Source organism: Ixodes scapularis, unplaced genomic scaffold (genome assembly GCF_016920785.2).
Source record: "Ixodes scapularis isolate PalLabHiFi unplaced genomic scaffold, ASM1692078v2 PGA_scaffold13__105_contigs__length_92229423, whole genome shotgun sequence".
NCBI lineage: Eukaryota > Metazoa > Arthropoda > Arachnida > Ixodida > Ixodidae > Ixodes > Ixodes scapularis.
In genome coordinates this window covers 89,527,277-89,660,980 of record NW_024609839.1, presented here as the reverse complement: position 1 = coordinate 89,660,980, position 133,704 = coordinate 89,527,277, and the positions used below count along the sequence as shown (strand labels likewise).

General features: G+C 46.4%; 2 protein-coding genes across 2 annotated transcripts; both read left to right on the top strand.

Moving 5' to 3' along the window:
- The first annotated feature begins 22,386 nt into the window (after nucleotides 1-22,386).
- On the top strand, nucleotides 22,387-47,552 carry LOC115311868 (beta-alanine-activating enzyme-like). The gene is made up of 7 exons (XM_029970732.4): nucleotides 22,387-22,481; nucleotides 25,230-25,419; nucleotides 29,311-29,540; nucleotides 34,333-34,430; nucleotides 36,132-36,509; nucleotides 38,276-38,367; nucleotides 46,339-47,552. The coding sequence occupies exons 1-7, from the start codon at nucleotides 22,387-22,389 to the stop codon at nucleotides 46,567-46,569; spliced, it is 1,314 nt and encodes a 437-aa protein (XP_029826592.4). The 3' UTR covers nucleotides 46,570-47,552.
- A 13,337-nt stretch (nucleotides 47,553-60,889) lies between these two features.
- LOC120841883 (beta-alanine-activating enzyme-like) lies at nucleotides 60,890-120,637 on the top strand. Its single transcript, XM_042289709.1, has 8 exons — nucleotides 60,890-61,105; nucleotides 96,707-96,927; nucleotides 99,743-99,932; nucleotides 103,626-103,855; nucleotides 106,945-107,042; nucleotides 108,755-109,132; nucleotides 111,190-111,281; nucleotides 120,407-120,637. Exons 1-8 carry the CDS (start codon nucleotides 60,890-60,892, stop codon nucleotides 120,635-120,637), a joined length of 1,656 nt encoding a protein of 551 aa, XP_042145643.1.
- Nucleotides 120,638-133,704: the final 13,067 nt, after the last annotated feature.

Below are 133,704 nucleotides of genomic sequence, written 5' to 3'. Positions count from 1 at the left end.
ATATTCCCGCACAATCACGCCAGTCTAATTTGCAACGTAAACGGTAGGTGCGAGAATTCTGCCCATTTTTTTCAAAAGTATTTGAAAAAATTTTACATTCAAAACTTTCGAACTTTATCGATAAATGTAACTTGTTAACCCCATACCAATTTGGCTTCCGTAAAAACAAATCTACTGAAATAGCATTACTTGAACAAAAAGAATACATACTTACACAGTTTGAAAGCAAAGCTATTGTTGTTGGTATATTTGTGGATTATTCGAAAGCTTTCGATTTGGTAAATCATAATACATTGTTAAAAAAGCTTGCATGCTACGGTATTCGTGGACAGGTGTTGTTGCTCTTGAAGTCATACTTATCTCATCGAAAGCAGGTCGTTCAAATAAATAATATGTGCTCCAAAGTTCAACCCGTCCTTTGTGGCGTGCCTCAGGGTAGTATACTGGGGCCGCTACTTTTTAACATTTATCTTAATGACATTGTGAACATCAACCCTACTGCCAAATTCATAATATACGCGGATGACACAAGTATTTTCTTTTCTGGTAATGACATCCACAACCTTGTAGACAAATGTAATTTTACAATGAAAGCAATAGAAAAGTGGTCAGTTTCTAATTCCATGCAGATAAATGAAGTAAAAACTAAAGCAGTCATATTCAGACAAAAAAACAAGACAATTCCAGTACATAAAGATATCATCCTAAATTCACGTTCTATAGAAATTGTTGAACATTTTAAGTGCCTTGGGGTCGTATTTTCTTCCACTATGTCGTGGGATAGCCACATACGCCATATAGTAACTAAGATAGCTCAGATCACAGGCATTATAGGTCGTATTAAATACCTTCTTTCCACAAAAAGTAAGTTACTCCTTTATAATTCGCTCTTCTACTCTCATTTAAACTACTGTCAATTGGTATGGGGAACAACAACAATTTCAAACCTTCAACGTGTTCATATATTACAAAAAAAATGTCTTCGTCATATTTACAATGAGCCTTATGGAGCGCCAAGTACTAACTTGTTCCACCGCTCCCATGTCATTAGTGCATTTAACTTGTATAGATATCGATTAAGTACCAGGTATAAATTAGAAACACGAAACAATATTACTAACTTACGTGATCTGGCTCATCTTCAAATAAAGAACATAATTAGTTACTCAACAAGACATAGAGAAAATTGGGTAGTGCATACACCTCGTTCGAACTATGGAAAAGATTGCCTAAGTTTCATACTGCCGTCTTTATTAAATGAATATCATCTTGTGCATTTTGATTTATTTACCTGTAAGTACAGTGAACTCCGTAGAATGTATGAAACTGACAGAGTATGATTTTTTACGGTTTGTTTTTTGTTTAATTGTGTGCGCCCTAAACATTTATGATCACAATGTTTTTTTTGTTTTGTTCTTTGGTGAGTGTGTTGTTGCAATGTATTGTTAAGATTACTTTCCTTCCCGCCTTTTTCTTTTGTTTTTCTCTTTTTTTTCTCTCTTTTGTAAGTACTTAACAGGATGCTGCTTAGCTGCCAAAACTAAGGGTCTGTGGACTCGTCAAGCTGCAATGCTGCAGCTTTTTTTCCACAGCTCCTTCATCTTTGTACAAGGTGAAAATAAAATGATTTGATTTGATTTGATTTGAAATATAACTTGCTTCATTTACGCACAAAAACGCGTATGAGTTCAAACTATTCATGCTGTATTGCTTCACTGAGAAAGAATGAAATTTCAACCCGAAAGCTCAGAAACAATTAGTTCCTAACGTTTCGGGGTCGACTTGACGCCTTCAGGGGGTGAGACTAAATGGAATGGGACAGCGAGAGCTTCGACCTCTTCTACCGAGTTGATGTTTTGTTAGCGTGACGCAGGCCCTGGACGTAAATAGAGGCTAAGGCACCGATGGACCTGTTAATGTTCCCCGGTGTGTTCTGAATATGCCACGACTCCAAGAACAGACGTTTTCGGATATGTGGCTCCGTGTCTATCACGTGCGCGTTCGCGAATTCCATCCGATGGTCGAGCACGTCACAATGTTCGGCGACGGCTCTACGCTCGCGATCGAAATTGCGCACATCGTTCTGGTGCTGGCGCATGCGTTCGGGAAAAGATTTAGTTTCACCGAGGTAGGCTGCGGGGCACTCTGCGCACGGTAGCTTGTACACCACGCCTTGCACTTGCTCTTTTGGGAGGCCATCTTTCGGCCTTGGCATGAGCCGTCCTAATGTTGACACTGGCTTGTGCGCCACTTAAATTCCTTCTTTTCGGAGAACGCGCGCCAGTGCCTCGCTGGTCCCTTTTCCATGGGGATGCTCATGCGCGCGATGGGGCGGGGCTGTGCGTTACCCGACGATCCATGGTTAAGGCGCGTAAAACACTGTCGGCGGACGACGCGCTGAACAAAACTCCTTGTGTAGCCGTTTCTTTGGAGGTCAGCAAGGATGGTCTTTTTCTCCTTTCTTCTATCCTTTTCCGACGAGCAGATGGTCATTGCTCTAGACAAGAGAGTGGAGACCACTTACGCCTTGAGAGTTAGTGGGTGGTTCGAGTCAAAATCAAGGTAACGTCCGGTGTCTGTTGGTTTCTTGTAGACCGAGAATCTCAGCTTGTCGCCTTGCCTTCTCACCAGAGCATCGAGGAACGGCAAAACTTCATCTCTCTCGTATTCTACGGTGAACTGGAAGACCGGTTCTATGGAGTTTAGGTGGGCCAAAAAATAGTTCACCTCTGATTCCTTCACGATGCAAAAACCATCATTTACATAGCTCATAAACTCATCTTGCCTTGGCGAAAGTGCTTAGTGCCCTTTGACCACTTCCATTGCGAGGTTTGCCGTCGTGACAGAAATAGAAGCGCCCATTGCCGACCCGCCTACTTGTTTGAAGAGCTCCCACTTGAAAGTGAAGTACGTACTGCCGAGGCAGAACTCGAGAAGGCGGCAATGGACGATTATATTTCTGTCACGACGGCAAACCTCAAAATCGACCGCGATCACAGGTAAAGCTTCAGATAACCTGCAACAGTGACATGAGCAACAAGATAGCTCAAGCGTCGTTAGTCCGGGGTGTGCTTGAAGAATTCTACCGTACAAGTCGGTTACAAGTCAAGAAGGTAGGGTCAAACGCCCCTCAAAGGGAATCCTGTATTCCTCCGCCACCAATCGCGTCCCATCGTTTCCGTGATGTCAAGACCTGCGCGAACCAATCTCGTACTTGCAAAAACATATTTCCAACATGGCTGCCGCGCAGATTTTCTACGACTCCAGCATCTTGCAGCAATTATTCTGCTCTTTAACGTGGCTATTGACTTACCCGGGCGTACGTCGCTAAGTCGTAACCGCGTCCACTTTTATTCGCAATAGGTTCTGCGCGACAGCGTGAGAATCCAGCGATAGCATTGTCTTCGAAAAGTTCACGGTGAGCGTTATGCTTACCAGCGTAGGTCGGACACCGTCTGTTTCTTCGTCTGCCTCGGGTTGCGTCTCAACATCGTGACGGCATCAGCTTTTGTTCGCTGTGGTTTCCGTGGAGCGACGTTAAAATTCAGCGGTCACCAAACTCTTGTTTAAAAGTGTAGTGGGCTGTGTGGAATGGGCACGAGTAAAACGCGAACACAGTGAGTGTCTTCACCCGATTTCGACCGTATCTTTGCTGGCGTTAATGAATAGTCTGTCTATTGAAAGGACGCCTTCGAAGCAGTATGTATTCATCTGTGAAACGTGTCGTTCTTCTGCTTGCTGTCAGAGGTGCTGTCAGTCGTATGTTTATGCTTCGAAACCCGGGCACGTGACGAGTGTACCCCCGCCTCGCGTCTCGGCCTAAAGCATTACCGGCAAACACGCACCAACGTTTCCAAATTAATTTAGAAGGTAACTTTTGTCCACACTATTCCATTGCAACATTGCTTTCATACTTTGTAACAGCTGAAAAGTATGTCAATAAAAATTGAATGCTAGGGCAGCTTCACTTCAATTAATAAATTGTGACTTTCTTATATGCGAAATATTAATTTAAATAAAATATCTAAAAACATACCAAATACCCTGATGTCCTGATGATATTGGTTTGAAATGAATGCAAGCGGCATGATGGTTTGTCTTTATAGCAATAAAATCGACAATATTTGAATCAAGCAACGGCTCGAGCCGCCTAATTACAATTCTGACGTATGTTTATCTCTGCATCATACCAGGCCATAGCCGCAAATTACTTCTTGAGACTCCGCCATCGTCTTTTGGAGCTATCTTGGCAAAGTCAGACTCTTGTAGAAAACATGTCGAGCTTCTTCTTGGAGGCAACCTCGCAGTCCTCATTGTCAGAGCTTTCATAAAACCATCGAAAAAAGGGTCCCTGTCGTTTCATCGACACTTGTTTCATCGACACATGTTTCACTGACACATGTGTCATCAACTTTTTATCGACAATCGTTTCATCGACACTACCACACCGCGCTGTGAAGATTCATCGACAGGCAAATTTCACGCTGTAGGAACATTTCGTCGTGCGTTTATCACTGGGCACGTGTCAAACTATCCGACCCACCCAGTTCCCGACACATCGCGGTGACAATCGCCGGCAGTTCATTACAAAAATGCGAACCCACCCGACCGACCCGTACATGCAGCTTCGCAGTAGCGTGTACGGGTAGTCCAGCACCCGTATTCTCGTACACCAACAGACCTGCGCACCCCTAACAAAAAAAAATGTCGTCGACGAAACATAGCAAGATATGACGATGAAACGATCTGTTGATAAAACGTGGCAGTGTCGATGAAACAAACTTTCGGGGAAATGTCGTTTAACGAAACGAGTACCACCGCACAAAAAGCCTGTTTCCCAACCGCGTCACTTCAACACCATCGCAACAGGCATCATTTTTGGATATTCATTGCCAGACAAAATGCACTCTAAACAAAAAAACAAAAAACAAAAAAAAACTAGTGAATTTCCCGTCCCTCTGATGTTAAAGTTCACGACCTGCAGTTGGATGAGGAGCAGCAGGTTCGTCTCCATCAGGCAAATTGAAAAGGTTCTGGACTGGTCAAAACTGACTCGTTATCAGCGTTTATTAGTGCAAAATTATGACGAGTGCAGCGGGCTCCAGCTTTAGAGTTAAGGTTTAACGTGGGGCTCCCTAGGCCGTGGGGTATGGCGAGTGCACACCGACAGTGGGAAGCGACCACCTACCCATTCGATCTCGTTGCAAGCCTTACGACCTCAGTCTTCAAAGGGCTCTGCATCATTCCTCATGTAGGATAACTTCTCAGCAGCCCATTAAACGGATCCTAAAATTCCGCTCCAACAGTACATCCCCTGGCCTTGAAGACGCAACCTACTTAATCCGGGTGCGAGAAGGAAGCCCAAATTGTGACCTGCACCTATTTAACCTCTGGGCCAGCTGACGGTGGCACCACAGCAGCACCAACGAAAAAGAGGATTACGTCTGTTACAGACCACAGCATCACGGAACCGAAAAACACCACCATTAATTCTAAACCAGTTTTAGAAGCCACCCAAGCACTCAAAAACGGCCTTTTATTGCATCGCAACACTCTCCTCGGCAACAAGTCTGGCTTCAATCTGTGCACTGTGGTTCTTATCGGCTCCAAATAGGTTCGATTTAATCCTCTACATGGCACTAGTCCGGGGGGAGAGGGGGGGGGGGGGGAGAGGGCTCAAAACTGAGGTTTTCTATGAAGGCCGCTTCACTTCATCACAGCGTTCCTGCAAGACTGACGATATCAAGCTTGAGCCGGACTGAACAAGACCCAGTTACCGGCATTCACATTCCCCAGATCTCAGTCCTTTCCACCACCCTTCATCATTGCTGTTGCAGACTTTCCCTCACGTCAAGCAATCGGTGCTCTTTTACGATATATTTTAAGCGAGCACAATGGCATTTCTGAGATTCAGGAGATTTATGCCACACACCTTCAGATCGCACCTCGACGCACAGGGCAGCCTCCTCCTCATCCACCATGAGGTGTTAGCCAACTCGCCGAAGTGCAAACCAAGAGTCATATTGGCCGTCAACTTCAAGGGAGCTTTCGACGTCCCTATTATGCTTCGAAACAGACCACTAGCACTGGAATTTCTCTCTCCAGTGTGCTAACACAAGTTATTGTTATTCCCAGGGTGGCCTCAGTCGTGGGAATGGCCACAGGCGTCCTGTTCATGCTACGAAATGGAGCATTGGCACTGGTACTTTGCTCTCTACTGTGCTAACGCACGTTATTGTTATTCCTAAAGTGGCCTGTCGTGTGGGTGGCCACAGGCGTCCTGTTTATTATTCGAAACAGATAACTGGAACTGAGATTTTGCTGTCCTCTGTGCTTCCGCACGTTACTGCTATTCTCAGAGTTGCCTGACCCGCGTGAATGGCTACAGAGGTCCTGTTTATGCTTCGAAACTGATCACTGGCAGTGATAGCTCGCTGCCCGCAATGCTGACACACGTTATTGTTATCGTGAGGGTGGCCTCAGTCCTGTGAATGGCCACAGGCGTCCCCTTTAAACTTTGAAACAGAGCACTGGAATTAGGATTTTACTCTCCGATGTGCTAACACATGGTATTGTTATTCCCAGAGATGCCTCAGTCCTGTGAATGGCCACAGGCGTCCCCTTTAAACTTTGAAACAGAGCACTGGAACTAGGATTTTACTCTCCGATGTGCTAACACATGGTATTGTTATTCCCAGAGATGCCTCAGTCCTGTGAATGGCCACAGGCGTCCCCTTTAAACTTTGAAACAGAGCACTGGAACTAGGATTTTACTCTCCGATGTGCTAACACATGGTATTGTTATTCCCAGAAATGCCTCAGCTGTGTAAATGGCCTCAGACATCCTTTTTATGTTTTAAAGCGGAGCATTGGGTGTGATCAGTTGTGTTGTTTTTTTTAGAAACAAAATAGCTTATTTGCAATCAAAATCCGATTTGTTACGTAGCGAAGATATTTCGGCAGCGGAAAGCCAATACGGCATCTGATGTCTCTGCCGTAGATGGGCTGCAACTTTTTTGTTTTTGCGAAGTTGAACTTCATACTGGGTGATTCATGGCGCAGTGCAATGTGTAGACCAGCTTAGACATTATCGCAACCAAAAGAAAAGTTTGTCCGGGGGCTGCCATATCAAAAAGCCGCGAACAATGCTATACGACAACGAAGCAGAGAAGCATGACAACTTGAGACACGGAAGGTCAGTCGTGGAGAAGAACGACAATCCGATTTTACAGCATATGAGTGGTCCTTAAAAGGACCGTTTTGTGTTCCGAGATCTGGCACGCTTTCTTGTTAATGTTGGCGTTAAGCTTCTTAAAGGGGCTCGACACCAGATAGGTCACTCTCAGATGTGGTGTCCACTCCATCCAGCTGGATGACAATGGGCTGGATGGGGGCACCTGTGGCACCGCCTCGTCTGAACGTTCTTCAATGTTAATCACATGCCTCCCAGTATTAATCCAGTTGTACCTTGCCAACTTCTTCGTTGAGGAGTGTCCCCACGTCGAAGACCTTGAACGTCGTGTTTCGGGCAGCATATCCGTTCTTGATCTGGGCCCATATTAGTTCAGTGGGATCGAACTCGCAGTGATACGGTGGGAGCCTGACCACAGCGCAGCCAGCCGTCTCGGCAGCAGTGTCCATACGATACTTTAGGTGCTGTGGCATCACCAAGTCCATAATGTCAAGGAGCTGCTTGTTCAGCATCTTGGGGTCCCATGAAATTATTTTAGACGTCAGCCACTGTCGGATGTCGTTTTTGCGGAAACTCGTCGTCGGCACTGCTTCCAACCGCCGTGAAATGTAAGAAGCGTTGCCCATGACGATAACGTTTCCTGTAAGCAGTTTGTCGAAAACACCCTCGAAACACTACTTGAAGCAAGCGCTATCCATATCCTCGTGGTAATCGGCGGTCTTTTGGCCACGGAACACGCTCAGGCAGCCGCCGACGAAGCCTTCATCGCTGCCGATGTGGGTTACAATAAGACACTGGCCCTCCCCCGATGGCCGTGGGGAGACCAGGCATGAAGGCGTCGTAAGCCACGGTCGTGTCTACCCACACCCTTGAGACAGTGTGCCCTACCGTCACCCACGTCTCGTCCAGATAGAAGATCTTCCGACCATCTTGTCGTTCACGTGCGATCTCATGTAGGCACCTCTGCTGCCAGGCGACGATGTCCTCTCGTTCAATCAGCCGCGAGCTTCGTGCCTTCTTGTCATGCTCGAATCCGATGTCGGGGAGAAGGCGACGAACAGTCCAAGCCTTCAACGAGGGGCGTTCAGTGCTCGTGGAGAATTCGGCCGTTATCTTCTTGACCATGGGGACCTCGTTCTGTGAAAAGAAACGGTGGACGCACGATCTCAGCGCGCACAACGTGAAGTCACCGTACCTGACTTTGCGCCGCTTCTTCCCTTCACTTGCTGGGCCCTTCCGAGAGGGTGTCACAACTCGTCCTTCGGTTGCTTTCGCCTGCTTCTTGGTCTCGAGGATGGTCCGTGCACCAACGCGAAGCAGTTTGCTGACTTCAATGCAGGACTGCTCCACAGTGAGGCCGGGCTGGCGGGGCTTGGCGGGCGGTGCGTGTCGCACCAGAACGTACGCGTTCATTATCAGCTGCCGTGCAACTCGGTTGAGGACATTGCCGCTCTTATGCTTCCTGTAGCGGAGCCTTGGCGTTGATGGCGAGGCTGCACCAGACTCTCTTGACGAAGAAGAATCGGAGGAATCGCATTCCACTGTCTCCACGTTGGGATTCATTACGGAAATCAAGGAAACCTTCGGATTTGTCAAAACCTGAATCGCAGGGGTTTTTGAAACATGAAATGCACAGGTTTTTAAAACCCGAAACGCAGGGGTTTTTGGTTTTCTCCGCTTTACATGCTTAACAGACGCAGCGAATGCACGGAATGTAGCTAGTTTGTGTAGGAAGGTTACCAAGCTAAAGCCAACAACCATATATACATTACTTACAAAAACTACAATTTCCTTTTATTTTCAAAGCAAAGGACGCTTTCTTTTCGCCTCTTATTTCATATAATTGAGCTACTGTTCCAACTCAGGTCTATAATAGACACCGAATTTTTTAGGGGCGAAGCCCCTTAAGGGGTATTCACACGAGGGAGAAATTCCGGAGATTTCTCCGCGGCACGCGCATCCTGTGACGAAAACGTCAGGCTTTGCGATGAGCAAAAGCCTCGCGTTTTGTCTCTTGATGCGCGCGTGCCGGGGAGAAATCCATTTCTCCCTCGTGTGAATATGGGCTAGCCATGTCCGTATGTCTCTCCGCCGTCGGGTCACGAGCACGTGAGCACGTGCTCTCGTGCTCGCGTAGGGCAAAAAAAAAAATTACACCATCTTCCCGAGGGGAACCATGGGGTGATGCGGAGCATCGTTCCATCGCACTTCATCGGAAGAACGGAGTGAAGTGGGGTCAACAGCGGTGAACTGAACGCGCGCACAAATTGGTTTGCTCTGTATGTTTATACAGCCTTGATGGAGATGCGCCTCAACGGGTAATCGGTCTCTTAAGCTGTAGATGAGAAATTTAGCCAGTGCAGTACAACCGCTAACCTGGGATTTTTAACGTGCATCACGCACTAGTGATCACACGAACGCGTGCCGGTACGAAACTCATCCAGATCGAAACGGGCGGGGGTGGCGGGGACTCGAACCCAGGAGGTTCCCTGCGCAAGCTTTCGCTCCACGCTCCGAGCTGAGACGCGTTAGCCCACTCGGCCACTTCCTCCCCTTGAACTCGCGCAGCGCGGCTACCGCTGCTTATATTCAAACTTGAAGGAGAAGAAACTAGAAGAGGAGAGTTGCGCCTGCGCGTGCGGTGTGAGTAGGAGCGAACGCACGCGAAGTGCACGCAGCTGGTAGCTGCGTGCACTTCGCGCAGCTGTTGGAGAGAGAGAGAACGCACGCGCAGCGATGAGAGTTGCCCATGCGTAGTGCGAGTGCGGACTACGACGCCGCGGGACATAGCCCGAGCAAGAGATGCTCCGCATCTAAAACAACAACCGCATCTCCAAGGGGTGAATGATGTTGATTTGGGCGAAGCTCTGGTGGTGCTTGTCTGCGTAGACGGTGAGCCGCAGCATGCCGAGCCTTTCGTTCGTTTTCATCCATGTCAGAAAGAGAATGTGTGGTATGGAACGTGGTTATATACGCATCTGAGCACTTGACCGCAGCGAAACATGGATGAAAACAAACGAAAGGCTCGGCATGCTGAGGCTCAGCGTCTACGCAGACAAGCACCACCAGAGCTTCGCCCCAATCAACATCATTCACCACGTGGAGATGCGGTTTTTTTTTTATATATAAACATTTGCTTACTGGAGACATAAGTGCCAGGCCCTTCAAATAAATCTGACATTTATCTTCCGTAAAACTGGCCAAATAAAATCAAAGGGCGGAGGAGGAGAAATACCTCGGAAGGTTTGACTAAATTCTAGCGCTAGGCACCACTTCACAGACCTGTGTGAACAAATATTTATTTGTTTGAACAGATTCACTTTGTAAATTTCGGTGTCGCTAGCCACCAAAAGTAAACCTTTTTTTTTTTTGTATTTCTTTAGTAATGAACAATTTTCGTTGCCACCAAAGCATGTTTTATTTACTGCAACCTTCCGGAGAGAGTAATGTAGAAGCCTAAAATAGATAATTCACCCCGGCTGGGTCGCCCAAGCTGCCGCCCGCTACAAGGTCTGTCTGTAGCCAATATCTATCTACTGAAGCAGAAGGGGCGTTTCCAGCAAACTATTTTCTCGACTGTGGAGGCGTTTGAAGCGGGCGCATCTCGTTTCTGGGGAGGAGCTTCTACTACCTTCTTGACTTAAAAGCGGCTGTAGATAGGAGTATTGTCACGTCGAGCGTCCAGCCGGTCCATCTCAGCCGTGGTGTCAGTTATCTTGCACGCTTTCTTAGACCGCGTTCATCGTGGAAGAATCACGTTGGAGTCGGTGTCCCCCTCTGTAACACCGTCCGTTGGCTCAAACCAGGCAGCACCAGCTCTCGCGGTCAGTCTCGTCTTTTTTGGTCATTTTTAGGAGTTTTCATTCTTTTTTCGTTCGAGGTTTTTTTAAGGATTTTTGTATTAGGGGAATGGGATCTCCAGGCCTGACCTGGCCGCAGCGGTTTCTTGCTCTGAGATGGGCAGGTCGACACCGTCCCGGAAAGCGAGATACGACGTCAACTTTTTTTTCTTTCTACTGGATCAAAATGCTCCTCCTCACACTTCTCCTCTCAGCCTTTCCCACTTTAAAATGTTTTTTGTCCCAGTTTATTTAGGAGAAATAAGCCTAGCTGGGACGCGTCAAGGCTCCTGGCAGGTGCCTTGTTTAAGTTGGTTCTGGGTGCGGCATCTTGTGAACCCCCTTTCATCGGGCGATCACAGGGAAACAACAAGAAGCGAACAGCTCCATCGAGAGCATTCCAGAGCATAACCTCATTCCAATGTCATAATGACTTTTTTTTTTTTTGTTAGGTATTAAGTTTTTTGGTTGCTCCGACCTTTCTGAACAACCGCGCCAGTCTGATTTGCAACGTGAACGGTAGGAGCGAGAAATATAATTTGCTTCATTTACGCCCAAAAACGTGAAAGTTCAAACTATTCATGCTGTATGGCCTCATTTTGTTTACGGTCAATGTTTTCTCATAACTTTTTTTTTTTCTAGGCATTGGTTTAACTTTTGTCGCGGACACCCAGCAAGTGTGGCTGTTAAAATTGATGATCTCGTGTGAGCGAAAAGAGAACGCACGGCTGCGTGAGTGCGCACAGTTGTTGAGGATGCATGTAATATTTGAGGATCGTTGTTGTTTGTGATGAGTGCCAGATTGGTTCATTGACATCGAGCATGTCGGAGCCGCTATGATGCTTACCTTGCTGCGGCCCGCGCGTCACATTAACTTTTTAGCCTTCTTTCGCTTGTGCTTGAAGGAGCATCTCGTCACTTTGCAGCCATCAGCCAGACGCTTCGACGTACCGTAACCCCCGGTGTTAGTCTACCGACACTCTTTGGTGGCTCTGAGGGTTGAAAGAGGGAAGTGGCATTGCAAAGGAATTGTAATGCCTGTCACAAGCTACTTTCGGGAGGGCTTAAAAGACTCTTTTCTTCCGTAAATGCTAGTGCACAAGTGTCTTTTTCTGCACTGAAGCAACTTGTGAGATAGAGCATAGACACGGTTCAGGGCATGCTTCAACGGGGCAACGCGAGCTCCTCATCCCGACTGGAGAGACGAACCGCTCCTGCTCTCGGCAGCCCATTTCTCCCTACCAGTGAGAAGTATAAAGGCAAGGAAAATACGTGGAAGATTTGACTGCACTGCAAAATTGCATCCACATATTTCACAGACGCCAACAAATGATGCAAGAGGAACTAAACTGCATGCGATTTCAAAAGGCGCCATCTGCTCGTCACTGGTCGAAGAAGAAAGACTCCGAGCATTGGCATCCGAAAGAAGCGTTCGCCCTTTTCGCACTGTCGTCATTGAATCTCTGATCAAAAATGGCGTAAGGGCGGGTACGCGATTGGTCAGCACGGAGGCAGACGCCTAGCCAGAAGGGAAATGAATATGCCGTGCAATCAGCCTACCTTCAGTGTGTATCTGTAAATTCATTCATCGAAGCAAACGGGTCCGCAAACAGCAAATTTGGAGTCAGCCTCTCGATTCATAAAGAAAATGCCAAAAAAATTACGATTGTTTCACAATTCTGAATCATAACCACACTATGAACAATTGGAAAACAAGCGCGCGTAGTGCAGGAATCAAATACGCCAGCGTCGGCAGTCATTTACGAAGGATTGGTCAACGCAAACATTTCCACTCGCTATCCATGAATTGCCACAGTTCGTCAGAATCTCCATGACTTGACTGCATAGTGAAGACGGCAAAAAAAAATATAAAACGTTGTCGGTCAGTAAACGGGACTTCCATGGCGGGGCTCGGCAGCGTGAACAGCAAAGCGCCGATGCCGGACAAGGACTGGAACCTACATGGCAAGGCTGACCAGCAAAGACAGCAAAATACCGGCGCTGGCCATTTACTGGAACCTCCATGGAAAGAGTGGCCAGCAAAGACAGCAAAAACCCGATGCCGGTCAGTCTCTGTAGCTTTTACGGGTGAACTGGTCAATGAGCAAGACTAAACCCCGACGCCGGCCGGGGCCGGTAGCCCACCGGCGCCAATGGCCGGGCGCCGCCATCCTGTTACCAGGACCGGCCGACGCGCTGTGCTACATGGGTATTTCCGTACCACAAATATAAGGCCAAGGCGGACGACAAGAGATCGAAGTCTGGTTCCGAAGTCGTCACTTTCGAATGGAGCTAGAGAAACTTACACCGCACTGTTGTTGGGAATATGCCCTTTTCAAAATGCCGCCAAGCAACCTCGGCGGTCGCCATTTCTTGGGCAGAAAGCACGTGACTCCAACCGACTCCTCGCCTAACGCTGAAGCATCACTCCTTGATACCAGCTGACGTTGACGCAGCCCTCTTGTTTAATGCCTGCTTCAAGTGCGTCCCCAAACAATGGCCGACAGGGATGGCTGGCGAAGCAGCTGCTGGATGGCTCGCACTATTGAAGAGTGTCTATTGAGATCCTCGAAAGTTATTAGGCAGCGATGCCGGTGCTGTTGTAGGCGTACTTTGGATCATAACTGCTTCTTGAAACACTTTATAGCCTTAAAGGGGCCTTGCAACGACTTTTTGACTGGTTTTTAATTTGCACAGCACCTGAGCGCACTGAACGTAGTGTCTTATGGTGAATTCCGCTCGCAGATATCGAGCGCTCCAAAGGCGCTCCATGTGGAGCGCTTATATTCCGCTCGCAGATCTGGCTCGAGCAATCCCGCAGATCTTGGCGGAAGTTGACAAAAGCGCGTACGTAATTTCCTTCAGCTGGGCAGTGCGCATGCGTGGCGAGGTTGACGAGGTCGCCGGACCGGTCGGGCCGTCGAGTTGGATCTGTTCGGATGAGTCGGTTGTTTACGCGGGATTGGACGGCTCGAACGCTTCTACCTCGCGTAGATCAGGAATGCAAAGCCGGGATTGGAGCGTGGCAAATTGTAAGCGCTGACATCTGTGATCGTGAGAGGAAGAACGAGAAAAAGAACGATAGAACATCCGGAGGCAGACACACGGTTAGGCCTCTTCATTCTGTTCCCAATGACTGTTTACCTTTTTGCGCTGCATGTCGCCGGCGTTTTCTCGTGCAATAAAGCAAGAAGAGAGTAGGCAACGACCGTCCAAGGGATGGCTTGTTACCTCTTCATTAAAGCCGTGCCAGCAATGTGAACTCCACCAAAGGCGATCGCTGTGCGTGCCCCGCCGCTTTGTAGCGGCCGAAAGGCAGGTGGCGAACGCCTTCCTCGTTATTAGGGACACGGGCTGCACGGTACGGACATTTTCGCCCGGCCTGTGTCGCGTGTTATTTCTGCAGCTAAAGAGGGACAGCCGTGACTGGTCGTCGGAAAGCTCAGTCGGCTCAGGCGTCGGTCGGCTTGTCAACGTCCGAGCAGCGGCCATTTTGAATGGCCGACCATCTCGGGTGAATCGGTGGGTCGCTCCAAAAATGCGAGTCATTGTCGCCTAAAGGAGCGCAAAGATACAAGAACGAGGAAGTAGACAGACATGAGCCCTCTTGTCTGTCTACTTCGTCGTCCTTGTCTTTGCGCTTCTTTAGGTGATCATGAACCAACTGGCCCAAATCGCTACCTTAATCCATTTCCCACTCGTCGACTCGGAGCGGGACCTACGGAGCGGATTTTTGCCTCCCTCACGGATTTCGTAAAGAGCTCCGGATCTACCAGCTGAATTCACCGTTAGTGAATTTTTTATTTTCTCGAAATTCGCTTTATTCTTAAAAAAGTACGGGCAAATTTAAATTAAAAAAGCAAGCAAGAACTCACCTCCTTCATGACGTCCCTGGTCCTGGCCTGGGTGGCCAATGGTAAAAGTAAAGCGAGTGGCCCATCGGCTGTGGCTTACGTTGGTCGTCGCTTCCCCTGCAACCGCACGCCCGTCAACGGCTCGCTGCTTGCTTCAGCCCTCCATCACGCTCGCAAGCACGAATGGGTCTGTCGGAGTTGGAGCTCCGAAACCTCGATAGAAGTGCGGAGCTGGGACTAGTACCGTACGGGGACACACTTCGTAAGCGTCCGGATTGAGCTGGAGAAGCCTCTCGGTTCCAACTCGTCGACGCCAAAGTTCCGGCATAGTTCCGGGCGGCTCTCCTGACACAAATTCGTACTTTCGATTCTTGCAAAATGTACCGCCTGCGTCGTGCGTCGTCTCCCAGGTCCCGGGGTGGGGGCTTTTGTCCAGCACGCGCTACTGCAAGTAGCGCGTGCTGAACAAAAGCCGGACGAAATGTTTTGCCGGCCATGGTCTGATCGAAAGTTATGAACCAGTCTGAACCGGTTCGCGCTTGTTGGAACCGGTAACCGAACCGGAACAAAATACAAAGTGGTTAAACCCAAACACGAATCGAATCGGGTTAATGAAACAATTCGCATCCTGGAATATTCATTACTCCGAGAATCATCCCCGAGCTCCTTAATAACTCAAGCGCGCATGCGCAGTTGTTATTGCATCGTCCGCATGAAATCGCCTTTCTAAGAACTTCTCGTAGTTGTAAACAACTCTTTTCTCACGCACATGCGCCGCAAAGTCCGGGACAGAGGACAAACAGTTCCCGTCGAAAAAACTCAATAGAATTCCTTATACAGTTACTTGTATATACTGTACTATATATAATACCCACCACCGCACCTGCCATCCATGACGCATATGGAAGCTGTCCTGCACTTGCGGTGAAAAATTCTGACTATTCCCTCTACGTTCCACGAAGTCCGCACTTGCAATTTTTTTTATAACTTCATCCTGGCAAAGTTATAATGGGATGCCAACTGGAAATGTATTTGCAACGATATGCGAACACAAAAAAGTTAAAACTGTATTTCCCGGATGCGTTTGACCGTGACTGCTATTTACTTATCTATTCATTTGTTTTTTTTTTTTTTTTTTTTTTTTGCTGGCATGAAAAACTTGCTTGTTGCTTGTCTATTTTTCCTCTGGCCCGAGTACTTTGCAGCAGCGCAAATACAAAGCCGTGTTTTGTAAATTGCACCAGAGATTGTTTTGTACGCTTACGTGTTCTAGTCACAAGCCCAGGAGAGTTCCAGGAGCGGGAAATGAGTAAAGCAGCTCATCGCCGATTGGATACCTGCTTCGAGGAAGCAGCTCGGAAGCATTCCAACAGAACGGCCGTCTTTTACGACGATGGCGACGGATCGCCGAGTCTTACTTACCTCCAAGTGTCTCAGCTGGCCTCGGAAGTTGCCGCAGAGATTCTTCGCAACGGAGCGCCTCCGGAAACCGTGCCCTGCCTCTGCCGCAAATCCCTCTACACCGTTCCGGCAATACTGGGGTAGGTCAAAATCTCTGCCTGGTAGGATGAAATGAAACGCACTTTCCGTTACGTTCCAGGACGCGTATTTAGAAAGGCATGTGAAGTAAAGGGCTGTGTAAAGAAGACGTGTTTCCTTACCTGTTCCTACCGCTTGAGCCCTCGGACAGAGGATTAGAATGTGCTCATCACGTGGTTCCGGATAGACACCTGCACGCTCTGCTGGCTGTCGTCAAGGCCTATGCTGGCTGTCGTCAAGGCCTATGCTATGCGGAGGGCAAGTTCGTCTGCTTCTTGCGCAGGGGTTGCGATGACATCAGAACGCCGAGCTCTGATTGGCTACGATTGGGAGGATAGGGGGTCGCCGCGATCCACTATCTGAGCGTTGTCCCTTACTTCCGCCGGAAGTAAGGGACAAAAAGCACGTGAGCTGTTGGAAGCCTTCTTTATAAAAAAAAGAAAGGCGACCTATGTGTGAGCGATACCTCGATAAGTTTGTATAATGCCGAGAAACGCTTCCTCGATAAGTTTGTGTAACAAGCGTGTGATAGTGACACGACGCATGCGGGGACGCATTGAAGTTGACGATATATCTCTATGTTTTCTAAAGGCTTTCTCAATACAGTTGTAAGTTGCGCTCGTGTTTGTTTCTCTCTCTTGTGTCCGTCTTTTTTGCGCAAAACCATGTATCCAATCTTTCTATTCTGTCCCTTGATTCTGTCCCTGCTTACCTTCTCCCTCTCTCAACACTCCACTCTTCTCTCTACCCACCTACCTCCCCTTGTTTCCTTTCTCCCTCCTCTCCTCCCTCGTCCTCCTCATCCTTTTCTCCTCCCACCCATCTTCCTTCCCTCTATCCTCACCTGCCACGCCTTCCCTCCGTGTGTTCCCTCGTCCATCCGCAGCCTCCCAACACCTCCTAGAGGCCGTAGCGCTCTTCTCCTGACGTCGGAAAGAAAGGCCATCAGAGGCGAGCGTCGAATCGCAGGCAACGAGCGAGGATCGACCGTCGTAATAACCCGCTTTTAGTCACATATGCGTGTCTTATCAGCTAAAATGAAGGCTGCGCAAAGAAACGGGGCTAGAATATATTGCTTTACACGGGCGAAATATTACACCGGTATGAAATGGCACGAGAGGTGTGTATAAGACGTGTACAGAAAAATCTGATTGTTTTAAGTCGAAAACATTGAGCCACGCAGTCATCGCTGTAGAAATGCATAATTTACACATAATTGCTTCTACAAAATTGCGAGACAGACACTGATCGGACAATGCAAATTGGATCCCATTAAATATCAGTCAGACGTAGCCAAGCTGGACAACGCTGGACATGTGTCACAATTATGTAAGCGATGTTAACGCTTGCAGTCAATGAATTCTTGCATTATATCCCGGCCACATGGCAAAATTAATGTCATTTAGATCGAATGACACGATGGGGCCGGCAAATCAGTTCGCGACCCCCGTATTATAGTCACTCAGCGTTTCGAACTGATTCGATCCCATAATATCACTTTGTGCAAATATATTAACTTTTTCGTGTGGCAAGGGCACTAAACGTACTATTTACAGTGAACTAACCGACTTCTCTTCATGGGCTCGAGCTGCCATAGAACAAAATATAATTTAATTTTTATTCAATAATACTATTACCCTAATACAGCTAGGACGGTAGTATAAACGCAGTAGAGGCAATACAATAGCATTAGTATAAATAAAACACACAAGCGCAAACAACGCACTTTTATGGATCGCACATTGCACAGGAATAACCAATAAAAACAAGATTCCATTCTATCACATGATTAAAGCAACCGATTGCGGTACTCTACTCGCGCCCTACATGACCAAGAAAGCCCGTTAATAAGTTATTCCTCACCTGCCGAAGACGTTACTAAAACAGTCAGTTGAGAAACTGCCATAGAGACTAATCTGAAAAAGTGGCCCCGATCTGTCCTCCTGAACCGAGCTAATGACGAACACAACGCCGCCATTTCTCCCGCAGCGGCCACTCGAGGAACTGCACGTTACTTCTACTTTGGCTTTAATCGGCCATTTTGGAGCCGACACAGGTACAGCGGAAGAGGTTACAAGGGTGCCACCCCCGCCTCCCCAGCGGACGCGCCGCGACTTACTACCCAATTTAAAATGCACCTAGGTCGTCCCGACCTAGGTGCAACCTGAAAGCACCGGTGAGGCATGGTTGTATAAAAACAATATTAATTGAGCCGCAAAACCCTGCAACCTAAAGATTTTAAAATCATCACGCGCCCATCATTTTGTACTAAACTCCAATAAAAGTTACTACAAAAAGAGTTCATAATGGAACAGCGCGAATTTTTGCAAGGACAGAAGAAGGTCCTTGCAAAAATTCGCGCTGTTCCATTATGAATCCATACCAACTCGCCCAGTTATCCTGTTTACAAAAAGAGTCTTTCCCGTTTGTTTTTACGCAAAAACATGCTTTCTAAAAGCTCAGAGAGAGAGAAGTGTTGAAAAGAAAGGAAGCCTGGAACTTATTAACCACACCGTCGATTGGGGGCAAGCCAGTTCCAGGTTGGGGATGGGGAAAGAGGGGATCAAAAGAAAAGATTAGAAAGGTGAAGAGGAAGAGGAAAGCTCAAGGTGACCACAGTACAGACAAATGATAAAGAGTGGCGCTGTTGTCGTATTTAGCTCGGTCTCGGTGGACGCCAGCGGCCCAGGTCTTGACGGCGAGTTTCCCAACTGAGTGTTCTAGTAACGTTGCCTGCCGATCATATTCCTACGTCCCGCAATATCCCTCAGAAACAAATCTGAACCGGAACTCCATGAACACTCGCTCCCTGTCGAAAGAGAGAGGTCTATCGATAATCCACCAGTGTGATATTTGACTAGTGGCCACACATGTTTCTCACACCGTAGCAGGACCGCGAATCTACGTAAATGCCGCAGTATCAAAAGGACACAAAAGAACCACTCACGAGAGCAGCGGCAGAAGTGTGGGATGAAAGTACCGAAAGGCGAACGAAAATCGAAAACACACCTCTCGCTCGTGTGCGTCCCCTGCGGCGGTGAGAGTACTTTTTTCGGTTCTCTTTTCTTCTTAAATGTGTAGCAGCACGCTACAGCGAGTAAAGAAGACGAAGAACACCAGCTCGAGAAAAACACCATCACTTGCACGCGGGGGCTCGAGATGAGAAGGCGAAGGGCTACGCAGTCCACGTTCCACGATCTTTAGATTTTGGCTCTTTTGTAAATAATGTAAATATACAATTTGTTAGCAACTGAGAATATCTTTCTTGCTACAAATGTATCGCCGTTCCTTTTCAGACACTCCGCAGCTCAGACACAACGTAAATTTACCAGAATCGGGGCACGCATGAAGGAAGAAATTATCGTCGCCGGAGCCAGTTCATTGGAAATGTGTGGGGAGCTGCGAGACCGAACTGTGGTACCAGTTATGGGATAATCATGTATTTCGATCTGGTACTTTCAACCTTGGTAACGCATTGTGTATTACGTTTATATTATATATAGAATAAATTGTGCAAGACTGCGCTTTAAAAACGCTAACTGCCCAAGAACGAACCGCCTGACATTAGTGGGCAGACGACGCGGAAAAAGAGAAACAGAGTGGGCGCCTCTTCTCGACGTGGCCTCCCACCTCCCGTCTCTGTGACGTCACGACTCGGAGCGCTACGGCCTTCATTTAGATGCTGACCCACCGCCCTTTCCCTCCATCCCCTGCTTCCCTCTCACAACGACTCTCTTCTCTCTCTCCCTCTCCCTAACCCGCTTCCCACGGTCCCTGCCTTAATCTTTCCATCCCTTTCCTTTCTCCCCACCTCCCTCTCCTCGCCTCTCTTCTTCCCTCCTCCTTCGGCGCCCTCTTACGGTGCGAGCACCAAGAGCAAGCGCCATCCGATAAGCCCCATCAAGTGCAATTGCACCTTCATTGCACCTCGAAGGCACACTGGCCTTTTGCTTAGCTCTACGAACAGAAACCTATAGGAAGTATTCATCGGCGGCCATAGTTGTGTGCGCGACTGCTGAGCGCGTGCTCGAGCTTCCACGGTTCTTTTGCAACGTGCATTCCACACCATCAGAATTGCCGGTCTTAGCGGCCTATTAATGTGGGCTCGTTCTGAGCGTGCGCTCTAGACAGCACCCGCAAATATGGCACCCAGTGAATACTCCTTATATGTTGTTGTTTTAATGCGGTAACATTTGAACGCTCGTTTTTACGAATACCCGGCGGTGTCTTTCGTTTGTCAGCGCCGGGGAAAGAAGGAAAAGGAGGGGGAGAGTGTGACGCGTGCGACGCTCCCATTGGTCCGATGCGCTGAAGTCAGCACGCGTCAACCTCTCCCTCTCTCCCCGGCGCGACAAACTGACAGACACCGCCTGGTTTTTCTCAAAACGAGCCCCGTCGCTTTCGGCAAAGTCTCACGCACAGCTGGAGCGGAACTAGACAGGAAGATGAGCCGCGCAATATTTCTCATATAACAAAGCCGCAGCGCTGAATGAGATAGTGAAATCAGAGGACCCTTAGGAGCATTACATGCACGTCATGTCTCCTAATACTCTAACCACGTTTCTCGTTTCTGGTTCTCTTCGATTAGGATTTTAAAGGCATCCTGTTCCTTTGCCTCCCTTGATGTGGAGAACTCCGTAGAGAGCCTCGAAAAACTCCAGGAGTCCATACCGGTGTCACTTCTGCTCGCCGAGGAAGTCCTCTTCAGCCAGGTATGCGGACTTCTTGCCCAAAGCTTGCACCTAGTTGAGGTTATAGGCGGGTAAAGGCTGGCCCCACACACGCGACAGCGTACGCCCGAGTGCCTTACAACATCTTGAGATACCTTACCAAAAGAGAACACACTAGCGCCATCTCTTGGGTGGCCGCGGAACGCTTCTAATGTTTGGTAAATTTCTTATTTCTTCAGATACTATTCTTTTTTTATTTGCTTGAAACACTTTTCGCAAGGTTATATCGAACTATTTCCCATAGACAATTCGAACGCTTGATCTCGCAAACATTTTGTTCCCTCGCCGTAAGAGATTCCGAAACGTTGGTGTTAAGCAAATGCCAGTGCGCAAACCAGGCTTAAGAATGGAGGACAAGCTCCTCTTACAAAGCCCTTCGCTCTTTCCGCATTAGCGGAGCGAACGCTAAAGAGGAGGCGTGTCCATCTTTTCCTCCTCTCCAACGTTCCCTCTACTAAAGTGGAAAGAGTGGAGGGCTTTGTGGGGAGGACCTTGTCCTAGCTGCACTCGTAACTTGTCAAAGACCAAAGAGATACAGCACTGTCTGGTTAATATGGACTGCTCAGTTCTCTCAGAATGTGTCCATAACACGAGGTGCACGTAATAGCAAAACAAAAAACATGTAAGTATTCGCTCACTTCGTCCCCGAAAATAAAGACTTTTAGAAACGGGGACCCCGGCGCTATGGATGCCCCGAGCAACCTGGGGAGTTGCACTGGGCATGCGCAATACGACGCCCCTAACGGTATGAGGCGCCCAAGGGTTAGGGCCCCCAAATTGAAAACTCCCTAATGTGGTCTATATAGCGAGGTCTCCATATGAATTGGGTCCGTATTAATGATGCATGATTGTAATTGAATTAGCTAACATTTTATACGACTTATTTGATTGATATATTTTTGTTTCTAAAAGTAATTTTCTTTATTTCAATGCCGGGCAACATCGTTTAACAAGTCGAACATCGACTTTTGACCAATGTTCGAAAGATAGCCGAATCAGTCGAACCTTGAGGTATATCGTCGAACCTCGGGTTAGAACCTCGGGTTTAACCAAAATTCGCAGCATCCCTAGTTGAGAGATAATAACTCACAGTTTCCAACTTTCAGAGCCCCTTGTCAAAGAGCGGCTCATGGAAAGTCCTAGGAAAGGTGCTGAACCAGACCCATGTTCTCGCAAAGTGTCTCGGCACCGTGACTGACACTAAGGCTTCAGAAAGGTCGGCGGATCCGGAGATGGCTTACACAATGTGGACTTCGGGATCAACTGGAGAACCAAAGACGGTGCAGGTGCCCCACTGTTGCATCGTACCTAACGTGCTTCACTTTAGGTAATAGTACTCTCCCATCTCAATACTTTTTATAGAGTGTCGAAATACTCAGGCTTTGATCTTCCCGACATGCTGTGCATTATCTCTAAATTCAAAGTACCTAAAGAGAAAAAAGGCAAATGAAGGTTATGAAAAAACTAAGATTGAAATCTTCCCAGGCTCTCTATCGGAGCCACGCCACGCAATGCATAACTTGCAAATCCAGCAGGCTGCCTAACAAAAGCAGTATTTGGTGCGTTTTGTTCATTCATTCATACATTCATTCATTCATTCGTTCTTTATTTCTTCCTGCGGATTTGGTCCGCAGACCGGGGGGGGGGGGGGGGGGGGGGGCTTAAGGCAAAAATAGTGAATCTGACAAGGTCTTAGCTCCCTCTTGGCCTACAACACGTGACATAAGAACAAAGTGCTCACAAGACAAACACTTTCAATATGAGTTATAAAAGTCTATACAGAAAGCACAAATAAGCACAAAAAAAAATGTCATACCAGTGTACGAGTCATACCAGCGTACAATAGCTTTTTCCACAATATTGTTCTGGAATAAAATAAAAATTAAAGTGCAAAAAATATACGTAAATGTTCAACAGAATATCGAATTGAAATTAGAAAACAGAGAAATACCGAAGAAAATAACATCTACACAATCAAGAAAAATATCTCTACGCATAAGTGAGAAGAACACATAAAAATATGGGCAAGTTTACGATATAATCTGAGAGGCACAACAAAAACTCAGAAACTTTTAGCTGTTTATAAATTCACATGGTATACGGCACTCGATGCAATAATCATTTCCAGTAGAGTAAAACCCCAAAACAACATTCACAGGAAACAAAATCACTGGTAGCAAGATACTCTATAATATTTCGTTTAAACTGCGGTATAGACACTCAATAACTAATTTCAAACTCCTCGCGACTTCGGAAGGTTGCAATTTGAAAAGTGAAACTTTGTCACCCATAGTTTCTTCTTATACAAGGTAATTTGCGTTTCGGACACTGTTATACACTGCTGATTGTTGATCATAGGGTGTCAGGTAGGATTGATTCATATGGATTATTTGCAGCAGTTGGAAATAATATATCTGATTGACCTTCAGAATATTATGTTTAAGAAAAAGTGGATCAATGCGCAAGTTTCTATATTCTCAGATGTAGTTTCTGTTCATTCTTAAAACTTTTTGTACAGTTAATAATTTCATATAATCTAAAGTGGTTGTCGTACCCAATATTAAAACTGCTTAACTTAATTTGGAGTAAAATAAAGTAAAATATATATTCGTGTGTAGCCAGAGCGGAACAGTTATTTTTTGTATTTTAACAGAATGCCAATAGTTTTACAGAAATCGGCATTTAGCTCGGCAGTATGGCTATTTCAGGAATGATCTTCCGTAAATCAAACACCAGGAAATTTTCGCTCACTCAGTTGTTCCAATATCGAGTTTAAATTTTAAGTTTTTGGATTAAGTCTTGTTTAAACATTATGTATTTAGTTATGTTTGTGTCCAATTGAAGTTCAATTATTTGTAGCCATATTGTAAGAGCTTTAATAGATAAAAGTTTGTTGTGCTTTCAACTTTTTGTTTAGTTAAGCCACTAAAATATATGCTTGACTCATTAGCTTACATGATTACTTCCTGCGGACCGGGTATCATTGTTAAATCATTCATGTATATCAGAAATAATAAGGGGCGTAGGGTGGATTCATGGGGAACACCGTGCTGTATTTTCTCTCTTGGAGGAGGGTCTTTTATTGACGGTGACAAATTGATAACGATCAGGCAAATAACTCTTTATTAGTGTTAGCGCTGCACCACAAATGTCATATTTCTCAAGCTTCCGCAATAATATTTCGTGCTGCACTGTATAAAAAGCCTTCCTTAGGTCAAGAAAGATTCCCACAGTGTAAAATTTATTTTTCTTAAAATAATTTTTTTTATTTTAGATGCCAAGAGCTTGCTCTGTAGACCGATGTCTTTGAAATTCATCGTCGCCTAAGATTATGATATTGTTCTTAATAAAAAAAGCCTTCAAGCCTATTATTTATGATGGTTCCAAATATGTTTTGAAAATATACACAAACGGAAATATGGCTTTTGATTTCTCGTTAAAGCAAGTAAAAAAAAAAGAGAAAAATATCGCTTCGTTCGTAAATTCTAGCTAATCACAAAACGCCTGAATTTGTGTGTAACCTCCCTTTTAATAATTTATATCCAGTCGGTGCTAATACGTTTGAACAAGCTCGATTGAAGGTGACTTATTCTAAAAGTGAGATCGATAAGACATCTTGCATTCAGACCGCTGTCTGTTTATAACGGAAAATGCGTTTCCCACCAAACTTGTTTCGAAATTATGCTAATGAAAACTCCCTTGTATGCGGTAAATAAAACCTTCGAGATTACGTTTATGCATTTCTTAACTCGACCATGACGTCAATTGGTATCCGGTTTTAAGGGGTGGAAAAAAATATTAAGCCAAACTTGGTGGCTCGAATTCTCACCGTTCTGAAGACGTCTACTCAGCTCTGTTAAAACACAGTAACATAGCTAACACATCATAAAAAACGCAGTGTTCGCTAAAAAACACGATTTTAGAATTAGTATCTGCGCACAGGACTCGGGCATGTTTAAAACATGTGCGCTCCAAACATGTCTAAAGAACATGTTGTTATGACCGACGGTTTTACGCACTTTTTCATCACGGTCTTTCATGTTTCCACTTTAAAAACAAAATATTGTTTCTGCAGGGAGATTTTCAACATCACGCCGGAGGACGTCATTTGTGGGCCGTGTCCTCTGACCTTCGATCCCATTGTGATACAAATGTTCTTGGCGTTGACATCGGGAGCGACCCTACTCCTCCCGTCCGATGTTATCGGGGAGAGACCTTCAGAGATTGTTAAGCTTGTGACGGCCCACAAAGTTAGCTTCCTGCAGGTAAATATGCCTTTTCTGATGATTGCTGCTTAGATGTTCGCAGCAGTAATCTGCTACTCATCTGTACGTATTCAATCCATAGTCTCCGCAAAAACAAAGGACAGGCACAACGAAACACGAGACAAGCGTTCTTAACTTGTACTAGCTGAGAAGAAAAATGTCGCAAAAACGATACTCGTATTGCACATTGATCAAAATGGTTAGTCTTAATATATCCGTGTTCATCGTCATTTACTTTTTTAGCGACAGCTTGAAAATTTAAAAGAAAGATTTACTAACAAGAAAATGCGTTACGTTAACTGGGTCGCCAACAAGCAAAATATAGTTCTTATTTAGACTGGCATGTACGTTAAGCATTATATTGTCACATTATGTTTTGGTGCTGCAAAATTTAACAAAAGTGTCCTGCAATTAACACCGGTAGATGTTCGTTCCTGAAAGATGTGCTTTAGAAGGTTTGCTCCTTGAAGAGAGGTTTGGTGCTCTGTCCTTTTGCGAGGCGACGTGCAGGATGCGGAGATTTTTAGAACTACACACATCTTGGCCGGGGAACTCTTGGACCAGAACGGGGACTGCATTAGTTTGCGCTGGTATCAGAAACAAGGACCGGCCGCACACGTCGCACGAAGGGAGTTGTCCACGAATGTCCTCTGAAATATCGCCGCTGCGATGTGAACGAAAATAGAAGTGACGTTATCTGGAAAGTCATTAATATTATTTTAGAGCAAAACGGTCAAGAAAACTTTATCAAAGAACTTGTAATTGAAGGAAATACGTTGACGGGGTAAATTTAGGAAATACATTCCGTGACTATTTTACGGATCTATTTTCTCCCGTTCAATTAGCAAGTGGTGGCTTGTGTTTAACTCAAAGCATCGCAGAAAATTAGTTGTTATTTTATACCGATAAGAATGAAGTACTTTGGGCGTATTTAAACCTTAAGAAAAGTAAATGTATCAATTTGTGGAATACAGGTGCAGCTGGTAAAAAACGTGATTGACATTATTACGCCCTGTCTCACGCATATTTTTAATTTGTCGCTCTGGACTGGTGTTTTTCTTAGGGGTATGAAGATTGCGAAGGTATCTGTTTTATATAAGTCCGGAAATAGAAATATTATGTGCATTTACAAAACAATTTTCAATCTTGCCCGTTTTTTTTTTTTGAAGGCTTCGAGAAGACTCTACATGGAAGACTTAACATTTATTGTGAAAAAATGCGATACTTGCTGATTTTCAATATGGCTTTCGAAAAGGTCGCTCCACAGAACTGGCTTCTCTACAGCAAAAATAAATACTCCAAAGCAATATTGCAAATAAAAGTGTAATGTTGCGGAATTGTATTGATTTCTCGACAGCCTTTGGCCGGCTGAATTATAAAATTTAACAATAAAAACTTACTTTTTATGGAATTCGAGGGCATTCTTTTGCAATATTTCAATACTGTATAAGCAGCAAACAGTTGAAATAAATGGGTTTTCTTTCATTACTGAAACTAGTGCGAAAGGGGTACCTTAAGGTGCTGTTTTCGGACGACAGCTTTTTAATTTGTTTCTAAAAGATATAGTCGCCATTGCAAGTAATACCCGATTTGTCATTTATGCCGACGATACTAGTATATCTGTTTCTAGGGAACAATATTGATAGGTTGGTTTCCGATGCAAAAATCAGCTTAGAGAAGCTTAGTTTGTGAAAAGTTTCCAATTTATAAAAAAAAATTAAAGTAAAACAAAAGCCGTTATCTCTAAATCAAAAGGTGCAGTGTACAATGCTACTGCAACGTTAATATTGAATTCCTTGTAGTTGTTGAAAAAATTTCGGATCACGAAAACGGGATCACGAAAACGGGATTGGTTCGCAAAATCATGACGTCACGGACACGCTTAGACGCGATTGACATTGCTTTCCTCGCGGAAGATTGGCATTTCCATTAAGGAGCATTTTTCACTCCGTTATTGAGTTGTTACCTACTCTACGCGGCGATGCTTGTATCCACCACTGATGGCGTTTAGAAGGGAAGTCCCAGCCTTGTCTTCTGGCTAGTGTTGGATGACCACACCAGTGTGGGATGCCTTCGAGGCACCATAGATGTAATGCTTGAATCCAGCATAAAGCAGCAAGGCAGCGTTCGGTTATGCGCAAGTCCCGGTCAGTTTGCCAGCATCAGCGTGGTATAGAGCGCCTAAAAGAAGCAAAAATCTGAAAATTATAAAACATGCAGCTTTTTTCTTTTAGTCTTATTTAAGCAATAAGAATGTTTTTCTTCTAGCTTTCTTTCTCGTTGACATATTTCTGTCCACCAATATGATCAATAAAATCCTGCCGGTTTAGCGTACGCGAGCAACGTGGCAAAGCGTAACTACGCGCAGCCGAAACGCGACCAAACTCACTTTTCTATTTTGCTCACCAGAGGTACTCCCCAAACTTGAAAGCAGAACAGTATCGCGATTCAAATGTATCGCAATAGCATCTCGCAGATATTTTTGAGTATCTGCATCTCTGCATCGAGAAACATTTGAGAAATGTATTTGTATCTCAACGGTGAAGTACTTTTACGAGGCATGCATTTTCTCGCGATACTTAGTCACGCTTAATTATTTCGATGCATTCTTGTCAAACATTTACTGGTGCAAAGGGTTCTAAAATTTCAAAATTTTTCATTTGAAACCGCCATATAACATCATTTAAACGTGTGTCTTTGTGTCGGGGAAGGGGGGGAAAGATTGCCTTGCACAATGCACAAAGGAATCAACAAACTTGAAATAAAAGTCGTTCGAAGAAAGATCAGTTGGCTCAGTCGTTTCTCCCAGGTCTCTCGTTTCCTGTAGATTCCGTGGGCCCGCTTTCTTGTTCAATATCTTTTTCTCGCCCTCACCCCTCCCCTTTTCCAGGGTTACTCGGAAAAACTTTAAACCAAAGTTTACGACGCACCCTAGCATTTCAAAGTTACCGGTTAATGACCGACGACCAGTTCGCGCTTTCCACTTTTCGCCCGCTTCCTCCTCTCCCTCCTACCCTTTCCACCCACGCCCGCCCCTCTTGGTCCCTTCTTTCCATCCTTCGCTTCCCTCGCCCGAAGGCGTGGAGAGGAGGGTCTTCTGCCTTGCAGAATCTCGAGTCTGGTCGTCGGCCTTTAAGTTATGTTCCAAATAAGAAAGGAGGCAAAGCAGGGCTCATTTCGGGCAGACCACGTCTACGTCTTCTACGACTCCGGAGAAACTGATTCTTTGTCTTTTCAGGAAAATCAGAACACAAAAATGTGAGGGCGGAAGTTTTTCGCTTCGTTGTCGAACACCACAAATGGTGCCTCAATGCTCCAGAATTTCCCTTCCATCAAGGTGGTATTTATACATTTCGGCACCGGTAGAGAGGCTTTTTTTTTTTCTTCTCGCTAGTCTGGTATTGCGACGAAATCGTCGGTGCCGTGGTGATAGGCCCTTTGAATTATGCTACTGATGCTGAAGTGTAAGCAGTTCACTTTCAAAGTTAGCAAATTCGTTTTCTGATCAAACAAACATTTGTATCGCTTGACGATTCGAATGCTCCAATTTCGCTAATATTTCATACTTGCTATACAAATGAGGTTGTTTGAAATGCACTTCGTCATTATATTCATACGCGCAGCATGGCGTAATTAAGGGGAAAAAATATTCAGTATGTATCTGTATCTGTATTCCGGGATACTTTTTGCACACTTTTTTAAAAAAACATCTCATGCATATCTTGTTGCGTAAAAAAATCTACCTCAGTATTTTTATATTGGGCCTTAAAATACACGTATTTCAGTATTTTCTGTTCCGGCATACATTTTTGGAGCACTTTTGCCAGGCCCTGCTTAAGAGCTTCCGGTTTATACATCTAAAGCTTTATTAAACTGGTCATTTCCGCGTAGGCAACTCCTAGCTTCTTCTTCACCATCGGAGCCGACATCGTGAAGAAATCCCTGCTGTCCCAGGACACGAGCCTTCGAATCCTTGTTCTGATAGGCGAAGAGTGTCCTCCAGTTAGCGTGCTCAAGCGCTGGAAGAGCAATGGAAATGCGACGGAGTTCTTCAACGTGTACGGCATCACCGAGGTGTCGTGTTTTGCCACCTGCCAAAAAATTGATTTCGGAACAGATGGGTATGTAAGCACTTTTTTCCTGATCAATTCCTCAGCAGCGCTTCAGCAGGTTTATATAGGGCGGTCTCGTACGTGACGTACAATTCGGGATGCAAAATTTCCGAACATTTTGAAAGTCGAAAAAATTAACGAAGAAGTGAGGGTTTATTTCTCTTAGATATTAGAAACAGTAAAAATTTGTTTCACCAGGAGTAATCCAGGAAACTTTTGAAGGATACCGACATAGATCACCAACGGCAATAATATTGTGAAGTGTTAGGCGGTAGCACTATTACATTATATTATTTTTTGAAAGTTGACGAGAGCTTTGTCAATTTAGCAGATTTTGCACTACGCATCTGGCAATAGAAATAAACTCTTCATCATATTAAATGCCGCATTGGGTTTACTGCAATGCTTAACTAGTAGCCACCATTCGTCCATTTTAATGTTATGTTACGCAAAAGTGTGTACATGTGGTGGTGCAGAAGCAGAGGCACGGTTGCATGTTAAGGCCAAGTCACACAGTTGCGTTTAACTCCGACCGCCTAACCGCTCATTCACACTGCAAGCAGATCCGCGTTCGCGAAGCGGTTGCGAAAGCGGTTGTATAAAGATCCAGCACAATGTTTCGCGCACTCGATTACATCAAGTGCGCGTGCAATTGTACTGTATCTTTATACAACCGCGTCCGCAACCGCTTTGCGAACGCGGATCCGCTTCCAGTGGGAATGAGCGGTTAAACAAAGCCGGTATTTAAAGTCTTGTGGCGGCCTTGCACCGGCTGCGCTGCTTCGGAGCCGGTGGTAAACCGTGAGGAACGGCTTAAAAACCACTTTTTAGCCTGTACAGTTGTACAGGCTAAAAGTTGTACACTTCGAAACTGGGGGCCTCCATCAGTCACCACTTCTTCGGGTAGTCCAAACTGTGCGAAGACAGCCATAAGTTTCTCGACTGTCGGGGGTGCGGTTGTCCTCTACGACCCTAGTCTACACTGCACAATTGATCTTTGCTTCTGTCTACAGCCTGTCGGCATTCTTCCGACCAATGCTACTTCTTTTCTTTCTTTAAGAATTCATACAAAGGTCCCAGTTTGGCAGCTAAGTCTGGGAGGAAACGAGCATAAAAAGCTAGCTGCCCCACAAATGCCTTAACCTCCGTCACGTTACTCGGTGCGGGTGCCTTTTTGATAGCCTCTACCTTCTCAGGGCATGGCTTCAAACCCTGGTCACTCAACAAGTATCCCCAGTAACGCACTTCGCGTACAGAAAATTGACACTTGTCCTGATTCACACAAAGTCCATGTTCCTGAAAACGTTTCAACACTTCCAAGACTCTCTGGTTGCAGTCATTTTGGTCTACGCCACCCACAAGTACATCATCAAGATAGCATGCTACCTTGGTTAGGCCTAACAAAATCTTATCCATTACACTCTGGAAAATTGCAGGTGCAATCGAGACTCCGTGAGGCATACGTAAGAACTCAAACAATCCTAGGTGAGTGGTCACTGTGAGCAGTTTCCGCGACGCTTCGTCAAGGGCTAACTGCAAGTATGCAGTCTTTAGGTCCAAAATAGCAAAGATGCCACACCCCCGAAAGTTGTTAAACACCTCATCTACCCTCGGTAATGGGTAGTGATCCACCGTCGCCTATGGGTTTACGGACACACTTTAGTCACCACAGATGCGAACTTTACCCCTTGGCTTGGGAACCACGACAAGGGGTGTTGCCCATTCACTACTTTCTACAGGCCTCAGAATGCCCAGCGCCACCATTTTCTCAAGCTCACTCTCTACTTGCTCTCTGAATGCGTATGGCGCCACTCTGTGTTTACAAAACACAGGTTGAGAGTTTTCTTTCAGTACAATCCTTGCCTGAAAACCCTTTATTGGCCCCACTGGACCTTCAAAGACGCTAGGAAACGACCTTTTCAGTGAGTCTGTCATCGTCTCGTTCTCGATACGACCCACGCCCGACCAGTTAATTTCTAACTGCTCGATCCAGTCTCTGCCTAGAAGAGCTGGCAGCTGGGCATTCGCGGATTTTACCACAATCAAAGGTAACTTTTCGCTTGGTAGCTCCCCGTTTTTTTTACATTAACGCTAGCTACACCCTTAATTGGCACTAGAGCCCCGGTGTACGTCCGGAGACGGATGTCACTCGCCTCAAGGGGCACGTGAGAAAACAAATTCACATACATTCTTTCTGGCATCAAAGTAACTGCTGAACCAGTGTCGATTTCTATCGTCACCGGTTTTCCTTCCATTTCCAATACCTTCTGGAATGCCGCAGACGCGTCATTGTTCCGCATACAGGTTACGCTCCAAGGTCCGCGCTTAGTGTTCGAAGTAGGCTTAGGCTTGGCCCTACACACCGCATTAGTGTGCCCCTGCTTCCCGCATTTTAAACACTTTACTTTCAAAAACGGACACTTCTCGGAAGCATGCACGGTACTAGCGCATCTAAAACAAGGGCCTACCGTACGCTGATACTGGACCTGTGGCGATGCAGTGGCGGAAGGTGGACACCGGGAGTGTCCTTCACCATCACCTTGAACGCGGTGCACGTCCATCGAGTCCGGAACGCCGGGCTGTCGTATCTCGTCCGTTTTGCGCAGAGAAAGTTCTGTGGCCAGGCCCACCTTCAGAACTTCGTCGAAGTAATCGTCGTCGAGCTGGATGAGTGTCCGCTGTACCTCAGGGTCGTGACACCCCGCAACGAGCCGGTCCCGAAGAGCCTGGTCGAGGTAGTCCTTGAACGCGCATGTCTGGGCGAGCTTCTTGATAGCCAAGGAGAAGTCCGCTAGGCTCTCGCCGACCTCTTGATTTCTCCAATGGAACTTCGTGCGCTCTGCAATCACTAAGCACTCGGGCGCGTAGTGGCGTTTCAGCACCTCGGAAAGTACATCGTACGATTTCGATACCGGCGATTCTGGGACGAGCAAGGTTTTCAGAACCTGGTACGACGCTTTCCCGATGTAGTTCAGCAGCGTCACGGCCTTGTCTTCCGTCTTGACAGCGTTCACTCGAAGGAAAATCTCGAAGCGTTCGAGATACTCGTCGACGTCGTCCTCCTCCGGCTTGAACTCCGTGAACTTCGGCATTGTGCTGTTTGCCACGTTGTTACTCGGTTCGTTCGATCTTCCATCCCATCCTCGTCGCCATTGTTGTGACGCGCCGAAGCGCCAAGGAACAGAAGCTCCCATTCAGAGGAACAGCACACAAAGAACAAATTTAATATGGCGAAGACACATTTTACCGGGCAAAGGCCAGCGCACCCTGGTGGTGAGAATGGGAACCTGTTACATGGCTTTATGCATACACAACACAAGCCTGTCGCCAACATTCCAGGTCAAAATTTCGAGATGCCGAGTGCACTGGATAAGGAGTGGTCAGCTCGACTCCTCGAAAGGCTTTAGGTCTCCCCGCTAATTGTTCGAATCAGAGTTGGACGTTCCGGCGTCCTTGCGCGCGCCCCAATTCTCCTCTTCCTCAGCTTCTCGACAACTTGTAGCTCTCACGCTTTCAGCAGCGCCCCTTGCGAGCAAAATTGAATATTTTTAGGTCGCTTCGTATAAGATTTGTGCGTGCGCAGCAAAGACAAGGACGAAGTGAGGACAAGACGCAACCGAGGAGCAGATTGCGCGTTCATACGCTCCCTCGCGTTGCGGAAAGGCGCCATTAAAGAAAAGCATGAACATGGCAGATAAAAGGAATACATGCTTAGCGTTTAAAAGTAAACATTTCGACTGAACTCCGCCTGGCTAGGTAAGTAATAAGACAGGGTACTTTGTAGACTCTAACCAATATTTTTAATGTACACGACGTTTCGAAGCCGGCTCGGTTCCTTGATCACGGGTGGCTGTGTGTCGGCCCAAAGGTAGCAATCTGTCGTTGTTGTTTTCTTCTTCTCTCTCTTAGCATTGTTTTCTTCTTCTGTTTCTGTCAGTAGCGCATTTTAGCCCCTAGATATAGCTGCTTGGCAGCGTTCCGTTGGATCGGTTCGGATTGTGGTTAGTACATTGTATGTGTCAAGATTCTAACAAGAGACGCTTTCTCCAGTTTCCTTCTCTATCGAGGATGGAACTGCTGTCAAAGCCGATGACGTAGCCGGTCTTCTGAGCATGTTCCGCCAGCGCGTTGCCTTGGATGTCTTTCTTCTTTACGTCATACTTATGTCTGCGCAGACGTTCGGGAAAGTTCTTTGGAAAAGCTCAGAAAACCGGCCATGTCATCGGGTTTGACAGCAGTTCCATCCTCGATAGAGAAAGAAACTGGAGAAAGCGTCTCTTATTAGATACTTGGCACATACAAATGTACTAACCACAATCTGAACCAATCCACCGGAACACTGCAAAGCAGCTATATCCACGGGCTAAGATGTACCACACACAAAAACAGAAGAAGAAAACAATGCTACGAGAGAGAGAAGAAGAAAACAACGACAGATTGCTACCTTTGTGCCGACACACAGTCACCCGTGATCAAGGAGCCGAGCCGGCTCCGAAACGTCGGGCACATTGAAGATATTGGTTAGAGTCTACAAAGTGCCCTGCTCAGCGTTTCGATAGAACATTAGGCCGCATTTTGTTTATTTTATTTTCATTTCTTTTTACGCTCATAAACAAGCGCTGACAGACTCTTGTATCCGAACATGGCTCGTGCATAATCGGACGCTACAGCGCCACCATAATATATGCGCCTTGCAGACGTCGAAGCCAAGATTACATGGTCACGTCTTTTAGATGCGCTCGCGCCCACTGTCCGAGTGCAAGAGGCCTACTGATTGAGAGGGTGTTCGCTCTATTCACAGCGCTGTCCCCCTCGGCGATCCGTTAGATGGAACCTTACTCGAAGTGCGGAACGATTCAGGGGAAGTCATTGAAGAAGGGGAAGGCACGCTTTTCATCGGTAAGTGTTGTACCATCGTACAAGTTAAAATATGGTTCCCAGACGCTCGGAACCGCTTTCCTTTTTTTAAGAGTAAGTACAGTCAACATCCATAACTATGTTCGGGGGCAACTTATCTTGGCAGTGCAGTCAAAGCTAGGAGCACGCGTGCCCTCTTCCCTTTTGAGCGCTGATTGAAGCTGTGAGCGCCAGTCCTCACCTTGGGAACGTCAAGAAACGTTGTCTCCGAGTATAGGCTCATTTTTCAGTGAAAGGACGTGGCGTCTTTGAGCTTATTCTTCTGCTATATTACGATCTATATATATGCCGCAATTTGTTTTACAATACTTGCATCGTCATGCCGTTCGCTGCCATTAAGAATGTAGGGACTTGTTAAAGTTCAAAGAGCAAAAAAGCACGAAAGAACAAAAACAATGGGTTCAATGAACTATTTTTTAACTTTGCCAGGTGAAGAACTCAGCTTGAATTCTTTACATTCAGAAAAAAAACTCGAAGCTAGTGCAGGTTTCCCATCAAATATCGTTCATAGTATGAGTCATTCATCATAAGGAGAAATAAAAATAATATTTTCCCAGCTCGTCCACGAAATCATTGTAGTAACGGAGTACGATATTTACGTGGTCCATATTAAAGTGGCATGACTGTATTACGTTTGGTTTACAACGTCTTGTTTTTCAAACAATGAAGTTGAGCATTGATATAACTTTAGGCCCATTTACTGTTAACTGCGTTCGGCAATAAATTCCTCCGAAAATTATTCCAGCGATTGTACGTTCGCTTACTTATAGATATTATTTATCGTATTCAACTTGATCCCCTCACTGGAGATAGTTCAAACAAAGCACAAAAGGCGGTCCAAGTTTGTACTACGACGATTAAAGGAACCTCTTGGATAATACTGCCGACAGATGTTTCTCTGAGATACTCGGCTCCTAAATGTTCTTAGCAAAACATCGGTTCCAGTCTTCCCGCAGGTTACTCTAAGCTTCGCACGAGGTAGGTCAATGAGCCTTTCCCAGGGTTATCTATGACCATGCGTACTGTTCTTTTCTTCTTTTTCTTTTTTTGCGGGCGTTTATGCGCGTGCGTGGTAGTGTAAAACGCGTTGTCCGCCATTGTGAATGGCGGTTATGGGACGGTATCAGCAGTCAATAACAGCATGGAGCCGAGGGCACCCAAGTGTTTCAACTGCAACACGCCGCAAATATGTTCCGTCTTCTTTTGAAACAGTGGTACAGACGTAATAGCTATTACGGGCTGCAACAGCATAAAAATACCAGACAACAGAGCTGCTGTCTATTGCTGTCGATAATATTTCAGCAACTTTCCCAAGTCTTCATTTAAACAAACGTCTCGTTATAGGTTTTTAGAAGGCCACCAATCACGCTTTCTAATTTGCCGGTAGACGGCGCTGACCATTCGTGAGGAGCCTGACTACCTCAGGAAACTAAAAAACCGTGAATCAAAACGTTTTCAATAAGTAAAGCAGTTTACCTAATAAATTGAGAGGAATGGTGACTGAAATTAAGGGGCGGATAACGGTTAAAAATGATTAAACTCACTTAGACATCATTTAATCTGGAGCTAGAAAATACTATTTGGCTTGGTGGCGCAAGTCACCGCCCGATTCAAGGGGTGCATTCATCCAGTCATCTATCTAAAAGATCAGTTCGTTCAGTTATTGTGGACTCGATATTTCAGGTGGAACCAACCGCCGGTGTCTCGTGGGCAACGAGACGTGGCGAGACGTCGACCCGGTACTCTTTCGAGACTCTGGCGATCGAGTGAAAAAATGCGGGAACGTCTTGACGTTCCTAAATAGGAACGACTCGAGCTTCCAGTACAATGGCCGGAAGGTGCGCGGTGGTCCCGCGACAGCCATCCTGCTCCGCTCGCCTTCCGTCGAAAGCTGTCGGACCCACTTCTCGAAGGAAGAAAAGATGCTGTACATCTTCGTCAAGCTGTCGCCCGGCTGCCTTGCCGAAGACGCCCTGCCCTCCCTGACCAAAAGCATCGAGACGGAGTGCCTCTGCCCGTTCGAAATCCTCCCGTTGAACTCGTCGCCGATGAACACACACGGTGAGCTTTTTGGGATGTCCGCAGTACCGCAAAAAGGAGCCCTCCGTCCGTGGCCCATGGAAAGTTTCTACTTTGTTTCTTCGAACTTTCTAGCGGCTTTTGGCACTGCCACTACACCATACAAAAGACAGTCTGCAGATACTGTGAGCGGCCTTCGTCGCATGAAGGTTCCGTCAAGATGGGGTGTAAAAAAATCTTTCTTGTTGGAAGCATAATGTATGAAGCAAACAAGTTCCGATCAATTCAGTCATCAGCGAAAACCGTGTTTTTTACACAGTTTGGACGGATGTCTTGTCTACGGTACCTGGAACGCGCCTTGGACCGATGTGTTTAGCGTCTTATACCTCCCGCCCATCGGTTTGAAAGTGGTCCCTCAGACGCAACAAATGACGTCACGGAAGCCGGCCTGTCGTGCTGTCAGATGTCGCGATCCTGGCGGTTGGTTTTAAAAATGCTAGCGAAAAAAAGGAGCGAACGCGAGCTTCACTGTCGTCGCGGCGACTTGACTTCTGTCTGACGAAGCTTCCGTGGTCTGTGAGGCTGGAGGGCGACTTGCAGCGAAGCAGGCGTCTCTCGCATCCACCAACGCTGTTCGGACGCCGCCAGGATCGCGGCCCTCGACAACATGCACTTCCATGACGTCATAAAGCGGAAATCGAGGGACCACCTTTTTTGGACGCGGTAAACACATCAGAAGACGCGCGTCAACAACTCAAGGAGACTACTATTCTGTGTACTGGACTAAGCAAACATATTCAAACAGAAGACGTAGTAGTACAAAGGTGAAATCAGAATCTCAACAATAACAAAACAAAAAAAAACACGAGTTTAAGCAAAGATGGTTTTGGGTAAAATAGGAATGGTAAAAGCTACAAGTACAAAGAATAAATTCCGGTTCTTCTTGTATAGCAACGACCACTGCGTCCTCTGGTATTTCGAATCTCATTTGAATGCCCTATCTTGTTCTTGTGTTATGCGTTGACAGCATTCAGATACACTTGCTTGAATACGTAGACACTCTAATATTCATATTATTCGTGAATTGAAATACAAAATTATCACACAAATATATGAGAAGTTTAGAACTCTTAAAATATGAAATAGTTTGCATGTCTGCAGTAATTCCAACCCACATGCCTGAAACTTTATCACTGTAATTTTCTGTAATTTGCACTAAACCAATACTTTCTTTTTTTAAGTAAAAGTCGCGCTTGGCACTACGTGCTGCCTCTCAACGTCAGGCCTTGAGTAACGTTATGTGTATCCGGCGCCTGGTCGAATTCGGCCATTTTTTTTAAGAACAAACAAATTCGACGTTGGCCTCAGACACTGTAAGGCCGGTCTACCTTTGAGGTATGGCGACACTGGTTTACGCTGTTGATAGGAAATATAGCCACGGCAGTACGACTGCTCGTCTTTAACGTGTATCATGCAGTAGTGATGCAAATCTAGATCATAATATTTTGTCAAGCCCATGTATTACGCTTATCGCGCTTACTATAGGTTTGCTGATAAGGTCTGTTTGACAGGGTTAAACGAAACGATGGCTGTTGCCATACCCTTCTTATAGGGCGGTAGCTCGCGCCACCTAGCCTGAGAGCATTCGTACCCCTTCCAATGGGTGTTTGGTGTTTACCTTCCTGGTGCGAGCAGTGTCTTAACTATAGTCCTGGTCGCTTTATAAAGCCGAGATATGAACTCGGGCGACATTTTTAAGGGATAACGTGTTGTGGCATTGAAACCGCTTCTTGTTCGTTTGTCCACAGGGAAACTCGACCTTAAAGCGCTGCTTAAAACAACTTCAAAGAAGATGAATCATGCTGCTGCATACAATCGGCTTCTGTCCACCTTGTGGAAGGTAAGAAATACGTCCATATAAATAAATAAATAAATAAATAGATATTTGTTTAAAAAACCGTGACACCTAGACTACTGATGTTTCTGCAGTACAGTTATGCGGCCAGTGGCACATAGAATAGGGGAATAACTGTCATGATAAGTCGGCAAATTAACTTCGTTTATTAATGTTTTATTCAGAGAAAATAAAAAAAAATATTCTGCCAGGTATATTGTCACGGGTGGTGACCAAAAGAACAATAAACACACAGAAAGAAATAAACGTTTAATATGGCGAACTTGTGCCAAAAATAAACGGGTACAAAAGATAATAACAGAGCGTCGCGGGCGTCGAAGTCGGCGTGGCAGCAGAGTCGAACGCTGGTGCGAAAACCGACTCCGCTCGCCTTGCGGAATCCCTTATGTACCCTCGTGGGTTTCTGGATCGTTCGGCGTAGAAGGTTCCGCGCGTAGAACATTCTAACCTCGAATCGCAAGACGGTTCTCGAATTCACCAGAACATCACATTACAGTGTCAACAAAAATGCGTAGCCGCGGCCAGGAATCAAACCCTGGCCTTCTGCGCGTAAGGCAAGCGCGATTACCGTTAGGCCACGCGCGCGCTGCCTACATGGCCAGCTGCGCGCGCGGCAATATGTTCTTGCTCTAACATCATAAAAACCGCTGAATCGTAAATGATCGTGAGTCTGTGGGAGGCGCGGTAGTGCGTTAAAGATAGCACTCGTGCAGCAGGCACAGAAAAGCCGCACAGGTACGTTCTCGCACCAGCAATCAGGCAGCCAGATTTGTTGAGTACGCGAGTGAACTCAGGAGAAGCGTCGGCTCCAGGACAGCAACCTCTGTTGATGATCAACCTCGAAGAGTGAGTTCCCCTGGTCAGAGGCAAGGAGGAGCGCCTGTACCTTCAAACTGTAAAGAAAGCATGAAGGTCCAGAGGGTAACACAGGTAACACAAGAGACTATCCATGAAGTCACTTACCCTTTACCTCGCACCTTTTCCTAATGAGCTCAAACCATTATTGGCGCATTGAGGTCAAGATCACAGGATCAGAATCTATCAGTTTAAAAATAATTGGCCCCAGCAGACGCGAAAGTTGCGTTTGAGGATTCTGAGGATGGAACAATGCGCGCATTCGGAAGAAGGAAGAAGAAGCCAACTGGGCGTAAGACGTGTCTTTTCGATCGTCCGAAAGCCAGCCGGACCAGTGGCACAGACCATGTCTTCGATCGACATGGTGCTCAGGCTGCTCAGTTACAAGCTGGACCGCAGGCTGAAAGGCTCCAAGGCCCGCTTTCGTAAAGACCGGCGCTCGGCCAACACCGGCGCCAACCCCTGGAGCCCGCCCGCGGGGGTGATGGATTCCCTGCGTCGCCCGTAATTCGGCCGGCTACTATGCAAGTCGGACACGCGAGGAGCCCACTCCAGGTGTTTGAGACCGGCCTGCTAGAAGTAAGGAGCCAATGACAGCACCGCGAAGACCACAACCGCGAAGAATGCAATTAGGCCTAACGCACATATCCTAATCATAAGCACTCTCATCTTGTATATTACATCATCACATAATCCTCTTCACTAGACGCGGCACCACGGGCCTCCTTGGTACGGGCTGTTGCCTTTCTGCGGTGCCGCGGCTCTCCTGAGCAAATAAAGATTATTATTATTATTATTATTATTATTATTATTATTATTATTATAAAAGAAAAGCAAGTTGGTTCATGACCTAAGAAATTAGGAACAGCGCGCAAAAGGACAAAGACAACGAGAGTAGAACACGGGAGGAGCGCTCGTCCTGTGCTCTACTTTCGTTTTCCTCGTCCTCTTGCGCGCTGTTCCTAATTTTTTAAGTTTTGAACGAGCTCTGGAGCAAACGTTAAGCCACAGTAGGCAGAAAAGTGACTTTAGTAAAGCCCAACGTAGGTCAATGCTTCTCAATAAAACCAGCAGTATCTAGCTTCTTTGGCCAAGGGAGTGTCTGCGCTTGCTTGAAAACTTGCTGATACATTTGCATGTCAAAACCTCCTGAATTGGCGATTACGGAAGATGTTCCATTAGAACGTTCCGAGCGTTGGCGTCACAATCCTTTACTCAAGAAACAACTCTATCTTCAGACAAAGGTGGGGTCAGTCTGTAAAATTCGGAGGACGTCACCAGAACTTTGCAAGCTCTAAGCGTTATATGCCATTCAGGAACACGAAAGAGAAAAAAAAAAAAAAAAACGGACAATAAGGCGCATAGAGGCGGCCATACTTGGGGCTGTCCATTTGGACTTTTGTTTGCATTTGGAGGTTGCGTTTTGCTCGTGCTTTATCTCCAGTTATTTTATTCGGTATCTTGGCTCCAAGTATGCAATCGGTTCAGGTTTTTCCTCGAGATTAACGATCTCTAGTTCCGTATATTGTTCCGGACATATTTTTTTCCAAGGGTTGAAAAATGTGTTTGAGATGCTGAGTACAAGATAGTGAGAAATGCACTTAGATAGAGTAAAAAATACCTTAGAGGAAATGTATTTGAAAGACGCCAAAATACTACCAAAAGTTCTTCGAATACAGAATCTTGACTATAGTATTTCAAACAGGCACAAGTCTGCCACAATGTCTTGTTTTGACAAAATTAAGCTTAGGTAGACATTGGTACTAAAAAACCGTTTCTTTTTTTTTATATTGCCGCGTGCATGATCGAGGAGATACGCGTCTTCGTTCATCTAGAAGATTCGCGTACACTCTTACGCCGTGCGTAAGGAGGCCAGAATGACCTGGTCAGTCAGCCTCGCCCTAGCTCTTTCTCGAAGATTATATTCGAGATGACGAGCATAGGAGATAAGCAGCCGATCGCTGCATTGCCGATTCATATCCAGCGATAGCCAGCTTTTACACCGACGTACCGTCGCTTGCTCCTTCCTTCGTCCACGCTAGCTGCTGGTCTCTCGACGTGTGTCCTGCTCTCTTCCGTTTCTGGCATAAGTTCGTCTCCATTAAATATTTAGTTCAATTTGTTTTCTTCCGACTCATTCTCTCTTTCGTGACATTTCTGGTGGAGGTGCGGGGTACCGCGGCCTACAAAGCGTAATCCTCCAAGGCCTCGCACCGCAAGCCCAGCCCCCGGCTCAAGAAGACCGTCCGTTGAGACAAGCGAGAGCAGAAAAGCCGCCACCCCAAAAAATCTACCGGACCTTAAGTGGAAGATCAAAGCAAATATGAGCTCCCGGGACCGGCAAACTGAGACTCCTACCCGCTTACTCCCCCGTCGTTTACTTCCCTGTCACCCCTGCACACCGACGCCTTTCGAAGGCGAAATCCACGAGGACGTCGAGGACTGGATCTAACACCACGAGCGCGTTGCACGCCACAATGGATGGACTGCCTAGGAGTACATGCAGAACCTCTACTTTTCGCTGGAAGCTACTACGAGGAACTGGTTCAAGAACCACGAGGCTTCGCTCACGTCGTGGGATATCTGCGTGGCCGAGTTAAAAGTGGACCTTTACAACCCAACACCCGATGACAGCGGGCGGAGGATCTGCTTCAAACGCGGATTCAGGCACCCAACGAAAGCGCAACCAACTTCGCGTATGATGTATGCCTAAGTGCACGTGCCGACCCGCATGCCACCGACGAGAAAACGTGGAGCTTTCTCACGGAGATTCGTGAAGAGCGACATCTTCGGCAACCTCGTCCGCAACCCTCCAAAGATAGTTGACGGGTTTGTTGCCGAAGCAACAAACATCGCCACTAGCATCGGCTCAACGACGTCTCAACTTTGGCATCGGTCCGCTCCGAGATCAGACAGCGCCGACGAGCTTCGCGAGATCATCCGCGACGTTGTTCGCGAAGAACTAAAAAATCTGGTGCCTTCTGCCGAGGATCGCTGTCCATCGACAAAGTCGTGCGAGAAGAGTTTCAGAGAGCCGTCGAACCACCGGCTCCTGTCAACCCTGCGCCGCTCCAGCAACCGACCCTGAGCTACGCCACCATAGCCCGACGATCGCCGACAGCAACCCGCCAGTACCAACACCCGGTGCCCCCTCGGCGGAAAGCCCCTACGCCGCATTACGCTCGGTGCACTGGGGAACAAGCTCCGTACGTCCGAGCCGAACCTCCGGCACCAAGGAAGTCGGACGTGTGGCGCACGGCTGATTGATGCCCGCTGTGCAAGCACTGCGGCGAAGTCGACCTCGTGTACCGGCGATACCCCTACCGGCAGCTTGAGGTTCGTGGGTTCGCAATGAACGCCCCCCCCCCCCCCCCCCCACACACACACACACACATACACACACACGTACACCAACCGAGGAGCGGGGAATGAGCGCGGGACATCAAGGAGTACCTGCATCGCCCGCCGCCACCAGCACCCGCTTCCTCCGGAGATCCCTTTCGCCGACAGCATGACGTCCCTTTCGCCATTTCGTACTTCCCACCGAGACAGCTCTTCTGCCCTACCTCGTTGGAAAACCAAGTTCGGCAACCCCTGGAGGTGGATTTTCCAAAGACAACCGTCAGAAACATCCTCCAAGAATGTCGGATTGCCCCCACTCTAGCGACAACAAGCGTCGTCGCGGGATTTTCAGAGCCGACAGACAAGAAAGTCGTGCGAACATACCTTCAATTTTGCGCCTACTATCGAGCTTGGTTCGGGATTTTGCAAGGATTTCCGAACTGCTCAGAAACCTCACGAATGACGCCGAGAAGTTCGGATGGGCCGAGGAGCAGCAGCAGGCATTCGACGATCTGAAGCGAAGACTCCAGACTCCTCCTGTTCCTCGACACTTTGATAAGGATGCGGAAACCGAGATTCACACGGACGCTAGTAATGCAGGACTTGGAGCGGTACTGGTTCAAGTGCGAAAAAGCACCGAGCGAGTCATCGCCTACGCAATTCGGACACTGTCCACGTCGGTCAGAAATTACTCTACGTTTGAAAAATAATGTTTTGCAGTCGTCTGGGCAATCACGAAGTTCCGGCCGTACTTGTACGGAGCCCGTTCCGCGTAGTCACAGACCATCACTCGCTCTGCTGGCTTGCGAACCTCAAAGACCCTTTAGGGCGCCTCGCTCCATGGAGTCTCCGACTACAAGACTTCACCCTGACCGTAGTCTACAAGTCAGGCCGCAAGCACAGCGACGCCGACTGCCTGTCCAGGGCCCCTGTTGAAAGACCTTCCGGCAGCAGCGATGACGATGACGAGTGATTCGTAGGAGCAGTGAACACCGATGACATGGAACAACGTCAACGAGACGATCCGGAGCTGCGCGCATGAATCGAGCACCTGAAAGGGCGTGGGAGTACTGTACCGCATATTTTCTTACGAGCCCTGCCGACCTTTGCCATTCGACAAGGTGTACTCTACAAAAAGCAATTCGGGGACAACAACTCCCATGGCTGCTGGTAATTCCGACCAACATTAGAGAGGAGATCTTTCAAGCATGTCACGACGACCTCACGTCTGGATGCCTTGGTTACAGCCGGACACTGGCCCGTATTAGTGGAACTTTTTACTGGATCAAGCTCCCCAAAACCGTCCATCTCTACACCCGATCATGCCACCAGTGTGAGCAACGCAAAAAACCGCCAACGAAGCCGGCAGCTCTCCTGCAGTCAATTCCTCCGCCAACTGCACCGTTCAAGCAGATCGGAATGGATCAACTTGGTCCTTTTCCACTGTCGACCCTGGGAAACCGTTGGATAATCGTTGCCACAAATTATCTCAAGCGGTACGCAGAAATGAAAGTCTTTCCTTCAGAGAGTGCTGTTGAAGTCGCCAAGTTTTTCATCGAGTCCATCGTCCTACCGCATGGCGCTCCCGAGGTTCTGATTACAGAACGCGCATCATCGTTCATGGCACAGCAGACCCAAGATATATTTCGGCTCAGTCACATCAGCCAACGTCGGACCACTGTGTATCATCCGCAGACCAACGGGCTGATGGCTCTATGAACGTCGACGTAAAGCACAAGACGTGGGACGAGGTGTTACCCTACGTCAAGTTCGCCTTCAACACGGCGGTTCTAGAGACCACTGTATTTACACCTTTCGAGCTGGTACATGGTCGGAAGGTAACGACCACTCCCGACGCTATGCTGCCCCATGAGCCAAATGACAATGAGAGTGACGACGTCCAGGTGGTTGCTCAACGGGCCGAAGAAGTCAGCCAGCTCGCCCGACACCTGATTCAAAACCAGCAATGCGTCGACGCGGGCGGCTACAACATTCGTCGCAGGAACGTCCACTTCCAGCCCGGAGGAAGGGTGTGAGTGTGGACACCCATCCGTCGACGCGGCCTCAGAGAAAATACTGAAACGGTACTTTGGACCCCACAAGGTACTTGGTCGCCTCGGGGAGCTGAACAGCGAGGTGATGCCCGACAGAACAAGAAAATCATCAAGCCGCCCACCACGACCTGAAGTCGCTCACGTCGTGCGCCTCAAGACGTACTACGCACAATAAGGCTGTGAACTATGATCCTGTGCAACGTTGCAACGTTTGATAAAACTGTGTATTGCCAGCCTCCGCATTTTCCTATTATTTTGTTTGCCATGCTCTGATTTTTTTCTTTCTTTCACGTGGCATTGACACGATACTCTCTTTAAACGGGGAGTAGTGCCACGCTCCTCGGCGAGCGAGCACATGGGTGGACGAGTGGTTACCGCGCTTGACATTCGCGCGGGGGCCCAGGGTTCAATTCCTGGGAGCTCTTCCCGGAACATTCGAGGTCGACTATTCGAGATGACAGACAAGCATAGTAGGTAAGGAGCCGATCGCTGTATTGCCGATTCATTCACAGGTTATCTCTAGCGATATCCAGCTGTTACGCCGACGTACCGACGCTTGCTGCTTCCGTCGTCCAGGCTCGCTGCTGCTCTCTCGACGTGTGTACTTCTCTTTTTCGTTTCTGCCACAAGTTCGCCCCATTAAATCTTTAGTTCATTCCATTTTCTTCTGCCTCATCGTCTGTCATTTGTGATAATATTTGATCCAGGTAACGTCATGTTCTCAAACTCTGACGTTCTGTCTCAACGCTAGCGTCTTATTTCGATAAAGGTTCAGCTTTCTGCAATGAGGAGTTTTTGTATGCGGAGCAAAAACTTGGGTTCCGTGTTCGCAATCGAAGCCGGTACATTCAGGTACTTTATAAATTATAACTAGAGTTTCTTGATTTCGGAACTTATTTATTGTGAAATTCGAGAGATGCTTTTCGGAGTTTCTTTTTCGTCCTATATGCAAAGTTTTTCGGAATTTATTAAATATAATGTCCCGTCATGAAGGCGAATTTATTTTAATGAAACTATCGAGTGATATATGAATTAGGCGTTGGCGCCCTCGCCGTTGATATCCCTAATTATAAAACTTCCAGAAAAGTGCTCCTTAACTAGACGTCCATACCTTAAAATCAGAAACCTCTTGGCCCTAGAAGCTGGGAAACTCGTTTCCTTTCCATCCCATTCACCTATTCTGCCTGCTGCATCGGGTAAAATGCTTTAGTGATTCAAACTCACCAACTGCCCTCCCACCATCTCCAATAGAATATAGGAGCTCATACTTCCAGACCCTGTACCGAAACAATTTGTAGACTCAAGAACCAAAGATTTGGACAATCATTGGCCAATCACTGGCAATGGTTCTTTGGCCAGCGGCCAGACAGTGGCCAGCCATTGGCCGATGACTGGCCTCTCCCTGGCCATTGGCCACTGGTCACTGGCCATCACCCATCGGCCAAGCATTGGCTGATGCATGGGCACTCTATGGGCATTGGCCAAAAGACCATCGCAAGACATTGGCCAATGCTTGGCCTAAATCCGTGCTGCTACGTTTCTTACTTTTTTTTTTTTCTTTTTGACATCATGATCTCTAAACTCGGTGTTTATCCGATAAATCGGGATTAACGAAAATTTGACCGGTGGGTGTTTTTCGGAGTGTTTCGGATTTATACGAAAACATAAAATCCTATTTTGTAACCCTCGCAATATTACTGTGCAGAAATTCACCACCAGGACAACGGACATCATTGATCCACAGGAAAACTTTCTTCAGAACGGAGGAAGTACCCTGAGGGCTTCCACCATCTGTCAAGAGATGGAGTTCGCTACAAAGCGCCCCCTGCCACTTTTGGCCGGCAAGCTTTTGCATGAAACGTTCGGGGAAGTCAACGCTTACCTGAACGAAATCATCGAAGGAACCATTCCACGAGATTTCGGTTTGAAAGGTTAAGTTGCTTAATTAAAGCGACACTAAAGTAAACTTTGAGATCTTGTTTTTATGGCAATAATTCAATCGACGCGCGCCCTGCGTCTCTGAAATTATAATTGTGATCACGCATCACATTTTATGCAATTAGAAATACGACCAGAAATTCATGACACACCCTTTTTTCTAGATATCTCAGAAAAAGGGGCGCGTCGCAATGCTTCATCGCATTTGATTAGGCTAAAGTATAGCGCACGATTGTAATGTTGGATTTTCTAGGGTGCTTAGGGTGACTTGATTGGGGTTGCGCTATAAATAGACGATCTCAAAAACACTTTAGTGCTCCTTTAATTTGAGTGACTAGAGCCGTTTATGTTGCTTAGGTTGCATAATGTGGTTAGGACGCATAAGAAGCTTGGGTAGCATAGGCTGTTTACGTTACTTAAAGGGGAAGCTCTGGTCGGAATCAAAAAACAAAATAAATTACTCGTATCTGTTTATTTGCACGAAATATGATCACAGCCGAAATATTACGTAAAAGTGAAGCCGCGTATTCCCCTAAAATCACTTTTAGAGATGCACCGAGCTGCTCTTTAGTGAATGGCAGGCGGGTTAGCTTTTCGTCAAGGAACACTGGGTGGCGCATCCAGGTGACGTCACGTCGCTGTGAAGCTGCGGTTGATTCCGCACGTTGTACAGCGTACCACAGCACCGCGGTGACGTCACGAAGCGGCCGTACGGCTGATGATCAGGGTTGCCATCTCTCTAGCAGATGTATAGTTTCGGTTTTGCCGTAGACGTCCGAAACAAAACTTCGAGCCGCGATATTTAGGAAACTAAACAAAATACCGAGAAAAAAATATACTTTCTTAATCAGGGAGACTGCAGGGGCTGAAAACAGTCGTAATACCCAATTCGACAATTTGGGCAGGAGTTGCCCTTTAAGCTGCTTAGCTTCCAAAGAATGCTGAAGTTTCTTAAGCTTCTTAAGTAGATTATACTGCAAAAATTGCTTAAAATGCTATGGTGTCCTGTAAGTCTCGTGCAGACGCAATGATAAAATGCAATTCATAGGCAAAGAATTTCGAAATCGGCGGTCTCTCGAATTTTCTCCAGAAGGGCGTCTAACAGCTGTTATTTCAACTGTCGGTACGTTTGAACCATGATTTCCTTCTATGTGTTTCGGAAAAGAAAAGGCTGTCCCAAAAGCGTGTAATGCGAAAATATAAAGCGCTATATTTAGTGAACCTACGAAATTTGATTGGTGTATAATTTTACACCAATTCAGTATTCCTGCTAGTGCTATACACTTAGCGGGGAAACGCTTCCCGTCAAATTTAGCTTCACTTTCGACGTTAAGGAGCTCTTAAATAAACGCTCAGTTCCGCTCCAGCCAAGCTGCACAATCTGTCTCCCAACTTTATTCGTAGGAAATAGAGACATTCTTTTCTTTTTTCTTTTAATACATGCTGGATTGTTACTGTTTTCAGATATTTTAATTTTGTAATCTCCGTCTCAGGGGTTTTGTGCCAGGTTCAAAAAGTCCCGGGCTCGAGGTCGTGTCTCAAGAATGGGCTTTCTGAGAGCTTGGGTAACAGATACAATTTGTTGAGCTACCCGCTAGTGTCTGTGCGCTTCACAGATTTGATAATTGTTGTAATTGCTCTACTTGATACGTTGCATCTGCTTTCAATAAACGGAGCAGGAATGGTGGTTTAGGGATCGCGAATTGCCAGAGTAACTAAATGAGCTTCTGACTTGATGCATACACATGCTTATTGCCTAGTTTACTTGCAGTGCATTGTTATAATTTCTAAGAAAAGCTTCAAGCGCTATAACTGAAGAAGCCATCTGTATTTTTATCAATAAAACTTTTATTAACACTTCTACAATTTGAGTTTTTATTATTTATTTCGGTATATAAATACGTTTCACTTTGAATTTTGCATCCTGGGCATTTCTATTCTAGTTCATTTTAGGAACTGGTTGATAAAAAACGCATGTCGTAGACTCTCATTTAACTTTCAAACGTTCTCAAATTATTACAATGTAGTATGTCCCAAACTTGCAGCGCTACGCAAATTGACGATCTGTCGGACGCACGACGTTCCTTTGCCGGAGGTCGCCAAAGCTGCTGCTGTTGTATAGTGAGATGACACTGACCTCACGAGCTTCCATTATGACCGAATTAGAGCCATGAATCAGCAAAAACGACCAAGTGTCTTGAAGCATGAGAGGAAAGCAGTTGCTGTAGAAAGAAAACATTTTTGTCAGAGTCTGTGACCCTTGTCGACGCACAGTGTAGTTCAGTGAAAAGCTTTGACAAGTTCAAATGATCTACACGAAAAATTATTATATGCCTATATCCTCTCACCGACCTTAAGTGGACCCTAAACTAAAAATAATAATTATATTTGAAACCCGAGAGTGTGTCGAGGGATACTTTGAAATACAAAATGCACAGGAAAAGAATTCCTGGGTTTTAAACATCATGATTTACTATCACCAGCTGACCTACACCCTCTGTCTTTTTTTAGTATATCATATTATAAAATACATTACTGTTTAGCTTTTCTCCCAAATTTTCTGTTCTTTAGTGTGTTGACGTTAGTGTGAGCGCATTTACTCACTTACGTTTCACGTATGCCAATAGAAAGCATTTGTTAGGTCCCACCACACTAAATATTTAAGAAGTAAGGAAGTGGAAGCTGAGTTCCTATTTTTATTATTGAATTGCTGACTATGTTGTGGAAACACCACAGAGACACCAATTTTTATTAAATTAACAGAACAATTTTATTTAAGATTAGTCAAACGATTACCGAATTGCACCTGGTGGATGTTCTCAAAGCTTCCTGGAATAACGTCACGTCAATTGTAGGGATCAATGGCGCTGAACCTTTTTAATCGGACGACGGCTTGCGCCATCTAGCCAAATCTTTTAATTTAAAGAACTAATCGGGAAATAAAAAATCAACATTTTAGATATTATTCTGAACTCGAAAATAATAAAGCACGGTCGAGAATTCTTTCCACTGCAAGCATTCATTCAACTATTGCAACATTATCCACAATCGAAAGTTACAATGCGTACAACGTTCGTGCCTCTTCGCAACATGGTGGGCGCACTTTCCGCCTTACAGGTTGATAAGAATGGAGAAAAAATTATAGTTTGCTTGACTTCTGTCACCAGTTCAATAATAGTCCGATAACGAGCGCAGAACCTCGAATCATTTTTTGCCGAGTTTTTCTTTCCTCGTGGAGCATCTGTGCTCTGTTGTTCTCCGTAGTTTTATTTATTTACTTTTATATTTTCTAAATCACGTCTTGGTTGTTTGTTTGTCTGTATCTGTTCTCTCATTTTTTGTAATATGTGCGCACTAATAAGGCCTCGAGCTGTTTGTGGGCACATGAAGCAGAATAAATAAATAAATAAATAAATTTTTTCTGGGCTTCATTTCCTGCCCGCCCGTGTCCCAAGAGCATCGGCTACTCGACGCAGCCCTGGAGTCCCCCACAGCTGAACCCCATGCGAGCATCCTTTTTTTTTTTCGGCAATTTTAACACCTCCATCGACTGGTGTTCCTACGGCGACCTTGCCCCCCGTGACCATTCCGATAACATCCTTCTTGAGACTGGGACCCCTGCTGGTCTGCTCCAAGCATGCCAACAGCCAGTATACATGGCCAGTGACGAGGCACCGAGCTTTCTTCACTTCGTATTCGCTTCGACACACCTTGAAACTGTTGAGGTATCTGAAGGCCTCCACGACGGTAACCATCCTGCTATGGAGCTTCGATTACTACGCAATCCCTTTGCCGCGCAAAGGATATTTCGTGCGTAGGCTATGGAGTTTCTGGCATATTGACTTTGGTCACATGACTCAGCTGACTTCCCTGGCGCCATTGGGTATTTATTTATTTATTTATTACTTTTGCGGTGCCCGTCAACAGCCCAAGAGCCTACAAGAGGGTGCAACGAAGTGCGTACATGCAAGAACACAAAACATAAAAATACAAAATACAAGAACATGCCTAGAAAAAAAAAGTTTACATGTTTGATAACAGCGCAGATGCAAAAACATGCCTAGTTAAAGTTTAAATGTGTAATAACAAAAGAAATGTGATCTCCAACATTGCAAAAACTGATGTGTAGAAGTTTGTCTTCCTAGCTATACTGTTTCAAAAGTACCAACAAAGGAAACTTCCATCAAAAAAGCCTGGTCAGTGCTCGCATGCTAAAATTTTTACGCTCAAAAATATCTGCCTTCGGCGTGTTTACTGCACTCCACATGTTAAAAGCGTACTGAATACGTTCCAGGGGCCGCATGCTCTTTGGCTCAGAGCAGCCGATTACACGATGAGAGCGAAGTGTCCTGCTTGGCAGGGCAATAAACACTGAAGAGGTTAGTTCCGGACAATCAATAAAACCGTGAAGACATTTGTGTAGAAACACAAAATCCCGTATCTGCCTCCTTGTGGACAAGTAATGGAGATGTAAAATATCTATTAAGTGCTCATGGCTGAAGCGAATCCGCCTGTTAAAATAACGATCATAGAGAACTCGAACAAACTTTTTCTGTACATTTTCCAGTTCCGTTGCGTTTTTGTCGTTTAAACAATTCCATATAATGCTAGCGAAGTCTAACTTAGACAATATGAGCGACTGATAAAGGTATAAAAAACAAGAATAAGTCTTAAAGTTGCGAGTCATTCTCGTGATTGCTCCCAAGGTGCGGTAACATGCATTGGTTAAAAATGCCACATGTTCAGAGAACATCAGTTCACTATCTAAGAATACGCCCAAATCTCGCACCACTAAAACGAGCTCAACCAAGCATTTTTCCAAGGTATAATCAAAAACGATACGGGAATGCTTTCTTGAAAAAGATATCAGTTTTGTTTTAATCGGGTTGAGTATCAAACTGTTTTTGTTTGCACCAGCCTGCCAATGCCGCAATATCTCCTTCCAGGTTGTCACAATCAGAAACATCGGTAATAGCTCGGAAAAGCTTAACATCGTCGGCGAATTGTAAAATGTCTGAATGACTAATGCACGCGCTGATGTCATTCACGAAAATGTTGAAAAGCAAAGGTGATAATTTTGAACCCTGCGGGACGCCCGTTGTTGAACAGTACGCCGTTGACTTTACACCACCGTAAGTAACCAAGTTCCATCGATCAGATAGATAACTTTTAAACCAGTCGCAAAGTGGAATAAAGAGACCATAGATTGCAAGTTTCTCAACCAGCGAGGAATGGTTTACCAGGTCAAACGCTTTTTTAAAATCAAAGTAGATAGCATCAACTTGTTGTTTCGACCCTAGCTTGGAGCCCACAAAATCGATGAATGCGGCCAAATTCGTTTCTACAGAGCGATTGGGCATAACGCCATGCTGCTGTATGCTTATGCGCCGAGAAAAAAGCTGCATAAGACGACAGTCCGTGGCTTTTTCGAATAGCTTAGCAAAAGAACATAGCAAAGAAATCGGACGATAGTTACTGACAGACATAGCTGACCCACTTTTCAAAATTGGCACAACGAGTGAAAGCTTCCAAGAGGTTGGAAATACCCCGCCTTTCAGAGACCGATTAAAAATCAAGGTTAAAACCGGAGCCCAAATGCCGCCGCACCCTATCAGTATAAAAAAAGGAATTCCGTCGGCTCCAGCCGATTTTTTTGGCGATAACGCCCGAACCGCTGCCAAAACGTCGTGATTGCTAAGCGAGGAAATTGATAAGCACTCGTTTTCATGATCACGCGTTGTGCTTGTCTGAGACGTCCTTGCTGCGGAATTAAAAATGGAGAATAAATCTGCAAAAACTTCACAGATATCGCTCGGATTGTTGACATGTTGCGACCCACAAGAAAGTGGTATAGCTTGTGTCGTTTTATTTTTGTTCGAGAAATTTCTTGTGTATTTCCAGAAGCTTTGTGGGTTTCGGTGTTTGTGGAGAATAACATAGAGGACGAAAACAGGACGACACGTTTCTCCAACTGGCAGCATACATTTATTTTGACGCCCGTCACCGAACGCGACAGTCACCGCGCAGAGTTGGAAGGGTTGAGGAGGACAGAGAAGGAAGGGAGGGTGGGGGTGGAGAGAGGATGGAGATGGAGGGAAAGAGAAACATGTTTTGGCCGGCAGCGCACGCCGAAGTCAAAAAAAAGGGGGGGGGGGGGTAATAAGGGAAGTGACCTTGAGGAGGGAAGGGGGTTTCTTTAGGCCTGATTCAACGTTTTGAGCGTGGTTTTCGTGGTCGCGACGATATAGGCGTTTCGTCACCCTGCGCTCCAATTTAAACTTCTCGTACCACAACGGATTATTTGTATTTTTGTATCGCCTATAATAGCGTAGTTTTTTCCTCATGGCGCGTTTCAGTTCGTGTGAAAACCAGTGCGGATAGTGATTAGTGACGCGATATTTGAAAACCGGAATAAACATTTTCATTGCTGTTGTTACTATGTCTGTAAGTAATAATACCTGCGAGTCGACATCTTTACATGCCGCTATAACTGACCAGTCTACATTTGCAAGATGTTCGTAAAATCCGAGGTAATTTCCCTTTGAGTAGCAAAAAGATGACGGTCGCGGACACGCTGGACCACGGTTGTAAGACATCGTCCAAGTTACTTTAAAAGGAACATGCCAGGTGTCTATCGGAACCAGCGGAACGCTAGCTTCCTCGAGTCTGCACTCATTGTCATTTGTAATAAACAGGTCTAACAAATTGCCTTTGCAGTTCACCTAACTATTTTTCTTGAAAAGTTCGAAATAGTTTACTAGTTGGTACAGATCGTTTGCTTTCCGGCGCACCTCCGAGTTACTTGAGTTTACGATACCTGTGTTCGAGTCCATATCAAACAGGTTAAAACCGCCAGTAATGAAAACACGGTACTTTGTGAAGTCTATCATGTTTAAAGTATGGTTGATACTTGAACTAAAAGTGGTACAGGGTTGGGCAGTATCGCGAGACAAATGTATCGCGATAGTATTTCAGAAATAAATTTCGTATCTTTATTTCTGTATCGCGATACATTTTTTTCACCGGTATCTGTATCCTGTATCGGAATACATTTGGAATGTTTATTTGTATCGCGATACAATCGGGATGAAATGTATTTCGTTACATTTCTTGAGAAATATTCCCCCCCCCCCCCCCCCTCCGAGGAAAAAAAAAGAAACAAGTGCGAACGCTTTTTTTTTTTTTTACTTCTGAGGGCACATGAGTCAAGGAGGCGCTGGGGAATTGTTACCATACTGACCAAGGTTCCTTTTGATTCTGCAAACTATTTTTCTATGCGTCCTCTTCTCTCTTCTAAGAAGTGTCGCGTAATCTCGGGGACTCGAACCAGGTGGCGTGCCAGGAGTGGAGTCAGAGCATCTTCTGCCGCAGGTCTTTAGGTAGGGATTTCTTGAGTCATTGTTTGCTGGCATCCACTGCCCGCTGCTAACCGTCTCTCTCGCCTTAGCGTACAGAGTACACCCAGCCGTCAAAGCTGAGTCACATTCCGTTGCAGCACGAGCCTGGCGGTGGTTGACTTAAAATAGTACGAAGACTCACGCTGTGAAGTTCAACACATATTCGAATGCGGCTGCACCCATAACATTGCACGGCTCGAGGGTACGTCATCAGCCGACGTGAACGTGACCCGCTGCTCTAATGATCCGAAACCCAGAAGGAGGCGGCCTCGCTGTGCCATCCCAGACTACGTACTCCCGCGACTCGTTTCGAGACCGCTCTTTCTCGGAGAGCTCGCACCTGTGCCGGCAATATCAGCTCGCAATCCACGAGGTCTCTGTTTGGATGATGCTAGGCAAAACTTGAGGACTGCAATCCGTGCGTCGGTGGCGGAGGGTCCTGCAGAAAGGACCTTCACAACAGGGATGCTACCGTATCGTTTTTTTCAACCATAACAGAAGATAAGACATGTATTCCAAGATGCTTCAGGTCGTCCACTATTCTCAAATATTCCAAATGACACTGCATGCACGATATTCAACTAGGTAACCTAAAACGAAAGTACGTATTGTCTTTTCATACAGCAGCGTGGTAAAGTTTTATGTTCAAGGCCGCACCTACAGATAAAAAATACTAGTTCATTCCTCCGTGACATCATGGGATCAATGTTGACAGGATTCCCTCGTCAGACAGACAGGATGCCATGGAAGGGACCGCGGTCAGCCCTTGATGGAACGTTTTTTTGGGCCCATTGAAGACGCCTTGTCGTCCGAAACCACTCCTTTAAGGCAGAGTACCAAGCCCACAGGAAAGTAATTTCGGGATCGAAAACATCCACTTCAAACTTCAAGCTTCATCTCAGTTGGTGTCTCAAAAAATTATTGCACTATCAGTATTTCTGCATTTGTATTTCTGCCCTCCCTAAAATCTATTCCTGTATTTGTATTTCCAAATACTTTTTGCCTCTTTTTAAAATGTATTTCCGATACGTATCGCGATACATTTTTACAGATGTATCTTAGTATCAGTATTTTAGCTACTATTTTAATGTATCCCAGTATTTGTATTTCCAAATACATTTTTGAGTATTTCTGCCCAACCCTGAAGTGGTATAGTCGCATTGCGGAGGAAAATAATAATTTCCCAAGAGAATATTGGGGTGTCCGTTAATATTAATTTCGATCCACACGGACTCTTGGTAATTTTCTAAATCTGGTCTGCGAAAGATTTTAAATCGCTTTTGACCGCTATCAGCTCGCCTCCCCCGAGAATTTGTTGCAACTTTTGGAATCTCTGTCTCCACGGTAAACTACGTACTGGGATGGAAAATACTGGGCACTGGAAATATCCTCCCGCAGCCACGTCTCGGTAATACAGTATACGTCATACTCTGAAGCAAGGCAATTCTCCATAAATATCGCAGCCTTTCCACGTATGCTACGGACATTTTGGTAGTACAGTGATAAGTTGCGTGCACTATTCATCGCCATTGTCGGGCTGATTATTCGTTTGACCAAAACGCATACTGTCCCTTAGTGGACCGTAGAAAGATCGAAAAAGAAAGCCCTCGGGCCACAACTCTGGGCCGCTGACGACGTCCAGCTTATCATCGTCTACCGCAGTGTGGAAAGATGTATACGTGTCGAACTTACTTCGGCGCTTGGTGCACTCAAAAGAGGTTGCCTTCATAACTGAAACCAGAGGGGCTATGTTCGACAAATGTTTCGTTTCTCCTAAAAAAAACGGAAGTGACGAAAGTGACCATATTGCGTCTGACTGGTTAGAGGCTCAAACGACGAAAGTTCCCTCTGTCGTCATTTGAGCCTCTAGCCAATCAGACGCGATGTCGCCATTTCCGTCACTTCCGTTTCTTTTTAGGAGAAACGAAACATTTGTCGAACATAGCCATCGAACATCGGAAAGTGTTCACAAACACTTTCCGATGTTGTGTCCGGGTGAAGGCGAGTCACGAACAAAGACTTTCGGGGGCGAAGAGCGCTCGTAATGACCGAAGACTCGCATTTGCCAGCTCTCATTGAACTTTTCTTCCGCGAAACGACTGTGAAACCGTCGTCGGGTTCATCTGTCGTCGCTTGGTTGACATCGCTCCGCTGATTTTCCTTGACGTGGGGCGTCGCAGCTTTGAGGTTCACAGCTGTCCTCGACCGTTTCGTGACGATTCAATCTGTTGGACGGCGCTGGTTGTCCTATCCACTCTTGAAGGTTCCAGCACAACGCTGGCGAAAGTAGACGGCTGTGTTCCTTGAGGCACGTGGGAGGTTTTTTCCATCACAGCCCTCAGTTGGTTTACGGCGTCTAGCGCTTTGCCCGCGTCGGCTCCAAGTTCTTCGTTTTGTTCACGTAGCGCAGCGATCACTTGCCCCTGAGATGACACCGCCGCTGCTAGGGTGTCCACTTTTGCGAGTAGCAGTTCCATAATGCTGATAAGTTTGTTTTCCTTCTCAGCGTCGAAAACCCTCGATGTTTCATTGGCTCCGTCGGCTTCTTCCGAAGAGGGGGCCGTTTCGGTTATCGAATTTCGCCGTCGGGTGCAAGACTTGCATTTGTATTTACTTCGGCCGCTAGCCATGAGTAAGTCGTATTCGTCTGCGGTTACATTTATACATTTGCAATGAAACCGCTGGCCACAATCACCACAAAATTCAAGGAAATGCTGCCTACCGGAACGTTTCTTGGAGCAATCGGCACACACGTCCTTGTCCAGCGCCATCTTGGAATAGATGACCACCACAGGTTCCGACTGGTCATCTAACTACGATTTCGGGTGTGACTTTTTATTCGTCATATAAAAAGCGTGTGTTCCTTGCTCCCTCGGATCATTGAGACGGAAGCACTCGCCATCGATCACGGCTGGCATCGTAAAAGCGGCGCGGATTAAGCGATCACTCTTTCATCGGGCACGCCGATAGCAATGCCTTGCCATTTTACTACTTGCAAAGAAACATCAGCGGTCACTGAAGGCTGCTATAAATGGAGAGGCTTAGTAGATCGTTCCTATGACTCCGATAAACAACCCCATATTCCGCCGCCGCCTTTCCGCACATATCTTGTCGCTGTCGGGTATAGTTATTGGGAGTATCGGAGGTATTGGAATCATCTACTAAAACCATCTTATATCTCTCATAAACAATACTTGCGTGGTATTGCCAAACGGGATAAGACCGAACAAAACGTCTTGTGTAACTACATCCGCTTCCTACGGTCGTCATCCCTACGATCCTGTTTTACCGTACACGGCCATGTCTCCGACTCTCCGCAAAAGATCTGTAGTTTTTTGCCGTCATCGAACAAGTGTCATCGAACATGTTGACATGATCCCAAACTACACCCATCCCTACTCTTTACCCTTCCCCTCTCTTATCATACCCAGCATCATTATATTGTCACGAATGACAATTGATGAGGCGATGATAGCCGAAGAAACTAAACGTTTAATGAAGCAAACTTGAGCCCCCCCACCCCCCCCCCCAAAAAAAAAAAAAGGAACAGAGGAAAAAGCAGAGCGCCGCGGTCGTCGATGTCGGCGAAAGCGCAGGATCCAGCGCTGGGGCGAGACTGACTTCGGCTTGCCACGCGGAGCGCCTTTTGTAGCCGCGTGGGTTTCCGGAACATTCGGCCTGGAACGTTCGGCGCGTAGAACATTCGGGCCGCGAAGTAGCCAAGAGGATTCTCAAATTTACCAGAAAACTAAATTCCTACAATATTTAAATAAAAGGCGCGTCGCTCCCAGGAATCGAACCCTGACTTTTCGCGTGGGAGGCAGGCAGAATACCCGTTAGGCCACGCGCGCGCTTCCTACTTGGCCAGCTGCGCGCGCGGCAATATCAGTTTTGTTCTAGGGTGGGTTTCTTCGGACTTGCAGCACACACGGCATCAGGCTAACAGGCGCTCTGGCATGAGGGGTCTTACCTATCTGCTTTGCCTGGCACGCTGCCGTGTGCGCACTTGTGATGAGCCAATAAATTACTTAATCACGTAACCAGTGCCTGATTTTTCCGCTTGGGCGACGCCGTTTGAAATAAAGCAATAAGTGCTCATCCCTCTCCTTTTCCTCCCTACATGCTGTACTACATTTGCCCTGATATTTCGCTCTGTAACGTTCAGCTTGCAACACATCGTCCTCGCCTCAAACAACGAGCTTCTCATAAAATTGCCATATATACCTGATCTAGCAATACTTACCTTACATCTTTTATAAGTCTAGAGATCCGTTTAAGTCGGCATCACCACCTCTCATATTTCCCTCTCTTCTGCTCTAACGCTCTTCTTAAATGAACGGTGGAAGAAAAAATATGATTTATAAAAGCATGAATATGAAACACGAATTTTTTTTAATATCTTTTTTTATACGAACAAAATTTTTTTCACGCAGTATTTACACCGTTAGGCGCAATTTCGGTGCTCGAGGAGGATGTCACAGACCGCTAAGCCCCGTACCGTGCTTACAAGGTACTTACATCTCTCATCGGCTGAGGAGACACAGGCTGTAAATAGGCATCTCTGTGCCGTAATAGTATTTTAATCGCAATCTTTCATGTTTAATAAGCAAAAAATGAAGATAAAGTCACAATTTCTTTCCAAATATATTCTGAGATTGCTTCTCCCGCTTTGGTGTGAAACATTACTTAACATCACTAGTAGAATCAACGTTGCGTTACGGTATCACTGTATATGGTCATTGTTCTCGTTCTAAAATGACTGCGATAGATCGGGTATTAAAACAGATTGTGAACCATATCACCTATGGAACTGGGTACGAAACATTAGAAATGGAGGAAAAGGTGGCAAAGCTGGGTATTTTATTTTTTGAAAAATTTCATATCTTTGCTACAATCACGCAAAACTTTTTTAATAAGACTTTTAAGAATAAAGTGGCCAAAACCAGAGTCTTAAGACATACAGAAAGATATGTTGTCCCGAAAGTATACACCCACTACGGAAAAAGAACAAGAAATCATTATATTCCAACAATATTTAATAGACTTCCTCAATTTTTAATAGCTATGACATCCTTAAAAAAAATAAAATTCAAACTTAAAACCTGGTGTCATTCTTTAATGAATTAATTGTAATATGTCTAACTGCATAACTTCTAAGTGCCTTTTTTCTGTTGTGCAATTTGATTCCGATTTCCTCATGTCGATGCGTTCCGTCGTTTGCCTGGCCCCACACACAAGCACACCCCTGCTTTTGTGGGCCAGATCACTGTTTTTGTATATATTTCCTGTGAATAAATATTACTATTACTATTACTATTAACAAACACGGCTCCCGGCGTCTGCAGAGTGATAAATGAGCGTGGCTCGTTGACTTCGTCAATTTCTATAAGTGCGGGCGGTTTTGAGTTCACAAAGGGCGCTTAGAGGAGAATTTTCTCAACCGAAGTAGTTTGCAAAAAACAACTGCCCCAAGTACGCGCTTTCGGGACTGGCCTGCGCCTAGCGTCCCAGATCAGTTTTTCAGACCGTTCTGGCTTGATATCTTTCTTTGCGCGTGTTGATGCTGAATGAAGATGTTGGTTCCCGCAAAAGCGGCCCCGCTGCTCTTTGAATTGTGCAACCGTCGGTATGTCGACCATGGTTTCAATATTAAGAAGGCTCCTACATAGGTAAGAATTTGCGAGCCATTCGGTTGGAGTCAATCGGGCGTTCGGCTCGCATCACTTATGTCTGTTTATGTTCCTGTCATTACGCCTCGACGACAAGCTTTAAAGTTCTCCAGTGCACCTGGGCCACAAAAGTAAACATTTTTACGTCGGGATTGAACTGCGCGTCATTACGCTCAGCCACGTTGGTCGCGGATGCCACGTGAAAAAAGAGTAACAAGAACAGTAAAGCTGCAAGGACATGTTTATTTTATTGAGTTATTTAGTCCTCACGGCCGCTTATTGTCGCACATCGATAGACGCTGACAGACGCGTGTGTTGGACCGTGGTTCGTGCACGAAGGAAAGCTAGAACGCCGCTCCCATGGTCGTCTCTTCTGAGCGTCGCAGAAGGTTTTAGACGGCGGATGAATAGCAGGCGGACAAGGCGAAAATGGACACCGACGTGCAGCTTACGTGTCTGCGTCTCACGGCATTGCAGACGACGATAGACGGTGGTGAAATAGCAGGCGATGCCGCTGGCTGCTGCTCGTCTGCTCCCACGACTAGCAGGCAGTGGTAGACCTCCAGACTAGACGCACCTGATGACGCGAAAGGGAGACACTACGCTTCTTAACCTGCTCGGTCGAGCAGCCAAGCCAGTCCCATACTAATGGGCTTGTTCGCCGTTGTACTTTGTATCAACGCCCTTCATGTACAAATAGCTAGAAAGAATTCATGCCCGTCGTTCAATGTTTATTTTTTTTAGTCTCTCCAAATTATTTCTTACCACTAGCTACCCTGCCCTTAAACGACAAAAATCCCATATCACCTTGTATCCCGACATTTGATGTTCTACTATGCGCTACCAACATCAGCCTGCCCATAATGCGTTGCTTTAGTTCTAATATTGCTTGGATATCAAATCTCAAACACACGACCGCATTTTTGTAAGCCAAACCGGCACCATACCTCCCTTCCAAACTTCCTTCACCACTTCATACTAGTTATAATTTTACGGAGCTCTATTGTTATAATACATTTCGTGTCCGGCATGGCGGCACCAATAACTGCAGCTCGGTTAGTCCGTATGCGCTAAGAACTAAAAAAAAGTGCGCTCCGCAGTCTCTTGCGCGCACGTCTCGTCGTGACCACCAATCCATAAGCATGATCTAATATACGTAGTTGTCTCATGGAAACCTGCCTCGTTCATCACCAACGCCAGTACTCAACAACTGGCGACGAAGATTGGACCAAGAAGCCATCCTGCGTCGGCCATGACGGCAAGTGTTTCCCAAATTCAGCCTCTGTTCAAGCTGTCGAACAGTGCTGACGCTGCAGTGACCTCTGTCATGCCAGGAGACGAGACAGCGGTGACGTATTTCGCCAGGCGAAGGGGCCAGCTGGAACCGTTCGACGTGTCCGCTAGCGACTCTGCTTCGTATGAAAAGAGGTTAACTTTGTTCTTGATCGTGATCGTCAACCGAGTTCAGGTGAGCGACAAGGTTCATGCTTTCCTCAATATAATCGGGCCGAAGACTTGCGGGCTACTGAAGTCTTTAACGGCCCCAGAGCTGCCTTCGACTAAGAGCTTCGAGATCCTAACAAATATCTTGAACGACCAATTGTGTCCGAAGCCGTTCATCATCGGTGAGCGAGCGAAGTTCCATCGACGTGCAGAGCGTGAGTGCGAGTGAAGATCCGACTACGTCGTTGAGCTTCGGAACCTGTCGAAGACGTGCGATTTTTGAACCGCATTGAACGAGTCACTTCGGGATAGCTTCGTGTGAAGAATGTTGAAAGAGGACATTCAGCGCGGGTTGTCTACAGCAGATATCTTCGCAGGGTCAGGCCGTGCACCTTCACTACTAACGACATGGCCTAGAAACTTCAGTTGAGCAAAGGCGAACCGGCACTTTGTCGGTTTGAGTGTCAGGCCGGCGTTCTTGGCTTGAAGCACGGCCCGAAGTCGCCTCAAGTGTTCGTCAAAGTCGCTTTGCAATACCACGACGTAGTCGAGGTAGACGAGACAGCTTTGCTATTCAAGGCCTGCCAGCACGGTATTTATAACGCACTGAAGTGTTGCCGCTGCTGCGAATAGTCCGAAGAGCATTATTACAAATTCGTACAGTCCGTCCGACGTTACGACGGCTGTCTTCTCGCGATCTCGTTCGTCGACTTCCATCTGCCGGTCTCTCTTCAAGTTCATTGACGAAAAATGTCGGGCGTGGCGCGGCAGATCTAGGGCGACGTCGATTCGGGGAAGCGGGTAGACATCTTTATTCGTCACAGCATTTAGTCGACGGTAGTCCACGCAGAACCGCATTGTTCCGTCTCTCTTCTTTAGAAGGACAACTGGGGACGCCCATGAACTACTTAAAGGTTGGATAATGTCGTCGCCGAGCATCTCGTGGTCCTGTTCTTGTATCACCTCCCTTTCTTTTAAAGAGACCCGGTACGGCGACTGGTGATTATGCAGTGCGTCATTGTTAGTAACGACGCCATGCTTTGCTACCGTCATTTGTCGCACCCTTGATGACGTCGCGAAGCACTCGGTGAACTCGCTGAGAAGTTCAACTGCCCGTCGCCGTTCTGAATCGGGCAGCTCGAGGTCGACGTCGAGCTGCGAAGGCGCGGGCTGTTGGACTGTGACGGCGAAGGTTCCTCGGAGATTGCGGTAATGGCGGTTGACGCTTTAAGTTGCTCGACGTAACCCACGGCGGTACCCTTCGTTAGGTGCTGCGGCTCCTGTCGAACTTTCGTCATAAGAACAGTTGCACGTCCTTCTTAAAAACCCGCAATGCCTCGTTCAACGCCAAGTCGACTTCTTTAGGAGGAGTTGAACGCTGCCCTCCAGAAGAACTTCTCCGCAGGTGGCTGGATCGGTCACGACGGGCACAAGAACACTCGACCACGGCGGCAGGTTCGCGTGATCATCAATGACTTGGACGGCAGCTGGCGTCATTTTGGATCCCTCCGGAGGTAGGACGGGCTTTCGCAGCGTCAGGATGTTTGCTCCAGGGTCGATCACGGCACCATATTCACACAGGAAGTCCATGCCAAGGATGCCGTCTCTCGTACAGTCCTGAAAGACGACGAACTTGACTGGACAGGTCTCCCCGTGAATTTCGACGCGAGCAGTGCACCTTTCAACAGGCGTGATGAGGTGTCCTCTGGAGGTTCCTACCTGAGGTCCGTCACATGGCGTCGTCACTTTCCGTAGTCGTTGAGAGAATGTCCCACTTAATACGGAGTAATCCGCACCGGTGTCCACGAGTGCCGATGCGTCGAGGCTCGCCGTACCTTGGGCTTGGGTCGGTCGGCTGAAAACATCGGAGCCCAAACTGGCAATAGTAGCAACGGCGATAGACATGGCCAGCCTCACCACAGTGGAAGCACATTGGGGCGCAGGTCTGCAGCACTCCACACATCGATCTTTTGAAGCCCTCGTTGCTCCTCGTGAGGAGTGTACTGTGGCGAAGTGGCCTCTTGTCGGGGTGCCCCGGAGTGCTACCTAGAAGACGAGTGACGAGGTACGGCTGCACAGCCTAGGGCCGGTGGTTCTGGAGCCACGTTGACCTGAACCTCCGGCGGGAGCGCTTTGTAAACCTCTTCCCTGAGAATTTCGGCGATTGAGGGCGAAGCTGGGATCGCGGCAGCAGGTAGGAGTTTCTTTAGCTTTTCCCGGACGACGTCCCGGATGATCTCGCGGATGTCCGGGGTCTGGCAGCTGGAGGGCGAGAGGGCAGCGACGGCGGGAAGTCGCTGGTTGTGGGAGGCGCGCGCTTGTAGGGCACGCTTGATGTTCGTTGCCTCAGTGACGAAGGCTTCGACGGTTCTTGCCGGGTTACGCACGAGGCCCCCAAAAATATCATTCTTCACCCCGTGCATAAGAATTCGTAGCTTCTTTTCGTCCATTGCGTGTGGGTCGGTACGGATGCTCAGGAGTAACACATCTTCAACGTAGCTCGTGACGATTTAACACGGGCCTCTCCCTCCTTAGCGAAAAAGAGCGTAATAAAAGTATACTTGACATATTTCTAGTATACTATAAGGCAGGGAGTGTAATAGAATAATACAAACAGTAGAGTATATAGCTTGCGGGAGTCTTTCCATGATCCAAGTATAAATGCCAAGTATGTATAGATCGTAATTAATAGGAAACTATTATTTCCCTCCACTTTTTGATGACGTTGCGTTTATTGACCATTTTGAGACCCTCTGTAATACTGTTGACTTTTCTAAATACAAAGTACAAATATATGGAGATTTTAACCTTCCTGGTCTTGATTGGTCGACTGGAGCGGTATCGCATATAAATAGTGTTACTTCTAGAAAAGAGGAATGGTTACTTTCTTTTTCAAATTTCTGTGGGTTTACGCAGTTTAACTTTTGCAAAAATACTGCTGATAACGTGCTTGATTTATGCTTATCAAATGCACCCATAGAGTATCTTGTTTCGGCTGTTATACCTTTGGTGCCTGTCGATGCATATCATCCTCCTTTTGTAGTTCAGTTTTGTTTGTCATGTAGGCCCCGTGCAAATCATCAGTTGTTGTCGTTTTGTTACCGAAATGGAGACTATGGCGGTTTCTACGATAGTCTTGTTCAGCATAATTGGTCTGATGTTTTATCGGATCAAAATGCTGAATCAGCCACTACAAAATTGACAACGGTAGTGTCTACTGCGATGAGCGTTTTTATTCCGAAACAGCAAGCACATAAACCTAAGTATCCCAGCTGGTTCTCTAGAGAGCTAAAACGCCTCTTTCGTAACAAGTCTCACTGTAATCGAATGTATAAGAAAACAGGGCTAACCGTCTGGTACGATAAATTCAGTGTTTACCGTGCTTTGGTGAAAAAAAGTCTACAAAAAGGATAAGCTACTGCACTCGTCGAATGTTGAAAAGAGCTTAACCAGAGAAAACCTCGGACATTCTGGCGCTATGCTAAAAACCACCCTGCGCGACAATGCACAAAACTTATGCTTACGTGAATCAACTGGCTATTTTTCCTCGCCAATTGACATAGCTAATCGTTTTTCTGATTACTTTAGTCGCTGCTATTCTAGTTTTAGAACTGCCGGTGGCATCAGACAATATTAACAACACAGACTTTTTATCTGCTTTTACTGTCGATGTCTCAGAAGTTCTTGAGGCGATAAAAAAATTAAAACCTAAGTTCTCAACGGGAATTGACGGTATACCCAATTTTATTATTAAGGCTTGTTCCGATATATTTGCTCTCATTTTGGAACATATATTTAACCTATCTCTCATGAAGGGAGGGTACTTTCCCTAGTTTGTGGAAGTCTTTTATAGTTGTGCCCATATTCAAAGCTGGTGATCCGTCATTAGTTAGTAACTATCGTCCCGTTTCGTTATTGTGCGGTTTTGCGAAGGTTTTCGAAATGGTTATGCATAACCGGATCTCAAATTACCTCAGTCAAAAAATTAGTCCTTTTCAGCATGTTTTTTTTTAAAGGGAAAGTCCGTTGAAACAAATTTGTGCTCTTTTCTAGATTTCTCTGTGCCGATAGTCACAAACCGAGGCCAAATTGATGCCGTGTATTTTGACACGTCGAAGGCTTTCGACCGTGTAGATCATACTTTACTCCTCTGCAAACTTTCTTTTTATGGCATGTGCCCAAAGCTTTGTGAATGGTTCAGGAGCTACCTGAATTTACGCAGTAATACTGTTCGTGTTGGCAACTCTGTTTCGAAGTGTTTTACATCAACTTCTGGTGTACCCCAAGGTTCGAACTTGGAACCACTGTTGTTTATTTTGTTTGTAAACGATATAGTATCATGCGTCAATCATTCAAACGTCCTTCTTTTTGCTGACGACATAAAACTCTTTTTAAATATTAAAGACCATACTGATTGTACTCTATTGCAAACTGATATTGGTGCAATTTCAAAGTGGTGTGAAAAAAATGCTATGTCGCTAAATCCTGAAAAAACTAAAGTGATTTCTTTATCGAGAAAGCGGGACGTTTTCTTTTACCCTTATGTGCTCGAGGGGAATGTGATTGATCGTGTATCTCTGGTAAGAGACCTTGGCGTGTATATTGATAGTACTCTATCATTCACTGCGCACGTTTCTAAGATCGTTGGATCAGCGATAAGAAAGTTGGGAATGATCACACGTTTATCGAGTTCTTTTACTTCACCATTATCTGTAGTGCGTTTATTTTGTAGCCTTGTACGCTCAGGACTTGAATTTGGTTCGATTAGTTGGAATTCAGTATCTTTACCACAAGTTGCAATCATTAAGCGTGTGCAGAAGAGGTTTATGCGAATTATTGATGACCGATACATTGGTCGGAAACGGTTTTTTAGTTACGATTTGTTGCTGTCTTTATTTAGCCTCGAAAGGCTATCAACGAGGTAGTGCATGGTACTGTTAATACTGAAAATTTACTCATGAATTTAGACTTTCATGTGCCATTCAGAGCTAGTCGCCATTTTTTAACATTTTATCCTACTAGAATTTGTGAATCGTCGCCATTGTGTCGTATGCAGTCTGCCTATAATGTTTTATGCGATTGTGATGTTGATATTTTTCTTGATTTTGTTAGTCTTAAGTCGGCCTTAAAAAAGTATATTTTATCCAACCAAAAATTAATGTAAGCTTGTATTGGCTCTGTAAACTTGTATTTGTGTCCTTACAAATGTCTGTGTAATTTTGTGCATGTTTGTATGTTTAATAGTGTTGGTGTAAACACGAAATGACAGTGCACCACACAAAAGGCGTTACAGCTGTTTATGGGCACTAAAGAAAAATAAAACATTATTATTATAATAAAACATTATTCTATAACTACTAGCCTACTCCAAGTACGCTCTAAGCAACCGCTGACACTTCAAGTATAATTTAGGCGCGTCATTAGTATTGTTTAGGATTATAGAAGTACCGCACTCCCGGTAAACAAGTTAAGTTCCGCACAAGGCTGGCGTTCGACTAATTTTGACTAAGTCCTGGCAAATTTTTAGCGTATCAAACGGGTTTAAGTGGAACGCTTTTTTTTTATCTATAATTGATTTTTTTTGTTAGATGAAACACGTGCATTTAAGGCAGGCTGATCACCTGTTCCGCCTAAATTGGTTCCAGTTACTAAAAACTTCTTCCACTTAAACTATTCGCAATATCTTTCAAAATTAATTTGCGACTTTGTTTTACTTATGTGGTGAGTTGTGGAGAAACACACCAGAAAAGAGGGAAGTGTTCGTCTGCTGCGGCCAACCGCACAAAATACAGCACTTTTTTTTTTTTTTTTTTTTACGTTTTTCCGCGGCGTGCGTTGCCGGCCGTCTGGGCCGATCCAACTCTGTGAACAGCGTTTTCCTTTTCTTTTTTTTTTTTACTTGGGCATTTTTACCCGTGATCTGACACGTGACGCGACCGGGGTGTGGAAACCGAAAACAACTCTGTAACTGATTTCGGCAACCAGTCTTGAAGAAGGCCTGTCTCAGGCCGAAACGAAGACCAACTTTACCAATAATATGCTTTAAAAACTCCAACAACCATCTCAGGTGCGTTTTCTTCCATACATATATATATATTGTTACATAGATGAAGAAAAAGAGCGCGCCAGAGAAATGGCTAGGGCGCGCGACAGCTCGAGCTGCGCCCGGCAGTTCCAAATAAAAGCCGACCGCCCAACGAGGTAGAGGGGCTTAGAGTGATAAACCGGAAGTTCGGAAGTGGCACCCCCCCCGGTTGCCGCCATACTTTACACAAATGTGACCACTCGTCACGTGACCTCCCAAGAGCCGTGACGTCACAGGTAAGATGGCAGCGCCAAGAGCTGGCGGATGCGAGTTTGTTCGGTGCGCGGTAGCCGTGATGTGCAGCTGCTTTCCGACGACTTCGGGCTTCTTCGTGCTCGCTGACGCAGGTATAATGTGAAAATATGAAGGAATGAGACTTTATACCGTTTTTTGCGCAAGATCGCTCTGGATCATCTGGATATTAACGCCTGTGAGACAGCATCAGCTCTGTATCGCCGTACCGGTGCTCGGATTCCGGGATGTGTCCGAGGACCGATAGAACTTTGAGTGCTTTTAACATGAAATTTTCGCATTCTCTTAGCTTTGTTTGAACGTTGAAATATCTGAGAATCTACGCGAAATGTATACGTCGCGTTAGGGCCTAAGGGAAGTTGTTTCAGCCCTCCGTCACCGAACAACCATAGCAACTTTTAGCGAGGAAGCTCCTGCGATTCTTTTGTGCTAATCCACGATTCTACATTCGATCGCTTTTCTTCCTTTTATTTTTTTTTTGTGTGTGTGAGTGCGAAGTGCACCCTTATTTTCAGCTACGAGGATGGCGTTTTATTGAGTACGGGGAAGAATAAATCGTTGGAGGCACCTGCTTCAAAGCTATTCGGCTTGCTATAAGAACAAGTGTTTTGGTGCATGCATAGATTAACTGCGCATTTTTTCTGTTTTGTAGGATTTATTGCAGCTATACTCTTTTCCATCAAGAGTGCATTGTATTAGTCGGTCAATTATTTAATTGTTCTAATTACCTGCATAAGATGATTCACATTTGTGTTCATCCCTTGCCTGGCGAGCAGTCTTGTTGAAAAATGTTGACTACCATTCCTTTCGGTCTCTTCAATAGACTCTTTTTAAAAGTGTGGGCTGTCTATACTTCGCATCACCGTAACTTAGAAAAGGCCAACCGCCACAGCCTCCTCGAGCCAATCAGAGAGACGGAGCGAAGGTGTGTGACAAATCTGTGCAGACGAGCACTCTGGTGATATGTTGTCATGTGCCTCTCTCCAATGTGTGTATTGACTCACCGAGACCTTTGCCGTCTGCCAAATTCTGATGAAACAAATTACAGTAGCTACTACTGTAATTACCCCAGGCTTTCAGACTTTGGGCATTTGTTCGACAAGAATGTTATCATGTCGTATTACACCTGAGACTGCGGTGGAGGAAATTTTGAGACGTTCTCTGTGTCTGTTCCTTCTACTGAAAGTTCTTCCGATTCTTCCACCGCAGTCTCGGGTGTAATACGACATGATTAGCTACCACCAGCTCGCCTGCACTCTCACAGTCTTTTCACTAAAAATGTTATGTCTGCCATCCCTGTGAATTCGGCTCAGCACCTATTGGACTCGAATGCTGCATTAGCGTTCGACGTGAACTGGGGCCCATTGGTGTGCTTTACGCCGAAAAAAATTGTGACAGTTGTGTTGCTTGATAAGGTTCTGCAAAGGGTCTATTGTGTCATACATATAGGAAGTGTCATGCTATATAACAATGCATCAACACATACTATTAAACTATATGCTCAGAGGTGTGTTTGTTTTTCCAATTAACAAGTTACAGCAGTGTGCTTTAATGCTATTATCATGTGTGTATTTTAAGTATCCTCTCTGCAATGTCTACGAAGGCCCCTGGAAGGAATAAATTAATAAATAACATTTTCACATCACTGGAGTTGGTTTTCGGATGCACCAGATGTTCAGGAAAGGTTGAACTAGTGCAGCCCCTTGCAAGAAGTCTGCCAGTTTGGTATGACCCCTTAATTAATATTGAAGGGTCAGAGATGAGAGTGTCCTCGCAAGGTCCAGAGCGTGCAGTGGACACAATTCTCGGTGTGTAGACTCTCAAGGCATGAAGGCAAGCGGAAATATGTTTATCTGGTTAGTGCATCAAATATGTTTATTTCCACTTGATTACATAATTATTGATTCTTAGGAAATGGTTCCATAATGAGTTCTCTCTGCGACAGTCTCGTGTCAGCCGTTTAGTCGTAGTACCTGTGGACCTTGTTGTCGGATGACGCTCCTGGTACGTCGGTGTTCACTTTGGTCGAGTGGCAACTTTGACCGACTGATGCTGTCTTGTAATCAGACGTCATGTGCGGCCACTGACGTCTGATGCACTGAAGCTACAGGGCTGGCTTCTAATCCGAAAATTTTCCTGGTAGTTTTCGGCATGAATGCAGCAAGCTCGGGCATGTATTGCTTACGTGGCTGCGCCTTTTGCTGTACCGTTGACTTGATAGCTGGCAACAATTTTTGTTTGCTATCCAAGTCTGGTGATGCTTGCAGTTCACTTTTGAGAGCAACCAACCATTCTATTCCTTCAAGTCACTCAGAGGCATTCTCCCTCAAAGTTGGAAATTGTGTGCTTCGTGGAGTGGACACAGAAAATTGGTGTCAGCAAATTTTTAGGTATTGTCCTTGGACGACAACCGACACCAAATCCACTGTCACTGCATCGCCGCTCACCTGCTTTGTCGTGCTTACCTCTTGTTGAGGTGATGGACATGAGGAGCTTCGGGGTAATCAGGGATTCAGAATCTTCGATTCAGCACCTTCGGCATCAGGGACAAAGGTCGCCGAAGGTAATCCTTAATCTCCCGTGGTCGCTCCTCGAGACGTGATCGAGGGTCATTTGGCACGAACCCTCGCAGACCAATTCATTAATACGGGCTGCATTGGTAGACATGGTCGGCTTCATGCAGTGGTAGCAAAGTGGTTTTCGGTCGCACATTCGCATCACCTAAGTTTTCCTCGGTGTACATTGTTGAGCACAGACCTACACACGATGTCGGGAATGCTTCGGCATTAGAGTGTCTCACTGAATTGGCATTGAATACTAAGGGGCAGCCGGTGGCGGTCGTCGTGCCATTGTGGCGTAAGTTGCCCTTGGTTTGTCAGATGCCGCTTCGCTCGCAGAAGTCTCGGTTGAAATACCTGTCAAACTTGTTCCGAAACACTCTCAGCAATCAAAATAAAAGCCGGGCGACTGATGGCAGGAAGTAGCTTCCTGATCTCCTCCCAGACAACGTCGTGGATGATGTCGTGGATGCCTGGGAGGCTGGCGTCGAAGTAGTAGCTGGACAACTCGAGTGTCGAGACGCCGGGAAGTTATTCATAGTGGCAGGCTCGGGCATGCAGTGCACATTCCATGTTGGAAGCCTTGGTGATATGAACACTTCGACTGTTGTTGGGGGTTGCGGACAAGGCTGCCGAAGGTGTTGTCCCTCACGTGAGGGGCATGGAATCTTAGGTTCTTGTCTTCTGAAGCATCAACGTCGGCGTGGGCGTGGGCGCTCGATCAAGCGCAAAACATCCTCCACGAGTGCGGTGGCGCTCTCGTTGGGGCCGTGTCCTGGACAGAATCAAGAATGCGGCTCTCTCTCGTTGATGTTGGCTGACGAATGTGCGCTTCAGCTCGATCTTGCAAACTTCCCATGACGTTAAGGAGGATCCATGGTTCTCAGACCAGCGCCGGCAGTTTCCTCCACGAGAAGTATAGGTTCTGCAGGAGCTGGTTGTCTGTCCACCCAATGTGGCGGGCGACACTGTCATATTGTTCAATCCAGTCCTTGACGTCTTCATACAGCTTGCGTGAAAAAGCGTCGGAGTGTGATTAGCGACGGGCATGCAAACAATGGTGGGAGGGGACACGGTTTGCTGCTACAGGTTTGTCATTGTTGGCTTAGTCAGCTTCGGATTTTCTGACAGGAGACCGAGTTCCGGTGGTTTTTCCTGGTAGCAGCAACTGGCTCGGATTTCAGGTGCTTCGTGGTGTATTTCCGAAATTACTCATTGTGGTATTCGGTCGTCTTGCGGTTGTTCTGCCAGGCTCGGGTCAGGACTTTGCCTACGGCTCGACAGGGGTATAAGACGCAGAATAGTCCGCCAGCCGTGTCCCATTATCGGGTAACTCGGCTGAAGAGCCGCCGGGTTCACACAGAGTGAAGGGCTACGGGTAAAGTGCCCAGCACCTCCACCTGAACACACGATTACAGCTGAGCATGACCTGCAGTGTCCCAGAATAGTGAATATTGATAGAAGATAGGACTGGAACAAGGATCCGTGACAGTATAACAAAACTAGCAGAAGAGAATCTATCCTGACCACTGAAGAAGCTGCATTGCTTTAGTGGCATTCTGTCCGAATAAATCCTCTCCTTCGGGGTTTGGCGACTGCCGTGGACGAACTCAACTGAAATGGATGTGGGACCTTTCTGGTAATGAGCCACTGCAGACTGTTGCCACAAAGCGGCGTGAGCTGGGTACGTAACACGCTCGATGAAATGTCCGGGCAGCTTGCAATTCGCGTAACGAGTGTGGATGAAACGTTTGTGTTGACGAAACGTGCGACAGACCGGCGGGATCAATGCCAACTGCAACACCTGTGCTCCGTGAAAGTGCACGTCTACGCCGGAGCAATTTCGGAAGCAGCACAGCATCACCTAAAGCATGGCACAGGAACTACCAGCTTGAAGGCAGCTCTTCGGTGCGCCGCACACCTGTGCTCCGTGAAAGTGCACTTCTACGCCGGAACAATTTGTAAGCAGCACAGCATCATTCAGCACGGCACGGGAACTACCAGCTTCAAGGCAGCCTTCCGGTGCGCCGCACAACCGAAGTGAGCCCTCGGTCATTTGATCGAAGCTGCACCACGATTGCACACCGCCAAGCACGACTCACGCACGTTCCGTCGCTAAACTGTGTATCCAAATATATTGCACACGCTTCACTGCAAACCTCGAAGATTCCGATGGTCAACGAGAGCACAGAAACGTCGCCTTAAATTTTATCCTAGCGGTATCCGAATCAATCCGAGGTCCGAGCAACGTAGGTCAGATTGTCTCTTCCGTGGCAATATCCCGGTCGGTCACCAGCGAAATGCACACCGTTTCTCCGTATTTTCACGTTATACCTACGTCAAACACCACGCTGAACTCTGAACTCGCTTTCGACCGGCCTCATATGACGGCTTCCGCGTCTCAAATCAACTCGCCGAGACGAACGACAACCAACAAAGCATCCGACAAGCTCCGGCCCAGCTGCGGCCAGCCGCTGCATGGGCGCTGCCATCTTTCCTGTGACGTCATGTATTTGGTTTGGTCATGTGACGTGTGGTCAAATTTGCGTACAATGGCAGCCTCCTTATGGGGGTCACTTTCCAGTCCAGACCGGAACCCCGGTTTATCGCTCTAAGCCCCTCTACCTCGTTGCGACCGCCAGAGACTGACAACTCCTTCAAAGCGCTCGTCCTGTTCGCCTTCCTTTTTTGTCATCGTCTTTGTTAGCGCTTTTAAATTTTATATCATGAACCAACTCGCCCGCTTCGCCACTTTAGTACTGAAAACTCCTTCAACGACAACACCGCAACAATATATATATATATATATATATATATATATATATATATATATATATATATATATATAAAAATATATATATATATATATATATATATATATATATATATATATATATATATATATATATTGTGACCCATCCATCGTCCCGTGCAGCCATCACCCTCATTATCGTCATCATCAACGTTTGAGCGCATGATAGATAACGTCCTCCGCGGTCTTAAATGGCACATATGCCTTTGCTACCTTGATGATATTATTATATTTTCTCGTACATTTGACGACCATCTCTGTCGACTCTCCGATGTGCTCGGCTGTCTCAAGAAAGCTAACCTTGTACTCAACACAAAAAAGTGCCGCTTCGCCTCTCGACAATTTAAGATCCTTGGCCACCTCGTAAATAAAGATGTCATCCGACCCGACCCAGACAAGATTAAGGCAGTACGCGAGTTTCCTGTTCCCCTTAACATAAAACAACTTCGCAGTTTTCTAGGACTTTCTTCTTATTTTCGTCGTTTTGTTCCACAGTTCGCACAGTTCGCTGCTCCACTCACTCCTTGTTACGAGCCAATACAGCATTTACCTGGTCCCCTGAATGTCGTGACTCATTTCATGCTCTTAAAACCACTCTCCAGTCCGATCCCATCCTGGGACACTTTAATGACTTTGCGCATACGGAGTTGCATACCGATGCCAGTGGTTATGACCTTGGTGTCGTCCTATTGCGGCGTGACCACAACACAACAAAAGAATACGTCATAGCTTATGCAAGTTCAATGCTCTCTACCGCTGAAAAAAATTAGACCATAACAGAAGAAGAATGTCTGGCTGTCGTTTGGGCCGTCAACAAATTCCGGCCATACCTTTATGGTAGGCATTTCACTATCGTTACCGACCACCACGCCTTATGTTGGCTCTCTTCCCTAAAAGACCTCACTGGAAGACTTGGCCAATAGACTCTTGCACTTCAGGAGTACAATTATACAGTAGTATACAAATCTGGTCGCAAACATACAGACGCTGACGGCCTATCTCGATGCCCCGTAATCGAACCTGAAGAACGTCTCGAAAACATGGACGATGTATTTGATGTTTGCGCTGTCAGCCTCGAACCTATTACTTTAGAGCAATCCAAGGATCCATGGATCAAAGAAATAATCGAGCATCTCAATAAACCGACTCACTTCCTTAATAAAAAGTTGCGCAAACAGTTATAGCACTTTTCCCTTCAAAATGGTGTACTCTACAGGCATAACTTTACCCCTGAAGGCAACAGATGGCTAGTTGTCGTTCCTCGGCAAATGCGCAAGGATATTCTTCAATCGTTTCATGATGATCCCACCTCAGGACACATGGGATTCCAAAAAAACATATGCTCGAATTAGGCGAGGCGACTCCTGGCCCCACCTTTAGACGTCCGTCTTTAAATATGTTCAGTCCTCCTTGAACTGCCAGCGTAGAAAACGTCCAACCACAGCACCAGCTGGACTACTCCAACCTTTAGTTTGCCCCAGTACGCCCTTCGAAAGAGTGGGGATCGATTTGTTTGGCCCATTCTCAGTTTCCTCGCACGGTCATCGTTGGATTGTCACAGCCGTTGACCACTTGACTAGATACGCTGAGACCGCCGCGCTGACCTCTACAACATCTGAAGAAGTAGCTCAATTCTTTGTACATAACATACTCCTACGTCACGGCGCGCCACCGTGGACGACCGTGGACGGCAGTATCTTTCAAGCAAACTTGTAGCCATTTTGAAAGCCTGTCGGGCAGTTCACAAGACAACATCATCATATGATCCCCAGACAAACGGGCTCACCGAACGTTTCCATAAGACTCTCGCTGACATGATATATATGTATATCTCCAGTGATCATTCAAACTGGGACACAGTACTCCCCTTTGTAACTTTCGCCTACAACACTGCCCTCCAGGCAGTGTTGTAAGCGAAACCTGCCTACAAAAAAAAAATGGTAACCTGTCTACTACAGGTTACCATTTAGTGTACGGTCGCGAAGCTTCATGCACTATGGACACCATCTTTCCTGTTGCTCCGTCAACCGACCAAAATGACCTCCTCACCAAATTCATCTCCCGTGCCGAAGAGTGCCGCCAGCCGGCACAGCTACGCACATCGCGACAACAACATATAGCCAAGGATCGCTACGACAAGCATCATACACATACATCCTACGCTCCCGGTGCCCTTGTGTGGGTTTGGACCCCCGCCCGACAACCCGCCCGAATTGACAAGTTTCTTCACAAGTGCATCGGCCCCTACCGAGTCATCGCGCAAACATCCCCCGTGTCGTACCTCGCCGAACCCGTGTCCTCCTCCTGCGATGGCCGCCGTCGTACTTCAGAGGTTCTACATGTGAACCGCTTGAAACCCTACCACCTACCGCTACCCATCGCTTCCCTTTACCACTAACCAATAGAAACAGAAATAAACCGGTTTTTAGGAACGTGTAACCGGTAACCGAAACCGTAAAAATTAAAACCGTAAAAAACCGAAACGAAACCGTTATCAACCAGAAGCGGTAACCGTAACCGTAACCAAAACGTTATATTTTTCGGTTTGAGACCCTGATTTAATCTATGTGTGATATGTGTGAGCAAAAGGTTTTCCTGTATCTTTTGTATTGTGGAGTCAATATGGCGGTTAGTCTACTTGATGCTATGGCATATTCTTTCGCATGTGGAGGCCAATACGTATTGGGTGTAGCCAGCATCCTGAAGTCTGGAAACTTGTGTCTCGAAGCTTCGTGTGATTTGATGTTCATATGGCTTTTTTAGGCTGGATTTTAGAACTTTGGTGGCTACTCCATCGTTTACGATGTTGGAATGCTCAGAGTTGAAGGGGAGAAACCCTTTAACTGGTCGGGCTTGATACCTCCAGTATACACGCGTATAATTGAATTCTAATGCCAAATCAAGATACTTGGTGGTTTTCCTAATGGGAATCTCATATGTGAAGGTGAGCCCGATGCAACATTGTTGGAAACTCCTCAGTATGGTATTGAGGCACCCGCCATTTTGTTTCTCAGCTTCCGTAGTACACAAAATTAGAGAATCGTCCACATACCGGAATATTGCCGCAATTCTCGAATCTTCGGTGTTTTCTTGAATGGCAAGTCCCTACGCACCGAGAAACAGTCCACTGAGATAAGGAACCACTTGAGAACAGAAGAGCGGAGTTTGCATGCGTTCCCAGGTGGCTCCTTATCGCAGCAAAGTGTCTCTCCATGCTGTCTCCCTTCATTAAGTCATCAAAAAAAGATAGGCGAACTCCAGATTGCCGTAGCACGGGCGCCGGCCATGCCAGTAAATATCGCTGACAGAGGCTGAGCAAACATAAGCCTGTTTCACATGCAGCGATTTGTGTCCGAAATCGGTGCGGTGCCTGTCAATTTGCTATTAAAATCAAAGTTGCACAGTCGCAGCAGCTCTGCGACTGGGTGCTATTAAAATTCCTTGATAGTTATTTTACAGGTAACGAGAACCAATAAAAATGACAAAGCACATTTCGCTGGAAACAAATGGCGGCATTCAGTTGAAACCTTTGCTGTACGCCACCATTCACTTCACAAAACCCTCACCGTCACGCAGTCGGCGCTCCAGATAATGTCGCTACATGTAGGAACCTCTTATTTAGGGACTTTAGGTTCCGTCAGGTTCGAATGCATTCGCAGCGTTGGTGCGATCGCTTGAAATGTCACGGGCTTCGTTCAACAAGATTACAAAGCGTCCGCTGTTGTCGGATGTTTTTCTTACCGATGATCTCCAAACCACAAACAAATCGCTGTGTCGGCTACCGCAGACTTTTTTTCGCACAGTCACTGTATGTGAAACAGCCTTCATTCCGAAACTCACTCAAAGTTCCAATATAACCAAGCAAAGGCAACGAGAAAAAATGGCCATCCAAAAATTTTATAAAACATTGAAGGAACACTTGGCGGCTCGATCGCTGACGAGAACAAAAAGAAAGAATGAAGAAAACAAGAAAAAGTTGCAGACGATAAAAATAACCTACAAAAACACTCCCTCGGCAACAACAATCGTTGCCGCGAAACAATATAAAAAGAACAAGATGAAAAGGTGGCAATAAGTTATTTTCGCTTTCGCAGGTCACCACTGAGAAGGTGGTGGTGGTGGTGGGGGGGGGGGGGGGGGGGGGGTGAAAGGGGATAGATGAGAGTATTGTCGCGTCGCGCGTCCAGCCGGTCCACCCCAGCCGAGTGGTCCGTTATCTTGCACGCTCTCTCCCACCACGTTCATCGTGGAAGAATCACGTGGGAGTCGGTGTCACCCGCTGTAAGACCGCCCGTTGGCTGAAACCAGGCAGCACCAGCTCTCGTGGTTAGAGATGTTTCACTTTAACCAGCTCGTTTGCCTTATTGCGTTATCTTCTCGTGGTCAGTTTCCTCGTTCTTTGTTCATCTATAGGGGTTTTTGTCCTTTTTTGTTTGGGGTTTTATGAGGTTTTTTGTGGAAGGAATGTGGGGTTTCCATCTTTGGACCGGGCCGCAGCGGTTTCCTGCACTAAGATGGGTTAGGTCGACGCCGTCGCGGAAAGCGAGGTACGACGTCCACCTTATTTTTCCTGCGGGATAAAAATGCTCCTCCTCACAATTTTCTTTTCACCCTTTACCGCTTTGGAGGGGGGGGGGGGGGACATTTTTTTGTCGGCGCAAGTGCCACTAAATAAGCTGCGCTCCAAAGTAAACATACTTGGCCACATTGTGGCTTAAAAGCATGGTTGCCAGTTATCTGAAGCTTTAGCTGAAATCACAGGAAACGCTTTTTCGCCCTCCTCAAATGTTTAAGCAGTGCACAACAGTCCAAAAGCAGTATTACATGAGCTTCCTAACACCGAATCTAATGCTGAGGAGGTCGGACTTTTGAATCATGACGATCAGCAGTTGCGTCTGCTCTGCATACGAACCAAAATGGCGGCGCCCACAACATTGTCGAGGAACGGAGTGTCGATACTCTAAGCGCAGCTCATTTAGTGGCTCTAGTCGGCGCTTATCGCGGAGATAATCCTAGCTGAACGCGTCATGGCTCCTGGCAGGTGCGGCATCTTGTGAGCCTCCTTCCATCGGGCGATCACAATTAAACAATCAGGATCGAACAGCTCCTTCGAGAGCATTCCAGAGCATAGCCTGTCAATATCGTCTCCTGTCCTTTTTATTTTTGTGGTTTTGTGTCAACTTTTTTGGCTGCTCCGAGCATTCGAAATTAGAAATGTAATATTCCCGCACAATCACGCCAGTCTAATTTGCAACGTAAACGGTAGGTGCGAGAAATATAACTTGCTTCATTTACGCACAAAAACGCGTATGAGTTCAAACTATTCATGCTGTATTGCTTCACTGAGAAAGAAGGAAATTTCAACCCGAAAGCTCAGAAACAATTAGTTCCTAACGTTTCGGGGTCGACTTGACGCCTTCAGGGGGTGACTAAATGGAATGGGACAGCGAGAGCTTCGACCTCTTCCACCGAGTTGATATTTTGTTAGCGTGACGCAGGCCCTGGACGTAAATAGAGGCTAAGGCACCGATGGACCTGTTAATGTTCCCCGGTGTGTTCTGAATATGCCACGACTCCAAGAACAGACGTTTTCGGATATGTGGCTCCGTGTCTATCACGTGCGCGTTCGCGAATTCCATCCGATGGTCGAGCACGTCACAATGTTCGGCGACGGCTCTACGCTCGCGATCGAAATTGCGCACATCGTTCTGGTGCTGGCGCATGCGTTCGGGAAAAGATTTAGTTTCACCGAGGTAGGCTGCGGGGCACTCTGCGCACGGTAGCTTGTACACCACGCCTTGCACTTGCTCTTTTGGGAGGCCATCTTTCGGCCTTGGCATGAGCCGTCCTAATGTTGACACTGGCTTGTGCGCCACTTGAATTCCTTCTTTTCGGAGAACGCGCGCCAGTGCCTCGCTGGTCCCTTTTCCATGGGGGATGCTCATGCGCGCGATGGGGCGGGGCTGTGTGTCACCCGGCGATCCATGGTTATGGCGCGTAAAACACTGTCGGCGGACGACGCGCTGAACAAAACTGCTTGTTTAGCCGTTTCTTTGGAGGTCAGCAAGGATGGTCTTTTTCTCCTTTCTTCTATCCTTTTCCGACGAGCAGATGGTCATTGCTCTAGACAAGAGAGTAGAGACCACTTACGCCTTGAGATTTAGTGGGTGGTTCGAGCCAAAATCAAGGTAACGTCCGGTGTCTGTTGGTTTCTTGTAGACCGAGAATCTCAGCTTGTCGCCTTTTCACCAGAGCATCGAGGAACGGCAAAACTTTATCTCTCTCGAATTCTACTGAGAACTGGATGGCCGGTTCTATGGAGTTCAGGTGGGCCGAAAAACAGTTCACCTCTGATTCTTTCACGATGCAAAAACCATAATTTACATAGCTCATAAACTCATCTTGCCTTGGCGAAAGTGCTTAGTGCCCTTTGTTTGACCACTCCCATTGCGAGGTTTGCCGTCGTGACAGAAATAGAAGCGCCCATTGCCGACCCGCCTACTCGTTTGAAGAACTCCCACTTGAAAGTGAAGTACGTACTGCCGAGGCAGAACTCGAGAAGGCGGCAATGGACGATTATATTTCTGTCACGACGGCAAACCTCAAAACCGACCGCGATCACAGGTAAAGCTTCAGATAACCTGCAACAGTGACATGAGCAACAAGATAGCTCGAGCGTCGTTAGTCCGGGGCGTGCTTGAAGAATTCTACCGTATAAGTCGGTTACAAGTCAAGAAGGTAGGGTCAAACGCCCCTCAAAGGGAATCCTGTATTCCTCCGCCACCAATCGCGTCCCATCGTTTCCGTGACGTCAAGACCTGCACGAACCAATCTTGTTCTTGCAAAAACATATTTCCAACATGGCTGCCGCGCATATTTTCTACGACTCCAGCATCTTGGACCGATTATTCTGCTCTTTAACGTGGTTATTGACTTACCCGGGCGTACGTCGCTAAGTCGTAACCGCGTCCACTTTTATTCGCAATAGGTACTGCGCGACAGCGTGCGAATCCGGCGATAGCATTGTCATCGAAAAGTTCGCATTGGGCGTTATGCTCACCAGCGTTGGTCGGACACCGTCTGTTCCTTCGTCTGCCTCGGGTTGCGTCTCAACATCGTGACGGCATCGGCTTTTCTTCGCTGTGGTTTCCGTGGAGCGACGTTAAAATTCAGCGGTCACCAAACTCTTGTTTATAAGTGTAGTGGGCTGTGCGGGATGGGCACGAGTGAAACGCGAACACAGTGAGTGTCTTCTCCCGATTTCGACCGTATCTTTACTGGCGTTAATAAATAGTCTGTCTATTGAAAGGACGCCATCGAAGCAGTATGTGTTCATCTGTGAAACGTGGCGTTCTTCTGCTTGCTATCAGAGGCCCTGTCAGTCGCATGTCTAGGCTTCGAAACCCGGGTACATGACGAGTGTACCCCCGCCTCGCGTCTCGGCCTAAGGGCTCATTCACACTGGAAGCGGATCCGCGTTCGCAAAGCGTTTGCGAACGCGGTTGTATAAGGATTCAGTACAATTGCACGCGCACACGATGACATCAAGCGCGCGTGCAATTGCACTGGATCTTTATACAACCGCTTTCGCAACCGCTTCGCGAACGCGGATCCGCTTCCAGTGTGAATGGGGGGTAAAGCAGTACCGGCAAACACGCACCAACTTTTCCAATTTAATTTAGGAGGAAACTTTTGTCCACAGTATTCCATTGCAACATTGGTTTCATAATTTGTAACAGCTGAAAAGTATGTTAATAAAAATTGATTTCAAGGGCAGCTTGACTTCAATTCATAAATTGTGACTTTCTTATATGCGAAATATTAATTTAAATAAAATGTTTAAAAACATACAAAATACCCTGATGTCCTGATGATATTGGTCTTAAATGAATGCAAGCGGCATAATGGTTTGTCTTTTTAACAATAAAATCGACAATGTTTGAATCAAGCAACGGCTCGAGCCGCCTAATTACAATTCTGACGTATGTTTATCGCTGCATTATACCAGGCCATAGCCGCGAATTACCTCTTGAGAGTCCGCCATCGTCTTTCGGAGCTACCCTGGCAAGGTCAGACTCTTGTAGAAAACATGTCGAGCTTCTTCTTGGAGGCAACTTCGCAGTCCTCATTGTCAGAGCTTCCATAAAACCATCGAAAAAAGGGTCCCTGTCGTTTCATCGACACCTGTTTCATCGACACATGTTTCACTGACACATGTTTCATCAACTTTTTATCGACAATCGTTTCATCGACACTACCACACCGCGCTGTGAAGTTTCATTGACAGGCAAATTTCACGCTGTAGGAACATTTCGTCGTGCGTTTATCACTGGGCACGTGTTAAACTATCCGACCCACACAGTTCACGACACATCGCGATGACAATCTCCGGCAGTTCATTACAAAAATGCGAACCCACCCGACCGACCCGTACATGCCGCTTTGCAGCAGCGGGTACGGGTGGTCCTGCACCCCTACCCTCGTACACCAACAGACCAGCGCACCCCTAACAAAAAAAAAAAAATGTCGTCGACGAAACATAGCAAGATATGACGATGAAACGATCTGTTGATAAAACGTGGCAGTGTCGATGAAACAAACTTTCGGGGAAATGCCGTTTGACGAAAGGAGTACCACCGCGCAAAAAGCCTGTTTCCCAACCGCGTTACTTCAACACCATCGCAACTGGCATCATTTTTGGATATTCATTGCCAGACAAAATGCACTCTAAACAAAAAAACAAAAAACAAAAAAAAAAAACTAGTGAATTTTTCGTCCTTCTGATGTTAAAGTTCACGACCTGCAATTGGATGAGGAGCAGCAGGTTCGTCTCCATCAGGCAAATTGAAAAGGTTCTGGACTGGTCAAAACTGACTCGTTATCGGCATTTATTAGTGCAAAATTATGACGAGTGCAGAGGGCTCCAACTTTAGAGCTAAGGTTTAACGTGGGGCTCCCTAAGCCGTGGGGTATGGCGAGTGCACACCGACGGTGGAAAGCGACGACCTACCCATTCGATCTCGTTGCAAGCCTTACGACCTCAGTCTTCAAAGGGCTCTGCATCATTCCTCATGTGGGATAACTTCTCAGCAGCCCATTAAACGGATCCTACAATTCCGCTCCAACAGTACACCCCCTGGCCTTGAAGACGCAACCTACTTAATCCGGGTGCGAGAAGGAAGCCCAAATTGTGACCTGCACCTATTTAACCTCTGGGCCAGCTGACGAAGCACCACAGCAGCACCAACGAAAAAGAGGATTACGTCTGTTACAGACCACAGCATCACGAAACCGAAAAACACCACCATTCATTCTAAACCAGTTTCAGAAGCCACCCAAGCACTCAAAAACGGCCTTTTATTGCATCGCAACACTCTCCTCGGCAACAAGTCTGGCTTCAATCTGTGCACCGTGGTTCTTATCGGCTCCAAATAGGTTCGATTTAATCCTCTACATGGCACTAGTCCGGGGGGAGAGGGGGGGGGGGGGAGAGGGCTCAAAGCTGAGGTTTTCTATGAAGACCGCTTCACTACATCACAGCGTTCCTGCAAGACTGACGATATCAAGCTTGAGCCGGACTGAACAAGACCCAGTTAGCGGCATTCACATTCCCCAGATCTCAGTCCTTTCACCCACCCTTCATCATTGCTGTTGCAGACTTTCCCTCACGTCAAGCAATCGGTGCTCTTTTACGATATATTTTAAGCGAGCACAATGGCATTTCTGAGATTCAGGAGATTTATGCCACACCCCTTCAGATCGCACGTCGACGCAACGGGCAGCCTCCTCCTCATCCACCATGAGGTGTTAGCCAACTCGCCGAAGCGCAACCCAAGAGTCATATTGGCCGTCAACTTCAAGGGAGCTTTCGACGTCCCTATTATGCTTCGAAACAGACCACTAGCACTGGAATTTCTCTCTCCAGTGTGCTAACACAAGTTATTGTTATTCCCAGGGTGGCCTCAGTCGTGAAAATGGCCACAGGCGGCGTCCCATTAATGCTTCAAAACCGATCACTGGCAGAGAGTTTGCTGCCCAAAGTGCTGGCACACATTATTGTGATTCTCAGAGTGGCCTCGGTCGTGTGAATGGCGACAGGTGTCCTGTTCATGCTACGAAATGGAGCATTGGCACTGGTACTTTGCTCTCTACTGTGCTAACGCACGTCATTGTTATTCCTAGAGTGGCCTGTTGTGTGGGTGGCCACAGGCGTCCTGTTTATTATTCGAAACAGATCACTGGAACTGAGATTTTGCTGTCCTCTGTGCTTCCACACGTTACTGCTATTCTCAGAGTTGCCTGAACCGCGTGAATGGCTACAGGGGTCCTGTTTATGCTTCGAAACTGATCACTGGCAGTGATAGCTCGCTGCCCGCAGTGCTGACACACGTTATTGTTATCGTGAGAGTGGCCTCAGTCATGTGAATGGCCACAGGCGTCCCCTTTAAACTTTGAAACAGAGCACCGGAATTAGGATTTTACTCTCCGATGTGCTAACACATGGTATTGTTATTCCCAGAGATGCCTCAGTCCTGTGAATGGCCACAGGCGTCCCCTTTAAACTTTGAAACAGACAACTGGAACTAAGATTTTACTCTCCGATGTGCTAACACATGGTATTGTTATTCCCAGAGATGCCTCAGTCCTGTGAATGGCCACAGGCGTCCCCTTTAAACTTTGAAACAGAGCACTGGAACTAGGATTTTACTCTCCGATGTGCTAACACATGGTATTGTTATTCCCAGAAATGCCTCAGTTGTGTAAATGGCCTCAGACATCCTTTTTATGTTTTAAAGCGGAGCATTGGGTGTGATCAGTTGTGTTGTTTTTCTTAGAAACAAAATAGCTTATTTGCAATCAAAATCCGATTTGTTACGTAGCGAAGATATTTAGGCAACAGAAAGCCAATATGGCATCTGATGTCTCTGCCGTAGATGGGCTGCAACTTTTTTTGGTTTTGGGAAGTTGAACTTCATACTGGGTGATTCATGGCGCAGTGCAATGTGTAGACCAGCTTAGACATTATCGCAACCAAAAGAAAAGATTGTCTGGGGGCTGCCATGTCAAAAAGCCGCGAACGATGCTATACGACAACAAAGCAGAGAAGCATGACAACTTGAGACACGGAAGGTCAGTCGTGGAGAAGAACGACAATCCGATTTTACAGCATATGAGTGGTCCTTAAAAGGACCGTTTTGTGTTCCGAGATCTGGCACGCTTTCTTGTTAATGTTGGCGTTAAGCTTCTTAAAGGGGCTCGACACCAGATAGGTCACTCTCAGATGTGGTGTCCACTCCATACAGCTGGATGACGATGGGCTGGATGGGGGCACCTGTGGCACCGCCTCGTCTGAACGTTCTTCAATGTTAATCACATGCCTCCCAGTACTAATCCAGTTGTACCTTGCCAACTTCTTCGTTGAGGAGTGTCCCCACGTCGAAGACCTTGAACGTCGTGTTTCGGGCAGCATATCCGTTCTTGATCTGGGCCCATATTAGTTCAGTGGGATCGAACTCGCAGTGATACGGTGGGAGCCTGACCACAGCGCAGCCAGCCGTCTCGGCAGCAGTGTCCATACGATACTTTAGGTGCTGTGGCATCACCAAGTCCATAATGTCAAGGAGCTGCTTGTTCAGCATCTTGGGGTCCCATGAAATTATTTTAGACGTCGGCCACTGTCGGATGTCGTCCTTGCGGAAACTCGTCGTCGGCACTGCTTCCAACCGCCGTGATTTGTAAGAAGCGTTGCCCATGACGATAACGCTTCCTGTCGGCAGTTTGCCACAAAAACCGTCGAACCACTACTCGAAGCAAGCGCCATCCATTTCCTCGTGGTAATCGGCAGTCTTTTGGCCACGGAACACGCTCAGGCAGCTGCCGACGAAGCCTTCATCGCTGCCGATGTGGGTTACAATAAGACACTGGCCCTCCCCCGATGGCCGTCGAGAGACCAGGCATGAAGGCGTCGTAAGCCACGGGCGTGTCTACCCACACCCTTGAGACAGTGTGCCCTACCGTCACCCACGTCTCGTCCAGATAGAAGATCTTCCGACCATCTTGTCGTTCACGTGCGATCTCATGTAGGCACCTCTGCTGCCAGGCGACGATGTCCTCTCGTTCAATCAGCCGCGAGCTTCGTGCCTTCTTGTCATGCTCGAATCCGATGTCCGGGAGAAGGCGACGGTCACTCCAAGCCTTCAACGAGGGGCGTTCAGTGCTCGTGGAGAATCCGGCCGTTATCTTCTTGACCAAGGGGACCTCGTTCCGTCAAAAGAAACGGTGGACGCACGATCTCAGCGCGCACAACGTGAAGTCACCGTACCTGACTTTGCGCCGCTTCTTCCCTTCACTTGCTGGGCCCTTCTGAGAGGGTGTCACAACTCGTCCTTCGGTTGCTTTCGCCTGCTTCTTGATCTCGAGGATGGTTCGTACACCAACGCGAAGCAGTTTGCTGACTTCAATGCAGGACTCCTCCACAGTGAGGCCGGGCTGGCGGGGCTTGGCGGGCGGTCCGTGTCGCACCTGAGCGTACGCGTTCATTATCAGCTGCCGTGCAACTCGGTTGAGGACATTGCCGCTCTTATGCTTCCTGTGGCGGAGCCTTGGCGTTGAAGGCGGGGCTGCACCAGACTCCCTTGACGAAGAAGAATCGGAGGAATCGCATTCCACTGTCTCCCCGTTGGGATTCATTACGGAAAACAAGGAAACCTTCGGATTTGTCAAAACCTGAATCGCTGGGGTTTTTGAAACATGAAATGCACAGGTTTTTAAAACCCGAAACGCAGGAGTTTTTGGTTTTCTGCGATTTACATGCTTAACAGACGCAGCGAATGCACGGAATGTATCTGGTTCGTGTAGGAAGGTTACCAAGCTAAAGCCAACAACCATATATACATTACTTACAAAAACTACAATTTCTTTTTATTTTCAAAGCAAAGGACGCTTTCTTTTCGCCTCTTATTTCATATAATTGAGCTACTGTCCCAACTCAGGTCTGTAATAGACACCGATTTTTTAGGGGCGAAGCTCCTTAAGGGGTATTCACACGAGGGAGAAATTCCGGAGATTTCTCCGCGGCACGCGCATCCTGTGACGAAAACGTCAGGCTTTGCGATGAGCAAAAGCCTCGCGTTTTGTCTCTTGATGCGCGCGTGCCGGGGAGAAATCCCCGGGATTTCTCCCTCGTGTGACTATGGGCTAGCCATGCCCGTATGTCTCTCCGCCGTCGGGTCACAAGCACGTGAGCACGTGCTCTCGTGCTCGCGTAGGGCAAAAAAGAAAATTACACCATCTTCCCTAGGGGAACCATGGGGTGATGCGGAGCATCGTTCCATCCCACTTCATCGGAAGAACGGAGTGAAGTGGAGTCAACAGCGGTGAACTGAACGCGCGCACAAATTGGTTTGCTTTGTATGTTTATACAGCCTTGATGGAGATGCGCCTCAACGGGTAATCGGTCTCTTAGCTGTAGATGAGAAATTTAGCCAGTGCAGTACAACCGCTAACCGGGGATTTTTAACGTGCATCACGCACTAGTGATCACACGAACGCGTGCCGGTACGAAACTCATCCAGATCGAAACGGGCGGGGGTGGCGGCGACTCGAACCCAGGAGGTTCCCAGCGCAAGCTTTCGCTCCACGCTCCGAGTTGAGACGCCTTAGCCCACTCGGCCACTTCCTCCCCTTGAACTCGCGCAGCGCGGCTACCGCTGCTTATATTCAAACTTAAAGGAGAAGACACTAGAAGAGGAGAGTTGCGCCTGCGCGCGCGGTGTGAGTAGGAGCGAACGCACACGAAGTGCACGCAGCTGGTAGCTGCGTGCACTTCGCGCAGCTGTTGAAGAGAGAGAGAACGCACGGGCAGCTGTTGGAGAGAGGGACGCAGCTGGTAGCTGCGTGCACTTCGCGCAGCTGTTGGAGAGAGAGAGAACGCACGCGCAGCGAGGAGAGTTGCGCATGCGTAGTGTGAGTGCGGACTACGACGCCGCGGGACATAGCCCGAGCAAGAGATGCTCCGCATCTAAAACAACAACCGCATCTCCACGGGGTGAATGATGTTGATTTGGGCGAAGCTCTGGTGGTGCTTGTCTGCGTAGACGGTGAGCCGCAGCATGCCGAGCCTTTCGTTCGTTTTCATCCATCTCAGAAAGAGAATGTGTGGTATGGAACGTGGTTATATACGCATCTGAGCATTTGACCGCAGCGTGACATGTATGAAAACAAACGAAAGGCTCGGCATGCTGCGGCTCGGCGTCTACGCAGACAAGCACCGCCAGAGCTTCGCCCCAATCAACATCATTCACCACGTGGAGATGCGGTTTTTTTTTTTTATATATATAAACATTTGCTTACTGGAGACATAAGTGCCAGGCCCATCACATAAATCTGACATTTATCTTCCGTAAAACTGGCCAAATAAAATCGAAGGGCGGAGGAGGAGAAATACCTCGGAAGGTTTGACTAAATTCTAGCGCTAGGCACCACTTTACAGACCTGTGTGAACAAATATTTATTTGTTTGAACAGATTCACTTTGTAAATTTCGGTGTCGCTAGCCACCAAAGTAAACCTCTTTTTTTTTTTGTATTTCTTTAGTAATGAACAATTTTCGTTGCCACCAAAGCATGTTTTATATACTGCAGCCTTCCGGAGCGAGTAATGTAGGAGCCTAAAATAGATAATTCACCCCGGCTGGGTCGCCCAAGCTGCCGCCCGCTACAAGGTCTGTCTGTAGCCAATATCTATCTATTGAAGCAGAAGGGGCGTTTCCAGCAAACTATTTTCTCGACTGTGGAGGCGTTTGAAGCGGGCGCATCTCGTTTCTGGGGAGGAGCTTCTACTACCTTCTTGACTTAAAAGCGGCTGTAGATAGGAGTATTGTCACGTCGAGCGTCCAGCCGGTCCATCTCAGCCGTGTGGTCAGTTATCTTGCACGCTTTCTTAGACCGCGTTCATCGTGGAAGAATCACGTTGGAGTCGGTGTCCCCCTCTGTAACACCGTCCGTTGGCTCAAACCAGGCAGCACCAGCTCTCGTGGTCAGTCTTGTCTTTTTTGGTCATTTTTAGGGGTTTTCATTCTTTTTTCGTTCGAGGTTTTTTTAAGGATTTTCGTGTGAGGGGAATGGGATCTCCAGGCCTGACCTGGCCGCAGCGGTTTCTTGCTTTGAGATGGGCAGGTCGACACCGTCCCGGAAAGCGAGATACGACGTCAACTTTTTTTTCTTTCTACTGGATCAAAATGCTCCTCCTCACACTTTTCCTCTCAGCATTTCCCACTTTAAAATGTTTTTTGTCACAGTTTATTTAGGAGAAATAAGCCTAGCTGGGACGCGTCAAGGCTCCTGGCATGTGCCTTGATTAAGTTGATTCTGGGTGCGGCATCTTGTGAACCCCCTTTCATCGGGCGATCACAAGGAAACAACAAGAAGCGAACAGCTCCTTCGAGAGCATTCCAGAGCATAACCTCATTCCAATGTCATAATGTCTTTTTTTTTTTTTTGTTAGGTATTAAGTTTTTTGGTTGCTCCGACCTTTCTAAACAACCGCGCCAGTCTGATTTGCAACGTGAACGGTAGGAGCGAGAAATATAATTTGCTTAATTTACGCCCAAAAACGTGAAAGTTCAAACTATTCATGCTGTATGGCCTCATTTTGTTTACGGTCAATGTTTCCTGACAATTCTTTTTTTTTACTAGACATTGGTTTAACTTTTGTCGCGGACACCCAGCACGTGTGGCTGTTAAAATTGATGATCTCGTGTGAGCGAAAAGAGAACGCACGGCTGTGTGAGTGCGCACAGTTGTTGAGGATGCGTGTAATATTAGAGGTTCGTTGTTGTTTGTGATGAGTGCCACATTGGTTCATTGACATCAAGCATGTTCAAGCCGCCTTTGATGCTTACCTTGCTGCGGCCCGCGCGTCACATTAACTTTTTAGCCTTCTTTCGCTTGTGCTTGAAGGAGCGTCTTGTCACTTTGCAGCCATCAGCCAGACGCTTCGACGTACCGTAACCCCCGGTGTTAGTCTACCGACACTCTTTGGTGGCTCTGAGGGTTAAAAGAGGGAAGTGACATTGCAAAGGAATTGTAATGCCTGTCAAAGGCTACTTTCGGGAGGGTTTAAAAAGCTCTTTTCTTCCGTGAATGCTCGTACAGAAGTGTATTTTTCTGCACTGAAGCAACTTGTGAGGTAGAGCATAGACACGGTTCAGGGCATGCTTCAACGGGGCAACGCGAGCTCCTCATCCCGACTGGAGAGACGAACCGCTCCTGTTCTCCGCGACCCGTTTCTCCCCACAGCACACTGAGAAGCGTAAAGGCAAGGAAAACACATGGAAGATTTGACCGCACTGCAAAATTGCATCCACATACTTCCCACACGCCAACAAATGATGCAAGAGGAACTAAACTGCATGCCATTTCAAAAGGCGCCATCTGCTCGTCACTGGTCGAAGAAGAAAGACTCCGAGCATTGGCATGCGAAAGAAGCGTTCGCCCTTTTCGCACTGTCGTCATTGAATCTCTTATCAAAAATGGCGTAAGGGCGGGTACGCGATTGGTCAGCACGGAGGCGGACGCCTAGCCAGAAGTGAAATGAATATGCCGTGCAATCAGCCTACCTTCAGTGTGTATCTGTAAATTCATTCATCGAAGCAAACGGGTCCGCAAACAGCAAATTTGGAGTCAGCCTCTCGATTCATAAAGAAAATGCCAAAAAAATTACGATTGTTTCACAATTCTGAATCATAACCACACTATGAACAATTGGAAAACAAGCGCGCGTAGTGCAGGAACCAAATACGCCAGCGTCGGCAGTCATTTACGAAGGATAGGTCAACGCAAACATTTCCACTCGCTATCCATGAATTGCCACAGTTCGTCAGAATCTCCATGACTTGACTGCATAGTGAAGACGGAAAAAAAAATATATAAAACGATGTCGGTCAGTAAACGGGACTTCCATGGCGGGGCTCGGCAGCGTGAACAGCAAAGCTCCGATGCCGGACAAGGACTGGAACCTACATGGCAAGGCTGACCAGCAAAGACAGCAAAATACCGGCGCTGGCCATTTACTGGAACCTCCATGGAAAGAGTGGCCAGCAAAGACAGCAAACACCCGATGCCGGTCAGTCTCTGTAGCTTTTACGGGTGAACTGGTCAATGAGCAAGACTAAACCCCGACGCCGGCCGGGGCCGGTAGCCCACCGGCGCCAATGGCCGGGCGCCGCCATCCTGTTACCAGGACCGGCCGACGCGCTGTGCTACCTGGGTATTTCCGTACCACAAATATAAGGCCAAGGCAGACGACAAGAGATTGAAGTCTGTGATCGTGAGAGGAAGAACGAGAAAAAGAACGATAGAAAATCCGGAGGCAGACACACGGTTAGGCCTCTTCATTCTGTACCCAATGACTGTTTACCTTTTTGCGCTGCATGTCGCCGGCGTTTTCTCGTGCAATAAAGCAAGAAGAGAGTAGGCAACGACCGTGCAAGTGATGCTTTGTTACCTCTTTATTAAACCCGTGCCGGCAATCTGAACTCCACCAATGGAGATCGGCGTGCGTGCCCCGCCGCTTCGTAGCGGCCGAAAGGCAGGTGGCGAACGCCTTCCTCGTTGTTAGGGACGCGGGCTGCACGGTACGGACATTTTCGCCCGGCCTGTGTCGCGTGTGATTTCTGCAGCTAAAGAGGGACAGCGGTGACTGGTCGTCGGAAAGCTCAGTCGGCTCAGGCGTCGGTCGGCTTGTCAACGTCCGAGCAGCGGCCATTTTGAATGGCCGACCATCTCGGGTGAATCGGTGGGTCGCTCCAAAAATGCGAGTCATTGTCGCCTAAAGAAGCGCAAAGATACAAGGACGAGGAAGTAGACAGACATGAGCCCTCTTGTCTGTCTACTTCGTCGTCCTTGTATTCTTTGCGCTTCTTTAGGTGATCATGAACCAACTGGCCCAAATTGCTACCTTAATCCATTTCCCACTCGTCGATTCGGAGCGGGACCTACGGAGCGGATTTTTGCCTCCCTCACGGATTTCGGAAAGAGCTCCGGATCTACCAGCTGAATTTACCGTTAGTGAATTTTTTTATTTTCTCGAAATTCGCTTTATTCTTAAAAAAGTACGGGCAAATTAAAATTAAAAAAGCAAGCAAGAACTCGCCTCCTTCATGACGTCCCTGGTCCTGGCCTGGGTGGCCAATGGTAGAAGTGAAGCGAGTGGCCAATCGGCTGTGGCTTACGTTGATGGTCGCTTCCCCCGCAGCCGCACGCCCGCCAACGGCTCGCTGCTTGCTTCAGCCCTCCATCACGCTCGCAAGCACGAATGGGTCTGTCGGAGTTGGAGCTCCGAAACCTCGATACATGTGCGGAGCTGGGACTAGTACCGTACGAGGACACACTTCGTAAGCGTCCGGATTGAGCTGGAGGAGCCTCTCGGTTCCAACTCGTCGACGCCCAAGTTCCGGCATAGTTCCGGGCGGCTCTCCTGACACAAATTCGTACTTTCGATTCTTGCAAAATGTGCCGCCTGCGTCGTGCGTCGTCTCCCAGGTCCCGGGGGGGGGGGGGGGGGGGGGGGGGGCTTTTGCCCAGCACGCGCTACTGCAAGTAGCGCGTGCTGAACAAAAGCCGGACGAAATGTTTTGCCGGCCATGGCCTGATCGAAAGTTATGAACCAGTCTGAACCGGTTCGCGCTTGTTGGAACCGGTAACCGAACCGGAACAAAATACACAGTGGTTAAACCCAAACACGAATCGAATCGGGTTAATGAAACAATTGGCATCCTGCAATATTCATTACTCCGAGAATCATCCCCGAGCTCCTTAATAACTGAAGCGCGCATGCGCAGTTGTTACTGCATCGTCCGCATGAAATCGCCTTTCTAAGAACTTCTCGGAGTTGTAAACAACTCTTATTTCACGCACATGCGCCGCAAAGTCCGGGAAAGAGGACAAACAGTTCCCGTCGAAAAAACTCCATAGAATTCCTTATACAGTTACTTGTATATAGTGTACTATATATAATACCCATCACCGCACCTGCCATCTATGACGCATATGGAAGCTGTCCTGCACTTGCGGTGAAAAATTCTGACTATTCCCTCTACGTTCCACGAAGTCCGCACTTGCAATTTTTTTTATGACTTCATCCTGGCAAAGTTATAATGGGATGCCAACTGGAAATGTATTTGCAACGATATGCAAACACAGAAAAGTTAAAACTGTATTTCCCGGATGCGTTCGACCGTGACTGCTATTTACTTATCTATTCATTTGTTTTTGTTTTTTTTTCTCTTTTTTTTTTTTTTTGCTGGCATGAAAAACTTGCTTGTTGCTTGTCTATTTTTCCTCTGGCCCGATTAGGTTGCAGCAGCGCAAATACAAAGTCGTGTTTTGTAAATTGCACCAGAGATTTTTTTGTACGCTTACGTGTTCTAGCCACAAGCCCAGGAGAGTTCCAGGAGCGGGAAATGAGTAAAGCAGCTCATCGCCGATTGGATACCTGCTTCGAGGAAGCAGCTCGGAAGCATTCCAACAGAACGGCCGTCTTTTACGACGATGGCGACGGATCGCCGAGTCTTACTTACCTCCAAGTGTCTCAGCTGGCCTCGGAAGTTGCCGCAGAGATTATTCGCAACGGAGCGCCTTCGGAAACCGTGCCCTGCCTCTGTCGCAAATCCCTCTACACCGTTCCGGCAATACTGGGGTAGGTCAAAATCTCTGCCTGGTAGGATGAAATGAAACGCACTTTCAGTTACGTTCCAGGACGCGTATTTAGAAAGGCATGTGAAGTACAGGGCTGTGTAAAGAAGACGTGCTTCCTTACCTTTTCCTACCGCTGGAGCCCTCGGACAGAGGCTTAGCATGTGCTCATCACGTGGTTCCGGATAGACACGTGCACGCTCTGCTGGCTGTCGTCAAGGCCTATGCTATGCGGAGGGCAAGTTCTTGTGCTTCTTGCGCAGGGGGCAGCGGTGACGTCAGAATGTCGAGCCCTGATTGGCTACGATTGGGAGGATAGGGGGTCGCCGCGACCCACTATCTGAGCGTTGTCCCTTACTTCCGCCGGAAGTAAGGGACAAAAAGCACGTGAGCTGTTGGAAGCCTTCTTGATAAAAAAAGAAAGGCGACCTATCTGTGAGCGATACCTCGATAAGTTTGTATAATGCCGAGAAACGCTTCCTGGATAAGTTTGTGTGACAAGCGTGTGATAGTGACACGACGCATGCGTGGACGCATTGAAGTTGACGATATATCTGTATGTTTTCTAAAGGTTTCCTCAATACAGTTGTAAGTTGCGCTCGTGTTTGTTGCTCTTTCTTGTGTCCGTCTTTTTTGCGCAAAACCATGTATCCAATCTTTCTATTCTGTCCCTTGATTCTGTCCCTGCTTACCTTCTCCCTCTCTCAACACTCCACTCTTCTCTCCCCACCTACCTCCCCTTCTTTCCTTTCTCCCTCCTCTCCTCCCTCGTCCTCCTCATCCTTTTCTCCTCCCACCCGTCTTCCTTTCCTCTATCCTGCCACGCCTTCCCTCCGTGTATTCCCTCGTCCATCCGCAGCCTCCCAACACCTCCTAGAGACCGTAGCGCTCTTCTCCTGACGTCGGAAAGAAAGGCCATCAGAGGCGAGCGTCGAATCGTAGGCAACGAGCGAGGATCGACCGTCGTAACAACCCGCTTTTAGTCACATATGCGTGTCTTATCAGCTAAAATGAAGGCTGCACAAAGAAACGGGGCTAGAAAATATTGCTTTTCACGGGCGAAACATTACACCGGTATGAAATGGCACGAGAGCTGTGTATAAGACGTGTACAGAAAAATCTGATTGTTTTAAGTCGAAAACATTGAGCCACGCAGTTATCGCTGTAGAAATGCATAATTTACCCATAATTGCTTCTACAAAATTGCGAGACAGACACTGATCGGACAATGCAAATTGGATACCATTAAATATCACTCAGACGTAGCCAAGCTGGACAACGCTGGACATGTGTCACAATTATGTAAGCGATGTTAACGCTTGCAGTCAATGAATTCTTGCATTATATCCCGGCCACATGGCAAAATTAATGTCATTTAGATCGAATGACATGATGGGGTCGGCAAATCAGTTCGCGACCCCCGTATTATAGTCACTCAGCGTTTCGAACTGATTCGATCCCATAATATCACTTTGTGCAAATATATTAACTTTTTCGTGTGGCAAGATGCACTAAACGTACTATTTACAGTGAACTAACCGACTTCTATTTATGGGCTCGAGCTGCCATAGAACAAAATATAATTTAATTCTTATTCAATAACACTATTCCCGTAATACAGCTAGGACGGTAGTATAAACGCCGTAGAGGCAATACAATAGCATTAGTATAAACAAAACACACAAGCCCAAACAACGCACTTTTAAGGATCGCACCTTGCACAGGGATAACCAATAAAAACAAGATTCCATTCTATCACATGATTAAAGTAACCGATTGCGGTACCCTACTCGCGTCCTACATGACCAAGAAAGCCCGTCACCTGCCCGATCATATTCCTACGCCCCGCAATATCCCTCAGAAACAAATTTGAACCGGAACTCCATGAACACTCGCTCCCTGTCGAAGGAGAGAGGTCTATCGATAATCGACCAGTGTGATATTTGGCTAGTGGCCACACATGTTTCTCACACCGTAGCAGGACCGCGAATCTACGTAAATGCCGCAGTATCAAAAGGACACAAAAGAACCACTCACGAGAGCAGCAGCAGAAGTGTGGGATGAAAGTAACGAAAGGCGAACGAAAATCGAAAACACATCTCTCGCTCGTGTGCGTCCCCTGCGGCGGTGAGAGTACTTTTTTTGGTTCTCTTTTCTTCTTAAATGTATCGGCGTTGCTTTCCAGACACTCCGCAGCTCAGACACAACGTAAATCTACCAGAATCGGGGCACGTATGAAGGAAGAAATTATCGTCGCCGGAGCCAGTTCATTGGAAATGTGTGGGGAGTAGCGAGACCGAACCGTGGTACCAGTTATGGGATAATCATGTATTTCGATTTGGTACTTTCAATCTTGGTAACGCATTGTGTATTACGTTTATATTATATATAGAATAAATTGTGCAAGACTGCGCTTTAAAAACGCTAACTGCCCAAGAACGAACCGCCTGACATTAGTGGGCAGACGACGCGGCAAAGAGAAACGGAGTGGGCGCCTCTTCTCGACGTGGCCTCCCACCTCCCGTCTCTGTGACGTCACGACTCGGAGCGCTACGGGCTTCATTTAGATGTTGACCCACCGCCCTTTCCCTCCATCCCCTGCTTCCCTCTCACAATGACTCTCTTCTCTCTCTTCCTCTCCCTACCCCGCTTCCCACGATCCCTGCCTTAATCTTTCCATCGGTTTCCTTTCTCCCCACCTCCCTCTCCTCCCCCTCTCTTCTTCCCTCCTCCTTCGGTGCCCTCTTACGGTGCGAGCACCACGAGGAAGCCCCATCCGATTAGTCCCATCAAGTGCAATTGCGCCTTCATTGCACGTCGAAGGCACACTGACCTTTTGCTGTACGAAGAGAAACCTATATGTTGTTGTTTTAATGCGGTAACATTAGAACGCTCGTTTTTACGAAGACCCGGCGGTGTCTTTCGTTTGTCAGCGCCGGGGAAAGAAGGAAAAGGAGGGGGAGAGTGTGACGCGTGCGACGCTCCCATTGGTCCGATGCGCTGAAGTCAGCACGCGTCAACCTCTCCCTCTCTCCCCGGCGCGACAAACTGACAGACGCCGCCTGTTTTTTCTCAAAACGAGCCCCGTCGCTTTCGGCAAAGTCTCACGCACAGCTGGAGCGGAACTAGACAGGAAGATGAGCCGCGCAATATTTCTCAGATAACAAAGCCGCAGCGCTGAATGAGATAGTGAAAACAGAGGACCCTTATGAGCATTACATGCACGTCATATCTCCTAATACTCTAACCACATTTCTCGTTTCTGGTTCTCTTCGATTAGGATTTTAAAGGCATCCTGTTCCTTTGCCTTCCTTGATGTGGAGAACTCCGTAGAGAGCCTCGAAAACCTCCAGGAGTCCATACCGGTGTCGCTTCTGCTCGCCGAGGAAGTCCTCTTCAGCCAGGTATGCGGCACATTTTATTCACTCGCCGTAAGAGATTGCGAAATGTTGGTGTTAAGCAAATGCCAGTGCGCAAACCAGGCTTAAGAATGGAGGACAAGCTCCTCCAACAAAGCCCTTCGCTCTGTCCGCATTAGCGGAGCGAACGCTAAAGAGGAGGCGTGTCCATCTTCTCCTCCTCTCCAGTCTTCGCTCTACTAAAGTGGAAAGAGTGGAGGGCATTGTGGGAGGAGCTTGTACTAGCTGCACTCGAAACTTGAACATATCAAAGAGATAGTGCACTGTCTGGTTAATAAGGACACCTCAGTTCCCTCAGAAAGTGTCCATAACACGAGGCGCACGTAATAACAAAACAAAAAATCTAAGTATTCGCTCACTTCGTCCCCGAAAATAAAGAGTTTTAGAAACGGGGGCCCTGGCGCTATGGATGCACCGAGCAGCCTGGGGAGTTGCACTGGGCATGCGCAATACGACGCCCCTCACGGTATGAGGCGCCCAAGGGTTAGGGACCCCAAATTGAAAACTCCTTAATGTGGTCTATATAGCGAGGTCTCCATATGAATGGGGTCCGTATTAATTATACATGATTGTAATTGAATTAGCTAACATTTTATACGACTTATTTGATTGATACATTTTTGTTACCAAAAGTCCTTTTTTTTATTCCAATGCCGGGCAACATCGTTTAAGAAGTCGAAAATCGACTTTTGCCAAATGTTCGAAACTTAGCCGAATCAGTCGAACCTTGGGTTAGAACCTCGGGTTTAACCAAAGTTCGCAGCATCCCTAGTTGAGAGATAATAACTCACAGTTTCCAACTTTCAGAGCCCGTTGTCAAAGAGCGGCTCATGGAAAGTCCTAGGAAAGGTGCTGAACGAGACGCATGTCCTCGCAAAGTTTCTCGGCACCGTGACAGACACCAAGGATTCAGAAAGGTCGGCGGATCCGGAGATGGCTTACACAATGTGGACTTCGGGATCAACTGGAGAACCAAAGACGGTGCAGGTGCCCCACTCTTGCATCGTACCTAACGTGCTTCACTTGAGGTAATAGTACTCTCCCATCTCAATACTTTTTTATAGAGTGTTGCCTTTATTAATTGTTAAAGCGATTAAGTTGAACAAGCATTAAGAATGTAGAAATGATTACCACAAACACAGGCGAATTTTTTCGGATTCCCAAAGAAAACACAATATCGAAATACTCGGGCTTTGATCTTCCCGACATGCTATGCATTATCTCTAAATTCAAAGTACATAAAGAGAAAAAAGGCAAAGGAAGATTATGAAAAAAACAATATTGAAATCTTCCCAGGCTCTCTATCGGAGCCACGCAACGCGATGCATAACTGGCAAGTCGAGCAAGCTGCCTAACAAAAGCAGTATTTCGCGCGTTTTGTTCATTCATTCACAGATTCATTCATTCTTTATTTCTTTCTGCGGATTTGATCCGCAGAGCGGGCTCAAGGCAAAAAGAGTGAAGCTGACAAGGTCTTAGCCCCCTCTTGGCCTACAACAGATGATATAAGAACAAAGTGCTCACAAGACAAACACTTTCAATGTGAGTTATAAAAGTCAATACAAAAATCACAAATGAGCACAAAAAACATCATACCAGTGTACGAGTCATACGAGCGCGTACAATAACGTTTTCTACAATATTATCCTGGAATCCAAAAAAAATAATTAAAGTGCAAACATATACGTAAATGTTCAACAGAAATATCAGATTGAAATTAGAAAACAGAGAAGTACCGAAGAAAATAACATCTACACAATCAAGAAAAATATCTCTACGCATAAGTGAGAAGAACACATAAAAATATGGGCAAGTTTACGATATAATCTGAGAGGCACAAAAAAACTCAGAAACCTTCAGGTGTTCATAAATTCACGCAGTATGCGGCACTCGATGCAATAATCATTTCCAGTAGAGTAAAAACCCCAAAACAACATTCACAGAAAACAAAATCACTCGTAGAAAGATACTCTATAATATTTCGTTTAAACTGCGGTATAGACACTCAATAGGTAATTTCAAACTCCTCGCGACTTCGAAAGGTTGCAATTTGAAAAGTGAAACTTTGTCGCCCATAGTTTCTTCTGATACAAGGTAATTTGCGTTTCGGACACTGTTATACGCTGCTGATTGTTGATCATCGAGTGTCAGGTAGGATTGATTCATATGGATTATTTGCAGCAGTTGGAAATAATATATCTGATTGACCTTCAGAATATTATGTTTAAGAAAAAGTGGATCAGTGCGCAAGTTTCTATAATCTCAGATGTAGTTTTCGTTCATTCTTAGAACATTTTTGTACGGTTATTAATTTCTTATAATTTAAAGTGGTTGTCGTACCCAATATTAAAACTGCTTAACTTAATTTGGAGTAAAATAAAGTCAAATATATATTCGTTTGTAGCCAGAGCGGAACAGTTATTTTTTTGTATTTTGACAGAATGCCAATAGTTTAACAGAAATCGGCATTTAGCTCGGCAGTATGGCTATTTCAGGAATGATCTTCCGTGAATCAAACACCAGGAAATTTTCGCTCACTCAGTTGTTCCCATATCGAGTTTAAATTTTAAGTTTATGGATTTAGTCTTGTCTAAAAATTATGTATTCAGTTCTGTTTGTGTCCAATTCAAGTTTATTCTTTTGTAGCCATTGTAAGAGCTTTAATAGATAAACGTTTGTAGTGCTTTCAACTTTTTGTTTAGTTAAGCCACTAAAATATATGCTTGACTCATTAGCTTACATGATTACTTCCTGCGGACCGGGTATCGTTGTTAAATCATTTATGTATATCAGAAATAATAAGGGGCGTAGGGTGGATTCATGGGGAACACCATGCTGTATTTTCTCTCTTGGAGGAGGGTCTTTTATTGACGGTGACAAATTGATAACGATCAGGCAAATAACTCTTTATTAGTGTTAGCGCTACACCACAAATGCAATATTTCTCAAGCTTCCGCAATATTATTTCATGCTGCACTGAATAAGAAGCCTTCTTTAGGTCAACAAAGATTCCCACAGTGTATAATTTATTTTCAATGTTCGAAATTATTTTATCTTAGATGCCAAGAAGAGCTTGCTCTGTAGACCTATGTCTTTGAAATTCATCGTCGCCTAAGATTATGACATTGTTTTTAATAAAAAAAAGCCTTCAAGCCTATTATTTATGATGGTTCCAAATATGTTTTGAAAATATATACAAAACGGAAATATGGCTTTTGATTTCTCGTTAAGCAAGTAAAGAAAAACGAGAAAAATATCGCTTCGTTCGTAAATTCTAGCTAATCACAAAACGCCTGAATTTGTGTGTAATCTCCTTTTTAATAATATATATCCAGTCGATGCTAATACGTTGCCCTCTGCTAAAAGTGAGATCGATAAGATATCTTGCAATCAGACCGCTGTCAGTTTATAACACAAAATTCGTTTCCCACCAAACTTGTTTCGAAATTATGCTAAAGAAAACACCCTAGCACGCTGTAAATAAAACGTTCTAGATTACGTTCATGCATTTCTTAACTCGACCATGACGTCAATTGGTATCCGGTTTTAAGGGGTGGAGAAAAATATTAAACCAAAATTTGTGGCTCGAGTTCTCACCGTTCTGACGACGTCTACTCAGCTCTGTTAAAACACAGTAACATAGCTAACACATCATAAAAAACGCAGTGTTCGCTAAAAAACACGGTTATAGAATTAGTATCTGCGCACAGGACTGAGGCATGTTTAAAACATGTGCGCTCCAAACATGTCTAAAGAACATGTTGTTATGACCGGCGGTTTTAGCACTTTTTTCCACACGGTCTTTCATGTTTCCGCTTTAAAAACAAAATATTGTCTCTGCAGGGAGATTTTCAACATCACACCGGAGGACGTCATTTGTGGGCCGTGTCCTCTGACCTTCGATCCCATTGTGATACAAATCTTCTTGGCGTTGACATCGGGAGCGACCCTACTCCTCCCGTCCGATGTTATCGGGGAGAGACCTTCAGAGATTGTTAAGCTTGTGACGGCCCACAAAGTTAGCTTCCTGCAGGTAAATATGCCTTTTCTGATGATTGCGGCGTAGATGTTCGCAGCAGTAATCTGCTACTCATCTGTACGTATTTAATCCATAGTCTCAGCAAAAACAAAGGACAGGCACAACGAAACACGAGACAAGCGTTCTTAACTTTTACTAGCTGAGAAGAAAAATGTCGCAAAAAAAGATACTCGTATTGCACATTGATCAAAATGGTTAGTCTTAATATATCCGTATTCATCATCATTTACTTTTTTTAGCGACAGCCTGAAAATTTAAAATAAAGACTTACTAACAAGAAAATGCGTTACGTTAACTGGGTCGCTAAGAAGCAAAACATAGTTCTTATTTAGACTGGCATGTGCGTCAAGCATTATATTGTCACTTTCTGTTTTGGTGCTGCAAAATTTAACAAGAGTGTCCTGCAATTAACACCGGTAGATGTTCGTTCCTGAAAGATGTGCTTTAGAAGGTTTGCTCCTTGAAGAGAGGTTTGGTGCACTGTCCTTTTGCGAGGCGACGTGCAGGTTGCGGAGATTTTTAGAACTACACACATCTTGGCCGGGGAACTCTTGGACCAGAACGGGGACTGCATTAGTTTGCGCTGGTATCAGAAACAAGGACCGTCCGCACACCTCGCACGAAGGGAGTTGTCCACGAATGTCCTCTGAAATATCGCCGCAGCGATGTGAACGAAAATAGAAGTGACGTTATCTGGAAAGTCATTAATATTATTTTAGAGTGAAAGGGTCAAGAAAACTTTATCAAAGAACTTGTAATTGAAGGAAATACGTTGACTGGGGTAAATTTATAAAATACATTTTGTGACTATTTTACGAATCGGTTTTTTCCCGTTCAATTAGCAAGTGGTGGCTTGTGTTTAACTCAAAGCATCGCAGAACATTGCTTCTTATTTTCTACCGATAAGAATGAAATACTTTGGGCGTTTTTAAACCTTAAGAACAGTAAATGTATAGATTTGTGGTATACAGGTGCAGCTGGTAAAATACGTGATTGACATTATTACGCCCTGTCTCACGCATATTTTTAATTTGTCGCTCTGGACTGGTGTTTTCCTTAGGGGTATGAAGATTGCGAAGGTATCCGTTTTGTATAAGTCCAGAGATGGAAATGTTATGTGCAATTACAAACCCATTTTCAATCTTGCCCGTTTTTTCTGAAGGCTTCGAGAAGACTCTACATGGAAGACTTAACATTTATTGTGAAAAATTGCGATACTTGGTGATTTTCAATATGGCTTTCGAAAAGGTCGCTCCACAGAACTGGCTCCTCTACAGCCAAAATAAATACTCCTAAGCAATATTGAAAGCAAAATTGAAACGTTGGGGACTTTTATTGATTTCTCGACAGCCTTTGGCCGGCTAAATCATAAAATTCAACAATAAAAACTAAATTTTTATGGAATTCGAGAGCATTCTTTTGCAATATTTCAATGCCGTACAGGCAGCAAACAGTTGCAATAAATGAGCTTTCTTTGAATACTGAGACCAGTGCGGACAGGGGTACCTTAAGGTGCTGTTTTCGGACGACAGCTTTTTAATTTGTTGTTTCTAAAAGATATAGTCGCCATCGCAAGTAATACCCGATTTGTCATTTATGCCGACGATACTAGTATATATTTTTCTAGGGAACAATATTGATGGGTTGGGTTGCCGATGCAAAAATCAGCTGAGAGAAACTTAGTTTGTGAACAGTTTCTAATTTATAAAAAATAAATTAAAGTAAAACAAAAGCCGTTATCTCTACATCAAAAGGTGCTGTGTACAATGCTACTGCAACGTTAATGTTGAACTCTTCTGATCACGAAAACGGGATTGGTTCGCAAGATCATGACGTCACGGACACGCTTAGACGTGAATGACTTTGCTTTCCTCGCGGAAGATTGCCATTTCCATTAAGAATCATTTTCCATTCCGTTATTGAGTTGTTACCAACTCTAGGCGGCGATGCTTGTATCCACTACTGATGGCGTTTGGAAGGGAAGTCCCAGCCCTGTCTTCTGGCTAGTGTTGGATGACCACACCAGTGTGGGATGCCTTCGAGGCACAATAGATGCGGACATGTAATGCTTGCATCGATCATTAAGCGGCAAGGCAGCGTTCGGTAATGCGCGAGTCCCGGTCAGTATGCCAGCATCAGCCTGGTATAGAGCGTCTGAAAGAAGCAAAAATGTGTAAATTATAAAAAAATGCAGCTTGCTCTTTTAGTCTTATTTAAGCAATAAGAATGTTTTTCTTCTAGCTTCCTTTCTCGTTGACATATTTCTGTCCACCAATATGATCAATAAAATCCTGCCGGTTTAGCGTGCGCGAGCAACGTGGCCAAGCGCAACTACGCACAGCCAAAACGCGACCAAACACACTTTTCTATTTTGCTCACCAGAAGTACTCCCCAAACTTGAAAGCAGGGCGGCAGTATCGCGATACAAATATATCACAATATCATCTTCCAGATACTTTTGAGTATCTGCATCTCTGCATCGAGAAACATTTCAGAAATGTATTTGTATCTCAACGGTGAAGTACTTTTACGGGGCATGAATTTTTTCGCGATACTTAGCCAGGCTTAATTATTTCGATGCATTTCTTGTGAAACATTTACTGGTGCAAAGGGTTCTAGAATTTCAAAATTTGTCATCTGAAACAGGCATATAACATCACCTAAACGTATGTGTTTGTGTGGGGGAAGGGGGGGGGGAAGTGATTGACTTGCACAATGCACAAAGGAATCAACAAACGTAAAAAAAAGTCGTTCGAAGAAAGGTTAGTTGGCTCAGTCGTTTTTCCCAAGTCTCTCCTTTCCTGTAGATTCCGTGGGCCCGCTTTCTTGTTCAATATCTTTTTCTCGCCCTCCGCCCTCCCCCTTTCCAGGGTTACTCAGAAGAACTTAAGACCAAATTTTACGACGCACCCTAGCATTTCAAAGTTATCGGACAAAATGAAAATATTAATGCTCCAAATAGGACAGGAGGCAAAGCAGGGCTCATTTCGGGCAGACCACGTCCACGTCTTCTGCGACTCCGAAGAAAATGATTCGTCGTCTTTTTAGCAAAATCAGACCCCAAAAATGTGAGGGCGGAAGTTTTTCGCTTCGTTGTCGAACACCAGAAATGGTGCCTCAATGCTCCAGAATTTCCCTTCCATCAAGGTGGTATTTATACATTTCGACACCGGTAGAGAGGCTTTTTTTTTCTTCTCGCTACTCTGGTATTGCGACGAAATCGTCGGTGCCGTGGTGATAGGCCCTTTGAATTATGCTACTGTTCAAGCAGTTCACTTTTAAAGTTAGTAAATTCGTTTTCCGATCAAACAAACATTTGTATGGCTTGACGATTTGAGTGTTTCTACTTCGCCCCATATTTCATACTTGCTATCCAAATGAGGTTGTTTGAAATGCACTTCATCATTATCTCCATTCGCGCAGCATGGCCTAATTAAGGGTGAAAATATATTCAGTATGTATCTGTATCTGTATTCCGAGATACTTTTGCACACTTTTGTAAAAGCATCTCATGCATATCTTGTTGCGTAAAAAAATCTACCTCAGTATTTGTATTTTAGCCTTAAAATACGCGTATTTCAGTATTTTCTGTTCCGGGATACATTTCTGGAGCACTTTTGCCAGGCCCTGCTTAAGAGCTTCCGGCTTATACATCTAAAGCTTTATTAACTGGTCATTTCCGCGTAGGCAACTCCTAGCTTCTTCTTCACCATCAGAGCCGACATCCTGAAGAAATCCCTGCTGTCCCTGGACACGAGCCTTCGAATCCTTGCTCTGATAGGCGAAGAGTGTCCTTCAGTTAGCGTGCTCAAGCGCTGGAAGAGCAATGAAAATGCGACGGAGTTCTACAACTTGTACGGCATCACCGAGGTGTCGTGTTTTGCCACCTGCCAAAAAATTGATTTCGGAACAGATGGGTATGTAAGCACTTTTTTCCTGATCAATTCCTCAGCAGCGCTTCAGCAGGTTTCTGTAGGGCGGTCTCGTACGTGACGTACAATTAGGGATGCGAAATTTCCGAACATTTTGAAGGTGGAAAAAAATTAGAAAAAAAAAATCAGGGTTTATTTCTCTTAGATATTAGAAAAAGTCAAAAATGTGTTTCACTAGGAGTAATCCTGGAAACTTTTGAAGGATACCGACACAGATCAGCAACGGCAATATTTTGTGGAGTGTTAGGCGGTAGTACTATTACATTATATTATTTTTTTGAAAGTTGACAAGAGCTTTGTCAATTTAGCAGATTTTTCACTAAGCATCTGTCATTAGAAATAAACACTTCATCATATTAAATGCCGCACTGGGTTTACTGCAATGCTTAACTAGCAGCCACCATTCGTCCATTTTAATGTTATATTACGCAAAAGTGTGTACATGTGGTGGGGCAGAAGCGGAGGCACGGTTGCGTGTTAACGCCCAGTCACACAGTTGCGTTTAACTCCGACCGTCTAACCGCTCATTCACACTACAAGCAGATCCGCGTTCGCGAAGCGGTTGCGAACGCGGTTGTATAAAGACCCAGTACAACTGCACGCGCACTTAATTACATCAAGTGCGCGTGCAATTGTACTGGATCTTTATACAACCGCGTCCGCAACCGCTTTGCGAACGCGGATCAGCTTCCAGTGGGAATGAGCGGTTAAACAAAGCCGGTATTTAAAGTCTTGTGGCGGCCTTGCACCGGCTGCGCTGCTTCGGAGCCGGTGGTAAACCGTGAGGAACGGCTTAAAAACCACTTTTTAGCCTGTACAGTTGTAAGCAGTCGAAAGTGTGTGAATGTCCCGTGCTTTTCGGTAACTAAGTACTTGGAAGTGGATTACCCAAAACATATGCGATCGGTGACATTATTTGATTCTTCACATGCGTGCGCACACACACGAACAAACCTCGGGCAGCATTAAACTATCACTCTTCTGCTTTAGAGTTTTCGAAACTCTTTTTGATATATTTTAACATTAATTGCCATACTGATACGTCCATACGAGATGCGTGTTGCAGACGACGAACGGATGACGATCGTACAAGGAATGTCTGAAGTTTGCCGTCTCCAACAGTTGAAATCGTGTTCACAATGATCCGATTTTGATGTAGTAAATGTTTGGAACATAGCAGGCTAAAGAAAACTCACCAGGTTTATAAGAACGAACTGTATTTGAGTGCGATGCCATACTGGCTGGTACAAATCATAACGTGCACGCAGATCTGCTAAAGCTACGGCGGGAATTAGAACATGACATCAAAGCAGCGTCGGGCCCTCTTTTTCATTTTGCACTTGACACGCGTTGTAATGAAGAAGCAGTTATTTTGACTCCCACATGAGCGTTCGAATTCCCGAACTTGTTTTTTTCTGGCTAGCAATATGGGAGCGTGTTTTGTATCTATTTATAGGCATCGCACTGATAAAATATCCTACTGATTCATCAGTTCTAAGTAAGCCCCCCAATAGCGAAAAAGCTGGATAATAACGTCGAGAAGGGACGCTTCTCCTTGCATCTAAAACATATCGTGTTTCCTCTCACACCGAGTGTAAAAGATAAGAAGGCCAGGATGGTCCTCGTCTAGTCAGTCGCCAACATTTCAGCTAGAATTTTCGAGAGGCCGAGTGCACTGCATAAGGAGTGGTCTCCCCACTAATTGTTCGAATCAGAGTTCGACGTTCCGACATCCTTGCGCGCGCCCCAATCCTCCTCTCCCTCAGCTTCTCGAAGGCTTGTGGCTCTCGCGCTTTCAGCAGCGCCCCTCGCGAGAAAAATTGAATATTTTTAGGTCGCTTCGTATAAGACTTGTGCGTGCGCAGAAAAGACGAGGGCGAAGTGAGGACAGGACGCCAACGAGGAGCAGATTGCGCGTTCGTACGCTCCTTCGCGTTACGGAATGACGCCATCAAAGAAAACATGAAGATGGCAGCTAAAAGGAATACATGCTAGCGTTTAAAAGTAAACATTTCGACGGAACTCTGCCTGGTTAGGTAGGTAATAAGACAGGGTACTTTGTAGACTCTAACCAATATCTTCAATGTGCCCGACGTTTCGAAGCCTGCTCGGCTCCTTGATCACGGGTGACTGTGTGTGGGCCCAAGGGTAGCAATCTGTCGTTGTTTTCTTCTTATCTCTCTTCGCATTGTTTTCTTCTGCTGTTTCTGTGAGTAGCGCATCTTAGCTCGTGGATATAGCTGCTTGGCAGCGTCCCGTTGGGTCGGCTCAGATTGTGTTTAGTACTTGGTATGTGCCAAGTATCTAAGAAGGGACGCTCTCTTCAGCTTCTTTCTCTATCGAGGACAGAACTGCTGTCAAAGCCGATAACGTGGCCGGTCTTCTGAGCATGTTCCGCCAGCGCGTTGCCTTGGATGTCTTTCTTCTTTACGTCACACTTATATCTGCGCAGGCGTTCGGGAAAGTTCTTCGGGAAAGCTCAGAAAACCGGCCACGTCATCGGGTTCGACAGCAGTTCCATCCTCGATAGAGAAAGAAACTGGAGAAAGCGTCTCTTATTAGATACTTGGCACATACAAATGTACTAACCACAATCTGAACCAATCCACCGGAACACTACAAAGCAGCTATATCCACGGGCTAAGATGTACCACACACAAAAACAGAAGAAGAAAACAATGCTAAGAGAGAGAAGAAGTAAACAACGACAGATTGCTACCTTTGTGCCCACGTATACAGTCACCCGTGATCAAGGAGCCGAGCCGGCTCCGAACCGTCGTGCACATTGAAGATATTGGTTAGAGTCTACAAAGTGCCCTGCTTAGCGTTTCGATAGAACATTAGGGCGCATTTTGTTTATTTTATTTTCGTTTATTTTTACGCTCATAAACAGGCGCTGACAGACTCTTGTATCCGAACATGGCTCGTGCATAATAGGACGCTACAGCGCCACCATTATAAAGGCGTCTTGCAGACGTCGAAGCCAAGATTACATGGTCTCGTCTTTTGGACGCGCTCGCGCCCACTGTCCGAGTGCAAGAGGCCTACTGATTAAGTGCTCGCTCTGTTCACAGCGCTGTCCCTCTCGGCGATCCGTTAGATGGAACCTTACTCGAAGTGCGGAACGATTCAGGGGAAGTCATTGAAGAAGGGGAAGGCACGCTTTTCATCGGTAAGTGTTGTACCATCGTACAAGTTAAAATATGGTTCCCAGACGCTGGGAACCGCTTTTCTTTTTTTAAGAGTAAGTACAGTCAACATCCATAACTATGTTCGGGGGCAACTTTTTTTGGCAGTGCAGTCAAAGCTAGGAGCGCGCGTGCCCTCTTCCCTTTTGAGCGCTGATTGAAGCTGTGAGCGCCAGTCCTCACCTTGGGAACGTCAAGAAACGTTGTCTCCGAGTATAGGCTCATTTTTGAGTGAAAGAACGTGGCTCTTCGAGCTTATTCTTCTGCTATAATACGATCTATATATATGTCGCAATTTGTTTTACGATTCTTGCATCGTCATGCCGGTCGCTGCCATTAAGAATGTAGGGACTTGTTAAAATCCGGGTTTTAAAGAGCAAAAAAAAAAAGCACAAAAGAACAAAAGCAATGGGTTCAATAAACGATTTCTTAACTTTGCCAGGTGAAGAACTTAACTTGAATTCTTTACACTTAGAAAAAACCCGAAGCTAGTGCAGGCTAATATGAACAATTTCCCATCAAATATCGTTCATAGTATGAGTCATTCACCATAAGGAGAAATAAAAATAATAATTTCCCAGTTCGTCCACCAAAATATTGTAGTAACGGAGTACGATATTTACGTGGTCCATATTAAAGTGGCATGACTGTATTACGTTTGGTTTACAACGTCTTGTTTTCCAAACAATGAAGTTGAGCATTGATATAACTTTAGGGCCATTTTCTGTTAACTGCGTTCGGCAATAAATTCAACTCCGAAAATTATTCCAGCGATCGTACGTTCGCTTACTCATAGATATTATTTATCGTATTCAACTTGATCCCTTCACTAGAGATAGTTCAAACAAAGCACAAAAGGCGGTCCAAGTTTGTACTAAGACGATTAAAGGAACCTCTTGGATAATACTGCCGACAGATGTTTCTCTGAGATACTCGGCTTCTAAATGTTTTTAGCAAAACATCGGTTCCAGTCTTCCCGCAGGTTATGGTTCGCACGAGGTATGTCAATGAGCCTTTCCCAGGGTTATATGTGGTCATGCGCACTGTTCTTTTCTTCTTTTTCTTTTTTTTTCTTTGCGGGCGTTTATGCGCATGCGTGGTAGTGTAAAACGCGTTGTCCGCCATTTTGAATGGCGGTTATATGACGGTATCAGCAGTCAATAACAGCATGGAGCCGAGGGCACCCAAGTGTTTCAACTGCAACACCCCGCAAATATGTTCCGCTTTCTTTTGCAACAGTGGTACAGACATAATAGCTATTACGGGCGGCAACAGCATAATAATACCAGGACAACAGAGCTGCTGTCTATTGCTGTCGATAATGTTTCAGCAATTTTCCAAACAAACGTCCCGTTATAGGTTTTTAGAAGGCCACCAATCACGCTTTCTGATTTGCGGTAGATTGCGCTGCCATTTGCGACGAGGCTGGCTACCTCAGAAACCTGAAAAACCGTGAATCAAAACGTTTTCAATAAGGAAAGCGGCTTACTTAAAAAAATGAGACGAATGGTGACTAAAATTAAGGGGCGGATAACGGTTAGAAATGATTAAACTCGCTTAGACATCATTTAATCTGGAGCTAGAAAATACTATTTGGCTGGGTGGCGCAAGTCACCGCCCGATTCAAGGAGGGCATTCATCCAGTCATCTATCTAAAAGATTAGTTCGTTCAGTTATTGTGGACTCGATATTTCAGGTGGAACCAACCGCCGGTGTCTCGTGGGCAACGAGACGTGGCGAGACGTCGACCCGGTACTCTTTCGAGACACTGGCGATCGAGTGAAAAAATGTGGGAGCGTCCTCACGTTCCTAAATAGGAACGACTCGAGTTTCCAGTACAATGGCCGAAAGGTGCGCGGTGATCCCGCGACAGCCATCCTGCTCCGCTCGCCTTCCGTCGAAAGCTGTCGGACCCACTTCTCGAAGGAAGAAAAGATGCTGTACATCTTCGTCACGCTGTCGCCCGGCTGCGTTGCAGAAGACGTCCTGCCCTCCCTGACCAAAAGCATCGAGACGGAGTGCCTCTGCCCGTTCGAAATCCTCGCGTTGAACTCGTCGCCGCTGAACAGACACGGTGAGCTCTTTGCGATGTCCGCAGTAGGGCAAAAAGGGGCCCTCCGTCCGTGGCCCATGGAACGTTTCTACTTTGTTTCTTCGAACTTTCTAGCGGCTTTTGACACTGCCACTACACCATACAAAAGACAGTCTGCAGATACTCTGTGAGGCCTTCGTCGCATGAAGGTTCCGTGAAGATGGGGATGTAAAAAAATCTTTCTTGTTGGAAGCATAATGTATGAAGCAGACAAATTCCGATCAATTCAGTCATCTGCGAAAACCGTGTTTCTACACAATGGATGACCACTGTGATTGTGGCTTTATCATTATTGTTTATTTCTACTAGAGAGGAGGAGAAAAGAAGGAAAGCAGACGGGTGTCTTGTCTACGGTACCTGGAACGCGCCTTGGACCGATGTGTTTAGCGTCTTATACCTCCCGCCCATCGGTTCGAAAGTGGTCCCTCAGAGGCAACAAATGACGTCACGGAAACCGGCCTGTCGTGATGCCAGATGTCGCGATCCTGGCGGTTCGTTTTAAAAATGCTAGCGAAAAGAAGGAGGGAACGTTAGCGTCGCTGTTGTCGCGGCGTCCCGACTTCTGTCTGCCGAAGCTTCCGTGGTCTGTGAGGCTGGAGGGCGATTTGCAGCGTAGCAGGCGCCTCTCGCATTTACCACCGCTGTTGGGACGCCGCCAGGATCGCGGCCCTCGACAACATGCACTTCCATGACGTCATCAAGCGGAAATCGAGGGACCACCTTTTTTGGACGCGGTAACCACACCAGAAAACGGGCGTTCCAGGCACCATAGCCCATAACTAACCTCGGTTTCACACTTAGCGTGCAACGCTGTCAGAGCTACTGGCGCGAGCGCGTGGCTTCACCTATGGTTTTGTTCGCGCGAGAGCGCGTGCAAATGATCAAAGAGATCACGCCCCATGCTCGCGCGAGCAGCTTTGACAGCGTTGCACACTAAGTATGAAACAGACTATAAGGATCTCCTCTTCGTCAACAACTCAAGGAGACTACTATTCTGTGTACTGGACTAAGCAAACATATTCAAACAGAAGATGTAGTAGTACAAAGGTGAAATCAGAATCTCAACAACAACAACAACAAAAAAAAAAAAACACGAGTTCACGCAAAGATGGTTTTGGGTAAAATAGGAACGGTAAAAGCTAAAAATGCAAAGAATAAATTCCCGTTCTTCTTGTATAGCAACGACCACTGCGTCCTCTGGTATTTCGAATCTCATTTGAATGCCCTATCTTGTTCTTGTGTTATGCATTGACAGCATTCAGATGCATTTGCTTGAATAGGTAGACAGTCTAAAATTCATATTATTCGTGAATTGAAACACAAAATTATCACACAAATATATGAGAAGTTTAGAACTCTTAAAATATGAAATAGTTTGCATGTTCGCAGTAATTCCAACCCACATGCCTGAAACTTTATCACTGTAATTTTCTGTAATTTACACTACACCAATACTTTCTCCTTTTTTTAAGTAAGGGTTGTGCGTGGCACTACGTGCTGCCTCTTAAAGTCACGCCTTGAGTAACGTCATGTGTAGCCGGCGCCTGATTGGACTCGGCCATTTTTTTCAAAAACAAACAAATTCGACGTTGGTGCTTAGACACTGTAAGGCCGGTCTACCTTTGAGGTATGGCGACACTGGTTTACGCTGTTGATAGGAAATATAGCCACGGCAGTGCGACTGCTCGTCTTTAACGTGCATCATGCAGTAGTGATGCAACTCTAGATCATAATATTTTGTCAAGCCCGTGTATTACGCTTATCGCGCTTACTATAGGTTTGCTGATAAGGTCTGTCTGACATGGTTAAACGAACGATGGCTGTTGCCATACCCTTCTTATAGGTTGGTAGCTCGCGCCACCTAGCCTGAGAGCATTCGTACTCCTTCCAATGGGTGGTTGGTGTTTACCTTCCTGGTGCGAGCAGTGTCTTAGCTATAGCACTACTCGCTTTATAAAGCCGAGATTTGAACTCGGGCGACATTTTTAAGGGATAACGTATTGTGGCATTGAAACCGCTTCTTGTTCGTTTGTCCACAGGGAAACTCGACCTTAAGGCGCTGCTTAAAACAATTTCAAAGAAGATGAATCACGCTGCTGCATACAATCGGCTTCTGTCTACCTTGTGGAAGGTAATAAATAGTTCCATATAAATAAATAAATAAAAAAAAAAGATATTTGTTTAAAAAACCGTGAAACCTAGACTACTGATGTTTGTGCAGTTTAGTTATGCGGCGAGTGGAACATAGAATAGAAGAATAACTGTCACGATAAGTCGGCTACTTAATTTTGTTTATTAATGTTTTATTTAGAGAAAATTTAAAAAAAGATTCTGCCAGGTATGTTCTTGCTGAAACATCATAAAAACCGCTGAGTCGTAAATGATCGTGAGTCTGTGGGAGGCGCGGTAGCTTGTTAAAGATGGCACTCGTGCGGCAGGCACAGAAAAGCCGCACAGGTACGTTCTAGCACCAGCAACCTTGCGCATGTTGCACGATGGTAACTTTTACGCGCCACCATACTTCCCACGCTCTCAAAATGTTCCTAAATTGGATTGATTTAATGCTCTCTGATCAAGCTCAGCAAGTTTATAATTAGAGCTATATGTTTATTCTCACTAATAAGAAGATATTTAAAAATATATTAGTCTGATAACACACTTATCTGAACGATTAGTTCCCCATAATATGTCCGCCTCACCGCATAACTAACGAGCATAAACCGTATTATTTCAGTTTTTATAACTTTGTTTTAAACAATCTGTGAATCCTCAGAAAATACCATATATCAAAAAGCAAGTATAATAAAGCCCATCCTGGGTAGTTAGTCGAGTGTTTCGCTTGCCAGGTAGTTCTTTTTGTTTTGTTGTTTTTTTTTGACAAAAACGTTTATATTTTAGGTTCCGTGAATGATTGCTTTTCCGCCAACTACATTTTCACTGGAACGTCAATCGGACCTTTCTAAGGTGTGGACCGGAGGCAAGATTCCCGAAGCTTAAGCTTAGCTTAAGACAACTAAGCTAAGAAGTTCGTAAGTTAAGAAAATCTTAAGAAAAAGAGAAATCGGTATTCACGAACGCGTTCTTATCTGATAGCAGGAATTAGCGATGTCCTCGTACGGAAAAACTAGCACTTCCGGTGTCCCGCAATCTCCCTATCCTCGCGAGAGCGGACTGTTGCTATGGCGACGACGTCTTCGGCAACACAAATAACCAATCGGAGAGCTCGCCATGGTTCGAAGCACGTGGATATTTGATCAAAAAGGCAGGCGGCCTTACCGCCAATGCTTGTCTGGGGCTCGTATCCGAATGTCGACGCTACCACGATCTAAAGTGGGCCGAATGCCGAGGCCGGTATAGCCACCTTCGTCGACGGCTACGAACTCGATCGCTACAAAGTCACCACAACTGCCATCGTTCCTAAAAGACGACCCGCGCCTGTCGTTTGCAAAGAGGCGTAAATAAAAACAAGTAGTCCGGCGCTTTCACGGCCTCGGAGATTCAGAGCGAGCTGACGTCCAAGGTGATACGTTTGAACTACGAGAGTGTTAGCAAGAGCCACGTAAATAGCTGTTCACACTCGGAGCAGACGCGCGCGCTTGATCCAAGTGCTGGATTCGCGCTGTTGGACCGCGAATTGATAAGCGCTTTGGGACCGATCCTTAACGATTGCAACTCGATAATGACGTGACACACGGCGAGGAAAGGTTGGACCTGCATCGCGTAGCTCCTACGATTTGTTGAAGCGTGATTTTTCTGCCCACATAACTAAACTACGGAGTAGATATAATCTGAAAGCTTGAGAACGTGATGTTACTCGGATGAAAAGATAAAGGGAAAAACGATTTTTTTTTTTTCTATGAGTCGACGTTCCCAGCCTAGTGGTGTCAAAACAAGAAATGGCATGGTAGGCGCCTGTGGCGCTTATTTCAGTGGAACATCCTTGGCAACAAATATTCAATATTGTTTTCTTCCTCGCGGAGAAGTTTTTTTCGCCGAAATTAATACCACAGGCACTCACAATGCAGTGTTGCGCCAAATACTCAACAAAAGTATTAAGGTAAGGCACGAAATACCCATCTGCAAATGTATTTAAAGTATTATTCGAGCTACTTTTATCACGAACTGCCTTAGGTAGAGTGTAAATACTTTTAAGAAGTAACTCAATTACGTTCGAGGAAACTTGGCAAGTAGTTTACATCCGTTCCCAAACTGCAATGACGCCTGACGTATACAGTTGCCAGTAGGTTCCAGGTTGGTAATATAGGAATGAAAACTGTTGAAAGGTGGTGCTCTACCTGTGATGACTTTGCTGAAAATCACATTCATGAATTTATAGAAGCGATTTATTTGTTGCAGTCGAAGTTTTGGAAATCCCTGGGGACATGCAACACAATGAGTGCCGAAATATTTTAGGAACAATGGGGACTCACGAATCCTAAAGTTGGCACCTGGCGTGCTTTAGTTTGGCGGTAGGCTCTGCACATGACGCATTCCACAAAGAGTTCGTAATATGCCTCGCCGTGATTCTGGGGTTTGACACGCCAACCCGGCATTGCCTATCGCTATCAGCCGAACTAGAAGTTGGTCAGGCAGCCAGATTTGTTGAGTACGCGAGTGAACTCAGGAGAAGCGTCGGCTCCAGGACAGCAGCGTCTGTCGCTGATCAACCTCCAAGAGCGAGTTCCCCCAGTCAAAGGCAAGGAGGAGCACCTGTACCTTCAAACTGTAAAAAAGTATGAAGGTCCAGAGGGTAACAGAGGTAACACAAGAGACTGTCCATGAATTCACCTACAAATCCCGTTACCTCGCACCTTTTCCGAATGAGCTCCAACCATTATTGGCGCATTGAGGTCAAGATTACAGGATCAGAATCTATCAGTTTAAAAATAATTGGCCCCAGCAGACGCGAAAGTTGCATTTGAGGATTCTGAGGATGGAACAATGCGCGCATTCGGAAGATAAAAGAAACGCTTTTGAACGAGTTAAGGTGGCGATCCAGGCAAGTTAATTCATGACCTAAGAAATTAGGAACAGCGCGCAAAAGGACAAGGACAACGAGAGTAGAACACGGGAGGAGCGCTCGTCCTGTGCTCTACTTTCGTTGTCCTCGTCCTCTTGCGCGCTGTTCCTACTTTTTTTAAGTTTTGAACGAGCTCGGGAGCAAACGTTAAGCCACAGTAGGCAGAAAAGTGGCTTTAGTAAAGCCCAACGTAGGTCAATGCTGCTCAATAAAACCAGCAGTTTCTAGCTTCCTTGGCCGAGGGAGTGTCTGCGCTTGCTTGAAAACTTGCTCATACATTTTCATGTCAAAACCTCCTGAACCGGAAATTCCGGAAAGTGTTCCATTAGAACGTTCCGAGCGTTGGCGTCACAATCCTTTACTCAATAAACAACTCTATCTTCAGACAAATGTGGGGTCAGTCTGTAAAATCCGGAGGACGTCACCAGCACTTTGCAAGCTCTAAGCGTTATATGCCATTCAGGGACACGAAAGAGAGATACAAAAACGGACAATAAGAAGCACAGAGGCGGCCATACTTGGGGCTGTCCATTTGGACTTTAGTTTGCATTTGGAGGCTGGGTTTTGCTCGTGCTTTATCTCCAGTTATTATGTTCGGTAGCTTGGCTCCAAGTAAGCAATCGGTTCAGGTTTTTCCTTGCGTTTAACGATCTCTAGTTCCGTATATTGTTCCAGGCATATTTTCTTCCAAGGGTTGAAAAATGTGTTTGAGATGCCGAGTACAAGATAGTGAGAAATTCACTTAGATAGAGTAAAAAATACCTTAGAGGAAATGTATTTGAAAGACGCCAAAATACTACCAAAAGTTCTTTGAACACAGAATCTTGACTATAGTATTTCAGACAGGCACAAGTCTGCCACAATGTCTTCTTTGGACAAAATTGTGCTTAGGTGGACATTGGTACTCAAAAACCGTTTCTTTCTTTTTATATTGCCGCGTGCATGATCGAGGAGATACGCGTCTTCGTTCATCTAGAAGATTCGCGTACGCTCTCACCCCGTGCGTAAGCAGGCCAGAATGACCTGGTCAGTCTGCCTCGCCCTAGCTCTTTCTCCAAGATTCTATTCGAGATGACGAGCATAGGAGAAAAGCAGCCGATCGCTGAATTGCCGATTCATTCACTCGTGCTCACTCGCGATAGCCAGCTTTTACGCCGACATACCGTCGCTTGCTCCTTCCATCGTCCACGCTAGCTGCTGGTCTCTCGACGTGTGTCCTGCTCTTTTCCGTGTCTGGCATAAGTTCGTCTCCATTAAATATTTAGTTCAATTCGTTTTCTTCTGACTCATTCTCTCTTTCGTGACATTTCTGGTGGAGGTGCGGGGTACCGCGGCCCATGAAGCGTAATCCTCCAAGGCCTCGCAGCGCAAGCCCAGCGCCCGTCTCAAGAAGACCGTCCGTTGAGACAAGCGACAGCAGAAAGCCGCCACACCAAAAAATCTACCGGACCTTAAGTGGAAGATCAAAGCAAATATGAGCTCCCGGGACCGGCAAACTGAGACTCCTACCCGCTTACTCCCCCGTCGTTTACTTCCCTGTCACCCTGCACACCGACGACTTTCGAAGGCGAAATCCACGAGGACGTCGAGGACTGGATCTAACACCACGAGCGCGTTGCACGCCACTATGGATGGACTGCCTAGGAGTACATGCAGAACCTCTACTTTTCGCTGGAAGCTACTACGAGGAACTGGTTCAAGAACCACGAAGCCTCGCTCACGTCGTGGGAAATCTGCGTGGCCGAGTTAAAAGCGGACCTTTACAACCCAAAACCCGACGACAGCGGCGGAGGATCTGCTTCAAAGGCGGATTTAGGCACCCAACGAAAGCGTAACCAACTTCGTAGATGATGTATGCCTAAGTGCACGTGCCGACCCGCATGCCACCGACGAGAAAACGTTGAGCTTTCTCATGGAGATTCGTGAAGAGCGACATCTTCGGCGACCTCGTCCGCAACCCTCCAACGACAGTTAACGGGTTTGTTGCCGAAGCAACAAACATCGCCACTAGCATCGGCTCAACGACGTCTCAACTCTGGCATCGGTCCGCTCCGAGATCAGACAGCGCCGACGAGCTTCGCGAGATCATCCGCGACGTTGTTCGCGAAGAACTAAAACATCTGGTGCCTTCTGCCGAGCACCGCTCTCCATCGACAAAGTCGTGCGAGAAGAGTTTCAGAGAGCCGTCGAACCACCGCCTCCTGTCAACCCTGCGCCGCTCCAGCAACCGACCTTGAGCTACGCCACCATAGCCCGACGATCGCCGACAGCAACCCGCCAGTACCAGCACCCGGTGCCCCCTTGGCGGAAAGCCCCTACGCCGCATTACGCTCGGTGCACTGAGGAACAAGCTCCGTACGTCCGAGCCGAACCTCCTGCACCAAGGAAGTCGGACGTGTGGCGCATGGCTGACCGACGCTCGCTGTGCAGCCACTGCGGGGAAGCCGACCTCGTCTACCGGCGATACCCCTACCGGCAGCTTAGGGTTCGTGGGTTCGCACCGAACGCACCCCCCCCCCCCCCCACACACACACACACAAACACACCAACCGAGGAGCGGTGAATGAGCGCGGGACATCAAGGAGTACCTGCATCGCCCGCCGCCACCAGCACCCGCTTCCCCCCGGAGATCCCTTTCGCCGTCAGCACGACGTCCCTTGTCGCCATTTCGTACTTCCCACCGAGACAGCTCTTCTGCCCTACCTCGTTGGAAAACCAAGTTCGGCAACCCCTGGATGTGGATTTTCCAAAGACAACCGTCGGAAACCTCCTCCAAGAATGTCGGATTGCCCCCACTCTAGCGACAACAAGCGTCGTCGCGGGATTTTCAGCGCCGACGGACAAGAAATGCGTGCGAACATTCCTTGAATTTTGTGCCTACTATCGAGCTTGGTTCGGGATTTTGCAAGGATTTCCGAACCGCTCAGAAACCTCACGAATGACGCCGAGAAGTTCGGATGGGCCGAGGAGCAGCAGCAGGCATTTGACGATCTGAAGCGAAGACTCCAGACTCCTCCTGTTCTTCGACACTTTGATCAGGATGCAGAAACCGAGATTCACACGGACGCTAGTAATGCAGGACTTGGAGCGGTACTGGTTCAAGTGCGAAAAAGCACCGAGCGAGTCATCGCCTGCGCAGGTCGGACACTGTCCAAGTCGGGGAGAAATTACTCCACGACTGAAAAATAATGTTTTGCAGTCGTCTGGGCAATCACGAAGTTCCGGCCATACTTGTACGGAGCCCGTTCCACGTAGTCACAGACCATCACTCGCTCTGCTGACTTGCGAACCTCAAAAACCGTTTAAGGCGCCTCGCTCCATGGAGTCTCCGACTACAAGAGTTCACCATGACTGTAGTCTACAAGTCAGGCCGCACGCACAGCGACGCCGACTGCCTGTCCAGGGCCCCTGTTGAAACACCTTCCGGTAGCAGCGACGACGATGACAAGTGATTCGTAATAGCAGTGAACACCGATGACATGGAACAACGTCAACGAGAAGAGAACAACGTCAACGAGAACGAAACACATGAATCGAGCACCTAAAAGGGCGCGGGAGTACCGTACCGCATGTTTTCTCACGAGCCCTGCCGACCTTTGCCATTCGACAAGGTGTACTCTACAAAAAGCCAATTCGGGGACAACAACTCCCATGGCTGCTGGTAATTCCGACCAACATTCGAAAGGAGATCTTTCAAGCATGTCACGACGACCCCACGTCTGGGTACCTTGGTTACAGCCGGACACTGGCCCGCGTTAGTGGAAATTTTTACTGGATCAAGCTCCCCAAAACCGTCCATCTCTACACCCGATCATGCCACCAGTGCGAGCAACGCAAAAATCCGCCGACGAAGCCGGCAGGTCTCCCGCAGCCAATTCCTCCGCCAACTACACCGTTCAAGCAGATCGGAAAGGATCTACTTGGCCCTTTTCCGCAGTCGACTCTGGGAAACCGTTGGATAATCTTTGCCACAAATTATCTCAAGCGGTACGCAGAAACGAAAGTCTTTCCTTCAGAGACTGCTGTTGAAGTCGCCAAGTTTTTCATCGAGTCCATCGTCCTACGGCATGGCACTCCCGAAGTTCTGATTACAGATCGCGTATCATCGTTCATGGCACAGCTGACCCAAGATATATTTCGGCTCAGTCACATCGGCCAACGTCGGACCACTGTGTACCATCCGCAGACCAACGGGCTGATGGCTGTATGAACGTCGACGTAAAGCACAAGACGTGGGACGAGGTGTTACCCTACGTCAAGTTCGCCTTCAACACGGCGGTTCTAGAGACCACTGTATTTACACCTTGCGAGCTGGTACATGGTCGGAAGGTAACGACCACTCCCGACGCTATGCTGCCCCATGAGCCTAATGAAAATGAGAGTGACGACGTCCAGGTGGTTGCTCAACGGGCCGAAGAAGTCCGCCAGCTCGCCCGACACCTGATTCAAAACCAGCAATGCGTCGACGCGTTTGGCTACAGCGTTCGTTGCAGGGACGTCCACTTCCAGCCCGAAGGAAGGGTGTGAATGTGGACACCCATCCGTCGACGTGGCCTCAGAGAAAATGCTGAAACGGCACTTTGGACCCTACAAGGTACTTGGTCGCCTCGGGGAGCTGAACAGCGAGGTGATGCCCGACAGAACAAGAAAATCATCAAGCCGCCCACCACGACCTGAAGTCGCCGACGTCGTGCGCCTCAAGACGTACTACGCACAATAAGACTGTGAACTATGATCCTGTGCAACGCTTGATAAAACTGTGTATTGCCAGCCCCCGCATTTTCCTAATATTTTGTTTGCCATGCTCTGTTTTTGTTTTTGTTTGTTTTTTCTTTTCACGGTGGCATCGACACGATACTCTCTTTAAAGGGGGAGTAGTGCCACGCTCGTCGGCGAGCGAGCACATGGGTGGCCGAGTGGTTACCGCACTTGACATTCGCGCGGGGGCCCAGGGTTCAATTCCTGGGAGCTCTTGCGGAAACATTCTAGGTCGAATATTCGGGATGACAAGCATAGTAGGCAAGGAGCCGATCGCTGTATTGCCGATTTATTCCCAGGTTATCTCTAGCCATAGCCAGCTGTTACGCCGACGTAGCGACGCTTGCTGCTTCCGTCGTCCAGGCTCGCTGCTGCTTTCTCGACGTGTGTTCTCTTTTTCGTTTCTGCCACAAGCTCGCCCCATTAAATCTTTAGTTCATTCCGTTTTCTTTTGCCTCATCGTCTGTCATTTGTGATAATATTTGATCCAGGTAGCGTCATGTTCTCAAACTCTGACGTTAAGTCCCAACGCCTGCGTCTTATTTCGATAAAGGTCCAGCTTTCTGCAATGGGGAGTTTCTTTATGAGGAGCAAAAACTTGGGTTCCGTGTTCGCAATAGAAGCCGGTACATTCCGGTAATTTATAAATTAAAACTAGAGTTTCCTGATTTCGGAACTTATTTATTGTGAAATTTGGGAGATGCTTTTCGGAGTTTATTTTTCGTCCTACATGCAAAGTTTTTCGGAATTTATTAAAAATAATATTCCGTCATGAAGGTGCATTTATTTTAATGAAACTATCGAGTGATATATGAATTAGGCGTTGGCGCCCTCGCCGTTGATATCACTAATTGTCCCACAATAAAACTGCCAGAAAAGTGCTCCTTAACTAGACGTCCATACCTTAAAATCAGAAACGTCTTGGCCCTAGAAGCTGCGAAACTCGTTTCCTTTCCATCCCATTCACCTACTCTGCCTGCTGCATCGGGTAAAATGCTTTAGTGATTCAAACTCACCAACTGCCCTCCCACAATTTCCAATGGAATATAGGAGCTCATACTTTCAGACCCTGTACCGAAACAATTTGTAGGCTCAAGAAGCAAAGAGTTGGCCAATCATTGGCCAATCACTGGCAATGGTTCTTTGGCCAGCGGCCCGACAGTGGTCAGCCATTGGCCGATGACTGGCCACTCCCTGGCCATTGGCCACTGGTCACTGGCCATCACCCATCGGCCAAGCATTGGCCGATGCATGGGCACTTTATGGGCATTGGCCAAAAGACCACCGCAAGACATTGGCCAATGCTTGGCCTAAATCCGTGCAGCTACGTTTCTTACTTTTTTCTTTTTTTTTACATTTTGATTTCAAAACTCGGTGTTTATCCGATAAATCGGGATTAACGAAAATTTTACCGGTGTGTGTTAACGAAACGAAAACATAAAATCATATTTTGTAACCCTCGCAATATTACTGTCCAGAAATTCACCACCAGGACCACGGACATCATTGATTCACAGGAAAACTTTCTTCAGCACGGAGGAAGTACCCTGAGGGCTTCCACCATCTGTCAAGAAATGGAGTTCGCGACAAAGCACCCCCTGCCACTTTTGCCCGGCAAGGTTTTGCATGAAACGTTCGGGGCGGTCACCGCTTACCTGAACGAAATCATCGAAGGAACCGTTCCACGAGATTTCGGTTTGCAAGGTTAAGTAGCTTAATTAAAGCGACACTAAAGTAAATTTTGAGATTTTGTCTTTACGGCAATAATTCAATCGACGCGCGCCCTGCGTCTCTGAAATTATAATTTTGATCACGCATCACATTTTATGCAATCAGAAATACGACCAGAAATTCATGACACACCCCTTTTTCTAGATATCTCAGAAAAAGGGGCGCGTCGCAATGCTTCATCGCATTTGATTAGGCTAAAGTATAGCGCACGATTGTAATGTTGGATTTTCTAAGGGTGCTTAGGGTGACTTGATTGGGGTTGCGCTATAAACAGACGATCTCAAAAAACACTTTAGTGCTCCTTTAATTTGAGTGACTAAAGTCGTTTATGTTGCTTAGGTTGCATGAGTTGCTTAGGTTGCATAATGTGCTTAGGACGCATAAGAAGCTTGGGTAGCATAGGCCGTTTACGTTACTTCTCCGGTTGGAATAAAAAAACAAAATAAATGACTGGTATCTCTTTATTTGCACGAAATATGATCACAGCCGAAATATTAGGTTAAAGTGAAGCCGCGTATTCTACTAAAATCACTTTTAGAGATGCACCCAGCTGCTCTTTAGTGAGTGGCAGGCGGGTTAGCTTTTCGTCAAGGAACACTGGGTGGCGCACCCACGTGACGTCTCGTCGCTGTGAAGCTGCGGTTGATTCCGCACGTTGTACAGCGTACCACAGCACCGCGGTGACGTCACGAAGCGGCCGTACGGCTGATGATCAGGGTTGCCATCTCTCTAGCAGATGTATAGTTTCGGTTTTGCCGTAGACGCCCGAAACAAAACTTCGAGCCGCGATATTTAGGAAACTAAACAAAATACCGAGAAAAAAATATACTTTCTTAATCAGGGAGACTGCAGGGGCTGAAAACAGTCGTAATCCCCAATTCGACAATTTGGACAGGAGTTGCCCTTTAAGCTGCTTAGCTTCCAAAGAATGCTGAAGTTTCTTAAGCTTCTTAAGTAGATTATGCTGCAAAAATTGCTTAAAATGCTATGGTGTCCTGTAAGTCTGGTGCAGACGCAATGATGAAATGCAATTCATAGGCAAATAATTTCGAAATCGACGGTCTCTCGAATTTGCTACAGAAGGGCGTCTAACAGCTGTTATTTCAACTGTCGGTACGTTCGAAGCATAGCTTCCTTCTATGTGTTTCGGAAAAGAAAAGGCTGTTCCAAAAGCGTGTAATGCGAAAATATAAAGCGCTATATTTAGTGAACCTACGAAATTTAATTGGTATATAATTTTACACCAATTCAGTATTCCTGCTAGTGCTATAGACTTTGCGGGGAAACGCTTCCCGTCAAATTTAGCTTCACTTTCGACGTTAAGGAGCTCTTAAATAAACGCCCAGCGCAGCTCGAGCCAAGCTGCACAATCTGTCTCCCAACTTCATTCGTAGGAAATAGATACATTCTTTTTTTTTTTTTTTAATACATGCTGGATTGTATACTGTTTTCAGATATTTTAATTTTGTAATCTCCGTCTCAGGTGTTTTGTGCCAGGTTCAAAGAGTCCCGGGCTCGAGGTCGTGTCTCAAGAATGGGCTTTCTGAGAGCTTAGGCAACATATACAATTCGTTGAGCTACCCGCTAGTGTCTCTGCGCTTCACAGATTTGATAATTGTTGTAATTGCTGTACTTGATACGTTGCATCTGCTTTCAATAAACGGAGCAGGAATGGTGGTTTAGGGATCGCGAATTCCCAGAGTAACTAAATGAGCTTCTGACTTGATGCATACGCAAGCTTATTGCCTAGTTTACTTGAAGTGAAGTTGTATAATTTCTAATAAAAGCTTCACGAGCTATAACTGAAGAAGCCATCTGTATTTTCATCAATAAAACTTTTATTAACACTTCTACAATTTGAGTCTTTATTATTTATGTTGGTATATAAATACGTATTTTGCATCCTGGGCATTTCTATTGTAGGTCATTTTAAGAACCGGTTGATAAATAAACGCGAGTCGTAGACTCTCATTCAACTTTTAAACGTTCTCAATAAATTAAAATGTAGTATGTCCCAAACTTTGAAGCACTACGCAAATAGATGATCTGTCGGACGCACGACGTTCTTTTGCCGGAGGTCGCCAAAGCTGCTGTTGTTGTATAGTGAGATGACACTGACCTCATAAGCTGCCATTATGACCGAATTAGGGCCATGAATCAGCAAAGACGACCAAGTGTCTTGAAGCATGAGAGGAACGCAGTTTCTGTAAAAAGAAAACATTTTTGTCAGAGACTGTGACCCTTGTCGACGCACAGTGTAGTTCAGTGAAAAGCTTTGACATATTCAAATGATCTACACGAAAAATTATTATATGCCTATATTCTCTCACCGACCTTAAGTGGATCCTAAACTAAAAATAATCTTTATATTTAAAACCCGAGACTGTGGCGAGGGATACTTTGAAATAAAAAAAGGCACAGGAAAATAATTCCTGGGTTTTAAACATCGTGATTTACTATCACCAGCTTAACTACGCACTCCGTCTTTTTTAGTATATCATATTATGAAATACATTACTGTTTAGCTTTTCCCCCAAATTTTCTGTTCTTTAGTGTGTTTACGTTAGTGTGAGCGCATTTACTCACGTTTCACGTATACCAATAGAAAGCTTTTGTTAGGTCCCATCACACTAAATATTAAACGGGTGCGGAAATGAGAGCTGAGATCCTTTTTTTATTAATGAACTTGACTATGTTGTGGAGACACCAGAGAGACACCAATTTTTCGTAAATAAACGCAACCATTTTCTTGAAGACTAGTCAAACAATTGCCAAATTGCACCTGGTAGATGTTCCCAAAGCTTCCTGGAATAACATCACGTTAATTGTATGAATCAATGGCGCTGAACCGTTTTAATCGGACGACGGCTTGCGCCCTCTAGCCAAAGCTTTTAATTTCAAAAACTATCAGGAAGGAAAAAATAAACATTTTAGATATATTTCTGAATTTGAAATTTATAAAGCACGGTCAAGAATTTCTTCCCACTGTTAAGCGCAAGCATTCATTTAACTATTGCAACGTTATCCACAATCGAAAGGTTCAGTTCGTATGACGTTGGTGCCTCTTCGCAACATGTCGCCCGCACTCCGCCCTACGGATTGAAAAACAAAAAAAGGAGAACAAAAGTTTATGATTGGCTTGACTTCTGTAAGCAGTTCGATAATAGTCGGTTAACGAGCACATATACCTCCAATCACTTTTGTCGAGTTTTTCGTTCCTTGTGTAACATCCTTTCTGGGATTGATTTACTGCCCGCCAGTGTCCCAAAAAGCAGCCTATTGACTACGCGGCGCATCCCTGGAGTCCGCCACAGCTAAACCCTATGCATCCTTTTTTGTGCGCACTAATAAGGCCTCAAACGGTTTGTGGGCACATTAAGCAGAATAAATAAATAAATAAATAAATACTTTCTGGGATTCATTTACTGCCCGCCCGTGTCCCAAGAGTGTCGACTACTCGACGCAACCCTGGAGTCCGCCACAGCTAAACCGCAAGCGAGCATCCTTTTTTTCGGCAACTTTAACACTCACATCGACTGGTGTTCCTACGGCGACCCTGCCCCCTTGACCATTCCGACAACATCCCTCTTGAGACTTCGACCGCTGCTGGTCTGCTCCAAGCGTGCTAACAGCCAAAATACACGACCTGTGACGAGGTACCGAGCTTCCTTAACTTCGTATTCGCTTGCGATCCGACACGCCTTGAGGCTGTTGAAGTATCTGAAGGCCTCCACGACGGTAACCATCCTGCTGTGCAACTTCACTACGCAATCCCTTTGCCGCGCAAAAGTACTTTCGTGCGTAGGCTATGGAGGTTCTGGCAAATTGAGTTTTGTCACTAGACTCAAGTGACTTTCCCGTCACTATGGGGTATGATCACCACGGGCTCTGACTGGTCATCCAACTACGACCAGTAGTGTGACTTCATATTCAGCATATAGAAAGCCTTTCTCTCTCGGATCATTGCGACGGAAGCACTCGCCATGGATCACGGCTGACACCATAAAAGCAGCACGGACCAAGCAATCATTATTTTAACGGGCACGCCGATAGTAATTTGTACAATTCGACTACTCGCAAAGAAACATCAGCGGTCGCTGAACACTGCTGTAAATGAAGAGTTTTAGTAAATCGTCTCGATAACTCCGATAATGATACCCGGTATTCCGCCGCCGCCTTTGCGCACACATTGCGTCGCCATCGGGTATTGTTATGAGGAGTATCGGAGCCATCGGAACGATCTACTAAAACTCTGTTATATCTTTCACAAACAATACGTATGCCAAACCGAATTAGCGAAAAGTATTCTGGAACTACATCCGCTTCCTACGGTCGTCATCCCAGCGACCCTGCTTTATTGTACATGGCCATGTCGCGGATCTCTCGCAGAAGATTTATTGTCTTTTCCTGACCGTTTTTTCTTGGTACACACCCTCTTCCGAATTCCTCAGATCTGGTTTTATTCGACGACCCACGCGCAGATGCCCCAGAGACCTTTGCAGTGCGATCTCTGACTGCAGATGAGGCCAGGGACATTCGGTCAGAAAACAAAACCGTGTCCTTCACAAAGGAAGCACACGGTTTTGTTTCAGAGCTCTGGTCCGAACGGCATTGCGCCAGCATGGTTCAAAGGGATCTGCTCGCATATGTTACAAACCACTCGCAAGGTGGTGCAAGGTCTGTTCGAAAGTAGGGTCGTCCCAGATACATGGCGACGAGCCTTGGTCATTCCACTGCACAAGGGAAGGTGAAGCCAGTGAGAGACCCAAGGCATTAGCGTCCGGTGTCGATGACTTCAACTGTCTGTCGAACATTTGAGACTAGTTAAAGGCTAACTTCTTAACTATCTTGAAGTTTCCGGCTACGTCAGGACAACTTTCGGAAATATCGTAGCTGTGGATCCGCACTCGCAACCTTACTCCTTTTATCAGTGACAGCATAGATAATCGAGCCCCTACAAACTTAATACAGCTTTATGTAAGTAAAGCCTTCCATATATTCGGCATTACACCCCTGCTTCAAAAACCAACAAATGCAGGAATACCCGCTTCCTTATTCAGAGCGGGATCTCCGGTCTCCTGTGGAATCGCAGCTAACAAGCTGTGAATCATATGGTCCACGATCTGCGGAGACACAATCACGTCAGGCGTGCTACAGGGTTCAGTCGTTGGCACGACTACCTGTCTCCCCTGTGTGAAAGATTCCCCTCGCAACGAATAGTGACTCTTGGTGCAGTACCCGGACGAAGCATCAATTGCTAAAACTGTTTCGTCCCTGTGTGATGCACAAGATCTGCAAAAACATTCAGGAAAAGGTAATAAAAATGAATCTTGACACAGCACCTTCGTCTGGCACATCAGAGAGTAGCGTGATAGTCGTTTTCAGTGGAAAAACGCGCGACATCCCTATTTCCACCGTAGAAGGAACTCCGCTAATTGGCTCAGATCACCTGTCCATCCTGGGTGTCATGTTTACGCACAACTCGCACTTCTCTGCAAATATCGATGGTGTTGTCGCAAAAGTCTGCAGGACGCTTGGCTTCATCACTCGCGGCGCGAGGCCGTGTGGGCCGATGGTTCTTCAGATACTATACAAATCCCTAGTGCTCCCTTTGCTTGTGTGCCACTGTGCAGTCTGGTCTCCCCCTCAGCAACACATAACGGGGAGACTGAAGAGTGTGCAGCATCGGGCATCAAATGAAGTCTGTGCGTGGTCTCCGAGTGCGACCAAGAGGTCGTAACCCCCACGGTTGAAAACTTTTGACTGGAGGTCTCTAGAGCAGAAACGAAGAATCGCGACAATGCATGTGCTGTGCCAACTGCTTGCCTGATCTCTTTCTGGGAGCGGCCTATCCGCCGTTGTGTGCCTCAGTAGGAGGCAGGGTCAACCTGAGCTTTGTAGCAGGACATGATCAACACAGCGAGTCTCTCGCCTACTGCCGCTGGGGACTTTCTGCCCATAGCGTTGACTGCTCACAGCCCTCTCGCGACATCGCACGAGGAGTCCTGGAACTTGTGGGTCGTCAACAAATCTACGCCCGATCGGGTCGTGCTTTGCTCGCTCCCCAAGAAGTCATCCAGCACAGTGCGGAAACAAAATAGTTTACTGAACTCACGTCGCTCGTCGTCGCCATGTGGTCGTCGTCATCCCGCTCGCCTCCGTGACTCGTTACCCAAAGTTAGCAGCAAAAGAAAGCCTCCCTTTGTCCCGCTTCCCCTTTTAAAGGGATACTACAACGAAATTTCGGCGCTCACTTTTTGGTTCATGTGTGTTCAAAAGAGCAGTATCACATCCAACATTCCAATATCTTGTTAAAAAAAAGTCTCGAAAAGGAATTTTAAAACGAATTAAACGATTAGCAAAGAGCACCTGATGGATGTCGCTAACGCCTCGCTTGTAATGCCACGTCTAGGAACCTTGACAGCTAGTGACGGTGAGCGTCTCGTCTGAGGCCACGACGAGATAAGAGGGGAAGGAGGAACTCCCCTCTTCCCAAGAATGCCTTTTGTGTGTTCCAGATGTAGCTGTTGTCCCCTACAAGATTATGGAAGATTAACCCGTCACTCAAAATTCGTACAGAAGCAGCCGCTTCGGTGGCTGGACGACTAAGCCATCCTCTCGACGTCAGCCTCGCCGTAGCTTTGCTCGTCCCGAGACGACCTACGTCATGATTGCGTTGGATGTCACGTGGTCTCCACTGGGCCTTCTCCGAGCGCTTGCCAAAGTGGGCCGTTTATAACGAAAAATACAGCCCCCAGACTCAAAATACAAACGTGCGAATGTCATTTACGGATATTGTGGATCATATTCAACCTATTCTTGAACACGACGGGAATATTTCAAATTTCGTTGAAGTATCCCTTTAAGGCCTTCCTAGCTTTGTCCCTCCAAGCGTCCAATCGGGCACCTTGCCGCAAGCCGGCCATCCGACGTCAGCGCTGGGTGAGGGGGTGCTTGCCACGTCCCTCCCGGATGGCTCCGAACATTCCCCGACAGGACGGCGGCGGGAAGCGGGAAGGTCACGGGGAACGGGGAGAGGGTCTCCACAAACCTTGTAGAGTATTTGCGATTCAAACATCATCGAACGAGTTGACATGATCTCAGATTACACCCATCCCTACTTTTCACCCTTTCCCTCTACAATCATACCCAGCATCATCACATCAGTTTTGTTCTAGGGTGGGTTTCTTCGGACTCACAGTGCACACGGCAGCAGGCTAGCAGGCGCTCTAGCATGAGGGGTCTTACCTATCTGCTTCGCCCGGCACGCTGCCGTGTTTGCACCTGTTTTGTGCCGATAAATTACTTAATTACGTAACCAGTGCCTGATTTTTCCGCTTGGGAGAAGCCGTTTAAAATATAGCAATAAGTGTTCATCCGTCTCCTTTTCCTCCCCACATGCTGCACTATATCTGCCCTGATATTTCGCTCTGTACCGCTTAGCTTGCAACACATCGTCCTCGCCTCAAACAACAACGAGCTTCTCATAGAATTGGCTTATATACTCTATCTAAAGATGCTCATCTTATAATTTATGTAAGTCTAGAGATCCCGTGAAGTGTGTATCACCGCCGCTCATATTTCCCTCTCTTCTGCTCTAACACTCTTCTTAAATGAACACTACAAGGAGAAAAAAAAAAGGATTTATAAAAGCATAGTTATGGGACACGTATTTCTTAAAATAATTTTTCCACGAACAAAACTTTTTTCGCGCAATATAGTCACGAATGACAATTGATAAGGTGACGAAAACTAAAACAAACTAAACGCTTAATGGGGCGAACTTCTGCCCAAAACAGAAAGGAAACAGAGGATTACAATAGAGGGTCACGCGGGCGTCGATAGCGGCGTAACAGCAGGAACGAACGCTGGGGCGAGACTGACTGCGCTCGCCATGCGGAGTCCCTTATGTACCCTCGTGGGTTTCTGGAACATTTGGCGTAGAACTTTCGGTGCGTAGAACATTCGGAACTCGATCACATGCGATTGTTCTCGAACTTACGAGAACGGCAAGTTGAAAGAGTAAATAAAATGACTGTCCGCTGACTGGAATCGAACCTACACCTTCCCCGCGGCAGTCAAGCGCGGTAACCACTCGGCCACGCACGTGCTTGCTCGCCGACGTGCGTGGCATTACTCCCCCCTTTTAAAAAGCATCGTCTCGATGCGACGTGCCGGGAAACAAAACAGAAAAAAAAGAATAATGACAAACTACGTAGACTTGTGCAACACAATAGGGAATTTTCGTAGACCGCGTTTCCCGCTCCGCTAAGCCCTCCGCAACGAAGCAGCCGCTACTGCGCCGGCGCACCGATGGCCTTGACTCCTTGACTGTAGAGTTCCGGCTAACGTAGCTGGTTGCGGAGAGCGTTGCGGGACAGCGGAAACGATCTACGAAAACTCCCTAATCCTAGCGAGCGTAGTATGGAAACACAATTCACAGTCCTATCGATCGTAGTACGACTTTGGGGCGCACGACATGGACGACGCATCCGGTCGTGGAGGGCGGCGTGATGAAGTTCCGTCGGGCATCACCTCGTATATCCCCGAGTCGACGAAGCACCTTTTAGGGTCCAAAGTAGCGCTTCAAGAGTTTCTCACTGAGACCACGGCGGCGAATCGGTGTCCACACCCACACCCTGTCTCCGGGCTGGAAGTGGACGTCCCGACGACGAAGGTTGTAGCGGCCAGTTTCGACACGTTGCTGGTCTTGAATCAGGAGTCGGCGGAGCGGCGATGCCGTTGCCGCCGCCGAAGCCCGCAGCGAAAAATCGGGGTTCTTAAAGTTTACTTTATTTGCACTCCCAAAAGTATGCCTGACGCTTTAAATTGGCCGGTTTTTAGTATCCTTCTGACGCACTTCAAAAGTAACACTTCGAAATTATTTTAAGGTACCCTAGCATACACGTAAGCGGCGTTTTAGTATATTTTTAAGCAGTCTTGCAGCACACTTTTAAGCAGCACTTTCATATGCTGTAAGGAGGATTTCAGTACACTCTAGAGCAGTCTTTTAGTATATATGCTCTTACTCAAGCTTTCAGTACACTTCAAATGAGTGAAGACTTTGAGAGCGTGTTGGCACAGATGTAACAGTAAGAAAGCACAAAACAAACAGAGGGACAAAAACAGACATGTACGAGCTTTCAGTTCACAACAACATATATTTGACGCCAGCGAAGAGTGCACCAACAACCGTCGGTGGGGAAGTGGGGAACTAGCAAGAGGGAGAAAAGAAGGGGGAGAAGTGTAGTCAATTAAAACTTGTTGTTGGCCTAGTTGGTTCATGATGCAGTATAGAGGTTTTCTTGCGCGACACAGGGGACAATTACAAGCGAGTAGACACGGACAAGCGCAAACTTTCAACTACTTTATTCGTGCGCATTCGACCACGAACATCCAGAAAGAGCATGCGCACGAATATAATAATAGAATCTAATACGAAAATAATAGACTCTATTATCTATTTTCGGTTTTTTTTCGTCTGTGTAGCGTGCTGCGCATGCTCTTTCTGGATGTTCGTGGTCGAATGCGCACGAATAAAGTAGTTGAAAGTTTGCGCTTGTCCGTGTCTACTCGCTTGTAATTGTCCCCTGTGTCGCGCAAGAAAACCTCTATACTGCAAGGGGGAGAAGGTTGAGAGGGAAGAAAAGGGGGAGGGAAGGGAAGATAGCGTTTCCGCATACGAGGCGGATTGACAGCCGAAGGCCGAAGGGGGTCTTGTTGTTCAAACGCCGGCCTCATAAACACCAGTTCTGGTTTTGTCAACGTGAGGGATGGGGAAGCAATGTTTTTCTTTGTGGTAGTCATCCTATAAGCTTCAATTATCTCCCTCCCATAGCGCTCCCGGTGCCCCCCAACCACTTCGGTCTCGTTGAACAAAGGCGTGCACCTTACCGTGAACTATAATAGGATGCAATGACCCCTCTGGCTGTGACGCGCATTCAATGTGGTGTTCTCGGAGGCGATCATTTATGCATCGGCCTGTTTGGCCGATATATTCCGCACCGCAGGTCAAAGGAATCGAGTAGACTTTTTCTTTTGCGCATCGAACGAATTGAGAGCCGTGTTTTTTTTTGCACATGCTGGGGGGGGGAACTGGCGTTGTTAACCAGTTTGCACATGGAACCCAGTTTGAACCTGCATTTGAAAATGACCTTCGTGCCAAAGCGGGACGCGAGAGACTTGACACGGTGCGCCACGTTATGCATGTAGGGAATGCAGGCAATCCCCCCGCCCGGAGCAGCTCGTGAAGTGCGGGGAGTTCGATTTACGATGAGCCTCTGCGTGGCAGAACTGAGTAGGTCCATCGGGTAACCTGCCTTGAGAAGGCGGTTAAATTGTGTTTTCACACTCGAGGTTGAGTGGTGACTGAGTGGTTGAGTGGTGACTGAGTATTCTAGTATGTTTTAGAGCGCAGCCCTTAAGTGCCCGTCTGCGGCTTGGTCGGCGTCGGCGTCGGCATCGGCGTAACCGCGTGGTGCATTATGGGTAAATTTCCCCGCTAAATTTAGCGGAAAACATTCCGCGCTAAATTTAGCGGAAATATCTCCCCGCCAAATTTAGCTGGAAAATGCCCCCACTAAATTTAATGGAAAGAATACCCCGCTGACTTTAGCGGGAAAATTTCCCCCTAAATGGGACGCGAGCAGGAGAGGATGAGGGGCATAGCCTCCTCTTCGTACCTTAATTCCCCTCCTCCTCCTCAAAAGCTGCGACGGCGTCGGCGTCGGCTTAACCGCGCGGTGCATTATGGGTAAATTTCCCCACTAAATTTAGCGGAAAACATTCCGCGCTAGATTTCCCCGCTAAATTTAGCGGAAAAAAATCCCCGCTAAATTTAGTGCAAAACTTTCCCCGCTAAATTTAGCGGAAAAACTTCACCGCTATATTTAGCAGAAATATTTCCCCGCTAAATTTAGCGGAAAAACTTCCCCGCTAAATTTAGTGCAAAACTTTCCCCGCTAAATTTAGCGGAAAAACTTCCCCGCTATATTTAGCAGAAATATTTCCCCGCTAAATTTAGCGGAAAAAATTCCCCGCTAAATTTAGCGGAAAAGATTCTCCGCTAAATTTAGCGGAAAAACTCGCCCGCTAAATTTAGCGGAAATATTTCCCCGCTAAATTTAGCGGAAAAAATTCCCCCCTATATTTAGCGGAAATATTCCCCTAAATGGGAGGCGAGCAGCAAAGGAGGAGGGGCATACCCTCCTCTCCGTATCTTCCCCTCCTCCTCCTCCTCCTCAAGAGCTGCGCTCTAATTACGCGTTACAGGGGATTGTAAACGACTTTCATTTTTTAGGCATTCTTTCAGTACACTTGTGAGCAGCCTTTTAGGATGCATTCAAGCAGGCGTGCTACGAAGTGTAGCCCGGATTAACCCGGGCTACACTTCGTAAGTAGAGCTTTTAAAGCATTTCACCAATTATTTCCTGTACAATATGAGATGAGGATATATGTAAAATTATATTGGTTTCGCAATTTCACTTATCCTTTGCACTTATTGTAACTAAAATCTATTACGTTACAGACTTTAATGTGGACGAAAAGTTCAAAGTGATGACAGATGAAAGTAGGAACTCTTTATAAAACAAACATTTTTCGATAGAACATACAGAAATTGCCTACAAGAAATACACTTACAATAGAACAAAATCCAAAATGCATAATACTTGTACCGGCTTTCCAATATCAAAAATCCACTTAAAACCTTACACATTCTTTTATTAGAAAAAAAATTAATTAATTACGAAGTATGATGCTGAAGAAAAACGTGTAATACGTATTGGACCTGTTAAAATAAACCCTAAAATAATTATCACTTACCATGACTGAAGTAACATCACCTACATGGCAGATGTAAAATGAACGAAAAAAGTGAATGCACTTGGTAAAATAAAATCTAAAATATTAGCCGTCATTCAGATTAATGAAACATATGAAAAAAGCCAATGCACAACATGAATGAAAAGGAAAGCAGATATCGGGAACGCGACAGAACAGCACACGACAAAACAGCACGCGACAAAACAGCACGGTCAAAGCAGCACGCGTCAAAACAGCACAGCGTCAAAACAGCACGGCGACAAAACAGCAGGCGTCAAAATAGCATGCGACAAAACAGCACAGCGTCAAAACGGCAAAGCGATGGAAGAGCACGTGCCAAAACAGCACAGCGACAAAACAGCACGCATGTAGCAACTTCGAGCGCGCCCTTCACCTCCCTCTGCGCGAATATTTTCGAACCTCCTTAATCCTTCCATTTATTGTCGCTAGGTTATAAAGGTATTTATTGCCTATTTCATTGCTAAGTAAGCGTCCCGACTGGTGCTGCTGTGTTATTGCTAAACACAAACGAAGTTAGGAGTAGTCACTGCGATGATCTCTGAAGAGATTGGGTAGATACAGGTGATATCTTCGCGTCGATGTTGGCCCCGTCGTCTGGACTTTTGCGGCGGTCCGGTGAGGGTACTTGTCGTTTGGTAAATACCACCTAAGCGTAAAACGTCCCCCCAAAAAAGCGGGAGATGCGCCGATTAAAGGTGCATTGATAGAACCGGGAAGATAAGGCAACTTTAATTTCAAGCGAATCCAAGGTGTACCATGGGCACCGATTCTGCGGGGTTCATTCGCCGTGAACAAAATGTCTCGAAAACACGCGGCTGCAGCTTGCAGGCGAGAAGTTGTTTTTAGTTAAATTCACAGATTATTGCCGACGAAGGCTTTGATTGAGTGGAAATCGGTGAAGCAGAAACATGTCATAGCCTCAATGCTGTTGCCGTACAGCATGGGCTAAGCGCACCGTTGTCCCACACACTTTCTGTATTTTTTTTTAACAACCAACAACAGCACATTGCCGTGCGATTGATTCATTTATTGTAGACGACATCACCAGCAAACTTGAGCGTCAATATTAGCAGAACTACTCGAGAAATAGCCATAATACGCACCAGCGGGGGTTTCGGTACTGCCCAGGGAGCCTTCATGTGCGAATCCAGTATACTCCCCACTCACTTGCTCCCATGAGAACGGATTCGACATATTGGCC

Coding starts and splice junctions, on each gene's coding strand:
- LOC115311868 (XM_029970732.4), top strand. CDS start 22,387: ATGGCTTACACAATGTGGACTTCGGGATCAACTGGAGAACCAAAGACG. Junction 25,420..29,310: donor ACAAAGTTAGCTTCCTGCAG/GTAAATATGCCT, acceptor ATTTCCGCGTAG/GCAACTCCTAGCTTCTTCTT. Junction 29,541..34,332: donor ATTGATTTCGGAACAGATGG/GTATGTAAGCAC, acceptor CTCTATTCACAG/CGCTGTCCCCCTCGGCGATC.
- LOC120841883 (XM_042289709.1), top strand. CDS start 60,890: ATGACGGCAAGTGTTTCCCAAATTCAGCCTCTGTTCAAGCTGTCGAAC. Junction 61,106..96,706: donor TGATCGTCAACCGAGTTCAG/GTGAGCGACAAG, acceptor TCCAACTTTCAG/AGCCCGTTGTCAAAGAGCGG. Junction 99,933..103,625: donor ACAAAGTTAGCTTCCTGCAG/GTAAATATGCCT, acceptor ATTTCCGCGTAG/GCAACTCCTAGCTTCTTCTT.